We start from the raw sequence: 140,202 nt of genomic DNA, 5'->3' as shown, positions 1-140,202 counted from the left end.
ATTGAAAAAGCACAAAACACCTGCTGTGCTCACAGCACCCCGGGAGATGCTCTGTAGGAGAAAGTGAGATTGGGGTCGCTGAAACCATACATAACAAAGGTGTAGGTTCATGACTAAACTAACATTGCATTCCTAAGAAAATCTCAGATCCTGTTTAGTGTTTGGTCTTCAAGCACAAGACAGTAAAAAAAAAAAAAGAGACACGTTATGATTGGATACTCTACAACATGTTTGGAGGAACCTCTAATTTTATTCTAGCCTGAAGTGAACATATTTCATGATGCTCAAAACTGTTTGTGCTAGGTTAAAAATTAAGTAAAGTCATTGTAACCCTCCCCTTCAACATCCAGCTAGAACTGAGTGGCCGGTGCAGCCGGATGAGCTGGTGAAATGCCTAAGATTGTTGCATGATGGTGAAAACCTGTTTCTCCCCCTTCAGCACAGACTTGACTGGCCAGTAGTGCTGGACAATGACTGGGCTCCCTCTGGACCAGTGATGCGGACTTGGAAAGTGCTATTATTCTTTGTTCTCTCAACTTTTGACAAATTACTGAATATTATGAGGCACTGATAAAACATTATGTAAATCACCATAATATGACTTTAGAGATGATCATTTACAAAGCATACTTACCGATATATTTAGGACCTGGAATTGAAAAATTTTAGGCTTTCAAGACCGGAAGGACCAGAAACCAAATTCCCAATCCACTACCTTTGCTCTTGGATGAGTGGCTGACCTCTGTTAGGCTGAAACTTCTAGACTATTAATTGACATTAATAAGCCTGAACTCTTAGGCTTGTTTAGCGAATGACATGAGATAACCAGTGCAACAGTCCATCTACCTCGGTGAATGCTCAGTAATTATTCGTTCCCTTCCCCTACTCAACACAGTATAGGTCATCAAAAATTGGGACTGTCAGCAGAAGCTGGAGGTTACTGCCAACAAATTTTAGCCTAAGCATCCTAGATAATAAGAATGACATATGAAAGAGGCTATATTTAACTACTTTTGCCACTCATTTTTATAAATCACACACTTCCACGAAAACCTTTTGATACTTCCATGAAAGGTGAAAAGATGTAATTAAATGGGAGGAGTCGTGCTTTTAGAATTAAGCACGGGCAAAGCTTGTAAGAGCACGGATGGATGAGTGTTAAGAATCCTATTTGCTAAGTGGCTCACTATGCGAGCTTTGGGGTAAAGCCTCCTTCATCATTTTAAACAGTTTGTGATTTCCCCTTCAAAGCCGGATCTTCAAGGGGAACTGAGTATAACCTCTGTCTTATTCCATTTGGTGTTTCATTTCTCTTTTGTTTGCAAGGTATTAATTATTAAAGGTGGTTCATATTGATAATTATACTGCATCTTATTTATTAATGACTCACTATTAAGCTGGAACCTGATATCTCCAGAGGTTCTCAGGTCTCTCTTTTTTTTGCGAGTCATAGCCCTTTTTCGTTTTGCAGGACTGAGTGCTGGGAAGGTTTTTAAGCTTTGGGGCTTTAGGTAGATGGGTCTTGATGGTGTGATTACCCATGACACAGTTCATTACCACTGATGGAGTCGCCCATGCAGCTGAAGAGAGAAAAGTGGGCCTGTGAAATAGTGAACTAATAGGCAATAAATTATTACACCAGGGAAGGCAATCATACGTACGGGCAGTAAGAGACCAGAACCCAATAGAGTTATTATTTTCCGGAAGTGTGTGTTTCTCCTTTTGGTTCTTTTTCAGAAGGACAGATCTCGTATTCAAACCAAAATTTATTTTTCATTTCTTTGTGCCATCAGTGTAGATATGGCAAGAGATACAAAATAATCAAGGCAAAAATTGAATTTACTCCTCATAATGCTGCTTCATTTCCTTGTTTGTCTTCATTTCCTTGTTTGGGCTTCTCTCAAGTGGAGAATTATACCTGATCCCCTACATTCAAGATTTCAGTGACACAGATCTCAGATTCACATTATGAGAGGATAAGAGCTCACTGGCTTGCCCCATGTGGGAAAAAAATATATCCTAATTTGCCGACGTTTTAAATGTGAGTTTTAGAGACAGATTTAAATAACAACAAACTCCTGGAAACCCCAGGTCTACAGTGCTCACAGGGCACCTGTGGGGCTATATTCCCTTGGGCCTGGGTCTTCCTCAATTGGGAATCTTGCTCAGAGCACTCAGAGTCACATTCCATTGAGTAGACAAGCTTTCCTGCCCCTGCCCCTGCCCCCTCGAGGGCTCTCTAGCAGTTGTTTTCCTGTGCGTTACTGCCCCAGAGCTTCCTTCTGTTGGATTCTCCTCCCAATGGCCCCAAAGCAAACCCTTCTTGGTTTTTCACCTCAAGTGACTAAAATTCTTAATGAGCCTTTTCTCATGCATGAGAAAGAAAGCTTCCCTGTGGCTCCCGAGCTCTGGCTGAGATTTTGCAGTTCCTATCTGTCCCCGAAATTAGAAAAGCCAGTATCTTTCATCCAGGTAATTATTCTTTGCAGCCTCTCTCTTGTGCTCAACCAGCAGTGATCCCCAGTCATCCAGGGTAAGCAGCGGTCCACGCCAGTTAGGTTTGAATATCGTGGGCTGCGTTTTACACCACTTTTGTTGTAGTTGAGGGCTGGTAGGTGTGTTTGGTCAGGAATGGGAGAATGCCTTTTTGCATTTTTGTCTAAGAGGTTGAAGATATTTTAAAACGTTTAATTTTAGAATGGTTTTAGATTTACACAAGGGTTGCAAAGGTAGTACCCAGAGCTCCTGTCCATTTTTTTTCTCAGTTTCTCCTATTGTTAACATTTTACATTACTATAGAACATTTGTCACAGCTAAAGGGCCAACATTAGTTTATTGTTTTTGTTTTATCGTTGTTTTTCCCACATTGGTTTTTTAAGATTTTATAAGTTTTTTAATACTTATATATCTGTTGTAAGTTGATATCTGTGTACACTAGTGATTACTCCTCAAAATCTATTTACTATCCATCACCATACAATTGCCTCCCTTCCCCATTAGTATATTAACTGAACTCTACACTTTATTTCACTGATTTTCCCTACTGTCCTGTTTCTGTTTTAGGATGCACATTACATTTAGTTGTCATGCCTCCTTAACTTTCTGTGTGACAGTTTCTCTAAATTTCCTTGTTTTTGAGGACCTTGACAGTTTCGAAGAGTACTTGACAGATATTTTGTATAATATCCCTCAATTTGTGTTTGTCTGAGGGTTTTTCTCACAATAAGACTAAGGTTATATTTGGAGGAAGGCCACAGAGGTGAAGTGCCATTCTCATCACATCAAGTACACTTGCTACCAACATGACTTACCACTGGTGACATTAACCTTGATCGCTCGGCTCAGGAAGTATTGCTGGGTTTCTTCACGATAAAGTTACTCTTCTTCCTCTTTCCCTCTTCTATACTCTATTCTTTGGAAAAAAGTCAATAACTATAGCCCACACCGAAGAATAGGGACTTGAACTCCAACCTTGAGAGGGAAATTTCTACATAAATTATTCTGAATTCTTCTGTAAGGGAACTTCATCACTTCTCCAGGTCCATTTTTAACATGAGAAACAATTATATAAATGCTATTTTGCTACCAAGAAATCTGTTCTCCAATATAGATGAAAATTATAAAAATAGACTGTGATATTCATGACCTGTTTAGTTCCATACATGGACTAAATTCAGTGTTTTAAAGCATTTTTGTTTTAAAAAATCTTTAAAATTTTTTTCTCAGAGCATTCACATACAAAAAGTATAGGAATAAAGATAAAGTCAGTTTCTTTTTTATGCCCAATTGAGGGTTTCTAGAGGCCTGTGTTTTCATTGGAGCAGGCAGTCAGATTTTTAGCAGTGAGGGAATATTGTTTTGTACCTTGTATCTACAGGGAGACATGTTCAGGTGGGTTTTGCCTGCTGGAAGCTCTATTGTCTTCCCTGCAGATTTCAAACACCCAGTGGGGAGTCTTCTTTGTGGATGGTAATCGCAGTATTTGGTATTTGGGTTGGAACAGTGTGGCCCACGTCTGTGCGCGCGCGCGCGCGTGTGTGTGTGTGTGTGATATTTCACTTAAGGTCAATACTTTTCCTTTGATTTAGGGTAAGAAGACTTCATGTGTCTTTGGAAATAGTGATAAGTAAATATTTTTAAATAACATTGGGTTGATGTGGCTTTATAGGAGTTAGGTCAAACTTGTTTTTTGGTCTAACATATTGCTTTTAAAGATCATTCTGTTCCATCAATAGAGTTTCATGTGTTTTATAGATGATTTTTAAATTGGAAACATAAAAAGTTAACAACTTTTGAAAAAGAGTAAGTCCTTTTTTAGTTTTTTTTTTTTAAATTAAAATTATTGGGTTGACACTGGTTAATAAAATCAAATAAGTTTCAAGTGTATAATTCAGCAGTATGTCATGTATATATTGCATTGTGTGTTCATCTCCTAAAGTTAGATTTCCTTCCGTCTCCAAATACCTGACCCCTTTTATCCCTATCTACCTCTCCTCCCCCATCCCCCTTCCCTCTGGTAACCAGTAATCCACTGTCTGTGTCCATGAGTCTCTGTTTGTTTGTCATGTTTGTTGCTTTCAGTTTTATATCCCACATATGAGTGCAATCATATGGTTTTCAACTTTTTCTGCCTGACTTATTTCACTTGGCATGATTATCTCAAGATCTGTGTTGTCACAAATGGCAGTATTTCATCTCTTCTTATGGCTGAGTAATAGTCCATTGTATATATGTACCACATCTTCTTTATCCAGTCATCTATTGTAGGACACTTCTGTTGCTTCCATGTCTCGGCCACTGTGAAACAAAGCTGCTATGAACATCAGGGTGCATATATTTTTGTGGATAAATGTTTTCAGGTTTTTGTGAGTAAATACCCAGAAGAGGGATTGCTAGGTCATGTGGTAATTCTCTTCTTAGTTTTTTGAGGACCCTCCATATCGTTTTCCATAGCGGCTCTACCAATTTGCATTCCTACTAGCAATGTATGAGGGTCACTATTTGTCCATAACCTCTCCAACACTTGTTATTACTTGTCCTGTTGATACAGCTGTTCTAACAGGTGTGAGGTGGTATCTCATTGTAGTTTTGATTTGCATTTTGCTAATAGCTAGTGAGGATGAGCATCTTTTCATATGTCTGTTGGCCATTTCTATGTATGTATTCTTGGGAGAAGTGTCTGTTCAGGTCCTCTGCCCATTTTTTGATTGGATTTTTTTTTATTGTTGACTTGTATGAATTCTTTATATATTTTGGATATCAGTCCCTTATCAGAGGCACTATTTGCAAAAATATTCTCCCATTCGGATGGTTCCCTCTTTGCCTTGTTGATGGTTTGTTTTGCTGCATAGAAGCTTTTAAGTTTGATATGGTCTCATTCATTTATTTTTGCTTTTACTTCTCTTGCCTTTGAGGTCTACTTCATAAAATCCTCTCTAAATCCAACGTCAACGAGTTTATTACCTATGTTTTCTTCTCTGCAGTTTATTGTTTCAGGTCTTATATTCAGGCTTTTAATCCATTTTGAGTTAATTTTAATATGTGGTGATAGATGACAGTTTAGTTTCATTCTCTTGCAGGCGGCTTTCCAGTTTTCCCAGCATCATTTATTAAAGAGGCTTTCCTTTCTCCATTGCATGGGTTTGGCTCCTTGGCCAAAAATTATTTGCCCATATATACAGAGTTTACTTCTGGACTCTCAGTTCTGTTCCACTGGTTCGTGTGTCTTTTTCTGCCAGTACCACGCTGTTTTGATTATTGTAGCTTTGTGGTAGAAACAGTTGTCTTAAAAGCAAGAGTTTCTCAATAAAAGATACTTTTTTACATTTTTTGAAAATGTGAATATTCTACTATCCCATGTTTTTGCATGTGCTCTGCAGGTAAATTGGCTCTCTACGGGGAACAGAAGTCCCTGATTTGTAGCCTTTGCTGATTTGTGTGTTGTAGATACTCCCACTAGAGCCAATTTTGCATTATCAACAATTTAACAGCTGGCTTATAAAATTCCTGAATATTTAGCAGTTAGCTTTAGGCGGTCGATAAGAGTAGTAGGTTCTGGCACACCTAGGAAATACTTATGGGACCTACTTTGGTTTATTTAAGAACTGTTGGGATTTTCTCTCTGCTTACTTTTATTACTTTTCTGGTTTTACTTAGTTTTTGTTGATTTAGCAAGGACAGGGCAGGACCCTTTGGACTGTGTGGGAACTGAGTGATATGATGGAACAGCTGTGACCTTTGGCTTGTTCAGGAACTTGGTAGGTTAATTGCGCCTGGTCTAAAGACACAGTCAATAATCGTCCCGACTTCCCCCTCCCCCATTACTTCTCTTGAATTTCCAGGGATTTCCTCTTTCTAGTACTGGGCTCATTGCATCATTGTGGCACAGTCTCAATTAAGTAGAAAAACCGAACAACTAAATTTGGGACTCAAGTGCTGTAGTTTCTCAATGCTAACATGCCATCAGTTGTAAAATATACCTCTGACTTAATAGTTCTCATGAAAAATAGACTACTCAAATGCATCCTCTTTCAAAAAGGGGTGTGTGTGTGTGTGTGTGTGTGTGTGTATGTGTATGAAAATTAAGAGTATATATCTTAGAGTTAAGGAAACAAGGCAGGTAATGTTACATGGATAATTTCGAAAACTTTGCTGTAGTGTGGATAGACCCATCTAAGGATTGTGCTTTTTTTCAGTTGGGAGACATAGACATTTTTCTCTTTCAGTAGTTTCAAATCATTGGAATTCTTACATCACATCATTTATGGGTACTGTGGACTCCAAGCTTTCCCGCTGTCTCCTATCAGACAACGAGCTTTGCAATAGTTTTTCTATCCTTAGCTTTAAAAATGTCTTGTATCCTCTCAGTTTAAATTGCCAAAGAGCTGATGCCCCAACATAGAATCTCAGGAACAGATGATGAATGAAAGTGCTAAAGCAACCTTCGTTATATCGCCATCTGAACCAGAACCACATAATTATATGCCCGACATTGACATTATTACCTGTAAGGTAAAACAACAAATTAAGAATTTATGGTGGAAAATTTGTATTCCCCTTCCTTTATGGTAATTGAAAGTTTTGTGTGTGTGTGTGACATGTTTTAAATTCCAAAATTCCTTACTATCTCTATCTCGATTTTTTATAGCTATCTATCGATTCAGTAATTGATCAATTTATCTATGATAGCATTTAAGGTGAATGTAAGAACACAATTACAGGTCAAAAATCTGAAGCACAAAAATTATATTTTTTTCTGTCGTTTGTGTTGCCGTTACTAATATCTTGTCCATTAATGACATAATAAAAAGTTACTTATCCAGTACTCTTTTTTCCCCTTTTAATGCTACTGATTTTTTTTCTTAGCTGAGAGCCTTATTTTAGTAATTCTCTAAGTTTTCTGCTTATTGAATGGGATGAGGAGTGTATGAAGTATATATAATACTGGCATCGTGGGTATTCATTTAAAGGAAAACAAGGTAAAAGTTATATCAGATTAAACTATTTTTATTAATAAATTTTGAGTTTATGAAGGCAAGGGACAGGTATTACATGGTGAACACGTTATTAGTTACTTCAGCCCTGGGGTTAAAAAGACCAATAGCAGAAACTTTCCTCTAGGATCTTCGTGTGTTATGGGCAATGTAATAAAAACATAGAGCTCAAAATTCTACTCAGACCAAAAATACCAGTATCTCCAGGGGTTGAACCTGAGCGTATATTTTCTATAAACCTACAAATCTCTTTTTAGTGATTTTATTATACAGACAAGTTTAAGAATCTCTCATCCATATCATATATAATCCATCGAATAAGTCAAATTAATGTTAGGAATATCTATTTTCTCTTTATTTAAAAAGCAAATTTATCCCCTCCTTTAATTTTTTTTTTCCTCCCAGCTTAAAGTTTTGCTACAGAAACAGTCCTTGCCATTTTTAATTCCATTCGCAATTATTCTGAGCATCTACTCATGACACACTTCCCACCCTTCCCTAATCTTAACTTTAGAGAAACTGTTTTTGTTCGGTGAAGCTCAACTAGACAGAAGTAATTTATTTAGCCCTCGGCTAATTCTATATTGCTTTTCACGTTGAAACAAAGATCATCTTTTTTATGCATTCTCCTTGCTGATCTTGAAATCCTTTTCCCCCTTAATTTAATGAGCCCCTGCTCTACCATATACTGAGCCTGGTACAGGAGAAACATACAGATAAATCCGACGTGTGCTTTCATTCCATTGGGGGAGGTCTATGTGATTTAAATGAGTATAACGTGAGGCAAAAATCAGATTCATCATAATGAGCAGAGAGTTTACAAGCCCCTAAGGCTTCCTGGGTGCTTTCTCTCTTATTTCCAGATAAAAGAACTCAAGACCCCATCCCACACACTGTGAGGAGTTCAGTGTCATTTCTAGTGTTTCTCAGGGTTCCTGCCTGCTGGCACTTCCATCCTCCTAGCGGATGGCGACTTGCATCTTCAGCTCGGTTCTGAATCACCTCTCATCACCTCTCACCTCTTTCTACCTGGTTCTCAGGGCATTACCCTAAGTGTAGACATCCCTGCTTCATGTCCCAAAAGAATCACAAACATAAGGCTGCTGTGTTGGGTAACTGAAAATCTAGAAACAATGGAAGTTCATCATGGTACAGAACAAGGGACCAACTAAACTTGAATATCAGATGTTATTCTGAAATGCCTCTCTTTGATCAGACTTTCCTGCTTTATGGAAATCACTCACTCATTAAGTATTTCTTTGGGTCCCAGACTTCCCGCATATCGTCGGATTCACCCTCACACCAGCCCAAATCCACCTTTCATCTCTGTTTCCCAAATGTTAGAGGAAAGTTTCCAAGTTGCCAGGCAGAATTAAAAGTTGATGGTATTTAGTTATGTAGAATAAATTTGCCGCTTTTAATTTCAACCACTCCACAGAGCCCGAGCACAACTAGTGGCCCAGACAAATGTTTTACCAACCAGGCAGTCTTCCTTCAACATCAGTTGTAATAGTATCAGGTTCTCTTTCTTTGTCCATTCTATTATAGAGATAAAAAACTAAATGCCATAGGGATGGGTAGCTTTTGTAATGAGACCTAAATAATGAGAAAGACAGAGGTCGAGAGACTGAGAGAGAGAAGCTTTTGAAGTCAGGGGCTGTCTATATTCCTAAATAAATTCTTTACAATATTCTTAGATGGTAACATAGCTACTGGCACACTATTGGCATTTGTTATATGCTTGCAGAATGAATAGATAATTGAACACTAAAAAATGTGTCTGGCTATTCTGGCCATTAAATATGAATGCCAAATCATTTGCAAAGTCTAGGAGACTTGGAGCACCTGTGTGGGTTGAGAAAGGCTATGTAACAGGGTGTGGTACTTAAGTGGGCAATTAATTTTTCGACATAATTAGTTATTTAATTGACCATTCACGTAATGTTAATGCACTGGAATTTCTAATTAACCTCCATTTTATTTAAAGCATTTTATATTTATACCTCCAATTTCTAATTTAACAGTAAGTGGCCTAGACTTTTGAAGTACATTTACCGCTAAGAGCACACCTGTGCATTCACACAAAGAACTAGGAAAAACGAGAGAAGTAAAGTCAGCCACATTGGCTTTTAAGAAGACTTTAAAAAAAAATTACATGGATCTTATTTCACAGAATTTTATTTGAAAACATGGATTATTCAAATTTTTAGCTTGTTTTTCTAGATCAAGAGTTGCCAGATGTTTTCTGTAAAGGGCCAGATAGAAAATAGTTTAAGCTCTGTGGATCATACAGTATCTGTCCCAACTGCTCGATACATAAATGAATGGACATTGCTGTGTTGCACCAAAGCCATATTTACAAACATAGGCAGTGGGGTGAATTTGCCCCAGGGGCCCGAGTTTGCCAGTCCCAGCTCTACACCTCCTTACGTGATTTAGATTCATCTGTTGCTAAATCAGGACCCTCGCTTCTAAGTCTGTCTTCCTTTATGTGCAACTTCTTCTCTTCTGTCTTTCACTACATATGGTCTTTTGATCTTGAAAAAAGTTTTTCTGGTAACGAAAATGCCATTCTAACTAAGTTATCTTTTTGCCTATTTCATACCTGCAAACTTCCCCTTCTTTCACCATCGGTCACTCCCCAATTGTTTAATGTATTAATCGCCTAGAATCCTATGGAAGCAGCAACCTTGGTTTTCTATTCCTTTTGTACCTAGCACAGTAAAAATTCTCATTGCTTTTTTTCAAGTAGGTTTTTAAAGTAGATTTTTAAAATCGAAGCATAACATTTTTATATAAAAATATGTGCAAGTATATAACTTTAAGAATTTTCAGAGAATTTTTTGTTCATTTTTAAATTTCCATTACCCAAATATTTTGGAAATGGTCACAGAGGTTAATGGCGCAGACGTGGGAGCCAGATTACTGGGTTCAAAACCCAGATCCGGTACTTACTTAGCCAGTGCTGGGGCACATTATTTCATCTCGCTGTGCCTTGGTTCTCACTTGTAATACTCAAATGGCAATATTACCTATTTCATAGATTTTGTTTTTCCTCAGCAGTATTGAGATATAATTGACATATAACACCATGTCGGTCAAAGGTGTACAGCGTGTTGATTTGATACACTTATATACTGCCAAAGGATTACCAGCGTAACTTTAGATAACACATCTATCATCTCATGAAATTACTGTTTCTTTTCCGTAGTGAAAACATTTAAGATCTGCTCTCTGTAAAACTTTCAAATACGCAATACAGTATTGCTAGTTATAGTTGCCATGCTGTATGTCAGATCCCCAGAACTTACATATCTTATAGCTGTAAGTTCGTGCCCTACGACCAACATCTTCCCAAGTCCCCCAACCCTCACCCCCTCGCAACCACCATTCTGCTACTATGAGACAGCTTTTTTAGATTCCACATTATAAGTGAGACCAACAGTATTTGTCTTTCTCTAGCTGGCTTATTTCACTTAGCGCAATGCCCTCCAGCTTCACCCATGTTGTCACAAATGGCAAAATTTCCTTTTTTTAAGTCTGTAGAATATTCCCGTGTATGCGTGTGTGTATCCTACATCTTTTTTATCCATTAATCCATAGATAGATAGGTTATTTCTATAACTTTGCTACTGTGAATGATGCTCCATGAACATGGGGGTGCGGATAACTCTTCGAGATCCTGATTTCATTTTCTTTGGATATGTGCTTAGTCGTAGGATTGTTAGATTACATGGTAGTTTTATTTTCAGTTTTCCGAGGAAAGTCCATACTGTTTTCTACAGTGGCTGCACCAGTTTACGTCCCCACCAATAGGGCACAAGGGTTCCCTTTTCTTTACATCCTCTCCAATTCTCGTTATCTCTTCTCTGTTTGAAGACAGCCATTCTAATAGGTGCTTGGTGATATATCATTGTGGTTTTGGTTTTAATTTACATGATTAGTAAAGTCAAGCAACTTTTTATGTACCTGTTGACCATTTATGTACCTGTTGACCATTCGTCGTCTTTAGAAAGATGTCTATTCAGTTTCTCTGCCCACGTCTTAATCAGATTATCTTCTTTTTGCTATTGAAATGTATGATTTTTTTTTTTATATATTTTGGCATATAATACTGCTCCTCTCATGTTCTTTTAGAAGCCGAAATTGTTGATTTCCTTTTGGAAAGTGTGGCATGAAATTGTTGAGAAGTTGATTTCCAAATTCAATTATTTTCCTTGACTCTAACTTATTTAATATTGTTTGCAAACCTGGGTGATTTCTTGTTCCCTTGTCACGTATATTAGTTTTCAATGCCTGCTGTAACAAATTACCTTGGTAGCTTAAGACAATATAAATTTATCAACTCACAGCCCAACTGCTGGACTTCTAGAGGTTGGAAGACCAACATGGATCTTGCCGAGCCAAGATCAAGGTGAAGGCTGCTCTGCATTCCTTTCTGGAGGCTCTAGGAGAGAATGTTTTTTTCTTGCCTTTTCCAGGTTCTGAACGTTGCCCACGTTATTTGGCCCTGGCCCCATCTCATCTTCAAAGCCTACAATGGCCATTCAAGTCTTTCTGACATTGTATATTTCTGACACTGACTCTCCTGTCTCCTGTTCCACCTTTAAGGATCCTTGTGATGAACTGGCCCTTCTGGATAACCCAGAGTAAACTTTCTAAAGTCAGCTGATTAACAACCTTAATTTCATCTGCACACTGAAGTCCCTTTTATCATGTAACCTAACATACTTACAGGTCCTAAGAATTAGCATGTAGATATCTCTTAGAAGGCATTCTGCCTTCCACATCATGTTGTTGCATAAGGGACTGTAGATGAAAATGGATCTGGAAGAATCAGAGAGAGAGCCATTTTTTAAAAGAAGATCACACTTTCTAAATCAGCAGTTTGTGTATTAATTTTTAAAATTTCACCTTCAAGGGAGAAAATATTTTCCTGATCATGAAATAAAAACAATTGAAACATAAGAACTGATTATTTACAAAGATATTAAATATACTGTGAGATATAGGATTTTAAAAATTCGCTTGGAAATTTTGACATGTGCAAAATTTGCATAGTCCCAAACTCTAGAAATATTCATTTTAGTAATTATTACTAAATCATTCCTGAATTATTGCTCCCTTTAAACAATTTCTATTATAAAAATGTCTTTTATTTTACCATTTATACTCAAAAAATGGGTATGTTTGTCCTCGAAATAAAAAGGTCATTCAAAATTAATAATTACTTTCTCTGAGGTACATTTTGCTGGCAAAGAACTGTTACAGACCTATGTCTCTGAGTCCACAGTCTTATCTTCTCCGATCACTGATTAATTCTGCAGCAGGTGCACTGGGACAGCTACAGCATGGTTCCTCGGACAGAATCACAAGAGTGATTTAGAAGTCAGTACCACTACAAATTACTACGTGCCCTCAAAGACGGAGATCTTAAGTGCCTCCCCCTCCCCCAATTTTTTCTCTCGCAAGAAATAAATAGATGAAAACCTCAATTTTATTCATGTAATTCATGAATGGACATCATTTATATGCCTGGGAGTTTTTATACTAAAGTTGGGGGTAAAAGGAAGAACAAGGGGGGGCGGACATTAAGCTGATAGTCACAGAACCTGTTATAGCTGTCCTCAGATCATTCACTTTGTATTTCTTTCATTTTCCTAATTTGCAAAGCAGAGAGATTGATGACTTGTGCTTCAAGTTATCTCCTAGTTGCAAAATTTTATGACTTAAAGATCTCTTTTCTTTAAAACTAACTTCTACTTAGTCTCAAGAAATTGCTACTTAGGGTCATACTTATTTAAAGAATTCTTCTCACTATTGGCTGTATCATCCTTACTAATCAAGTGGGAACGACTACCATCTTCTTTGCCAGGTCAAAAAATCCTCAGCACACAGACTATTCCTTAAGACCCGTTTTGAGTGATAGTCTTGCAGTTTCATGGAGGGAAACAAGGGAGCTGTTCTTGGAACTGATGCTTTCCAAGCGTCGTGGTCGTGGGGAGACTCTCTGCTTCCTCAGCCTTCTTGGAACATGGGGAGCAGTAGGTCTCTCTCACCATGGAGTCCTGTACCTGCTTCTCAAACTCATGCCGTCTTTGTCCAAGACTTCAAATTCCTATCTTCTCTGGGTTTTAGAAATTCATTTTGTTCTTCTTTCTTGCATAAAACAGCCACTTACTTTGTACTTAGAGGACCTTTTCTTCACAAATTCAGCTGACAAGTAGAGTGTAGACATCCTTCGTAGTAATCACACATTTGTTCACTCATTCATTCGATTTTTGTCCAGCTTACGTTACCTGCCTAACTCCTGTGAGCCATTCGATCTCTCATTAGGCTCCAGCTAAACGGACTTCTGTTCAGTACCTGAAACACGCAGGCTCCTTTCCACCTTGAAGCTGTACCAGGCATGGCTGCATCCAGCCTGGCTGCTCTTCCCTTTCGCTGTTTGTGAGGCCAACTCCACATCGTGAATGTTACCTTCTCAGAAAGGGTGTGTCTGGCAGCCGTACGCAGGTCAGTTGATCTCTAGTCCTACAAGTTAGGCACTTTATATTATTTTTCACCTGTGGGTAGAATCCTGTCAGTTCACGAGATGCTCTACCAGCGTGCCATCTGACACCTGAGCCACCTGCTCAAGGATGCAGGGTCAGCCTGTCTGATCTACTGAGTCTCAAGCCCTGGAAGTCACCAGTGGGCAGTGTTCCAAGGAGTACTTACCTGTTCCACTTAAAGCCTGACAAGGGATCTTAACAACTATGAACAATTTCGAATTTTTCCCCTACTTCTGTCTTCAGTGACTTTGACCTCCAGCTCCTCCTTTTCCCAAAGTAGCTTCATCAACTTCAGGAGGACAGTAGTCTTGAAACTCAACAGCTTAGTCTAATAAGGACTCCAAAGTTTCTCCCCGGGCAGTCCCAGAATGCCCTGTGTTTCGTGCCTTCCTGGTGTCCCCAGTAGGTCTGTCCCCTCAGTTCATCCTGTTACACATGTTTCTCTGATGTCATCCCCAGACACTTTAGGGAGGGATGTCAGGACGTAAGACTTGGGCCGTTATAGAGTTTTTTCCTTCTTTCTTTAAGAAGAGTTTGAGTCTTTTGAAAAGAAATTGAGTATCTGAGGTGATGTTTAAGTGTCACTTTCTCGACATCCCTCTTTCGCAAGAGCCCTCTGGAGGCTGCCGAGGAGCCGGCATCCTTAGCAAGCTCTGTGAAGATTGCATTCCTGCTCTTCCACTTGAACCTCCTGCCAAGCACTTTATGTCTGCCGGGGCCCTCAGGGAAGAGGCTGGAGAGTCCTCATTTCCATCACCATCTCAGATCTCTGGTATTTTCCAAGCCTACACTGATCTCTGAGAATCCACATCAGAACTCGTGCATCTGGGGAACTCCAGAGAATGTCATGTCCATTGTTCCAGAAACTCATTGCATCTACTTCTAGGAACGGTAGTTTTTAGTCTGTATGTAGACAGATGTGCTGCACATTAGAATTCATTACAATCCAGGGTTGAATATGGAAATTTTTTTGAGCTCTGGACATTTAATTGTCTTATCGAACCAACCTGAAGTTGGTGGGGCACAAAACCACAAAACTTTTTTCTTGTTGTCACCCTTTGAAGAGACTTATTATAGACTCTAGAATTCTCCTGTCCCTTTTTCATAGAAAAAGTCCAGTCTGGTATAGACTAGTTTAGATTCAATCTCATTTCTGTTCTAAACCTCTCTCTTCTTCCCCTCAACCAGTAATCAGCCTTAGACTATGTGTCTGGGTGGAGGTGGAGAAGACTCATTTTCATACACTATCTCTTTTCTCTTGGATGAAGTTGTCAGATTTACAAAAGAAAGCAGAATGCAAGACACCTAGTTAAATTTGAATTTCAGATAAACTAATTATTTTTAGTATAAGTATATTCCAAAGATTGCATACGACATACTTATACTAATTTTAGTTGTGGTTGCTGTTGATCTAATATTTAAATTTCACTGGGCATCCTATATTTTGCTGGTCACCGTACTCTTATAGCTTTTGGATCCTTTAGGGTATTGGAGCTTGGAAAAGGGGAAAATAAGGAGAAAAAAATGTCCTTTTTTGTAACTGAGCGCACGATAATGAGCAACAACCTCTTGATTGAGCCTCTGGGCTGTGCTTTGCTGGCCTGGGAGTGACAGGAGTTCAACTGGGGGCCCTTTCACAGGAGGTTCTGCAGGTGACAGCCCCGTGCTCAGTGCCCTGAGCCCGGGAATGCTTCTGTGTGAACGTCCGGAGTCCCTTCAGCTTCTACATCTGGCAGCAGACCCTACAGCATAGAGGGAAGACCTGCAAGTCCACCGAATAAGCAGAAGTCCAGAGTTATTTGAAAGCCCGTTTCCCCTTTCAGTTGATATCTAATTTCTTTGAGGGGTTTTCTTGAAGCTCTCTCACATGGTTTTGGTGGACATATTAGTTTGACAGTAAGAAATATCACATTCAAAATGAGCAACCCACCAGGAATTGTGTCCTTCACCTGAAAGGTATAGCTAGCTCTTGGGAAAACTGTAACTCCCTTTCTCTCTTCCATCGTCTGCTCACTCTCCCCAAGAGTGGTACCCAAGGACAGCCAGAGTGTATGAGAACCCATTGCTGCAACCCGTACAGGTGAGCCTGTCAGGGCAGAGGGGGTACAGAGGGTTATGTCTGTTGCCACTCTCTAGAGTATGTGTGATATTTAACACCAGTAGTCCGTGGACATTAATAGCAATCTCAAACTATTAGAAAGTCCCATTCGGCATCCCGATTCAGGTAGAAATGAGGGAAAATTATTACTAATACAATACTTAGGGGAAGATGATAGGTTTTGTGCAGCCTAAAGCTTATCCTAGTTTGTAGAAACTCTGTAAGAAAAGAATATAAAAGTATGAATACACACTTAGGTACGAAAGAGACGATGAATGTAGAATTAGAAAACCGCAACGTAAGTTGACTAATGCCAAGGATATCACAGCATCCCTTTACCACTAAAATACTTTTTTGCCTATACTTTTGGGCTGAATACTCTGAGCACCTTTTTACATAAGAAAAATTTTTACAAAGTATAGAAAGAGAATTCAGTCCTTCCTCTGGAACGATTGATTACACTTTGTTTTTATTATTATCTTCACCACTTACTATTGATACCATTATATAAATTTTTAAGATTGTAATATTTAAGAAAATCACTATAGTATATTTATAATTGTATACACTCATTTATCCAGGACATTCTTGACAGGAGTCAATGATTTTGACTAGATGCCAATGTGAATCAAATTCTCTGCTTACAATTTTAACTTATGTAATGATTGGACACATTTTCCACAGTCTAGCTTCTGATTCTGTTCATTTCACATTTCACTTCTCTACCCACATGCTCTGGTTCCCGGTGCTATAGAAGTTACTCCGCCTCATGATCCGAGGTCTGGATCTGTCTGCATCATGAAGCTAGGTGTGTCTACACAATATAGTACATTCCTGGAAGCCTCTCCCAGCTGCTAATAACCTTACCACAGACAAAAATGACTGAGAACCGTAGAAATATGTCCTATTAAACTCAATGTAAATCTGTCCCTGACTCAGCTTCTACTTACGGGATCTCAAACATGCCTGCAGCCACTTCAACTCCAGGGCAGAGATAAGATGGAATGACTTGATAATCTTTAGTTGTTGGGGTTAAAATATCTCACATTCACTGCATTTCCAAAAATGCATGACCATGCGAGCACTTCTTTAAACCCTTTTAGCACTTTGAGGGGCCGTGAAGCTTAAACAGTACTTCCTGTGTCGTTGGAGGTGGATGAGTTCTCCTTTGATGCTCGGGTCCTTGTATGAGATTCAGCATCCCGTGGTGGCTCCTTCAGCTTTTAAAAAACACGCTTTCGTAGGATATTAGCATCTGTGAGTATTAGATCCTTTTGCTCCCCTTCTCTCAGTCCCTGAGGCTTTAGCAGATACCTAAAAAAGACAAAGTTAAGAGTTTCATTTTTCCTCCAGGAGGCATCTCGTCTCTCAGGTAAACCAACAGGTCTAACTCGATACTTGGGGTGAGGTCATCTATATACTACACATATTTGAGTCCCAGCCTTCTGTTGGCCAGGAAACCCAGGCACGTGACTAACTGTAGGAAACCTCACGGTGACTGGAACAGGGTGTCGGGGACAGTCTTTCGTCACTTGACAACCTTCAGTAATGCCCTGAGAATAGTATTCACCAATATTGTTTATATATTGGTCATCTTTAAATTCGTTTCATTTTTAGTCATGACAATGAAGAATGAAATATTGAAATCACTTTTGGACTACTGACAACTTTATTTTCAAGGTACTCGAATGAGCTGATAATGCCTGTAGTTTTAAATGAGCATCTGAGGGACCTCGGATTGAAGTTTTTGTTTCTTCTCTCTGCGAAATTGTGGGTGGAATATGAAAGTCAAAAGGACATCTCTCCACGTCTGGGAATAAACGTTCCCCATCACATTGAATGCTGCTGCTGCTTTTATTGCCCTTATGAAATTGTAATTTAAAAAGCAGTCACATTTATAACATGCACATAGAGTACTCTCATTTTTTCAGGCATTTTCAAAAACAATACAATATCGTGTCCCTACCAGTAGTGAATGGTCTTCCCCTACAACTGGACATACAGGTCTTTAAATATTTAAATACGAATCAAGGTTAGATTGCTCATACTTTAGCTATGATTTAGGACAAAGATGTATATCCATTGAATTCTTTATGACTTCCCTACCAGGTTAAACCCAGGCTCTTTTACTGTCATGGAAAAGAACAAAAGACAATGTTGGTTGAAAGCAGGGAGAGAAATTGGCATACAGGGGATGCTTAGAGTGGACAATAACAACTAATTTACCCATGATATAGGGTCGTTGTGACAACCAATAAGTTGAAGTACGTTAAAAAGTTTGGAAAATGTAAAATGCTGTAGCCAATTATAATTATGTTTGTATTTTATAATTATATTTCTCTTTATTTAAATATGGATATTGACCCAATAATCTGTGCATAGCAGTTCGTTCATTCTTTTCTTTTTCCTTTCCTTTCCATTCCGTTCCGTCTCTCTTTCCTGTTTCTCTCTCTCTTTCTCTTTCCTTCTTTCTTTCTGTGACATTGGTTAATGAAATCCAGTAAGTTTCAAGCATACAATTCAACAGTAAGGCATATATACATACATTGCATTGTGTAACAGTTCTTATTTTAAAAATTCACAAAGATTTAAACGGACTTTCTAAAAATTTCTTGGAAGTTTCATGGTTCTAATTATTCCCATTAAATTAAGTGTAGTTTTCTAAAAATCATTTGCTCTGGAGCAATGCAGATTTTAGCAAATAGTATGTCTGAAGACAGTAATATTACTGAGAAAAAATTAAGAAGGCCAATAAATACACATTTATGGATAGCCTTGAATAAATGCAGTAGAATAAAATGCAAGATTCAGATTTATTTGAACAGCATTAGCTTGTTTTGCCTTTCTTCTCCTTATTCTTACCTTCCTATCCGTTATAGGATATTTTTCCATAAGTTTCTATTAAAACTTTTTTTTTTCATACAGTGGAGGTAATGATCATAGATGTTGATAGTTCATGATTCCCTTTTCTCTCCAAAATTCACTTTGATATCCTGGGTTGGATTCCACAGAATTAATATTAGAAAAAATGAGAAAAGACTTCTCATTTCTGATTATTATATTGGTCTGTGATTTGCAAGCCTACAAGTGGTCAAACTCTGTGTTTAGTTTATAGATATTGAATGAAAATTTTCAATTACGCACAATATATTAATTTTCAGTTTTGTGACTTATAATCAATATACATTCAAATGTGCATGAATATTTAAATAAATAATAAATATATGCATGTATATTTTTAAACATTGCACCATAAAAGACTAACTGCTGTTTTGCTAGTCTATGATGTGAAATCCCAGTGGTAACAATAAGATGTACTTGATAAACAAAGTATTCATGAGATTATTTGAATTATGAAGAAATCCTTTTGCTTAAAGGAATTGGGGTCTCACACCTGTAAATACTTTTAAACCATAAAAAACATAATTCCCAAAGTTGCCCTGACAGCTGACGATCAAGGGTACCTATCAAAGTAAAAAACAGACATCACATCTGAGTTTTCATTCTAGCCAGACACAGCCCATATTTCAGTTTATGTCTTTTCTAATTGATTCAGCAGGTCTGACTCTGAACAATACCCAAAACCATCAGTTTGATGAAGTGTGACCTTTTCTAAGGTCACTCGCTGGGTAAGTACAAAAATGCGCACATATGTTCCTAAGTCTAAGGCTTCAGAGTTGGACGGTGTTACTCACAAATATATTCAAAAATAAAATTTCCAATTGTTATGTGCTTTTAAGGTTTACTTTTCTCAAAAGAATGTTCTTTGGAATAAAGAGCAATAGTAGAGATGGAATCAAGGAATATTCATAATAGGAAATATTGAATTGCTGTAGGACAGCAATGATTTTTCCATTTCATTAATGAAACATTTTTTTTTTTTTTTACTTTAAAATAGGGAGGCGAATTAGATAACTATGCCATTTTCTTTTTAGCTCTGAGAGTCTCTAAGTAAATAGTAAAGATCAATACCCAAAATGAAAAGTAGTGGAGCCCAGTGTAGGTTTCCTCCTGGTACTCCGCAAGTTGGGCCTTCGTTCTGGCTTTCCCTTTCAAATCATGTTTTCCTTTCGAATAATAAGTATTCTAAATAGGAATCATCAAACTTATATCACGCTTAAACGTAGTGATGAGAAAAAACAGGACAATCCCAGAAAAATGGCTGATATGTTCATAATCATACCGTCCTTGTTCATTTTACTTTGAAAATGAAATGATTTGTGCGTTGCCAGCAAATTCCTTAGCAAAACAACCTCTGAATCTGTTTAAAAGTGGTTAGAATGGAAGAGCAAAAAAAAAAAAAAATTGATTTACATCCTCCCTGATATTTTCCCTTCCATTAAAACAAATCCATTAAAAAAAAAAAAGTGTTTAAAAGCCCTTGTTTCTGATGGCCAGAGACAATGCCATGTCTATACTCCCACACAGCTGTCGGGCCTCAGAACCCAGGAGCATCTAGTTGAATAAATCTCCAGTATCATCTGAAATGAGTTATTAGTAGTAAGTCATTATCTTCCCCTGAGATCCTGGTCTTCAGTGCTGAATGTCCCTCCTGTATGAACATGTGTTCTAAAACCACTGAAAAGCAGAGCTGATGTGGGCAGAGATCATCATAGACGTTCCCTTTATAAAAACTGTGCCAGTGTCCGTGTTAGGGAAATAGGTGGGATTTCCCGTGATATTTTTGTGTTTGCTTTCTGATATGTCTCCTGGTTTACGGCGCATTTCTAAGTTGACAGTAGAATATAGAGGCCCAAAAGCAAAGGAGCGAGAGAGAATTTGGCAGGAAATTTTGCCTCTTAATAATGAAACAAAACAGTCCTGCCTCCCTGAAATATATTTAATTTTTATATTTACTTTAAAGGATTTGTGAATTTTTAAAAAGCACCTGGCTGAAAGTTATCTGCAGCATTTATATATTATTGATTTCTCTCTAAAGTTTTCTTAATATAGAGATTGTTTTTCTATAAAGATCAAGGAAATATTATAGAAACTTTCTAAGTAAGATAAATTATAAACTTGCTTAGAGTAGCATAGGGTATAATATAATTTTATCAGGAGTGTAGCACTACAGCATTGATTTTCAATTATGAAATATGAACACCGTAGCTATTAAATATTCAATACAATAACTAATTTAAATCATTCTTATGAATAATACTTTACTAATCTTCTGAAAATTATATGGGATATATAGAGATTTTTGGTAGAGTTTAGAAACAAGTCAAGATTGTGTCAATCCACCCATTATGTAGAAGAAAAAACTGAGGTAGAGACATCATTTGCCTAATGGCTCGTTAGTATTAGGTGTAGAAAGGGCGGGGAGGGCTGTTCTTACTCTATCATACTCACTCTCCAGTGTAGAAATCCTTCCAGGATGAATGACCATCATAGGAATATGTACTGAATATAAATCTAATATCAGGAAATTTTTATATAACTTCATATTGAAAATGTGTATAATATTTCATAGTCATTCTGATGTAACAAGTAGAATATTTTATGAATATCTTATGCACAATACTTTCTAAATACCAGGGTGATTTATTATTGAACGTTGTGTGCTCCTTGTGTAATTATACGCTCTGTCTCAGTCATTAGACGCACAGCATACAATTTATTAACGTATAGAAGGTATGCTTTTGCTTTTGAACTTCAGACCGGTTAAATGGAGAGAAAAAAGTAGTTTAAATCCTAGGACTATGATTCACAATTGTGCAATATTTAGTATATTTAGGAATTTGAATATCATAATCAAATTTTTAAAATAATTTTATTTGGTTAAGAGTATCATTCTTTGGAGCGTGTTGGCCAAAGATGCAGCTTCTTGATGCAGCTTCTCGATACGGGCACCCTTAGAAGCTTTCAATTTATAATAAATTGAGGCTTTGTAGAGAACATCCGTGATTTCAGATAAAGCGGCTACTACCTAAGAATCCAACAGAGAGAATAACAGATGTGTTTCTAAGCATACTTCTCAATACAAAGAGAAAAATGAAGAATATTAAGAGGTCAGGGATTATATAGGTAGGTTAGATCTTGAAAAGAGATGAAATAAACCATAGAAAGCGTCAGAAAATAGACCTTGAAACAAACAATTAGACATAAGGTACAGTATGGTTTCCTAGAAGTTGTTTCAGGAGTAAGAGAGAGCTCGGGCAGGGATCAAAGGTCACTCTGAAGCCGAGAAACATACTATCAGAGAGAGTGTAAAAAGGAGGTTGGTGAAAAATGAGATCAAAGGGGTGGGATTGTGTGGGAAGAGAATCGGACATTGATGAGATGAGTTGTTCTCTTATGCACGTGATTTATAATTTCATACAGTTCATACTAAACACAGAATTATAGACAAGAACATGGACTCTGGAAGCTATATAAGGGTTCTCTCTAACTGTAAAATGTGAATAATAATTCTCCTTACCAAATGGTTAGCACATTTTGAATTTTTCTTATAAGCCAGGGACTAAACATTTTACGTCTGTCAACTCATTAGACCTCAGAATAACCTCTTGAGGTAACCTCTGATGCTCTTGCCATAAGGATTAAATGGACAAATAAATGCCAAGTACTTAAGTGGACATAGCAAATTCTCCAAAAAGTTAGCAATTAGGATCATCTTAATGAGATGGCCTTCAGATTAAAATGAACATAAGTTTAATCAACATCTAGTTAAGTTGTTGGTGGTGGTGATATTACCAATGTCAAAAGTAAATGAAGTTACAGCTGGAATTATGTGAGCCGAAGCCTCGTTATGGTGTCTAGAAGTTGGAATAAATCCTTCTGTCAGAGCTGTGATGCTTCACTTTTTAGATCAATTATTATTTTTATTTGTTTATTGTCTTTTGGGAGGTTCCTGCTTTTAATTGCACACAGACATGCCTTGAGAATGGATTTCTAATGAACTCGTTTTTGTTTTTGGCCCTTTGATTCTATTCAAAATAAATATAACAAAATCCATTGGGTACAGTAAAATTTCAGATTCTGGATGAATTTAGTTGATCCTTTAAGAATGTTCACCCCTTATTTATAGTAGTTTCGAATGTCTTTTATCATTGTGCCAAGAGCTTCCAAAAATCTCATCCTTCATGACTGAGCTCTGTAGAAATAGTTGGGGACAAGGTTCTCCAATATGTTGGAACAGGCACTGATTCTAAGGACCTGGAAGTAAATGACTTTAGCGAAAGCTGAAACTGTCTTCCACATCTCCCTGGTCTGTGACAGGGCGGTTAGAGTTAAGTAGGATGGGCACACTGATTCTGCTATAACGTACATAAACTGGTGCCTGTATCAACTGCAAATGAAGAAAAGGGTAAAAGGTCAGTGCCTTCTGAATATTCAACCCAGATAATGAGGAAATAGAACTGTCTTCATGTTAGATTTTGTGGTTTTTGACCAAAGTGTAATTGTTACCTTAAAATCTTCAGCTTTTTCTATTTTTAAAATATTATATTTATATGTTGTAATTTAGTCAATTAAAGCAGTTATTAATCAACAAGTGCAATATGAAGTGTTTGCCAATTAGGCACATGATTACTGTCCTCAAGAAACATATAACTGGGTAAACAGTAAGACTATATTTTAGGTATGCATTTTTTTTTAAATAGGAGAATGCCATGACTCCTCATACCAAATATCCTTACAGATTACTGGGAGTTATTTATACAATATGTTTAACTCGACGTGATGGTATTTTTCTGTTGTGGTTACGCTGCAACTTTTTAGACATAATTGGTAAAGACAATATGCAGTACTGAAGAGCATATTATAAAAGTGGAGAAGTTTAGTTCTGATACTTTTCAGAAAGCCAGAAAGGGAAGAGGTAGAAATAGATTTTGAAAAAATATTTGTGAGGCTAAAATAATGATCTCGATGAAATTGCAGGAATACAATTTAGGCTGTGCTCCTATCAACTAGTAAGCTCCTTGGCTGGGCTCCAAGTAATCGTCTCTCAGACTGAGCACTTTTTCTTTAGGAAGATATAATAAGCACATTGATTTTTCATGAAAATGAGCCCCTCAAGAACCCGTCGATGGCAGTTCAACTCTAACTCTGAGAGCATTACTGTACGTGATTTGATATTACTCATCCAGAAGACTTTTTTTTTTTTGACACATAGGATGTTGTCTCCATTTTTATTTTAATTTCTTTCCTAGTACAGACTAACAGACTATCTGTGTTGATCCAAGCTTTTTTATTTTTCTCTCTTCTTTTGTTTCAGTTTTATCAGTATTCTTTTGAAAGGGGCTCACTGCCAGCTCTTGACTGCATCACTTGGTCAAATTTTTAAATCAATTTCTACTTGGATCCAACTTAATCTTAAATAGATATCCTAATTATTGTTCTGTCATTCTTTATCAGCAGAAGTGATGACTACCTTCTACAATGATACAGAGGATACTTTGCTGCAAAGCTGTATTTGGAGTTTGCACATACATTATGAGGAACAAAAACAAAGCATTTGTCTTATTGGAAATTGTACATAGTAGAAATACTTTTACTTATACTTCATATACTAATTTGTCTCTAAGGATTCAAGAAAAGAAATGGTTTTGGACTCCAAGACTTTTTGAAAATGGCGTCAGATCTTACACAGTTGAAGATGCAATATAGCAGAGTGCTGAGAACATAGACTCTGAAGAGAGACGTCTCTAAGTTCAGGTCACTCCTCGTGGACTTACTAACCATGTGTCAGGTTCCTGACACTCTGAGACTCTGTTCCCCCATCCATAAAATAGGGATTGTAGCAAATACCCCATAGAGGTATCGCGAGCCTTAAATAGGATAATGTGTGATTAACCAAGTAAAACATCCATAGCAGATGACCGTTTTCGTCATATTTGGTCTTGCTCTGTGAGAACTGAGAAGAACTGAATATAATGTAGGTATGTGTAAAATTTGGGGGAAGGGAAGCCTCCTAAATTACCTGTTTTTGGCAATGGAGTATAGCAGATGGGAGTGTTCTAATGATAGTAGAAGTTTTCAGTGACTGGCTGGGCCCTGGTCTGGCCCTCCCTCACTTTAAATAAGGACACCTGAATATTTTATATCTCTGTGACATTGTTCTAGGCAAAGAGAATGGGGCAAAGAAAAAAAAATTCTGATTTTTTTTTTGAGTTTACATATGGGTAGAGAAGACCGATAATAGATAATGTAAATAGGTCATTTATGGCGTATAATAGAAAGTAGGTGCTTTGGAGAAAAGCCACGTAGAAGGAGATGGGGAATGCTGTCTGGGCAGAGCTGTTTTTCCCAGCATGGTCAGAGAAGGCCTCCCGCCTCAAAATTTGAAAGAGGGAGGGAGTCAGCAGATTCCTGGGGCTAAAATGTTCCGGGCCCAGAAAAGAGCAAGGTACATGCCCAGAGGCAGGAGGGGGCTGGCCTCCCCAGAGAACAGCAGGAAAGGCTCTATGGGAACTGGGCTGGGAGGGGAGCAAATGTCAGACCCAGGGACCTTCCAGGCCACTGTAAAAACTTCTGCTTTCACTTAGAATGAGTTAGAAACCAGAGGAGTGATCTGAAGAGACTTCACGTTTCAGAACAATAATCTCTCTGGCTTCTGTGTTTCAGGTTCTCAGTGATCTGTGAGGGTGATAAGGAAGATAATTTATTTAAAATCTTAAAATAGGAAACTGAAGAGTAAGTGCTTAGAGTAGTAGCATTTAGTTACTGAAGGCTTTGCCCTGTGGCTCAACCCTGTATAGATTTAACAACACATAATCTCATTTAATCCTCATAGCTAATATAGGCGGCAGCACAGGTATCATCCCCACTGTGTACCTCCAACACTGAGTTTGCAGAGTTTACGATCACAGGGCTGGTGAGATCTGTTTCTAGATTCTGGAGTCCATGCTCTCATAGGGCTTCCTTCCTAGATGAGACATTAGATGAGATTTTAAAATTTCCTATATGTATTGACGTGTGTGCATATTTAAAATTTTTTCTTTAAATTCTGTCTTCTTTCTATATGAAGCTTAAGTATCCATTTTTAATAAAACATTGCCTTTCATATTAATGACCATGAGTGAACAAGAATATCTTCATATTTCTTCCTACTGTATTTTATAGTAGGGACTGGAGGTCAGCAAACAGTTTTCTGTACATCACATCAGATATTTAAATAACCTATGAATGCTCAGCAATGGGAGAATATTTAAAATTTCGATTCATAAATGTACGCTCTTTATGTCCTGACAGTCTTTAGTACAGGTGAAAAGTAAACATGCTGTTTTTCCATGTACAGTGTATTTCTTTTCCTTTTTTTTTTCCTTCATTTTGGTGCCTGATTTGGCATCCTAAGTGTCTTTTCAGGAAAATAGCAGATTTTGAAATAGATCGATATGAATAGAATTTTGCCTTAAATCTAAACTGTCCTCTCATCTTTGAAACATATGCTCAGGTTCCAATGACATAGTTAAAGTTCAAAGTGCATTGACTGTTTTCAAAACTCTCAACACTTTTTGAGAGCCCCGAGGAACTAGTTTAGTTTAAACCCTAGTGGAAATATGATCATGATGACCAATCACAGCTTTAAGCAAGTACAAGGCATATCTTCCTTTGCATTTCATACAGGGCTAGTCTTCACTTGCTCCCTGTGGTAGACTGAATAATATTCCCCCAATGGTGTCTGCGTCCTAATCTCTGAAACTTGCGAATATGTTACTTTATATTGAACATTGAAAAGAACGTTAAAAAGAATGTTGAAGATGTGGCTAAGGATTTTAAGACGGGAAGATTATCCCGGATTATCTAGGTGGACTCAGCGTAACCACAAGGGACCTTATAAGGGAGACAAGAGATCTGAGAAGAGTAGGGGATATGCCAGCTGAAGCAAGAAATTGGAGTAATATGAAGAGCCATGAGACAAGGAACTCAGCCTCCAAGAGCTAAATAAGACAAGGAAATAGATTTCCCTTAGAGTCTCCAGAAAGAACCAGCCCAGCTCACACCTTGATTTCAGCCTGGTGAGGCTGGTCTTGAATTTCTGACCTCTAAAAATGTAAGATAATACATTTCTGTTACTTTAAGCCCCTTACAGTAACTTTCACGCACTCCCTCATCTCCCCGGGTTTCTGCCCCAGTGTGGTGTTACAGGCGAGGCTTTCTGGGCGCTCCCTGTAGAACAGCCGTGCTCTGCCGGCCAACCTGCCACCTCTGTCGGCCTTTCCTCTTCAGGTGACGTTCTACTCTCGAGTCTCTCCTTAGGGCAGGGCTTCACCTTGGAAGACAACTTCATTTGGTCAATTTCAAGAGTCTGCAAGGTCCATCACTCCGGCACTGTCACACCTTACTGGGTTCCTCGGTACGCACGTGGATTGGAGGCTGCAAAGCTCACTTGCAGGTTTGCTGGCTGCCTACAGCCGGCCCTACTGAGCTTTTCCCTGGGAACCTCTTGGCAACGCTCGGCTTCTCCAGCTCTCAGGGTCCTCAGCAGCCCCTTTTCTTTCCTCTTCTTTCTCCTTAACCGTTGCTGATGCTCCCTGGGTTTTCTTCTGCCTTTTTTTTTCTTGTGTTTGGTGGTCTGTAGACACTGCCTCATATTTTGGGACTTTTTAAGGAGACCATGCCACTTCTTTTTGTTGTAGATACTGCCTGTGGGTTTTGGACCTTTGCTTGTTGCTCATCTGGGGAATTCAGAGAGATCCCCAAACCATGCCTCCACTGCCGTTTCTTCCCAGAATCTTTTAATATCATTTTAAATGTTCACAAATCTCGGATTTTTTTTTTTTAATGGGGCTTGGAGAAACACAGAAGAGACAAAAATACATTACTTAGGGATTTTGAAACCAAACTCATTAATCAACACTTACTGAATAAACTGTCAGCTCAGTATAGATTTATACTTAACATTTTCCTATGACAGGGAAGTCATGGACCTTTTACATTCTGTTAGGCACTGTGCTGAGTAATTCGTATACACGAGGTCACAAATTCCTCATAACCTTATGAGGATGTGTTAGCTCCATGTGACAGACTTGGGCTAAGTGTGTTTGATTTGGTCAAGATGGTAGGTGGGATGTTTCCAGGACCCTGGATTCTGAGAGTGATAAGTTCAAGGAATTCATAAGAGAGATGCAGTCAGGGTAGGCAGCAGAGAAACTGAGGCAGGAAAGTATTCACGTGGGCTGGGCTAACATGTCGTGTAGTTGGGACTCAAGTAAAAAGATGGGCACGTGGGTGACCAGGCTGTATCTCATACCTGGCCATGAGGGAAAGAAATGATGACAGGACTCGCTCATCCTAACTCCTGAGTGAGTGAGGGCTGAAAATCCACTGCCTGTCCTCGATGACAGGGGGGTAGAAGAAGAGGGGGAGGGGCGCCGTGGCGTCAGGAAGACGCTACTGCACCAGAAACGGAGGAGCAAGTTGTCCCCTTTTGCGAGAGTCAGCAACTGTTAGAAAATCTATCGAATTAGTGTATGATTATTCTCAGAATACGTGAAATAAAGGGCTGTTCTATTTGAGTAAGCAAGGGGTGGATTGAATGCTTTTATGCCAAACTAACAAATCTTCCTACACATACCACAGGTTGATTTTAATTAGATAATAACTTTTGGGGGTTTGAGCTTGTATCAGCCATTCATACTTAGTATGAATTTCTCCAATAAAATTGCTTTCTTAAACTGTTATGTATAAAAGAAAGGACCTTTTCATTAAAGAAAGTATTTTTTGTATTATAAGGCAATTTAGTGAAAAGTGGATTCAGTTGGAGGATTTTAATAGACCAAAAACATAATAAAGATATTCAGCTAGAAGGAGGGAAAAGGGTGATTGAAGGGGGAGTCAGCAATACCTTTTTCTAATTTGCCATTTCCTTAAATGTGTCATTAGAAAAATGTTCTCTGTGGAAAACTGAATGCCATAGATTGCCTGTACTTCATCTTTTAAAACAGCTAAAATATTTTGATTCTGTCAGATTCATAAAATGGGTCGACTCCAATTTATTTCTCTTATATTTAAAATGTGTCAGAGGAACACGAGTTATTGTACAGGTTTCCCCCGCTATCCCAAAGCAGAGTGTTCTGTGAAACCTATTGCAAGCCGAAATGGCTTAAAGCAGAGATGCACTTACCTTAGGACGCATGTTTCTAACAGATGCACGAAAACAAATGGACGTAAAGCACAGATGCTCACAGACACAGTTCAGAGCTGTGGCGGCTTGATGCTGGGATGCTGTGTGTGTTTGTGGGTTTCCCAGGAGAAGAGCTTGGTTGGGCCCCTCTGGCTGCTCAGGGTGTGGACTGCTTCTGTCACGGCCAAACGCTGAATGTTATTTTCGCTTTTCACGTTTTTTTTTGTAAAAGTAGAAATCCTTTCCAGATTTTTTTCAGTTAGAGAAAACAGGCACTAATGTAGGTTTTTCATGAAAGCAAAGTAGCATACACTGTACAATGTTATACACCTGAAACTTATACATAATGTTATATTCCAGTTTTATTTCATGAAAACAAAAAGTTTTTTCTTGAAAAATGCAGTGGCATAAAGCAAATTTTCGAGAAGCGGATAATACCTTTAATGGGATGCTTTTTCTCATATGGCATCCTCAATTAAAGTGACTTTAAAACACCTAGCTACGTACATATTTTTAAAAAAATTCCTCCCTCCCTCCTTCTCTTCCTTCCTTCCTTTCTTCCCTCCTCCTTTCCCTGTCTTAAAATGCAAACCATAATTGACTCACTTTACTGGGAAATGATATGTGACACTAATAGGTAGAGTTTGAACCCTTATTTCATTGGCATGTTGGATACCAAAACTTCAAAGCTATTGTTGGTCCAATTTCCGGCCATTCTTATTAAGAAATCTAAGCCACAAAAATGTGGTCAAATAACTAGTTATGACAAATGCCCTGAATGTTGCAGCTGGGTATTTATCTAACATGGCTGTGTTCTGACTTGACATTAATGGAAGGAAAAAGGCTTCTTTGCTAAATTAAAAACTCACTTCCAATTTAGAGCTTTCCAAATTTAAGTCATCGTCAATCATGTCGTATCCGAGTCTGTAGTCTCCAGGCATAGCGTAACTACCTGCATTGTTTCAGAATGTTAAACTCACTCTGAGTCAGCTGAACTTACCATCTTTCTCTCCTCTGTATCGGTCTTCTCATGAACACCTGTCAAGTCTTGATATTTTTTTCTTTATTTTTTTATTTTTTAACAAAGAAGTGTTCTAGATTCATCGACACTTTCCCATAGCATGGTATGGGGTTTTGGTTAGGTCCAGCCTGGCTTTCCTCTTTGGTTCTTTCACAAGATGCTGTGTGTGTGATCACTGGACAATTGGACGGGACCTACAGCTAGGTTGCACTTTGCTTGTTAGCTTGGCAGATTGATCAACTCAGAGTTTCAGTGAAAGGCAGAACCGATGTATCACATTGTTGTGTCTTGTATGGTTGCCATTCGAGTGGCCACTGGAGCAGTTCTCATGTGTACCATTCCCACCTTTACAACCAACACACACACATACATGCATGCACGCACATGCACACGCACACACACACGAGGGAGGGAGAGGGAGAGGGAGAGAGAGACTTGTACAATCTTTTTGACTTTCAAGAGTCATGACTATGCTTCTGTTTTCTGAGGTTGCCTATTAGCCAAAGTCTTAACATCATTTTTTTTGTTGTTGTCCTCACATTGTGTTATGCCATATATTAGATATTTTATTACTATTTTAGAAACTGATATACACACATATAAATCTGTTTACACAAACAGAGAAGCTTAATAAAACTTGTATTTGTTGGAGAGAATTTCATTATAAGTGTTTCAATAGAGTATACCATACTATAAGGCACTAGCTGGGACTTTTAAACATATTTATTACTGAATATTTTACCTTTTAATATTACTCCTTCAAGATTGATGTGTTCGGTCAGCTTTTGCTTTATTTTTTTTATTTGTGTTTATAATATGCTTTCAAATTATAGTAAAGAGGAAAAAAAAGTCTGCTAGTTTAAGAGCTAGGAAAGCATTCCCCTCTAGTTAAATAAATGCATTTCTTGAGACACATGGGATGGGCCATTTGGTTTGTGAAATGGTGTCTCTCATGGTGAGAACAGACTGGCTAGGAGTGAGGCAAAAGACATGAACTAGAAGTTTGAGTTTCTCTGGGCAGCCTGAGAATGATAGAGAAGATGAAAGTGGAGGGGGGACACGAGCCCCAACTTTCCAATGGTGGCATTCTGTGCGGAAGGAGGCTGGCCCACACTTTCCAATGAGTGGCATTCTTGTATGCGAAGAGGCTGGCCCACTTTCCAATGGTGGCATTCTGCGGAAGGAGCGCTTTCCAATGGTGGCGAGTGCTGGGGCTGGCCCCAATGGTGGCATTCTGTCTTCTGGGAGGGTAGCCCCACTCTTCAATGGTGGCATTCTTGCAATGCGGAAGGAGGCTGGCCCACCAACTCTCCCCATGTGGAACCTTCTAAAGACTTTAAAAATATGATATATCTAGTTTTAATTACAAAGTTGTCCCTGTGTTGCTTTTGACAAGTGCCCCCCTCAACCCCTTTTGCACCCAAACACACTGGTCTGCCACCACACCGTGTAAGCAAATAACTTTGGTTGCTATTTGCTGCGTGTGTAACAAGGTTGGGACAGTGTCAGTGGGATGAAAGGAGAGGAAAATCAAAAAAAAAAAAAAAAAAAAGCAAAGGCAGAAGTGTGATATAAAATTCAGTGGAAGTAAAATCTCAGTGCCAATGGTGGCCGGCAGAAATGTGGGCACCACCCTCTTCTCCCTCTGAATATGTAGCATCTATGAAATGAGAATTTTGGTCGGCTTTACTTAAAATGAAGGGACACAGTGACCTCAGTGCTGTGGAGTGCTTCCTGCATCCAGGGGCTGGCTTTTGCCTTATGATGTAATCTGCATGTAGTAAGGAGTATGTTAATACCATGATGTAAGTTTTAAATCGAACCTTAATGTTTATTGAAAACCAAAGGCGATAAAAAAGAATACAAGGTGGAAGGTGAAACAAGGGTAGGAAATAACAGGTGTTGGCGAAGAGGTGGAGAAGAGGAAACGGAGCTCTTGTGCACTGTTGGGGGCAATGTCAGCTGGCGCATCCACTATGGAAAACAGTTCGGAGGCTCCTCAGAAAAGTAGAACCGCCATAAAAACCAGCAGTTCCACTTCTGGGTAGTTATTCAAAATAAAAAAAAAATGAAAACACTAACTCGAGAAGGTATATGCACCCCCATGTTAATTGCAGCCTTATTTGCAGTAGTCAAGATGTGAAAACAACCTAAGTGTCCATTGACGGATGAATGGATAAAGAAGATATAATACATATATCCAGTGGAATATTAATCAGACATAAAAAAGAATGAAATCTTGCCGTTCGCAACAACATTGGTGGACCTCAAGGGCGTTATGCTCAGTGAAATCAGTCAGGCAGAGAGAGACAGATACTGTATGAGCGCTCTTATTTGTGGAATCTAAAAATAGTAAATAAAACCGAGCTCCTACATATCGAGAACAGATGGATGGTTGCTAGAGACAGAGCTGGAGAACGGGAGACGTGGGTGAACTGTTTTTGTTTCTTTTTAGTTTAAATACACCGAATAAAAAATATAAGAGGGAAAAAAAGGGAGGGAGAGAAAGGCGTGTCGGAGTTTTCCGAAGGGGATCGTGAAGTGTCTGCCAGTGCCCTTATCTTCTCTCTCTCCTTTTTTCTCTTCTTCCCACCCCTTCTTCCTTCCTGCTCCCACGCGCTCATTTTCTTCCTCGCAATGAAAGAGAACGGACTGGGAGATAGGAGGGGTGTGTAGGAATTTGGGGGGAAGGTAGCTTTCCGTCGGCGATTCCTGCCTTCTCTTCGCTTTTATTTGTGTGAAGCAGAGGAATGACTGTGCGCGAGTACTCATGTGAGTCTTTGCATACACAATGGATAAGGTATATTTGCCTAAATGTGAAGGTGGAGGCCAAATGGGGCTCATAACTGAACATCGGGCCAGGGCACAGGAGAGAAAGGGGTAGGAGGGAGGAAAATGCTGGGTAAGGTCCTTGGTATAGCACTGGTTTTCGGAGAAAAGCGATTGGACAACTGAGGCAAGAGAGAGAGGGGTGGTTGGCGGAAACCGGGAGTGTGTCTGCGCTTCCTTAGAGACACTACCCCTGACTTTCAGACCGTCTCTCTATCATTTAGACTCCTGCAGGTTTCCTTCTTGGCATTTATTATAATTGCAGTCATTCTATTAGTTGCTTCTTCCCTACTACATTGTAAACTAGACTGTAAACTTTACAAAGGCAGGGATTATGAAGCGCTTATACAGTGCCAGGCACATGACATATCATCCTCCTCCTCCTCCTCCTCATCAACCACTATATATCCTCATCTAATATAATGTTTGGCACATAGTAAATATTCATTAAACGTTTAGTGAAGAAGGAATAAATGGACAGCTGTACGGGGAGAGGCGTAGGTTGACGAGGTCACTGAATTGGGTTGATTCTTCTAAAGTAGTGTTCCCACCGAAGGGCTGTCTGCAGTCAAATGTATGCCATTTCTATGCCTTCAAAGGATGTTCAAGTGAAAAGAGAATTTGGTTAGCAAAATTAATTCAAGTATTTACTCACATAGAAAGATTCTAAAAATAATCTAATTTTAGTAAAATAATTTTATTTTCTTTTGACTTGTTTGACAATTTATTTATAGTTCTTTGTGACAGAATCAGCCGTTTTATAGAAATTGTTTTGGCGAATTCTGGCCCTGAATTTTACCTTGAGATTTTCCTATAACTCGTGACTGAATTTAGCTATGTTTAAATTCACAGTTTATTACTTTTTGTTTGTTTAACAGAGAAAATTAGTGAATTTGTTTATGTTAGAGACAAAGATTCCACCCTTCCCTCCTTTCGGAAATGCTTTTTATTTTATTTGTAACTATCCTCTGGGAAGATCCTTTAATAAGTACTTTCCCAGTGCAACGTACAAAGTGTACAGTGTCTAACAAATTAGTGAATGCTGACATAAATCATATTGTAGATATGCTCTCAGTGGTGATGAAGGGTGTATCCTTTTCAGAGATTATAAGATTTTCTGCTTCTTGAAAAAAACAAGGAGTGGAAATCTAAGTTGAGACTTGCCTATAGTTATAGTGTAATGACTCAATACCATGATTGAAATCAAGGCACATGATTCTTTTATAGCTTGAACTTTTCAAACGGAAATACCATAATAATTATGATACTTCAGTCGTACATATGACCCATATTTATATCTGTAGCATAATTTTCTTTCATTGTTTCAGAATATTGTCTCCGGAGTTTACACATTTTGGAAAAAAAGTCACAGTACGAGAAATTAAAGATTTTAATTGCTGTACCTAAGTGTCTTGAAATTTCTCATTTATGAATGATATTAGTTTGTTTAGGTTTAATATAACTTCAGCCATCTGTTGCAGAAAAGTACTTTCAGGCATTCCCTGATGATTAATAAAATTTTATATTACAGGAGTCTAAGTACTCTTCCCAAATCTCTTCCATGTCGCAATCTAGGCTTAGCTGAGTAGAATAACCGCAGACGAGACTGGACACATCTTTTGATTCCAGTTTTCCCCGATTCTCTTACTGGTGTGTGCTACGAATCCTTCCTGGAAGTGGAGGCGCTCACTGGGATTTCGGGTAGAGTTTGAGATGTCAGGTTATTTTGTCCTGTAATTCAGTTAAACTTCATTGATAAAATAATTTTAAACCTGCAGAAAAATTATAAAACGATGTAACAAACATAGGGTGCACAGTTTGGACTTGACAGATATTATTTCGCCATGTCACCTTGACTTCACACCTTATTTTGATTTGAAAGAAGTAAAACATTAAAGAACCCGGCAAAGCCTCATTCCCATAATCCTTTCTCCTCTTGCCTCCTCAAAGGTAACCAGCCTTCTGGAGCTGGTTATATCCCCCATGTGTGTTTTTGTTTTTTTCCTACATGTGGAATGGATTCATAAGTGATATGCAAAACTGTGTACTTTTAATGTACGCGATATACTGTGTACATCCTACTGCAACTTGATTTTTTTTCCATTTAAGCTTATATTTTTGTGATGCTAATACATGCAAATTTAGGTCTACATTTACCAGTCGTATCACATTTTATAGGAATAAACCTACGATGAATAGTTAGGATGTGTCCACATTTTTGCTGTTATGAACATTAGTAAAATGAAGGATTCTTGTGTGTACTTGTTCCCTTTGAGCACTTGTATGAGAATTTCTTTAAGGTAGATTTCTGGAAGTGAAATTTGTAATTCATAGGGCCAATGCAACTTTAAGTTTTCGAGATATTTCTAAATTGCTCTTTAAAGTTGTATAAATGCACACTCTCAGATCAATATTCAGTTTTCTTTTTCTCCGTATCCTCTCCACCCTGTGCATGTTATCCATCTTAAATATTTGTCACCTTGAGAGGGATGAAATGTTCACTGCTTTCATTTCTCTGTGTAAAACAGCTGGTTGAGATTTGTTACTGTGAGACGAGAAGAGACAATTACTTCTTTTTATTTCCTTTAGGATCTCAGGCATAAGGAATTACATTCATTGTGGTCCTAGGTTCATGATACAAAATCATTATTAGTCCATGGTGGCCATTTAAAAAAATTTACCTGTTTGTTTATAAATAAATAAGACACCCGTGAAGTCTTAAACCTACTCCCTTTACATTTTATAAACCTGAATTTTAAAGTGTTTATTATTCCCTTGCCTTTTAGAAATTTAGTGTGTGTGTTTTCTTTTGCTTGTTTTTGAACTTCATGAGGAGAGTATCATGTTAAAAGGCTTTCGAGACCGTTTTACTTAACATTATGTAGGATTCATGCCTGCTGTTGCGTGTAGCGATAGTTTCTTCATTTTAACAGGTGTGAATAAAACGATATATTTAACCTTCTCCAGATGAAGAGAATTTTTTTTTTTTTTTTTTGGTAATTTTTGCTTTCTGATCGATCTTGTGGACATTTCATGGCGCACATGTGTAAGCCTTTCTTTTAGTTAAATTTTTGTGAGTAGAATAGGTGGGTTGTAGGGTATGCAAATTTCCGACTGTATTAATCTTTGAGAGTTTTTGTAAGATTTACCTGTAAAAGCATCTGGGTCTGTGTTTCTCTGTTAAAATTTTACAACTCTCAAACTTCTTTCAGAGTTATAGTACCAACCAGGTGTTGTATGTCTTTACAGGTTAGTTTTATTATCTTTCTATAAGAATTCATCTATTTCACCTAGGTTTTCAATTAAATTTGAATAAAATTATTGATAATATTCACTTATTGTCTTTCAATTTCAATTGCATCATTAGTATTATGTCTCCTTTATCACTTATAATACTATTAATGCATTCTCGGTCTCTTTTTATCCATCAATATTACCAGAGGTTTGCTTTTCTTTTGTTATCCTTCAAAGATCTGGCTTAATGCTATTTATTTCACCTTCATCTTCTATTTCCTTCTTTTAATTATCTCTTTATTTTCTTTCTTTAGGTTTACTGTTTGTTAACTAATTTCTCACGTTGGACATTTACTCTTTAGGTTTTAGTTTTTCTTCTTTTCTTACATAAGTTAAGGATATATGTTCCCCTCTCAGTGAGACCTCAACAGCTCTTCATAAATTTAGATACAGTGTTTTCATTTTTATTCATCTATACGAATTTTTAAATTTCTTATTATTTATTTTTTGACCAATGCTTTTTTAATTTTCCTATTTTCAAATTCTGGCTTAATTCCATTGTGGTCAGAGAACATGATTTGTACTATACCTTTTCTCTGAAAAGTTGTGAGGTTTGCTTTATGGCCTAACGTGTGGTCCACTGTGGTAATTGTTCTGTAGTATTTATGAAGAATGTGCTTTTTCTTCGGATTCTGTCTTGGATGAGACTGTGTTAGCCTGGTGAGTCTGGATGAGAAGGTTCGTTCATGTCTAGGCATAATATAGGGCAAGTTGTAATCAAATTATAGATTGTACACTTCTGAGATTGATGGATAAAGCTGGCCCAGATGAGGTGATCTTATCAGCTCTCCAGATTAGTTTATATGCAGGATTGCTCCAGGATTATTTATGTCAGGCTAGATCTGGAAAGCAGATGTCATGCTAATAGAAAGCTAAGAAGACCTCACTCATGTCATTTATGTGTTATGGTCTGCAACTGGTGAACTTGAACCTCTGTCTGTGCTGAAGACTGTAACTGAGATCTCTGAGTATATCTTGAATGCTTCCTTCTCTGTGCTTTAGGTAGGTAAACCTCATTTGATTTTCCCAAGTAGTGCTGGTCTTTCCGTCAAATTTATTTGACAAATTTATTAGTACAGGATGGTTTGACAAAGTTGCCATTTGTCAAGAAAGTGTTTGTATACCGTAACGAGTTATACATTTTTATGTTTTCTGTCAGTGAAGTTTTCTTTTCTGTGAATAGTATAATTAAATCCTTTCTGTCTGAAATTATTTTTCTCCTTACAGATTTGCATAAATATCTTTATATATTTTGGGCTTTAAGTCTTTCTCTTATGGGAGACATAATTACTTTCTTCCAGATATTGCCTACTTCTATGTTTATGGTGATTTTTAGTGTACAGAAGAATTTCAACTTAATGCGGTAAATTTGTAAATATTTATTCATTTTTGATATTTTTATAATTCTACAAATGTTATTGAGGGAATACTATGTGGTAGGTACTAGGGGATAGAGGAGGGAACACAGTAGACACAGCCCCTACTCCATCTCAGCAGTGGTAATAATTGCTATGATGAAAAATAAAATAGGATAATGATATAGAGAATGTCAAGCATTAGGTATGGGACTGGTATTTTATATTTGGTTGTCAAAGCAGGCCTTTATGATCAGGTGACATTAGAGAAGACAACTTATTAGGTGGGGAAGCAAGCCATGTAGATATCTGTTTTGTTTAAGAAATCTTTCATTATCTGAGGATATAAAATTTACTCCTATACATGCTTGAAAAATATATATTTTTAAATCTACTTTTCATTATTTAGGCCTTTAATGTGTCTAAAATATTTTTATGTGTGTGTATGGTGTGAGATAGGGGTCTGATTTCAACTTTTCCTGTATGGATAGCTATTCTTACACCATATATTAAAAAGGCCACCCCGTCTACACTGTTTTGTAATGCTACTGTCATATATCAATAGCTCCATATATAATTAAGTCTTTTTTATAAACTCTGTATTCTGTTCCATTGGCCTATTTGTTTGTACCAATATCACATTAATTTAATTACTATGTATTTGTAATAAATCATAATCTCTAGTTGATTGAATCCTCTCCTTACTCATTTTTATTTTTCTATTTGTCCTGGATGTTCTGAGCTTTTCATGATAACATATAATTTTGAGGACGAGCTTGTCTAGTTTTATGAAATGTTAAATTTTGATTTAAATTTGATTTATCAACTCATTTAGCGGGAACTGCCATCTTTAAGACTGAGTTTTGTCATTCAAGAAAAGGATATATATCTGTATGATAAATCTTACTTTAAGTCCTTCAGTATAGACTACAATTTTCTCTAAACTTCTAATATTTTTTTAGATACTCTGCATTTTTTTTTCGATTACTAATGATACATTTTTAGAAGGGGTAACATGACATTTCACTTTTATTGTTTACTAGGTATCAGTGTTCTATATATTTTCATATATCAGCTTATTCAATCCTCTGCCATAGACCCATTATGTAGCAAATTTCAATATTTTTAGTTATACTCTTTCAAAGATTATATTTTATAATCATTTATTTTGTGTTTAGAAATGTAATTTTTATATAATGATCATATATCCAGTAACTTTGCAGAACACTTTTTTTATTTTAATATATTTATTTATATATGTCAATAAATATCTTTATTTAACTTATCTCTTGGACTTTCTATTTAAATAATGTCATCTGTAAAGAACAAAGATTTTAAATATCTCAACTTTTTTTTCTTTTTTTTGTCTTTTCATATTGGTTAGGAATTCTAAAATAAGTTAAATAGAATATGCATATGTTACTAAATATGTAGTAACATGCATATATAAAAATAAATATAAAGATATAAAATTTATCATTTAACATTCATTAATTACACAATTGAAAGATTACACTAATATTTCTTTGTTAAGCTCACTTTATATTACTGAGATAGCCCAGTAATATAGTTGAATACTATATTTTGTTGAATATACTTTGTCGAATGTAGTTTACTAATATTTTCAGGATTTATGTTAATAGTTAGCGTGCATTTATCTGTGTTTTAAGTAAAATCAGACCGTCATTTTTTAAAAATTTTTACTGTCTTTTTAAATATTTTGACATCAAGATTACAGTAGCTTGATTAAGAGTTTTTTCTCTTTTACTACTTTTGGTAACAGTTTGCTTAAGACAGGAATTATATATTCTTTGAGTGTTTGTGAATCTTTCCTGTATAACTATTTGTATGTTTTTTGTTTATTCCTTATATATGGTTTTCTAAACTGCTGATTAATTTCTAATTATTAGTTCAAAATTTCTATTTATCCTGAGTCATTTGGAAATACACACTTTTCTAGAAAATTGTCCATTTAATCTGATTTTTCAAATAAATTGGCTTGAACTTGTACCATTTCATTGTAGTTTTTAAACTTGTATGCTGTTAGTAGTTATGACCCTGATTTTCTTTCACAAAGATTTACTTCTGCTTGTCTCTTTTTACTTTCATCCATCCTACCAAAAGTATGCTTAATTTGTTATGTTTTCATAGAATCATATGCTGCTTTTTTATCACATTTATTTTTTTGTTTATATCAATTTTTATTATTACCTTATTGTCCTGTTTTTCTCTACATTCTTTGGAGCTTTCTACATTGTTCTTTGTTACAGTTTTTTGTTGTTGTTGTTACAGTAGGTATTCATTCACAGTGGTTAAATATCTAATTGCATTAAAAATAAGTATGTAGTTAAAAGTTCTCTCCTACTCTGACCCCATCTGCTCAGTTTCCATGTGGAGATTTTATGCGGTCATATTTAAACACACCCACACAATGATGTCCTTCCTTTGTTTTTTAATATCATATATATTATATTTTAGAAATTTATATTAACAAAAACATTTGAAGTTTTTAAAAAATAGCTGCTTTGTATTCCATTGTATATTTAAATAATTAACCATTCCACTTTTGATGGGCATTGATGTTGTTTTGAGACTTTTGTAACTACAGACTATGGTGCAGTGATACTATTTTACTGTATTTGACTTATCTCTCTTTACACAAATTTTTGCTGAGCCATTTGGAAATAAATTGCCTACATCATAACACATATATTTCACTTGCATCTCTGAAGAATAATGGTATTTTCCTATGCAATCACAATTTTATCATAGCTAAGAAAATTCACAAAAATTTCATATGTACTACTCTTATTCAGATTTTCTCAATTGACCCAGATATATTCTTTTTATATCCTTTAAAAAAAAATCTGAGGTCCAATCAAATTTTAAAAACTGCATTAGATTGTAATGCCTCTAGTTTCTTCTAAAAAAGAACAGTCTCCCTCTTCCCTTATTTTTATTTTGTTACATCGATTTTTTTTTCAAATTCTAGGTATTTGTTGAACAGATTTTCTCCTATCATGGATTTTTTTTTTTTTTTTGGTTGTTTCCTCCTTGCTGGATTTAGGTTAAACATCTTCAGCAAGAATTCTACATAGATGATATTGGGTTATCAATACCGGTCACATCAATAGACACTATTGATGATATTTTACTTTGATCACTTAATTAAGATAGTGACAGGATTGAGGAGTGTCCTTGTTTTCCTAATAATATCCCTTTCCACCCTTATCCCGCCCTTTTCATGCTCCCTAGGGGGACACATTCCCCAACCTGATTTTTTCTCCAGTTCTTTGCCCTTAAGGGATGTTAGCCAGTGATCTACTAAACTGATAATATGAAAGTCCAACAGCCTTGCCTTGAGAGGAGACAAACTCTAAGATATAATTTACACTCAAGAATTCTTCCTGCAGATCAGGCTGGGACTTCACCTGAAATTGTATCTTTGCTTGTCTTCTTTCCTCTCTCGGTCCTGTTTTCTGTATTCCCTTGTGAGAATTCATGGAATCTTATCACTTGCATAAGATTCCTCATCTCATGGTCTTTATCTAGAGAATCCGAACTAAGATGATTGATATTGAAAGTATTCCAGAATGCACACTCTAGGAAAGGGATCTGTACTTCACTCACTGACCTGTCAAATGGCAGTAAAGACTCTCACTAGTGGCAAGTAGTGTATTGACAGCCTTTGTCACGCTGTCGTATTGCAATTACTAAGGTTTTTCACTGGAGGTGAACTGGAATGAAATACAGTTGGAAGAGGATGCACTGCTGTATACAAGTTCTTTGGCCTCCATATCTTTGAATAATACGCTTATCCTATTATCTTATAGTGATAGTTCTATATGTTATATATCAAATTTCTACTGTGAAAGATGGCGATTTGGCTCTTATGCTACTCTTCTCTTCCCCTAAGCTACCCCTTTCACTCTCCCAATAGAGATATATACTAATATTGTCTATGTTTCTGGGCATTAATAATTATTAACATATATCTAGTACTTAACTACTCTGTAACATAATGAGCGAGGTATTTTGGGAGTAAAAATTCATTTTCAATCAGGGAGCTCACAATCTAATGAGGGAAGAGAAAAGTAATACAGACTAACTGTAATGTGATGCTTATTGTGATAAAAGTTAGTACAAGAAGTGAGAGAGTAAAACATCTAGATTATGGGAATAGAATTTTAAGCAGAGGGAATAGCAATTTCAAATCCCCTAAAGCTGGAACATGTCTACCTTGTAGGAATAGCAAGCTCTGAATGTGTAAGAAGTGTTAAGAGAGAAAATCAAAGAAGACATGGGTTGTCAGTTCCTTCATGTTCTCTTAAGCCAGGGTCAGCAGACTTTTTCTCTAAAGAGCAAGATGGTAAACATTTTCCACTTTGTGGGCCATTCAGTCTCTGTTGCAGCTGCTCATCTCTGCTGTTGAAGTGTGAAAACAGCCAAAGACAATATATAAATGGTTGAGCATGGTTGCATTTTAATAAAATTTAATTAACCAAACCTCTGACATAAGTCATTGCAATGACTCTGTACTGCCTTATTCCATTTGCAGTCAAGATATTACTAGACCAAGGGTTGGCAAATTACTGAAGAGCTAAGAATAATTTTTACATTTTTAAAGAGTTCACACACACACCCACCCACCCACCCATTGGACAGAGATCATGTGTGGCCATAAAGCTTAAAATATTTACTAGCCAGCCTTTTATAGAAAAAGTTTGCCATCTCTTATACTAGACTCACAAAAACGAGCTGGATAGTTTTTCTTATTTTTTTCATTTCCTTATACAACTCTCTTAATAAAGGAATTATTCATTTCATAAAATTTGTTAGGCTTTATCTCTAATACGAATGATGCCTAGTTTTATTTTGCTTTGTTTTTTTTGAGTCAAGGATATCCTTGATTACCACCTTAAATGGTTATTCATTTTTTCTTTTTTTTTCTAGTGCCTTTTCAGAATTTGTTTTGCAGAAATATGTCCATTTATTCTAGGTTTTCATATTACTAGTTTATTACATTTGTTTATTATTTAAAATCTCAGGCTAAAATATTTCCTTTTTTAAAAAAAATTTACATTTAATTAATTGCCTGATTTTTAAAATGCACTTTGTCAGACTTTATATTATTAGTCTTTAAAATTTGCTGTTAGGAATATTTTCTATTGTCTTTTTTTGTTCTGACTTTCCTTACTCTCGGAATTATCTTTTTTCTTTCTTCTTTGAATATAATCTTTTTCCCTAAATTTTTTATTGAATATTTAGCTTATTTGCTCTAAATCTTATTTTCTGATTAAACTTATAGCTTTAAATTTTTTCTTTAAGTATATTTTTTACTGAGTCACAGATTAGAACACAATTTCATTATTATTCAGTTTTAAATATTTTGTGAATATTTTTCTCATGTTTCTTTTTTAATCAAAAGATAAGTTGATAGTATGTTTTTTTAATTTTCAAACATATAAGTTTTTTTAGTTTTAAAATTATTATTAATTTCTAATTTTATTGCATTATGATAAGAATATATAGTTTGCATGTTAATTCTTTGGAACTTCTTGGGGTTTCTCTTGTGTGTTAGACATGGTGTTTTTGTCAATTCTTTATATGTGCTTTAAAATTACTGATATTTTCTATTTGGTGGATAGGAATTTCTCTATAGCACTACTGTCCTAAGTTCATCGCACTCTAAATTTTCTAAAGCTTTGCTTATTTGTCTGTTTGGTCTCTCTCTTTTTGAGAGGATAGAAATTTTCAATTGAAATGCTTGCTTTTAACAAATTAAGGTTTACATAAATACAGAAAAGTAGAAAAATATAAGTGTACAGCACAGGGAATTATCATAAAGCTAAAACACTGAGGTAGTTACGACCCAGGTTGTAAAATAGCACGTGACCATGACCCTAGAACTGCCTGTTTCCCCGTCAATCACTAGAATCCATTTATTCCCAAAGATTACTATCAGAGTTCTCCTTCCACAGAGTTCTTTTGCTTGTTTTTAAACTTTATGTAAATTGAATCATACCATATGTATGTTTTTGCATCTGTTTTCTAACGTCAGGTGAGAGTCATCCATATTATACACCTATTACATACAGCGAAACATGTATCCATTCTACTGTTTATGGACATTTGCACTATTTTTACTATTGACTATTATAAATTAAGCGACTATGAATGGTCTCATCTGCGTCTTTTGGTACATGGATGTCCTTCGTTTTTATTGGGCATATTGCTAGGAGTGAGATGTATTAGTCAAAGGGTAGGTGTACGTTCAACTTAGTAGATACTACAAAACACTTTTGAATAACGATGCAACGATTTACACTCAGCAGCGGAATACAGGAGTTCTAGTCGCTCCACGTTGTTACCGTCACTGGTATCATCAGTCTTTCTTAAGTGAGACACCGTGATGCTGAGAATTAATATTACACTGTGGTTTTAGTTTTACACTGTGGTTTTAGTTTTAATTTTCACAAACGTATTCTCTATTTTCTCAAGTGTCTGTTCAAATTTCTTGCCCATTTTCTCTTGGGCTATCTGTCTTTTTCCTCTTGATTTGTAGGAACTTATTATTCATTCTGGATATGAGATCTTTACCAGTTACAAATGTCTTCTCCTATTTTATGGTTTGCTTTTACAATCTCTTGATCATGTCTTTTGATGAACTGAAATTCTTAGTTTAGATGTATTTTAATGTATCTTTTTTTTTTTTTTTTTTAGGTTAGTACTTTGTGTGTCTCTTTTAAGAAATCCCTGCTTACACCAAGTTGAGAAATATATTCTGTGTTTTCTTCTGGACCAGCACAGTCCATTAGAGCCACAGTGTTGAACCACATATATAATTTTAATTTTTAAGTAGCCACATTACAAACTAGAAGAACACAGATGGAATTAATATAAAAAATAAAGTTAAGAAGCAGATAATTTTTTTTTAAATAAGGTTTTAAATTCCAGTGGATATTTTATAATTACAGAACATCCCAACTGGGACTAGCCACATTTCAAGTGCTGGTAACCACATGTGTCTGTTGGCTATCATACATTGTATCAATCCAGTTTAGAGATTTTAAATAACACGCCACTGACATTTAACTGTACCATCCATGTGCAGTTGCTTTGTGTGGCATGAGGTAGCATTCCTAGCAAGGAAATGAGGTAGTTTGGAGAACTCAAGAAAGATATTCTGGGTCTACAGCCAGTCTGGGCCCCTTAGGAAATAAAACAGGGCTTGATGATGCTGTGAAGTTCTAAGTCTCTCACCTCTACATATGCTTAATTTATTTCAATAGCATTCTCTCAATGCTTCATTTATTTCCATAGCATTGAGAGAATGCTATGGAAATAAATTAAGCATATGTAGAGATGAGAGACTTAGAACATGGCAGAGGACATGGCCACCAGTCGTTCTGGGGTCATATCTCTGCAATTTCCAAAAGATTTGAGAAGATAAATCTAATTCTGTTAAGAAATATCCCAGCTCAGATCATAGGCCTTTACCCTGCAGCCAGGGAGATGATTATTTTTGGTCCAGTTGTTATGTGCCCATATTTATAATTATGAGACAGAAATCATTTGCCATAAAGAGGATGCTTCCATAGTATATTATGTCTGTTTCTTCCATGAGATGCTTTTAGGAACCCAGGGCTATTCCTTGTGTACAGGAAGCACTAAATAAATATTTGTAAATAGCGGTAGAATAGCCTCCTAATTTGACAGGAGTGTTTAAAATAAAGCATAAATTAGGAGCAATATAAATGCATTTGCTTAGAACTCGTTTTTATGATACACACGTATTTGAAGATCATCCAAATTATTATTATTATTATTTAGGACTGTTGATTATAAGAGTTTGTTAACACTGGAAATAACTCAACATGTTCTTTGTAACCTGTTTTCTGCAAATTTCTAGGTGATTGGAAGAAGTATAGAGGTGTCTATGGTGACTGTGAAGCTTTGCAGAATTTTCGAACGTGACTCACACGATAGTACAATCCTTTTGGTCAATGGTCTAAACTTCAGCAATTTTTCTTCATAATTTTTCTTTAAACAGTACAAAGGAAGAAGATATTATTTGATGCTAAAAGAAAGTTTTTTCTTCCTTTAGGATTTGTCTAACTTCCTGTCTGAATGAGGATTTAGTTGCAATTTATTAGTTCGGTCATTTAGCTCAAAATGTAAAATTGAAGTGTGCCTCTGTGCTGGTTAGAGGTGGAAGGTCATTCCCTGGGTCGCTGACTGTTCTACTTTTAACTCGTATTTCTTCAGAGCTGCTATGTTCCCCGTTTTGGGAAACAAAGGCCTCTCTTCTCTCTTACGTTCTTTCATCAGGAGAACTGTGTAAGTAAGTGGGAGGATATGGAGGACTGGGAGGAGAAAGAGAAGAAGAACCTTCCTTTAGTTTTCTTTTTCAGAAACGTCAACAAAATGGAATGAGAAAAACTCCCCCCACCCCACACACCCGCTTTAAAAAAAAAAAGATGTAGCGGCTAGGTAGAAGTATTTACTTTGGCTGTGGAAAAACCTGGCCTGAGTACACCCAAAGCAGATTATGCTGGGTTTAGGTAGACAATACAAAAAGGAAACAATGTAGCCTCGATTATTTGGATGCTAGAGCACTGATGTGTCATTTTCTCAGGTGCTAACATAACAGAAAATGGTTCTGACCTGCTCCACACCGCTATCCTAACCTAGCGGCTCTTTCTGTCTTGTGTCATTGAGAACTCCTCCCCACTCCTACCTCTTGCACACACGTTTTTTGTTTGTTGTGTTAGCTCAGACGTTTAGAAGCCCTTTTAATGGCCTATGCAAATGTAGCTTTAGGGTAATGGTAATGGCCAATTTTCACTGAATCCAAAACCACGGAAACTACAGCCAAACATGACATCTCAGATTTCTTTTTTTTTTTTTTTTTTTTTTTTTTATGGACACCTGATTAAGAAACTTAGTAGGGTTCAAAAATGTTTTTGCTTTTCTTACTCTTTCAAAGTAGAAAATTCGATCTTAGCGAATGTTTCTAATTCAATTTAAATTTATATTTATAACAATAGTTCATATGCTTTAGAAAGAAATCATATATGATACCATTACCTTCCAAACTATTATCCTGTGTATTCTTCATCAAGCTTTTGCTATATGCATGTTTTTATGTCATTGTAATGATAGTTTAATTTTGAAATTAGTCTTTCTAGTAATTCAGTAGAACAACATGCAAATAAAGAATGTGTATCTTTTACTTAGTTTAGGAGATCACCTAGTGATAAATGAAGCTCAGAAAATGACTATTTTCTAGAATCATTGTGATTGTAAAATTCGTCACACCGAGATGGTGATTTTAAATACTGGTTTACTATTGGCAGTAAGAAATAATTTTATCTTTTAATGTTGAGTAAGGCTCACAATTGCTATGTGCGTGACAGCAGCTATGCAGAGCCATTCTAGTTTTGTAAATATTAGATTTGACTCTGTTGCTAGGAAACTCCAGACTAAAACATAACTAAATAAGCAGGAATCAGATTATAAAATCGAAATTTTGTTGTAAGAAACAGAGAGGTTTTTGGTTGAATCCTGTTATCAGAACCCTTTCGTGTGAAATGTATTCTACCTAAGTTGAAGAGAAAAAGAAACTTCTTACAATGCGGTGATCATTTCCTGTTTCATTTTTCGTTTTCTTTTTGCTTTCTGTAAAGAGCTCCTGTCCCTCCTAGAAGCTGCTTTAAATCTCTGGGAAGGTCTGTTTGGAATTTACTACTTCTGGATTGGTTAAGATCCTTTTAAGTGTGTGCTTTGTTCTCTGAAAAGCTTAGGTCAGTTGAGCAACATGCTGCTACTGTTAAAAAAAAAAAGCTGAGTAATGCTGGAGCCTCCTCATGTGGCTGATGCAAACCTGGAGAATTTGCATCATCATTTAGCTGGAGTAAGTTGGTGTGACAGGCAGGAGCTTAAATACCAGCCCACGGGGAAGCTGAGCTGGTCTGTAATGATAGGGCAGCAGCGGCGGCCGCAGCACCGAGGTGGTGGTTGGAGGAAGCGGAGGAACGGGAGCCCCTGAACACATAGGTGTTTCTGAGGTGTAATTAGATAACTGTGAAGGAGAAAATATACCTCTGAGTTTTTACCTGTGAACACAATAGCACTGAGAGAGACAATCTGAAAGCAAAGAGGAAGAGATTGGTCAGTCACACCAAGAGGCACCAAAGTTGAAAGTTTTAGATTTTTTTTTTTTTTTTTGCCTCTGTTTTATTTTCGCCCCTGGGTGTCACTGCAATGGTCAGAAAGCCTGTCGTGTCCACCATCTCCAGTGGAGGTTACCTGCAGGGCAGTGTTCATGGGAGGCTGCCCTCCCTGGGTGGCAAGGAGCCCCCTGGGCAGGAGAAAGTGGTGCTGAAGAAGAAAATCACTTTGCTGAGGGGCATCTCCATCATCATTGGCACCATCATTGGAGCAGGCATCTTCATCTCTCCTAAGGGCGTGCTCCAGAACACGGGCAGCGTGGGCATGTCCCTGGTTATCTGGACAGTCTGTGGGGTCCTGTCACTGTTTGGTGAGTGCAGCTTCTTCTTGGGGCGGGCAGGGGCGGGGGCAGTGTCTGTGGAGCCGGGCAGTTCTCTTTCTGGGAAAGCAAAGGGTAATTTTTAAAGAGTGAGTGAAATGGCAAAGGCTCTGTGAAGTTGTCCGACTTTTGTTTAGGCGTGCCAACTACCCAAACACGGTGTCCTCTCTTGCAGCATCCTGAATTCTCTCAAATTGCTTCCTGCAGGCTGTACTCGCTTTTCCTGACTAAGACAGACTATTTTCTGACTTTTCCCTGTGGCGACAAGAGCAAAGGCTAACTTTGATGACCCAGTGAAATAAACGCAAGCTCTCTGTGCCGGGCGGTTGTGCTTAGCTACGTCTGTTTGGGGCATCTTGGCAGCTGGCACGCTGAATGAAACACCTGTGAAGCGACACCCGGCGTGGCCTATTTAGACACAGAACTGACTGTTCAGCAGAAGTTTTGCTGACTTTTTTTTATTGGCACAACAAACGGTGGCAGTCTTTTCCTTTTTAATTTTTTAACTTCGTGCGCTTGTCTGTTCCTAGTATTCTTTCTAAAAGTCCTTGATGTGGAAAGAAGCACGATGGCACATAACTAACTCAGTCCCTCGCTCAAGTGGGTATAATGTAAGGGTCTGAGCATATTTTGCAGTTTTTCCACCTTTCCTCTCTCCCTGATACCTATAAACCTTTGCAGTATAAATTGTAAAACTAGAGTTGTGTATTAGTCTGTTGTGCTTGCTCAGGTCTGTTTTCCTTATTTGTGGTTCACTTGATCTCTAGAGGCAGATAATTTGCCCACCTGTTCACTAAGTTAATCTGAACAGAACTGGTAGAAGAAATATGATTATTAATTCTTCTTCAACATCTAGATCTCTTGATTTGACAATTATTAGTAAGAGGTGATAAGTGGCCCCTTATGAGGTGAGCAGATTACTAGAAAGCTACATGAGTTAGTTGTAAAGGTGACAAAAACTGGTGAATGGTCAAAAAAAATTTTTATTAATGCTATGGGTTAAATGTCTAAGATCCATTTGCTCTTTTCTGGCCAAGAGTATGTTTTATTCTAAAAGACACTGCTCTTTAAAGGTACTAACTCCTTGTCATAACTAGGACCAAGTTCTAACTCTTGGCCCTACACGTAGCAATCCATTCATTCTTCAGGCCTTGTGATGTTTTAATACGTTGATTTGAGCTTTGATTTAGAGAACTTACATTTCCATCATTAGGAAGAAGGCATTTTAAATGGCAATTGTTAAAACAAAGCCTTAGTATAGAAAGACCTATGGAGGAATTACTTTTAGATTTTAAAAAAGTTCATTCATATGCTCTGGCACGCGCATTTGTAGACAAAAGGAATCTAATTGTTGGTCGTCATAAATGACTTTGTGCCCCGTCAGCCCGTAATCTTCTACAAAGCTGGGAGTAGTCAGAGTAAATCAGTGTGTAATAAGAAAAACCATAACCAGTTTCCTGGACTTTGCATACTGTGTGCATGCAGCTCCCACTGTACAGTTCCATTTTTGTACACAATAAGAGGTTATTCAGAGGTAATAAAATGGTTTGCTTCGAGCATGGAATCGGTTAAAGTGATGCTGACTTGTACTATGAAAATTTGCGTCTGCAAAAGTATATCATCTCAAGCTCAGGGGTAATGAAAAGCTGAAAAGTTACACTTGATTTGGTATTTGAGTGCTGCTTGCAGGGAGCGTGCCCTTGTGTTAATCTATTTATCTATGTTTGCGTTGCATTTGTCACTTAAGTGACTAGAGCTGTTTGACAGGAGTGGCTTCCTAACAGGAAATAAAGCAAAATGTAAGGGGAAAAACAATTCTTTCTCTTAAAACTCTAGAACTAAACAAACTCTGAGACTGAAAGTAAAGAATCTATATATTTGGTTTACAATTAAAAACAAAACAAAATTAAACAAAAAACCAGGGTCAGTACATGGATTTTTACATCCTATTTTGAACTTTTTTCTCATCTAAGGAAAATGGTTATGGAGCTTGAGAATTTTAAATGAAAATCTCATTCCTCCAGATCTCAATTTAAACCTAGGATAGCCATCTGGAGTTTCTGCAGAGCATACACTAGCATAGGTATTGATTCCTTGGTAATGTATTCTGAGATACTTCAGACTCTTTTCAATAACACTTTATATTAGATACTTTTCTGTACAGCAGCCAACATGGTTGACTGGTTTCCAACAGAGAGTGAATTACAACTGGTTACCATTAGTTATAAATATGCAAACTGTACCAGTGACCCCAAATATCCATCTCCAGACCAGTTACTTTAGAATTATCTGTGCGAGTTATAAAAGAACAGATTATCTTGGATCTCTCTATTGGAGAGTATGGACTCTCTTGGTTATAGAGCGAGTCTGGGGTATGGCCTCAGAGTCTGTGTTTTTTCTTTCATTTTTAAATAAAAAATCTTCCTGGCTGACTGATACAGTGCTAGATTCAGGAACAAGATAAGTGATACTAAGATTTCAATGAATATGCAAATTATATTCATGTTGGACAGTTCTGTCTGAAGCTTTACTGACGATAATTTCTTACACTTTTAGTCTCTGAAGAGCTCAAGCAAAAATCGTGTGTTACATTTGAGTACTTAACAGTGATAGAACTTTCACATAACATCAAGATACATTTTTTATTTTCTTGATAAATAATTGCTCAAATTAATGGTGTAACTATATTTCATGAGGTGCTTTCCATGTGTTAGGCCCAGTCCTACCTTGGCACCTATTATCATATTTATAGACAGAAGATGAAACTGAGGTTACATGACTTGCTCAAGTCCATTATATTGTTAAATGTTAAAATTTGGTTTATGATTAATTTTACCTGATGTAATAAGTATAACTTATAAAAAACATCTCTTTTTAAAAGTATGTTATTTCAACTACCCAGAAGTATACACTTTAAAAACATCCAAGAAAACCTTTTATAGACATAGAATATTCGAATTAAAATTTATTTTGTTGACAAAAACATATCCTACAAAATAAATGAAGCCTTGAAAGACCTGGAGCCCATCCATACTTTTCTGAGGTACAGATAATTTTTTTTTTTATTTTGATGTGCCACAGAAACATTTATTGAAAGGATTCTCAATATAATGAGAATTCAGATCCGTTTGGGATAATTCTTTGTCTTGGTGTGAAGTTATGTTCTAAAAATAGGTCAGTAGTCTACGGCCATGCCAACCTGAACAAGCCCGATCCTGTCTGATCTCGGAAGCTAAGCAGGGTCGGGCCTGGTTAGTACTTGGATGGGAGACCACCTAGGAAGACCAGGTGCTGTAAGGGTAAAAGATGAAAAAATAAGAGATTGTAAGCTGACAAGGTCCTTGCAATCTGTGAAGTCAACCAAGGGTTGCCTCGCCTAAAAATTTAAAAAAAATAAAAATACATTAGTATTATTGGCATTGGTCTTCTCTTTTTCTCTTGTTCCCAGGTTTGAGATTAGTGTTCTTAATGTGACATTGTTTTAGAAGTTTGTCTTTACCATTTCAAGTAAACTTACATTGTTTGAATAGAACAAACTAGATCTCAAATTTAAGGAAGTTACAAGAGGAATTTGATTGCTCTTAGCAGTTAGATGACCTTTATTTGTTTTGAAATAAGGATCTCATTTAGACCAAAGGGCGTAATCACTTCCCATGCAATATAAACATTGCTGTGTCAATTCTGCTGCTGGATGACTCGGTACTATTTTAACTGTATACCTTTTTTTTTTTTTTTTAAATAAATATTTTACAGGAGCCTTGTCCTATGCTGAATTGGGAACAAGTATAAAAAAATCTGGTGGTCATTACATCTATATTCTGGAAGTCTTTGGCCCATTACCAGCTTTTGTACGAGTCTGGGTGGAACTGCTCATAATACGGTAAGAATGTAAATAGAAAAAAATTAAGTAAAAATAAATGTATATATTAAACCCTTCTTCAAATCACTGTGATTATTATAAATTAGTAAAAATATGCGTGTCATATGACTATATTGTGAACATGTCTACTTCAGGACATAAAGTCTGTGATGAAATACCTTTCTCAATTAATGTTTTTAATGTAGTTTTGCCACAGGCAGTAGTTTGCCAGCCATGCTAAACTTTTTAGTACCTGCTTTTCTGTAGTGTTCAGTTATTCTCTAAGCCATTTCTAGCAAAGATGTTAACCTGAAAGGATTTGAAGCATGGAGATCCACCTCGATCAATCATATCTTTGGACCGATCAGACAAAATTAAGTGTTCTGCTGGGAATGGGAGTTTTCTTCTTGTTGATGACACTGTGAAGATGTTTAACTTCCCTCAGATTTTGTGACTAGAAGCCTTCTGTGCCTCACGACTTAGTGTGTCACCACGTTTTATACTTTACAAAAAAATGAGGCCCTTTCTTAACATGAATGACTCACTTCCTCATGTTAAACAAATTAGTGAACTACAATTGCGCAAAGCTTTTTTGATTTCATTGTAACAAGGCATTCCTCTTCCTGATTGTCTTGGTTTAGAATCAAACCGGATCGTGCTAAGTCACTCTGAATAGCAAGTTTCCTTCGACTTCGTGGGAAACTTACGGAGTCATTTGAGAAGTTTGGAGTATCACAGTTCCTTAAGGTTAATTGCTTTCATAAAACGTGACTCGCACAGACTGATTACAGCGTTTAACAAATAACCAGGAAAACTTGCTCTCCCTGTAAACTTATCAGAAATAACAGCTATGAGCTCATGTGAGCTTCCATCCTGTCATTCGTGGCTAAGTGGCAAAGGCAGACCTAATAAACATGGACTTGACACTAATCGTGATTTTTATAGTCTTAGGAGTTTCTTTTTTATTTTTTTAACAAAGAACTTCAGAGTCATATTTACTTCTTTGTTAAGTATTTTCTCAGTGTAAACAATTCTGCATTCTTTCAAACTTGTTATAATGAAATAATGGTAAAGAAGTACTTTGTTCCTTTGGTAAAATCTGGGAGTTTCCTGGGATGTGCCTTCCATCTTTTCTGATGATCTGAATCTTGCTCTTCAAAGGTCAACTTAAACCCTCTGTTCCACAGTTGACTTTCTGTTCACTCTGGTTTATGGCATGTCTTTCCTCTTTAATTCTGAAAAAATGCAGTCTCTGCTGCTCATTTGACATTGACCATGATGTCTCGTATTCTTAATATTTTGGGTGTCTGTGTTCTGTTTCACTGATAAAACAGCAAGCATTTTAGGCACATGAGACCAGGTCTCATACTTTCTGTCACTCTCATACTACTTACTTCAATGCCCCGAGTACCGCAGATACTAAATTATTTTGCGTCAGTGACTGAACATTTAAGGTTGTAATATTTTGACTGCACCATTCAAGTGAGCATGCTACTTAGTTAGAAGCATTCAAGTGAGCATGCTACTTAGTTAGAAGACTGGGCCGTCAGCATGGTGGGCTTTGGGGCCTGAGTCCCTTTTCAGCCTTGTATTGGATGGATGGTTTTGGCTAATTACTTTGCATTCTGATAAGCATGGTGATTCCATTTGCAGTAGCATAGATACAGGGCTCATCCATTAAGTTATCCGTTCCTCAAACTGCTACAGAACAGTGGATGGTCAGTTAAAGAGATCTAAAGTGGAATGAACCACGATTCTGTTCTTGAGTAGCTCATAATCAAATGTTAATTTAATTGCATGAGAGCTACTTCACGGTGTGTGCACACGTGCATGTGTGTGTGTGGACAGAGGAAATTACCCACATGTATTCTAGAAGCTTTTTTACTGGGTTTATGTATTCCTTTATAGAATGGACTCACATTGCTCAGCTGGTCTTTCAAACAGACAGAGTAACAAATGTTGTGAGGGGTGACAAGTACCTAGGTGCTGTAACATTTCTCTTCTGTTGCCAACACACCTGGTACCTAAATGCTTACTATTAAAACTATACTTCACATTAAGTCACTCTTGCCAGAAATAATCTGTAAAACATAGATTTCAAGGAAAGAAATATCACACAGCAGTACGTGGCAGGGTCATTTGATCGAATTCACCCATTCACCACGTATTCAATATTTATTGGGTTTCTACTGTCTGATACACATTATACTGAACACTGGGGATAAAATAGTCATTAAGATGGGCAGAGCGTTGTACCACGGAGCTCGGGATCAAGTGAGGGAAATAGTTACCAATCAAGAAATCACAATAGTGAGTATAAAGTTGGGGCTGTGATAGGCTCTGTGAAGGGGACACGGGGAGGTTCAGGGAGAGAGGAGACTCTGGGAGATCTCCCCTAGTCAGAGTGTCAGAGATGCTTCCTTGGGCAAAGGAAGGGAGAGCGAAGATCTGAGGTGTAAAACACGGTCTGAGTCTCAGGGGCTCCAGGCAAAGGGCATTCAGAACCTTCTAGTGGGAAGAAGCAAACTGAAGAGTCAGAGAAAGCTTAGACCAGGTGGAGCCTGGAATGGAAGGGTTTTTGCATATCCTGAGCCTATTTTGAAAGCACTCAAACGACATGATGAGATTTTAATTTATACATCAAAAGATTTATAAATGATAGGGAACAGGAAAAATAACGCTGTTTTGGGGAGGAAGGGAAGAGGGAGGAGGTGGTCTCTGGGAAAAGAAGACTATCAGGAAATTCATAGCGCTGTCTGGTACCAGCAGACCAAGGTTGGAACACATAATGGTGGGTGTTTTCTGACGGTCTAGGGATGGGGTACGGATGTTCGGTCATCGTCGGAAGGAAAAGAAGCTGGAAGGGAAGTTTGGGTGAGAGTAGATAATCCCAGGGACCTGTCTGTATCCAAAGAATATGCAATCACATATGTGTGTGTTCGTGTGCGCACACACACACATACATACACTTAAACTGAAATGGCGTGTACTTTTCTCATAGAACTATCTGAAGAAATTAAAGTGGAATGATTTGTTACCTATTTTGCTATCTATATACCTGCACTTATTTCATTTTCTTATCTCACCCATATTTTCTCGCTTGCGTAAAATTACAAGAGTTATTTTATTTCTCACCTTATACTTTGCATCTAAATATTTCTGTGGAATTAAGAATAATCACTTGGCTCTTCAAGGTTTTGTCTGTATGGGAAAAATAAGAATAGAGGGTCAAGGACATATGCATATATTTGCAAAGAACAGTTATTTTTTTGTTGCATTTTCTGTTCATTTTCCTGACCATACACCAGCCCATTGGATTTGCACCATTAACATGTTCTTACTATGGCTGGATCTTAATTGATGACTTATTGAGAAAGCAGACTGCTTCCTGCGACTAGCACTCAGCCTTGTTCCCAAGGAAATGTGAAGTTTTAAAACCAGCCACCTAAGTTACAGGCAACATTTCATTTGGAATGTCGATGACCACCCAATCCAATATGGAGCTCTGAAAATCATAGACTTTCAAATTTAACGTGTCACATGTGCTGAATTAAAATACCTCAAGGTAGAACAAGTTTAGAGAAGATGCAATTTTTTGTGTGTGTATATTTGGTAACCTAAATATATATGTTTTCTAGCCCTGCAGCCACTGCTGTGATATCTCTGGCATTTGGACGCTACATACTGGAACCGTTTTTCATTCAGTGTGAAATTCCTGAACTTGCCATCAAGCTCATTACAGCTGTGGGCATAAGTGAGTATGTTAGGTATAAATATCGGGTCGGTGGGGGAGAACCCACGAAAGTGATTGGATACAAAGCTTCTTCAGACTTTTTCGCGTGGTGGGACTGCTTCCCCACTTCATGTTCTTTTTGCTTACAGTTCCTTGTCGCGTTTGTGTTGGAAAATATTAAGGATTTGGAGCGATCCTTGATCTTCCGTTACATGCCAGTTTTTCATTGGTTTTCCAGTTTTCCATCAACAGCCATGATGGCTAATCTTTTAAAATAAGCAAACAAAAACCACCTTGTTAGTAAAAGAAAAAACTGGATCGTACGTGAAAGAGGTATTTGCAGATGAAACCCCAATTATTTTATGGATTTCTAACATTAGAAATTATCCTTCCTCAGTGATAACATGTTAAATTACAACTCATTTATCCTCAGGAGTAAAGTTTATGTGTTGGGTGTGTCTGCTGTGTTCATACATTTCACAGTGTTGGCGGCCGTCATGCTCAGGGCTGTGGATTCAGCTGCCCATTTATGGTCACGAATAGAGTCGTCTTTCTGTGTTCGTTTATTAGTAGCAGTTCTCAAATAGAGATTTCTTTATGGTCTCCAAAACAGGAAGTTGTTCATTTTTATCAATGGGTACAGATATTAGAAAAAATTTTAAAAGGGAATAAAAAAGAGGAACACGTACAACATTACATGAGTGATATGAAGCCAAGTACGACTAACTTGCTCTAAGAGTCTAGATTCCAAACCCTTGAATATTGCAGGAAATGATAATTCTAGATGCTAATCGAATCACTGTTTCAAGAATCAACATTTAATTAAGTTTGAATTACTCAGAAATCGAAAGCTACACGGAAATAACTGTGTTGCATACTCGTGAAATAATGTTTAGTTAGGTACAGCTAAAGTATTTTAATAAAACAATGAAGAGAACGATGCACATTTGACAGCAGAGAGATGAGTAGTTAGTTTGCAGAAAAGAGTTCGGAATCCCACATAAAAATTGGATAGTGGTTACAGCTCAGGCTCTGGAGGCAGTTAACTTGGAATTGAAACACGGTTATGATTTCTTAGTTATGTGATTTGGGCCTAAATATTAAACCACTTTAAGGATCAGTTTTATTCATAAAATCCCTGTAATAAAAGATAATTTATCTTGAATGGCTGTAGAACGATGAAATTACGTCAGATTTTTAAGGCCTTTAGCAGAACTTGCCCATAGAACGTTCTTGATAAATCCCGATGTGCCACTGAGGGGTTGGGTTGTTACATACTATATTCTTGTCCCTCGATTGACTGAGGCAGAATCTTACCACAATCATTGTATTCGAAAAGAGAAAGGCAGGGGTGGTGTATTTGAGAGCTCTGTTAATTAACAATAGAAGGTACTAACTAAAAGCTATAACCAGCGAACTTCAAACAGATTCTATGTAAACACTGACAAGTCCACAAATATTGCCCATTTTGGCCTTGAAATGAAATGAAGAATGCTAACATATTACTATTTTGGTAAGTCTAGATGACTCTCGTCTTATTTATCTCAATTCTCATAAACTTTTTAAAGGGAAATTTTGTATTTTAGAGGAGCAAACGGAAACCGTTGAAACCAAAAATTTAAAGCAATTCAGTGTACGGATAACTAAGCATGCTGTGGTTTACTAACTTCTGTGGTGGAGGTTGGTGATAGGTAGTTGAGAAAGGGGATGGGCAAATCTCGGAGGAGCCTGAACATTTTCTTCTATTTTTGCCATTAGTTATAACAATTAATTGACAAATTTCGATGTTCCGTTTGCAAGCTTGAATTCTAAGGAAATGGGTTTCTCTAGTCAGAGGCACTAAAAGAGAACACTGGATGTGCCTTTGACTCCGGGGCAGGTACTGTAAGTTAACGGCCTGATTGGAAAAGGCAAATGGTCTTCGAGAAGAATTTAGCATTAATGGAGCAGCAGCAGGTGGAGATGGGGATGGAGAAGAAATCTACACGGGGGCAAATCCCTCACGTTCTCCATTGTTCAAAGCGAGAGTAGGTGATTTTCTACCTGCTAGGGGTGGAAGGTTAGTGAAATGTAGAAAATAGAATTTAATTGCATGAATTGCTTTTTTGTATTCCCCGAAAGGGAATAGAGTGGTAGTTTGTGGTAGTTTGAAAGCCTTCCTTCAAACATAGAAGAGCAAACCCGAAGGGTCATGATATAATCAAATTGTAGAAAAAAGAAATTTCAGGTTTTTTGTTTTTTGTTTTTTTTTTTTCCGAAATGTTAACCAACCATTTGAGAAATGAGAGAGAGGTGGGGATGGAGTTACTAAATGGTAATTTACTCCTTACTCCCCACTTTAAAAAAGTACAGAGGTCCCCAACTTACAGAAGTTTGCCTTGTGACTTTTTGGCTTCATGATGATGCAAGAGCAATACACGCAGTAGAAACCATACTTCAGATTTTGAATTCTGCTATTTCCCGGCTAAGCGATACGTCGTAGGAGGCTTGATGCTGGACGGCAGCGGCTCCCTGGCAGAGCGTGATCGCGAGGGCAAACAGCTATCCTGACGCTCTGCAGTGTTCTCTGTTGCCAGCCTTTTCCAGATGTTGTGTTCTGTCTGAGCACATGGAAGTCGGGCTAGGCTAAGCGATGAGGTTTGGTAGGTTAGGCGTATTAAATGCTTTTTCGACTTACGTCATTGTCATTTTAGGATGGGCTTATCTGGAACGTAACCTTATCAAAGTACAGGAGCATATACACGCTACTTCATTTCTGTCATATTCATAAAGATGGTGAGTTTTGCTTATCCAGAGACCTCTCTGTTCTGGTAAACACGTCAGGCTCATGGAAGCTTAACTGGGAAATTCTGTGTATTCACATTTGGCGCTCTCCTCTAGCCTGATACTGACGTTACTCCCTCGATCTTCTGTGGAACTTCACGACTTTTCACTGGTTTTGTAGTTTCAAAAGCATCGAAGTGCACATGTCGAATATTTAAAATGCTAGTTAGTCTGTCGTTCTGGTCTCCTGAAACTAAACCCTAAATAAGAGTACACTTGAACGGCAGAATATTATAATTAAAGTGTGTTCTTCAAAATGTGAGCTCTAATTCCAGATCCATCCCCAACAGCCTGAGTCTTGGTTTCCTTACGAGTTTAGTGTATGTAGGTGAGGAGAGAGCCCTCCCTGCCAGCTTCTCGTACCTGTGGAAATAATTACGGGAAACAAACAAAATAACACGACTGCATTGTGAGAAAAATTAGCCAGTTCTACAAATGCACTGTGATATTTTCTTTTCCAAAAATGTGTTTTCCTGACAAGAATAAATTATGTGAAATAAAGTCTAGGACTAGTTCCGTGCTGGCATTTAAAATATAGCACATTCAGCCTTACTTATTCCTTTTCTACCATAACTCAATTGTCAAGACAATCAATTCTTCGGTAGAAATACATGGTGTTGAAATATACAAGTACCGCAGACAACAACCCTTTTCTTCAGGAGGATGACAAAGTGTGAAATCAAAGTGTCCCGAAGTCCCACTCAAGACAAACATGAACTTTAGCGGAGAGGAAGGGCCACCAGGAGTTTGGAAGAACTAGGCGTACCTACCAGTAATGTCATATACTATGTCTTTTGAGTCACTTCTTGTTACTCGTGGCAAAAGCATGGAGTCAGCCTACCTGGACTCCACTTACCTGTGTGAACATAGGCAAGTTAATTAACGTCCCGAGTCTCAGCCGCGCACCTGCAAAATAAGGCCGGTGATGGTAACCACATCACAGAGATGTGAGGGTCAGATGACATTATCCATGTAAACTCTTCGCATGATATCTGCCATGTAATAATAGTTTACATTTATTTAATGCTTACCATATGTATTCTCAGTTGTTAGATCCTAAATATTGAATTTGTCTGCTTTTAAAGGGTTTTATTGCTAACCATCCCCTCTGAGATTAGTGCATCAAGGAAGAGATGAAAAGCAGCCCAGGCAGCTGTTATGAAAACCAGTGAAATAATTCACTTTAGCTCGACAACGTAGCATCCGTATATTTATCATTTTAGTATGAAGCAGTCAAAAGTTAAAAGCCAGGGAGAACTTGAACCTGGGAGAAAATCCAATATGTCCAGGCTCAGTAATCTCACTTTGCAAAAAGCAGAGACGAACTTGAATTACTGAAGTGCAGTAAGACATTCCTGCCGGTCCTTAAATCACAGCATTGGCCTTTAACATTCCCTTGAATGTCCTCTTCAAATACAGTTCCTTCCAGGATTAATGCAGATGGCTTTCACGGCTGGATTTCAGTTCTTAGGAAACCGAATCATATATAAGTAACAAAATAGCCTATGACCCTTGGCATTCATTTTGGTAACATTTAAAGTAAGCAAAATAATTCATCATCATCCCACATTGATATAAGTATTTCCTACTGTGTGAAATTAGCAATTATTATTCAAAGGAAGTAAAAGTAGAACCAGAGAGCTTGCTCTGATTTCAATTTCTTTGATGATTATGTTGTGGATAGATGGTATAGAAAAAAAACGAAGTAGGTAATATTGGTTTCAGAGACTCAGAAAGCTCTTTCATTTAGTGAATCCCAAGTTCCCTTTCAATATTGTTGGATAAGCAGCGCCTATAGACTTATGTTTCTCTGTAAGGACACATGGCGAAACAGCATTTCAGCCACGCCAAGGCCTTCGCGCTGCCTTGTTACTGGTTAAGCTGTACCTTCAGCTACGTCTCAGCTGGAGCTTGGTGTATCAGATAATGAGTGCAATGTCCGGATGCTCAGGTAAAGCAGGATTTCGAGACACCGTTGAGGGAAATCAGTCTTAACCAGGATTTTGATTTCAGCTGTCTGAGAGCAAAGCAGGGCGGGATTATCAATTTATCATACGTTTAATTTTGTCTTCCATTTTTCTGAGAAGACTTTACAAAACAGCCAAGAAAATCTCAAATGCTTATTTTTTTTTTCTATTTTAATAGGCGTTAAGTACTCGCACTATGAAAGTAACGATCCCTCCTTCCTCTTTTCAAATGTATAGGTGAAGGTTCCAAAAATAAGACTTCCTCTTTCACTTCCTCTCCCTTTCCCTTCTTCCTTCCTTTTTCCTCCACTCCCTCCCTCCCTCCCTCCTTCCGGCCTTCTTCCCTCCCTTCTCCCTCCCTCCCTCTTCTTTCCATTTCTCTTCCTTCTCTTATTTTCCCTTCCCCTCTAAGCAACAGGTCTTTTCCTCTGTGGGGCACTTTGACAAGTAGAGAGTATTCGTGGGGTTTAGGGCTCTGTTTACAAGAAAACAACAGTCTTTTATTGGTGATAACATAATCCTTTTCATAGATCCCTGATGTATTGCAGAGTCATTTGCATAGAGAAAGGAAAAGAATCACTGGCTGATGAAGATGACAGCAGAATTGCACTGAACTGCTTTCCACATATGAGTGCTTTGTACTGGGGAGAGAAAAATAATTATATTTTTTATCTTTTTTTTTCTTTTAAAATAACAGGCCATTAACAATGGGCCTGTTTCTTCACGTTTTCAGTTTCAAACATAGATAAAATGTTCCCTTAACCTTGCAGGTAGCTTATTCAGGACACCAGGCTTTCTGATCATTCTCATCGTTAATTCTTTGACACATTTCTTCATTAGTAAACCCCTATTTCACTATGTGTGGGATCTATAGAGCTCTTACTTTTCCCATCTTCAAAAATTTTTTTCAAAAGTGAAAATTGCTTTGTTGATTTTTTAGTTAAAAATGCTGCATGTTCATTATAAAAATTATTAAATAGATAAGAGACATTGAAAATTACTTGGTGTTCTAACATCTATGGATACCTTCTGTTAATGTTTTGGCAAATGCTTTTCAAATGTTTTTCTTTTCCTTTCTGTCTTTGTGTCTGCGTATCCATCTATCCGTCCACCCATCCACCCATCCATTTATCCATCTCTGCATTTTGCTGTATTAGTAAGTAATATATCATGAACAAACCTTTCATGTAATAAATATTTAACCGTATCATGACTTTAAATGGCCACATAGTAAACCATTAAAAAGATGTCCCTTAACTTTCCTTCAGGGGTCTAAGTTATTTTCAAGATTTTGCCGCTGTATATTATATGTTGTTAACATTTGCATTGATTCTCAAATTTTGCAATCAGCTAGTGATTATATTAGACAGTGGAAAACGATGTAACTCATTGCTGTACACAAGGATACTTCCTTTTGCAATTTTAATGATAAGAATTCTGCAAGTGTTTTATCTCCTGAGAAATATCTTCCTATATGAGTGTTTTTTTTGTTTAGGGGGAAATATACCTTTTTAAAAATAAAGCTTATAGATAGATAATAACTGCAAATGTCAGGTTTTGTGGAGTGTCAAGTTGAAACCCAATGTCTAGAAAAATCCCAGTCATTTCAGCAGAGTTTAAGAGGCAGCATCTCAGAGTATCACCATTCATTTCATGCCTCCTTGCCCGAGGGTAGTTTTTTGTGTTGTTTTATTTTGTTTTGTTTTAACTGATGATCCAGCTCATTCATTCATTCATTCATTCATTCAACAAAACCATATTGATTATCCTCCTGGGCCAGGTATGAAGCTAGATAACTAGTAACACAGCAGCGAATCCCACTTGTTCTGTTCTCAAGGTTCTCGTGGTCCACCATGTGGGGAGAGGCTAGCCCAGTGCTGCTTAGGAAACTGTAGACAGCATCATTAAGAAAGAGAGATTCTGCTGGCTTCAGACCCGGTGTTCATCTTCAGCCTGGGAACTCTTTTGAACTTGTCGCATATTACGTGCTTTTTTCCAAGTCCCGCAACATGTCTTGGAAGCCTCTATGTTCAGGGTAGGTTGAAAGTCACTCTTTGATGTGCTCATTGGAAAGTGGAAAGGAAAACCAAAAGTGCTGGTGAAGGCTGGTCCTTAGAGTGAAGAATAAGGTCTCGGCCGACTTCTTAACATCTTACTGCTTCTTCTTCAGTGTGATCCCACACTGGCAGGTGAATACGCATGCAATCACTGTGGTGGGAAATAGGCTGTCTTATCATGCTGCAGAGTCATATTCGGTGTGATCGGCACGTGACTGTGTGCTGTGATGACTTCCAGATTTGCTTAGAAGACATTGTTATATAATCGCTAAGGCAATACAATATATGTTCACTCATAAGTCAAAAAGGATAAGAGATGACTTCCTGCTATCCGGAGGTTTTATCCAAGCTTCTCAAACTTTAATGTGCATAAAAATCACCAAGAAGTCTTGTCGAAATGCAGATCTGTATGGATAAGGTCTGGGGCAATGCTGACATTCTGCATTTCCGAAACGCTTCTAGGTAATGCCAACACCCCTGGTTCATGGATGGCATTTGGAGTAACTAGAACTTATGATGCCTTCATGCCAATGAGGATTTGCCTTTTGTAACTTCATCTGTATTTTTGTTTTTCATTTTTTTTTTTTTTTTGCAGCTGTAGTGATGGTCCTAAATAGCATGAGTGTCAGCTGGAGCACCCGGATCCAGATTTTCCTAACCTTTTGCAAGCTCACAGCAATTCTGATAATTATAGTCCCTGGAGTTATGCAGCTAATTAAAGGTATGGACTGAAAAGTAAATGCTTTTTAAAGGACGTGTCTGCTTTTGGTCTCTTCTAACAGTAACTTTCGCTTGTAGTAGCAGAATCCCTTAATTAGTCTCTTCTTGTGGAACTTAGACTCTATACTGTCATCTAATTGATTTGGAAGGCTGCTACATTGGGGGCGAGTTGGTATTTACAGCTAAATGGCAACATACACATTCAGACTAGGCCAGGCAACAAAATAAAGCATCAGTGAATTCTTTCTTGGTATAAACTGTTTGAAATGAAAACTCAAAGTGGCGGGGGGCGGAAATCCTGGTGTTAAAATACAGGTACGTATGTCTTCTTATCTTTACTTTAAAGTAGTTCAGTGATAGTAAAGAAGATTAAAGATATTTGGAAAATAATGGAAGATGATCAATAATTCTTTCACTTCCTGGTTATGATTCCTTTTACCGTGAGAATGGAATCTTGATAGAAGGAGAGTCAAATTTGGGAACAGTATTTTTAGAAACCAAATATTATCTGACAAAAATAGTTGTGAAAACTTAATTTTTATTGTTACATAATTTTTAATGTAAAAATCTGCATTTCTACAGAAATATAACACCATTTTGGGGGGTGCACTTGCCTTATAGAGTTGACTAGTAAAAACAGATGAGATGGGCGATGTCATCTGGAGTCTCAGATGTTTTGGGGGAGAAGCATATGCAGTTGCTTGGGTTCAGTGGGAATTGTTGGAAGAGAAGGAAGTCCGGGTGAGTTATTTAATTAGCAAAGGGTAAGATAGTAGGAAATAGGAAAGTGAGACGAAATTGTAAAGGAGTGACATGTAACTCGGGAACGTTAAGTATTTAATGTTTACGTTGATTCCATCTGCTCCAAGAAGGAGAATTTATGGAGAAATTTAATGACATTTCAGGAAGAGAATTACACAAGGCAAAAAGAAATGCCAAAATCCAGCAAAGTCATCGCTGATGGGTGAGGCATTAGCCAATAACAAATAACGAAAGATCCATCACTCCAGCTAGGGAAGGGAGCTGCTTTTGTCCATTTAATAAGCCTCGTGGGAGATCTTAGAGCTCTCCTGGCTAAATGTTTGCCTCATCCAGTGACCTCGGCCGACTCAGAATAAACAGAATAAAGAAAGGATATGAGCTCGCTCTTCCTAATTCACGTTGGCCTTCACAGAGTCACAGAGCTGACCTGCTCATATTTTATCTGATCCATGAGAAATGCAGAAAAAATAATGTTAGTATTTTCTTTTTCTGGGCTAACTCTCTAGTCTTCTGTAAGGAATTTCTTCCATTTTTGGAAAGTGTAGAAACTCTGGGTCGTTGATCCTACTTTAGCTCTAATTTAAGTTGCAAAAGATGATATACTATCCCTTAAACCTAAGATTTTTTCCCTTTCTTTTTCTTCTTGGTGTAGTGTAAGACTAGTTCATTTTTACCACTTATTTTTACGTGTATGCGAGGTGAGATGAGGCTACCCAAATGTTACTGTGTTGGAAATTCCTTGAGAGCAAAGGTCGTGAGATAGCTTTTGGATCTTTTTTGGCACTTCCGATGGGAGGATCCTTTCATTCAATCTTATGATAACAACGCTGATGATAACAATGGACCAAGCTTCCTCATGTATCTCACCTAATAGGGAAATAGCCCGAGAGTATTACTCCGTTTAAAGTGAATTTTTAACATTTTGGAGAGCATTCTCAGCAGGTCTGTGTACTCTATTACTATAACATCGTGATTTTCTTGATCTCTAACTCGATCACATATTTTTCACATTAAGTTGAAACTCCAGGAAGAAAAATACTTTACTAATACAGATTGTGTGTTTGTTCCTACTCTCTCATCAGATCCTGAAAATAGTTCTCTTCTGTGTTTACTCTTGAGGGTTTGTTAAACTTTCCTTTGAATAGCATGACTTTTGTCTTCCTGAGACCTCTGTTATGCAGCCAACATACTCTTGAAGTTTAGAAATGCCTCTCTGTCATACTCTCAAAATGGTTCTTTTCAGGATCTGTGCTCGGGACCCGCTCTTTGCAGTCTGGTTTCTCTTATTGATTATTCAGTGCTGTGCTGCTAGGAACATTGTCCCTTCAGGCCAACGCGCCCACAGATCATGATTAAAAAAAATACAACAGATGTTTTTATCTGACTTCCAGTATTCACAGTTCCCTTTTACGAGGACACAGAGATGTTTTAGTAAAACAGGCATTTCCGAATTCACTCCATCATTTTTAAAAATGAGCTACATTTGAAAATCAGCTGCCTCAAGGGAAAAATCATTTAGTGTATAATTCACCATTCTCCATTTTTGGTCTCAAAGCTCACGCGTATTATATTGATTTATATGTTGCAGTCTGGGCAACCCAGGCAGCGACTGAGATTTGAGTGAAGAGAGAGGGTCTCATACACGTTAGCCACCTCCCATTCCCATTTTATTTACTTACATGAAGACCAGTTTTGAAACAAAGTCACACTTTCCATTCAGATAATCTCATTTCCTTTTTTCTTTCTTTTTTTGGAAAGAGACTTTTTTATGTTTAACCTTAAATATTGGCTGACAAAATCTGAATTTGTATTTTTCTGTAGTTATCCAAAAGATATACAATGATTCACAAAGTAGAGACAAATGTGATGAATAAGTGTTTGATCCCTATGTTGATGCAAAAATGTATTAAAACCTGTCTATTTTAGAGTTTAATGTAATTTTGGTGTTTCTGGACACACACACACACACACACACACACACACACACACACACACACACACACACACACACACAAACCATGCCATTCTCTAGAACAGTGTCAGTGGATTTTCTCTGTAAGGGGCCAGATAGTAAATAATTTTAACTGTGCATGTCATGGTTTCCACCACAGCTACCGTACTCGAGGGTGAAATCGGCCATTGGCTGATAGTCATAATACCTAAACTAGTGGAGCTTGGATGTGCTCCAATAAAACTTTATTTACAAAGGAAGCTGAGGGGCAGAGCAGATTGGGTGGCAGGGTTTTCCCACCCCTGTTGGTATCTAGCAAACTACAGGAGAAAAGGAGAAAGAAAGTTAAATGATGTGAGATGGTGGTTCTGGGCTTTCTTGACACCTCCTCACTGTAAGAGACCCATGGATATTTCTTCCCAAGCATTATATTACCTTCGTTTTAAAGAATTCAGTCATGCTCCTGGAAACTCTAGTTTGCGGAAGATCTTTTCGTCGTCTTTCATGGTCAAACTCTATCAAGAGAAGAGGCACACTCAAACAAGGGATTGCTTTTCAAACGCCATTTTTCTCTTCGCTATGCTTTTATTAAAAGAGAAATTCGAAGTAGTGTCCGTGGTGAATCAGCATACTTTGGGACTCCACCTCTAGAATGGGTATAGTATTAATAGATGAAGTTGGCAGTGAACAGAGAGTGAGAAATCTAGACCTGCAACAGCGTAGTTTATCACCAGCCCCAGTTCTCTGAAGAGTCTTGAAATCTTTCTGTTCTCACTGCAGGGCAAACACAACACTTCAAAGATGCCTTTTCAGGAAGAGATGCAAGTGTTATGGGACTGCCGCTTGCTTTTTATTATGGAATGTACGCATACGCTGGCTGGTAAGTTGGTGTCTCTAGATATGGTGCTTTGTCTGCTTCATTAATGGCTCCGAGCACGTTGATTTAGTACCCAGCAAAGTGCTAGGCAGATCTGAAGAGTCATAATCCAGTGTGATTTCCTTTACTCGAAGTGAGAAAGGTGGCCGGCTCCTTTCACCAGGCCAATATTGTACAGGTGACTTAAGGAACACAAATGTTACTCTGGTTTCCAGTCAAGGTGACTACTAGTTTAGTCCAATGTTTTCAAAAAACAAACAAATGCTGGGTCTTAAGAACTCATACAAATCACTTATCCTCTAAGTATGGATCCGTAAGGATATAATAGTACCAGGAGATATTGACTTTGCTTGTGCAAAAGACCTTTAGCTAAGGTTCCAAGGGTATTTCAAATAGCGATTAATTGATTTTTCTCCACCTTCTGATGAGAAAGAAATAATTCAGGTATAGAAATAAGTCAGGTGTGCTCCCAGGGGGTAAAAAGATGCTATAAAGGCCGGGAAGGAGAAACCGAGATGACGAAACCAATTGTACTAGGTAACCTGTTAAATTTTAAAGGACCTCACAGATTTCTTAAAATGTCCTCAAATTTGAAAACAAAATATGCAGCAAAGATGACTGATTAAAAGCACTATGCCCCGGGTACATTGCCTCTGACGCGTGTCCAGCTGTGATACTGTTCTGGTCGAAGCGTTAGAACTTTGTGCTCGTGCCTTGCTTTGTTCAGGAATTTGGACAACAGTAATCATGGATGACAGTGGGATTTTTTTTTTTCCTAATTAAATTGGATTGATCTAGTAAGATTTAGTTGAAGCGACTGTAACATGAAAGCCCGCAAGGTAGAAGAGGAGTATTTAAACATCAAAATCATTGTAGTAGTAAAATTAAATTTTCCTGTTTTGGGATAATTAGTCACAATAGTTCTTTTTGATGATTTGTGGAGCTAATAGTTGTACAGGGTTAGCTGTGAGGATGTTCTGAGTCTAAAAATAATATCAGGAAACTACACTAGCTCCAAAATTATGTAAGTGCATTTCAAACACAAATATAATTTCTTTTTGTTTCTTTAGTTTTTAAGACCTTACCTCCCAGCTAATACATGGAATGTAAAGATATATTTCAAAATAAATAGAACATATAGAACACCCTATTAATCTCATTGAGTTATGAAAATATAACATGAGCGGAAAAATAGGAGATTACAGGAATTTGTAAAAATAGGAGCTTACAAAATGTTCACATGGCTTTTGAAGAAAAATATGTTTGGAGGTCATTAGAAGATTGTAGCTCTCAGGAGCCTAGCATCAAATATTTGTATGTTCCCGGAATATTTTTAAAGCCATTGTGTGTAAGCATTAGTCTCGAATCACTCAGTATTTTTGAAGTCTTTTCATTTTTGTCCAAAGCACGATGTGGTGCTGGACAGAGAAGAGAACGGAGTTGTGATCACAGGGTTAGTAGCAGAATCAACTATTCTGTGTCTATTCAGCCTGGATCAGAGCTCTGGAGCCCTGGGGCATCGGCCAGGCTGCTGGGAAGGTCACCAGGAGACACCAGGGCAAAGTGGGGAGGTGGCAGAAGCTTTCAGCCAGAGCCAAATGTGGGGAGCCCGGCAGTATTCAGTCAGGAATGTGGAATGTGAAGATAGTCACAAGGGAGATTTGATTAATTCTATTGAATGAGATTTCTTTCGCTTGTGAGTGCCTCGCATCTGTTCCCACAGAATATTGAAATATTCTTCTGTCTAACTCACTGCCCCCCTGCCGGCACGGCATATTCAGGTCACCTGCTTTCTGTGGAGCAAGGCTCCACTTCCGTAGGCTTTTGAGGGCTGATAGATTTCTTCACGTATGAAGACTCTTTTCATTTTGAATTTTCTCATTACCTTCATATTTAGTTTTTTTTTGGTAACGGGCCCCAAATGTTACTCTTTTTAAAGTGACTTTAAAAGACAATGTAGGCGATATGAAAAACGTTATTCACCACTTCATGAAGCAGGCAGTCTCCATACTCAAGTGTCCAGAGCACTGCAAAATGGGGTTGCAGATAGGAAGCTTTTATCAGATAAAAATGGGGAACAAAGAGAAAATGAGTAAGAAACAGGAACTAAGCCCAGAGCCCAGAGTTGGGCCTCAAATTTTATTTCAACATTCTATACAGGGTAAATGCGGTTTCTATGAACCTTTATTTATACTTTTACCCATAAAATCGTCATGTCTAGTCCCTATTTTAAAGAATGAGAAATTGTTGATTCTCATATTATTGAGGGTTCAGTCATAGTATTGGAAATTAAGGCTAGGATTTTAAATGAAATGTTATGATACAAGTGGCTTGTGCAGGGGACTCATAAGTCCCTGTGTGTCCCTAGAGGTGGTTCTGCTACCTGAGAGCCACTTTGTGGATAACTAGACAGAATCCGGTTGTTAATCTGTGGCCATTAGTTTTAGAAAAAGAAAGTTGTGTTTAGGAAAAATAGTCTGTTGGTTTGACATTCCAGAGGAAAAATTATCTGCATGTAAATGGAACACAATGGAGACTAAAGGAGTTCCCAGGGGGAGGGGTATTTATTCACTTTCCAAATGCGATCTTGCCTCTCTGACCTTCTCTGTTTTTCATGATATAATTACAAGACCGGGTTGTGGAATTATAAATGGAGCACTCTAAATGAGCCTCCACTCCCTCTGCTGCCGCTGTGACAATGTTTGATGAAAAAAAAAAGTATGGGGCCATTGCACAGAAGTAGGACAGAAGCAGCTGTTGTGGTGAGAACTTAACCACCTGGGGTGTGGGTCAAAGCAGCAGGCCCCTGGCTGCCCTGGAGGTCTCGCTCTGTTAGCAACCCACCTCCTACATGTTGAATAGGAAAAAGACAGGCCAAACCTTGGATCTGAATAGAGTAGGCTTTTGGCTGCAAGGAGTGCACAACCTTTTTACAATGATGAAAACTCCTTCACAGAAACATGATTAGGGGGAAAAAAATCATTAACCCAGCCAGGTCACAGAGTTGGGTCAGAACAGCTTTAATATTATTGCCAGTGCCTGCATTCAGAGAAATATGTCTGCCAGGCTCCCTTGTGGCCCAGGGGACCTCAGCCAATTCCAGTCCCGTATCCTGATCCAGAGCTAAATATCGCTTGGTGGAATTTTTTTTTTTTTTTTAGCTATGTGACAGAAAATAGGTTTTTGGTATCTTTTTTCTCCCTTTTAAATCCTGTCCTCAGTGGATTTGGTCTTTCTAAGGCACCTGCTGGGATTATTTTGTACCATTGTGTTAAATCTAATCTAAAGAATAAGCTTTTTAAAATAATTCACATAGTTAGGTACTGGAATGCATTGTCAGCTTTATGGTGCCTTTTATACACAATCGTGGAAAAAGTGGAACAATAGATCTTGGGAAGGTTCTCTGGAGGCCTCGAGGAGATGGAAAGCAAAGAGAATGCTCTGGACTCACTGCCGAAGACTAGGAGAACATAAAGGTGTATTTCCCAAAGGATGCGAATGTTTGGACCAAAATAAGAAGCTTTCTCTTTTCTACCCCCACCCTGCCCCAAGCCCTTTCCTTTGCTCTATTCTCTGGAGCTGTGGCAAATATTTGAAATTGTATTCTTTACTTACTTTTTTTTTTTTTTAAACAAATATTTCCTTTTAAACTTTAACATTGTTGGGGGGAAAAAAACAGTTTTGAAAACAAGCATTAAGGAAGAACTGGCTATTTTTGACATGAGAGGCCTGGAAATATTTCTTAGTTTGTACAGTTTTTTTGTTTCACTTTTTTTTTCTTTTGATTTTTGCATTTTCTTCCTGTACTTCCCGTTGCCTTAGGCTAATAACAAACACATCACATCCTTCAGGGTGCATATTCCAGATATAAGTATTGATTGTTGCTAGCCTTCCTTGTAACATTACAGCCTCTGTTTTTAGAAACTTATACTCTAGTCATTAAAAAAAAAAATCTCTGATAATTTTTTAGATCAACTTTATTGCTACTGTCTTCTCAGCTATTCAGATATTTCTATGTAAAACAAATCCTTAAAATATTAGATACCTTAACTTGTTAAAAGACAAATTAAGGCATATTAAAATTTTTAAGAGTTTATTTAAGCAAAAATCAATTACAATGAGGCAGGATCCAATCTAGCAGATAGAAAGGAGCTGTACAGAATGAAAGACTTTTATCGGCAGAAGGTAGCCAGAATGAGGAAGTTATCCCAGGCAACAAAGCAGGTTGATTATTGCAAGGTCACTTTACTTTCCCTTAGGTAAAAAGGCAGGTTGGTTATTGCAAGGTCACTTTCCTGTCTGTTGGTCCCATTACCTAACTAGTGCTGGTCAGATGATTCTTGATTGACTGGCTTTAGATTCCATTTCTGAGAGAGCAGAAACTATGTTTTGGTTTGGTGATATGGGGCTTAGCATAAGCGGCTCCATTTTGTGCCTGTTATCTTGTTGTTAACAGCCATGAACATCAGCTGCCTAATGTGAATTTAGATGAGTTTTTTATGAAGATGGACTATGACAGGTTTTCTCATCTTTGTTTTAAGTCACAAGAAACTTTAGGCATAATGAAGGCTAATGGGCTAATATTCCAGACATCTGGCTTTAGGTTATAGAGAATTTGTACCTATGGACCTGTGCTTTTGTGGACCTGTATAATTGGTGTTTTAACTTCTAAGGAATGATAAGAGAACAGAAGAATATATTGAAACTATGACTTTTTTATTTTGCGGAAATTTTCTAAGCCTAGGTAACGAAGAGGTAGAAAGATATTTGTCTTTATATATTTAGCTTCCTCATTATGACCCCTTCGTTTTCCCATCTTCACAAGCCAGTTATGTACGTCTGCATATGTGAGGATGGAGTCTGCACCAGTCTTACATTTTGGATCCTTGAGAGAGAACCACAGTGTTTTAAAGGGTCTCCAGCAGTCCCCTTACATTAGAAGAAGTCGCCAAGATGCAAGATATTCCTGCATGGGATAAGTAGAGTCACAAAGTGAAGAAAAGGAATCTGAATTTTTCTCGGTCCATAACGTTAAGGCAATATTTGCAATCCTATAGAACTTGAAGGTAGAACATGGTGTGCCCAGAATGCTGCTCATATTCTTGTGTGTAGCACTTTGCCAGGACCCTGTGCTCCTGTGCTGTGCACAGTCTGGAACGTCCTTGTGACACTGTGCCAGGGTAAATGTCAAGCGTTTTTGAAGACTCAGCCTGGGCGATGACTCTTCTAGAAAGTCTTCCCTGACCTGCCAGTCAGGTTAGACCTTCCCTCACACCTCCACCCAGCTCCCACGCCCTGCCCCCATGGTGCCCAACTATCAGCTCTTTGAGGAGAGACTAGGGATTTTCCACTTTTATTTCCCCAGTGACAGACATATAATCTCACCTGTTGCTGGGGAAGGGGGGGGTGCGGTGCAAAAAAATGGTAGAAGATAATGGTCAGTAAACATATAGATGACCCAGTGATCATATTCTGGGTACATAACCAAGAGAAATGAATGCATGGCCCCCAGAAGGATATGTATAAGATTATTTATGGTATCTATGTTCATAGTAGCTATAAATTAGAAATTCAAATTCCCATCAGCAGTAGAATGTATATGTTACCTCCACACAGTGAAACGCAACAATAAAAAATAATGGATCACTGCTACATACAGCGACACGGATGAGCCTCACACACATAAGGGCCAGCAAAAGGGCCAGACACAAAAGAAGAAAAGTTGTACAATAGTTTTACAAGCAAATATCAGTCCGTTATGATGAGACAAGCAAACTAATGCACGGTGATCCAAGTCAGAACAGTGGTGGCCTTTGCAGGAAGTGGAGGAGACTGAGCAAGACTCCGAGGAAAACTTCCAGGGAGCCGGAAATGCTTTCCCTCTTCGTCCCATTGCTGGTTACACAGATGTAGAAATATGTAAAAACTCATCAAGTTATGCAGTAAGGTTTGTGTGCTTTACTGTTCATATGTTATACCTCTATAAAGATGTGAAGGAATAAAAAATAACTCCACCGACCTACTGTCATAGGAAAATGATTTGTGGAAACATTTTCATCTTACTAAAAATATTTGTTCATAAAGTTTGCATAGTTCTAAGTTTGATTTTAAACATTTAAAATGTGAAACTTTGGTGGTATGATTATAAAATAGATTAATAGCTTGTAATTTATATTTGTTTAGGTTTTACCTCAACTTCGTTACTGAAGAAGTACACAATCCTGAAAAGTAAGTAGCCATATTTACTCTGAAGTATTTATGAGGGATAAATGTAAAGTTATACAGTTGAAAAATTAGGCCTTAAGAAGAAATTTAGTGTGGGCTAATCAGCTTTATAGTTATCGTCATGATCATCTTTCTTTTAGACAGATAAAATATGTTTGATTGTATTATAAATTAGATGTAAATAACTATCATATATCCTACATTCAGTACTAAATTATCTAATAACCTATTTTGTAAAAACCTATGTATAGCTTAACATGAACTCTCAGCTGCCCACAACTGTTCCATAAGTCATCAACTCCAACAGTTATTTCTAATAATTCATGTGAGTTTTTTCATAACTATCCAATTAAAAAGAATAATGTAATTAATGAACGATTAGTTAAGAAAGCCTAGAAATAACTGCATAAGATTATAGGAACTTGTAAATTGTGGAAGTTGGACGATTGTCTTTACGGTTTGTTCCTAGATAATACTTTTGATGATTAGAGGATTCGATGATGATTTACATAATTTTTCTAAAATAAATTATTTTTAACTTAAAACGTAGAAGAAAAGTGAATTATTTTTATGATTTGTGCATAAACATTTGACTTTACAAAGGAAAGCAGCATAATCTGTGGTCCGAAGAGGGAAATTTAAAGGACAGTGTAAGATAGAGACAGAATAACATTATTTACCTTTTATTTAACATTTCCTTTGTTCCAGCCATTGTGCTAGGAACTTTTTACATGACGAATGAGACTTGTATACACGTTTTTATTGTCCAGTCAATGAGTAAGACGTGTAAACAAATACATATAACAGGGTGTGATTAACATCATAACCTGACAGAGAGGAAAAGAGGAAATGCTTAACTGTCCCCAGGGAGAAGTTGCTGACATACATTCTCAACCGATGAGTCAGTGTTTTTAAGGTAAATAGGAGATAGAAGGAGAGAGTACATTACTTAGTTCATTCTTCACTCCAAGAAAAGAAATAAGTATAGAGGTGAGTCAGAAATAGCCATGACACTGGAGACTATGCCGAAGGGTTGACAATCCAAATTAATGTAGACTAAGAAATTATGGCACCATGTGTATTGGGAGATGGTAAGATTTAGTCAGAATTTTGAGCATACAACCCAGCGATTGAGTTCAAAATGATGTTTCATATTATTGATTCAGTTGTTATAAAAATCAAAATGTAATTTGAACATGTGAAAGGGTTGTTTTATTGAGAACTATGATAAATCTATGACAGTGCTTTTATATTTATAACTGAAATGGTGGTAGAGAACATACATTTACCAGGAACTAGATCTTCCTAGCATTACCTTGAAATGATAAGCTACCTTATGACTCTAAATCCATTGATTACAGAGATAAATAGGTTGCCCTGTCCTTTCCATTTTTGAGAATAATTAGTTTGTAAATGGAAACATAGATAAAAGCTCTTGCTCTTACTAGATTTTACATAAATTATTTGTTGAATTTCCATTCTGTGAAATTACTATGGTTTATGACTGTCTCTTTTAAGACTACAGCATTTTTAGAAAGCCAGTTACTAAAATCCAGTATCAGAGACTATTTCTTAGGAAAAATAATGACAGTATAGGTCTGTGGATGTGCCCAATAACACAGTGACACTTATTATACTGTACATCAGTGGCATACATATAGTTCACATTCTCTTTTAATGTTCTAACAGTTCAAGCATAGTTTTGTTTGCTATATGTACAAACATGCTCTTGCGTAGATTAGGCATATTTTAAAATTATTTATGCCATTATTACTGCGACCTGAAATTCCGATATATTATATTAGTCAAAGATTTTCTTCCTCCCTTTCTCTCTTTCTTAATTTTAGGGCCTTAGTCTTCACGCATCAAGAATAGCTATGTTTCAAGAAAGATAAATTCTAAAGAGCATTGATTCAGTGTGTTTTTAATTGCAAAGAAATTGTCTCATCTCAAAAAAGTGAGAATAATAATAGCACCTACTTCACTGGGTTGTGGAAATGAGTTAATATGTACAAAGTACTTAGATTAATTCTCTAATGTTTGGTTGTTACTCTTATTATATCCTTATTTTAGGAACAAGATAAATGTTACTCATAACTATACTCATAACTATGAGTCTTTTCTAGGTTTCGATATCACAAATTATTCTCTTTCTTCAGTGTTTTTGAAAGAAACATGAATTTTTTTTCCACACCGTATTGAAGCCTGTTCTCTAAACTTTCAGTACTAAAATCAAATATGAATTTCATGGTCTCTCCTATTTTCATGTGCAGATTTCCTTTAATTTTTGTATTTAGAGAAAGTAAACTTGTATTTTAAAGGAGAAACTTATAAGAGCTTTATAATATTTTAAAAGTAAATGTTGAAAATAATTTAGACTAAGATTATTATTACTGATTACACTGGATGCAATATTTTCATTTTCTGCAAATCATGATTCTCCAAACATCATTAAATATTCTTAGCATACCTTTAATTTGATGTCATACTTTAAGGTCTTAAACTAAGGAACTTTTCAGAATTGATTAAAAATCTCTGGAATTTAGGTCAAGATAATGAGTAACTGTTGAGTTTTAAGTTGATGAACAAAACCTCTGATTCCTTTTGTTCTTTCGTAGTAAGTACTCAAAGATATTCCATTTTCGTATAGATGATTCTGTATAAAACTTAGCCAACGTTTTTATTTTCTCAAAACCAGAATGTGAGATATCCACAAAATCTCCTTACTGGAAAGAAAAGGTTAAATATATACTATGTACTTATCAGCCAAAGAAATTCAGGGTTTTGAGCAATTTATTCAGTCTTTTTTTAAAAAAAAAAAAAATAATAATAACAACATTTCCTTGCAATGCTGACAATCACCCCAGGTCTTTTAAAGATAAATCTTATTTTTTAAACACAAAGAATGCTTTGGGAAATATTTATGGTTGAATATAGAGAACAGATGGCAAAATTATGTGGACCTAGTCCAGATGTGTAATTTGTATCATTTTGGAGGTAGACACAGCTCCAAAGAACCTTTCGTTACAAGGGAGAATAATCATAATTTCATCTTCTTTGTGACGTGCCAAGACAAATGTGTTTCCCAGTCATGATGGGTGCATGCGTCCAGGTGTGCTGTAACGTGCAACTTTCTGGCAGCTGGTGAAACAATTCATCAGCTGAAGACACAATGCCTTTTAGTATCCTCCTCCCCCTAGGCAATAATTTTTTCCTAAAATTGTGACCTAATAGAAAAAGCAATCATTAATTTAGTTCAATAAGAATAGCAATATATAGAGTGTAGAAAAAGGTTACATGATCACAATTGATTACCCTTTACCTGTAATTTAATTTCAGTGGAAAATTTTCAAATTCCCAACATTACTCTGTGGGATAATTTCTGAACTGCTCTTACGAGCATGACTTATAGAACAGTTATGTAGGTGTTGCAACAAGTGAGAGATAAACTGGGAGATTAATGAGATAAAAGTAACTCGTTCATGACTTCTTCTATCAAGTCTCACCTACTCTTTAAAGCTTGTAAAGCACTAGTCCTAAAATTTTGGGCAAAATTCCTACTACGTGATTATATTTCTAATGTTAAAAAATGTTTCCATGGTCTTTCTTGTAATATTTTCTTCTCTAGAAATAGCTTTAGATAGATCTACAGAAGTAGCACTACTATGAGGCAGTAAACAGTTTTATGTCAAAATACAGTAATTAATATTGAAATTTTGTAATAATATGGAAATATTGCAGTTAATAATTATTTATAGCATGGTAACTGGCTCCAGAGATGACTATATTAGAGTAGAACAGTATTTTGAGAAGCATGAATGTAAGGCATGGAATCCCAAGGAATATCTGAATTTTAAAATGGTATCTCCCCGCGACACACCAAATGAAATGTGTAGTGGTAATGATTCTAATGTATACATTTGTTTTAAAAAAATCAAAGTTTTTATTTGCAAATCTAATGAGTTTTGCCTATGACATTGCTTTCGTGGTGACTGTGTGATCTGTCATTGTTCAGAAAGTTACACGGCGCAAAGAACATATCATTGAGATGTATAATGTTTGTAATCCTGCTCTCAGATTGATAAATCATGTCATGTGTTGATGAAAGCCAAGAAATGAATTGCTTTACTTTGACCTTGGGGGTCTGAGATTAGTCGGTTTGCCTATTAGACTTGTTTCAGTGTTCTTCTCACTTCATTTATTCCTTCTGTTCTGAAGAGTTGGAAGTAGTAGACTTGGAGGAAGTCAGTAAAGCTTGATATCATCAGTCATTTTTGAAGAGCAGGCTATCAACATGCTCTGAATAATCAACTTTAACAGAAGGTTTAAATAATCAGAGTGTCATGTTTAATTAATACTCTGCCTGCTGCCAATTTATATTAATTGATGCCTGAAAGTCATTGCACCTTGTACCGATGATAACTTAGAAGAGAACCTTGGTTTGGGAGAAATGCCCGAAGACCGTTAAGGCAACGTGATCGATCAGACTGGTTCATAAATGGTCCGCAGTTATGTCAATTTGCATTCAGCTCAGATGTTGCAGTCTTAAATTCTCAGTATACGTGTTTTTATCCTTTTTGACTTGTGTTAAGCCAGAGTAAGGACATTTCTAATGATGTTATATGGTTTCATAAGGCCTGTGGCTTATAGGACATATAAAACTGTTGACCTGATTAAAAACACAGCAAAATAAAACATCTTAAAAACCTTGCTTAAATGTGCTGCAGCAGAGTTGCGTGACAAAATATTAGAGGTTGATTTGACATCTTTGATTCTGCATTTTGGCATTTTAAGGATGCACTTTTTGATGAGAGACGAATCTTTTTTATAACTTTCTAACTTAAGAGTTGCTAGAAAATAGCATATAACATCTTGATTAGGTTATGTGCAGACTATAGCAACATTATATTTTGTGCTATTTTTTATTCCAAAGTAATGTTATCTATATTGTTAGAATACTTCCAAAGTTTCTTTTACAAATACTCAAATGATGTATGTTCTTAAGGTATACAAACCAGTTGTCACAGGAAGTTACCTCACTGTAAATAAATGTACATAGAAAAATCTGGATTATTAAGCAGAATTAATTTGTAAAAGTATTTGCCGAATGACTCTCTTAAAAATGGTGTCTCCCAATCAAGTTGATTTGTAAAATTTAATTTATATGCAAGTTTCCTAAGATTTCACTGGCAAAATGAAGCATCTCTATATTAACAACAACAAAGCATATTTAGAATTACCTGAATATATGGCAGTGCTTCTTGTTGAAATAATGCCTAAATTAAAATTACTTTATTTGGTGCATTTCTTCTGGAAATATATATGAAAAGTTTTTCAAATCCATTGTTAAATACGTTTCACAGTAGGAATATAATTATATTGGTTGAGCCACTGAGGCAGGCAGAAGGTGAATATTTGGCCAGATGTCACAGAGAAGAGATGATTCTATATTTAGAGAACAAGGTCATCAAGTTACTTGTCCTTGCCTTTGCTTAGTCTAAAAGTTTCTCACTAATGGAACATGTGGTTGATGTACCCCGAGATCCAAACTCTTGCATTTCTCAGCTTCACATATGCATAAAAAATACATTTGGCTCAAACACAGTTTGTTCATGTAAGGCTAACGTGTCAAATAGGTGGTGTGGAAATTATAGGATTATATTATAATATTTTATCAGGCAGTAATCAGAGAAGACAGATATTAATCCTTCAAGTGCTTTGTGGAAGCCATTTGGTTTTGTTTTTTTTTTTTCCTTTCTTTTTTTAATTTTAAGGATTCTAACCCCATTCTGAGACAAGAATTTGAAGGTTGATGCTTTTGACTGTTGTGTGTCCTTTATATAATTGTTTCTAAATTTGAATTCTCATATTATTGAAGTTTGTATTTTGAGTATAGAATCATAAACTCATGTTTTAGGAGCCATAATTGTGGCTTATTTAATTTTACCCTATGTCTCTATTCCCTTTAATCATCCATAAAATGAGACCACAAGGGATATGATGTGTAAAATCAAAAAATTTCAGAGTTAGAGGAGACTTTGGAGGGTACTATCTAATCTAGCTTTGAACCAGCTGCATGGATCTCCTCTATAATATCTTTAACCGGATATAATTTATATAAAACAAAATGAGACCATGACTGTAGCCTTCTTGAACTGGGCCACCAATAGTTTTCACTTGTGTGTGATTAGCAACCTGCCGATTTCTATGGCCATTTCAAGCTTTGATAAATCCTGGGTTGGGCGGCATAAATGGGGTGGGTCAACTGTCCTGAGTGTAATAGGTATGGGCTGTATGAGAAATGAAATGAGTAACACCAGAGATTACAGAGTTAGAATCCTCTCGTCTGAAGGGAAATAGCTTTGACAATCAGAAGTAATAGGTCAGTCATTAGATTGTCTCCTGCTTTTGAGTTTACATGTCAGTAACCCCCCTCATCCATATTCTCATGTATGCCGATCAGCTATCTTTCTCTATGCCTAGATTTGAAAGTTAATGATTGTACTCAAAAGGTGGCTCGTAAATAAATTTTACGTTCTGAATCATACTTAGTAAAAAACTTCTTAGACCGCTAATCTCTTGTCTGTGGCCCGCTGCTTGGCACTCATTAAGATTCAGTGTTGTTTTAAGATTCTCACAAAAATAGAATAATAGTCCATGTTGTTTAGTATGGGCAGAGACAAGATGCATCCAGGCCATTATATTTACACTTGCTGTGCACTGGAATAATTTCGATAGTTTTGTTCTAGTCATATTCAGGCATTGACTCCGCTTATAGATCTACTCAGGAAAATGAGCAACTTTTAGTTTGTATAGGTGCAAGCTAAAACTATTAGATGTAAATACCTAAAAATGAACCCAATAAAGTTGAGACTTTCCAGGGAAGAATGGTTTCCTTCACTTTTATGAACTATAAAACTCTTTATTTTCTGAGTCTTCGAAAATAGCGCTGGTTCAGGAAATCGAAATTCTAATCCTGCCTCCTCTTAACTAGCTGTTTGACCTTGAACAGACCTCTAAATTGCTTCTGAATCTTTGTTTGCATTTTTTAAATAGGGGGTAATAATCCTTATATTATAGTCCTCATGGGATTATAAGGATAAAATATATGAGATTCAAAATGTTAATGAGCTCGACAAATAATATACAAACACCATCTGCAACCAAAACCTATATTCTTCAAAGATTAGACCATTTCATAATCTTTGAAAAAAGTTAGAGGATTAGCATAATTGTTTTTATGAACGGGGGTGCCTTTACCACACACGTGACCTATTAATCAGCTTGAGAAGTTGTTCTGCAACATCAGCAAAGGACTGATTATTAGTAGTTAAAAGGTTCAGAAGATGATGAGAACTGCTTTTTATTTAATAGTCTCTAACCTCCCTCAGGTGGCAGTATGCTCACGCATCATAATCAGAATGAATTTCCTGGCAGATTTTTTTCCCCTTATGAACCAAATAGTTGTATGCCCACCCTCATACTGTCATCGTCACATTGTTGGCTGTTGTTGCAGATATATCGGATGAATTATTTGTACCTCTACTGTAATCACCTATTTTTAGGTTCATTATTTTACCAAGAAACTCCTTTTTGAAATCTGACAAACAAGAGATTGATCTGAGTGGCTGGTATCATGTAGTTAAATTGTTATTTTTATTTCCAGAAAAGAAGCTGTGGAGTTGATACAAAACAGGAGAACACAAGTGTTAGTTTCCCCCCACATGGTTTTTATGAAGTTTTGATTAATTTAAAAATGCATAGCCTTTATTACAACTGTAAATAGTGTTGTTTTTTTTTTTATCTGAGAACTAGATGGATTACAGAGTAGCACTTCAGATTATTTTGAACAATATGATGTACTATTTCCATTGTTCAAAATGAAGTAACTTCTCATGATCACGTCATTAGTCCACGAGAAGAGTATGGTTATAACCCATGTCTGGCGTAATACATGGTCTATTTGTCTGGCTCCAAAGTTTACACCCTTTCCAACACACCTCTTGGTCTTTTTGAGAAGCACAGCAGAAGTGATCCATGGGCGTACAAGGTGATGTAATGGCTAATTAAAAAAGTAACTTCCATGGAAGAGGAAGTTGGAAGAAGAGGAGGACTTACAAAGGTAGAATAGAGAAGTGAAAGCATCTCAGAAAGGGTAAGGGCATACGCAAAGTCATGGAACTATTTAGTGGTTTCAGAGAATAATGTGTAGACAGTGCTAGCTAAAGCAAAGGATTGTGAGGAGGAATATAAGACAAAGTGGCAGCAAGGCGTAGGTGCTGGAATGCGGTGAACCTTAGCCTCCAACACAAGAATTTTGGATCCAGTAGCCAGTGCGATGGGATGTGTTGCAATTTGGGGTGGGGGGGCAGTTATATAAAGCAGTGTTTGGGGAATGTGAACCTAATGACAGGTTCAGTGGATCATCTTTTTGTTACATTTTTACAGTTTGAAGAGAGTTGTAGTCCAAGAAGTCACCTCTCAATCTTCTGTTATATGTTTATTTTTAATGAAAGCAAATATCATTGAAAAGTTAATCACCTCCTAGACTTGAACCATTGCTAGAGTCAAACAAATCATGTAGCAGAGAATTCTGGCAAATAGCACCATAATCTCCACACTGTCCCAGCTGGAAAATATGGAGTAAACTGCTTAGATAAAAAGGATGAGTCAATATAGCGTTTACATACTCTCTTCAAAAATATAGTCGTCTTTTTTTTTTTTAATAAAGAAGACATCACTTAACTCTCCATGGAAATGGAAGAGCAAATGAGATTAAATTAAATCAGAGTCCATTTTAAGATAAAATTTATATTGAGAAGTTTTGAAACAAGAGAATTTGGTAAGGCGTTGGAATTCTCAAAATAGAAAAGGGATTATAGTTTAGCGATCATTCTTTAGATACGCAGGGCGAAGAAATGAGGCAGACCATTGCCTGAGTTTGCTTCTAGTTCTATAATATTATGGCGCTATTTTTAGTTAGTGAATGCATGGGAACCACTGTGGAGAAGCATGTACTACACCACAGGTCTATGCTGTTAGAGAAGACGTCACATGTTAGTAGGATAAAGGAAGCCTTTAGTTAGCTTTTAAGGTCAGAAATCCTGGGTCAGAGTTTGGAAATATTGCAAACAAGACGTATTAAAGATCTGACTTTCAAACATTCTAGGAGAAGGATGGGTGCAGGAGGAGAGAATTAGCAGAGGGAATTCATTTCTTTCCCCAGCTGTTAGGTGGATATTCTCATGCTTATTTTGCAGTTTTGGTAAGAATTAGAAATGATATACTAATGATACTTGATGTATCTGATAGTACCTAGATTATCATAGACGCTTATTTTTTAATGGTAGACCATTTACCTTTTATTGTTATTATCAAATATCATATCATTAATTTATTTGTAATCCAATAAGGATTATCAGATTAGGTTTGTGAACATGGGGAAGCTGTGTGGTTTTTTCTCCCCCCCCTTCTGTACCGCTCACGTGTTGGATTCGAAATCCATTATGACAAGGTAAATTTGAAACACCTTGCCATGGGAAGCAGAAGTTATCTCAATCTCAGTCAGGCATTTCTAATCTATGACATTTGGCGTTGTCTTTCAAAAACATGTAGTATCTCTTCGTTTTTTTAAGGAGACAAGCTTATATATAGCTTTTAAAAGCCAGATGATTTTCCCAGCTAACTATTTAGTACTGTGCCATATTCTCATTTCCCCCCTTCTCATATTCTCTCTCTCTCTCAAAATTCAGATGTGGAACACATAGAGCTATCTGTGACAAAAGCTTAACAATCATCGTAACTGGTGCATATTGGTTGAGCATACAGCGATCAGATACCCAGGCCGCTGTTTTATATAGTAGGATGTAGAATGTTAAGCGGAAAATAGTTTATGGAATTAAGTCTACGGCATAGCATTCAAATATTTCATAATATGTAAAAAAAACTAAAGCTGATAGTGTATAACACAAAATGAGAAGGAGGCTAAAGATGATAACGCATGACTTTATAAGTACCGTTGTTTCTAGAGCCTGGTAGACTGTCCAGCACACAGTGCTTTTAATAAGCATCTCATGTCTGACTTCCTCCAAAGTGTTTTTCCTTTTGGCCTTTCATGGTACCATTTCTCCATCCTCCCTGATATTGTCAGGAGCATTCTCTCAAGGATAGATACCAGAGGATGCGACAATATCTGTAAATTCCTAAATGTTTCCATTTGCATGTTACCTCTGTGTACAGATAGTTCTCCACCCATTTCCCTTCTTCCATTCACACGCTGGCATGGCTGGCCTAGTTTATTAGTCTAATTCACGGTCGCAAGTAAAAATCCAATGAACCTGACCTTGAGAAAATAAATCACAAAGGTCTGGGCTGTTAGAATTGGAAGGGAAGTAGCCATCAAATTATCCAACCCTTTCATTGTAAAGATAAAGAAATTGAAGCCATAAAGATGGATTGATTCGTCTATATTTACAAGTTAAAATCTTGATTCCTGCCTAGTCTTTCCAAATACTTAGTGTTATTGAATACAAATCTAAGAGAGATGGATATGGCAAGATTTTAGCCTTGAAATGAGTTGGGAGAATAATGTAATCATTAGGCGTGACCTGTATGTCATTTGAGAGTAGAACAAAACTGCTTTTAAAAATGTGTAAAAGCATTAACATTTGCCTGCATTCAACTTTCTAAAGCTGTTATTCAAACACATAATGAAAGAGGTCCTAGGCTAGCTGAATTAAGTATTTATTACTGGTTGTTTATTGAAGGTCATTGGTTACAAGATTAAAACAGAAACTTTATGATTAGGAAATGCCGAAATGTTAGAATATTACACGGAAACCGCTGCTTTTTATTTTCTCTAACATCTTTACAGATACACTGGTTCTTAAAGTAGTTCTGATATCTCATTGGGGGGCAATATTTATTTTTCTGCATTGGTTTTGTCAATCAATCAAAATCTCACTTCCTACGTTCTAGCCCAAGGCAAGCAAAAGAGAAATTGATATAGAAGACATGATTAACTTTATTTAGAGCCAGAAAATGACAAAAGAAATGAGTGAGATAGATAGCCAGAGGAAGTCACGATTCTAAACTTGTTTTGTAGCTGCCCAGGGTCTGGCGGAAGAGAGGTTAAATGTGTTTTAAATGTATGTAAGTGTTTAGCTCTTTGATCCTCATAACGCTTTGCACTCTTGTCAAGGAGAGGTTGGTTGATCACGTGTCACATGCGGAGGGAAAACAATGACAAACTGAACTCGGTGATGACTCTCTCTGAGCCGTGAAGCTGTTTGCCTTCGTGCCCTAAACTGCACTGAGGGAGAAGGCTCCAGCCTGGGCGTGGAGGTGCTCTCCAGACCGTCCTGTGTAGGACGCGAGCCTGTGACTAGGCAGAGCGGGAGCTTCCCGTTCCCCAAAGAGAGCGTTAAATCCTGCTCATTTCTATAGCAACTTCCAGGCAAAGTTCTTCACCTCTCAACCCTGCCTCCCAGTAACACGTCTCTCTTCCAGGGGAGCCTAGAAGCACAAGATATGCTGATTATCTTCGTTCTCATATTTCTTCCTCCTGACAGAAACAGCTTGCTTATTCCGTTTTCACATGGCTAGAACACAAATCTCCACCCGCTAGTTGTGGTCCAGTGATTCACTCGGTCAAGTAGTAGAAAGGAAAATTTCTGTGTCTTCTTAGAAAAAGTCAGATTTCTACTTAGAAAAAGTCAAAGTAAAACGTGATGTTTTTCATATAACTTTATAACAATATGCAGCCTTTTCCCTTTATTTTAATAATAATAGAGGGTCAGATTTTCAAGTACCAAAAATATGTAGAAGAATATTAAAATCTACCATCTCATAATCACATCAAAGTGATCACTATTATTATTTTGATGTTTTGTTTTCCCCCCTCTGTGGGTGTTTGCGCCATGCACGTATGTATTGTATTATAGTACTTGACATAAATATACCTGTGCATTTTTCTTCATGACCTGGCATTGTATTATGTATTTACTTGTTTGTTTGTCGTCCGTTTCCCCTCTGAGAGCCAGCGCCTCATCCCTGTCCTTCACCGCTCTATCCCCAGCAGCTTGAAGGCACCATGAAATCTGTTCTGCCATCTAGATTTGCAGCATCTCTGCTCAGCTCTAGCTCTTCCTATTCATTTAGATCTCTCCTGCTCTGTTCATTTAATGTCATTTCATTTAATTTCCCTAGATCTTTAAAGTCTTAGTACACACCATTTTTAACGGTGATGTATAGTATTTCATTGGGTAGGTGTACCAATATTTATCCATTTTCTTGTTAGGCATTGAAAATGTTTTCAGTTTTTCTTAGTCTAATAATGCTGTGTTATACACTTAATCGATAAATCTTCGTACGTGTTCAACTATTTTCTTAGGGAGGTTGATAGAAGAGAGTTCTTATGTCAGAGACGATGAACTTCTAAAAAGTCTCTTTTCGTATGACCAAGTTGCTTTCCAAAGTGGGCGGGTCAGTTTCCTCTCCCAGCAGCTATAGTTCAGAATACTTAATTGGCTTTGAGTGTCACTATTTACAAAAATCTTCGTTACATGAAAAGCAAAAACTACACCTTGTTTTAAATTGCGTGTTTTGGATCACATATGAGGTTTGATGCTTCTCCTATGATTAATAGCTGTATGTGGTTATCATTATGGGACATGAATATTTGTGATTCAGCAGAATTCTTTATATATATTATGGATACTAATTCTTTACTATTTTTTTTTTTTGCAAAAATACGAGCTTTTAAAACGTAACTAAATTTTCTTTATGATTCAGCTTATAGAACTTTGAAATAAAATATAGTAATTTAATGACTTAAATACAACTACATTTAAATATAATCCTGTGTTTTTAATTTCCGTATATTACTTTTAAATCACAAATCTTTCTGTATCCCTAGATCATTTAAATCTCACTCATAGTTTCTGTTTGTTTTTTCCTGATTTCTTTCTATGTCAAACTTTTTAACTCATCTGGAATGGATTTCTTTTGGTGTGATATAATGTAGGCTCTTGGTTTCCCCCTTAATTTCCCAGTATCCCAGCATTTACTGGGCAGTCATACTACCCCTTAGCTGATGATATTTACTTCCTTAGTTTATAATAGTTACTCACATTATGAATCATGGCACTTGTCATTATATGTTAAGTTTTATGTTTTATACTAAATTATATTTCAAGGTAATCTATTCTGCTCAGTTTATCTTTCTATTGATATGTCAGCCCATTACTAGACAATTTTTATTATTAGAAGTTTTAATACTCTTTTTCTTATCTGAGGGAAAGATGGCTTTAATTATTACTCTTTTTCTCTGAATAAATCAACAATGAGTATAACATATTTGTACAGAGACAGTTTCTACTCTTAGCTTTTTATGCACAGGAAGAGAATCTATAGAGTAGTTTCAAATTCATAGTTTTTTAAGTTATCTTGGTCATAGTATCTCATTATATAATCTACGCTATAGAAATATATATTCTACACGTGTGGCTACATTTTTTATTAATTATTAATTTGGTTTCTTCTTTTTCTGTCAGATTTAAAAAATATGAATCAGAGTAACCTACAAGGGAGCTTCCAATTATATTAGTTCTTCTCCTTTTGACCTTTTTAACACCTGATCTCTATTAATAGGACACCTTTTGTAATCATTCTCTATTTTCCAGAATATTTTTAGTGAAATTCCAAATGCCAAAATATTAATGGAAATACCCATGGAAATATGCAAAAATTATTTTTTATGATCCTTCTAATTGTTGAAGTTGTCCTATAAGGGATTAAACATGAATGACTTTAATTATGACATATGTATCGACTAGTTGAATTTATATTCCTGAGAAATATTCCTTTATCAACGTAGGTTGTAAACATGGTAATACGCACGGCTCCTAAGCAACATACATTCGAAAGAGTAAGAAGTTCTGTTCTTTGACAGTCTTCTTATCTTTGAATCAAATATCTGTTGGAAAATATTGGAATTCTATTTTTATGCATGTCATAGACATTTGCTACTTTTTTTTCAAAATGAGAATGCCAGGCAGTGTTAGATTATTTCACTACCAGCCTTTATTCTCTCATGGTGGTTCCAATTCACTGGTATAGTGTAAAGTTATTTAGAAAAATCAACCTTAAACACAATTGTGTTGCTCTCTGAAATCCAAGAGTCATTCAGGAAGTTCTGTATTTTGGCCGAGAGGGGCAGCCGGCTGCCGTAGCACGTTTAGAAGTGAGTCTCTCTTGAATGCCTTGCCTTTCTCGGTGACGTCAGTTCAGTCTGTGGTCCATTCCCACTGTCCACGTCCTGTAGATTGTGAGGCCTGATGCCTTCCATGGTCCTGACTCCCTGTTCGTTTGTACTGCCGACCCCCCACTGGTGGCCGAGCACCGACTGTGCCACGCCATGCTCCTGTTTTATGAAGGACTGTTCATGTGTGGCTGCTGTGTTTGATATTAAATCTGAGATGAACTTCGGGAGGTTTCCTGATTTTTATTAAAAATGATTTTGGCTAGGGGCTGTGTTATCCTGTTCATAAATCAGGCGTTCTCAGAGATTTAATAATTTAGAATTCACATGAGCATTTGGTGGAATAAACATTTCTTTTCTCTGTTAAAGCTACCTCTTTCCCTTTCCTTCTCTCTCTCTCTCTCTCTTTCTCTCTCTCTCCTCTTTTTCCTCTTCTATTAATTAATTTTTTAAAAGTCTTCTTTAGGGAGGTTTGTCAAGATTTATCTCATGGCTGTGAAAAAATGTAAGAGGGAGAGTTTGGTTGAAATAATTCGAATATGGTTATTAAGTTTTGTGACTCTTTCCATCACTATTGGAACAAGCTTTAATTTTCATTTTTTTTTTTTAAATCTCAAGTTATATCTTCCAAAGTAGTTATCTTCCCTCTCTCTTTTAATGAACCTTTTTTCCTTCCTTCCTTCCTTCCCTTCCTTCCTTCCTTCCTTCCTTCCTTCCTTCCTTCCTTCCTTCCTTCCTTCCTTCCATATGTCCTAGAAATAAAAGGTTGATAAAAAAAACAAAACAAAAATAACAATGGCCAAAATGGCCAGAAACTCTTTCCATATGGGATTTCAAGCTACATAAAAAGCAGAGTTACTCTTGATTGTGACCAACAATTCTGGCAATGCCTCTCAAAAAATGTTTACACTAGAGATTTAGAGCACATACTTTGAGGGCACTTTATAATGCTCAGTGAATGGACTTAACATTGTAGAATTTGGTGAGTATGAATACATAAATAAAGATATTTGAAAAGACTACAGGAGTTAGAAGATATTTTGTTTCTCATTGAAAATGGCAGGGAATGGGAAGTACTGGAGGGGTGGGGTGTACTTAGAAAGAGGTGGGAAGATTTTGCTGAGGGGAGGCTTTGATCTGAGACTTAACTGTTAAGAACGAGGCACCCACGTGAAGATTTAGGTGTTGGGGGAGAGAGATGTTTCAGGAAGAGGGGCCTCCCTGCATCTTATCCTGCTTTAATTTTCGATTCCATGAAAGAATAATTTTTTGTTGTTGTGGTTGATGTCTTCATCCCTTTACTTAGCACAATGTCCAGCATGCAGAAGGTAATTGATAGACATTATTTAAATGAATCAACTCTGTATGAAGGACTTGGATAGATACAAATGACAGTATCCTTAATAATATTACTACAAATGCCCTCCTGAAATTCAGAGGATTTTTAAAAATTTGTTTGCAGTAAAAGTTTGATAAAAGCAAATGGCAGAAAACACAGCAACTTATGAAGACAGTTCATGACTTCTGTGATAATACGGTCCATGCAATGTGGTATTCTGGAAGTCTGACCTGGTCTGTAGACCTCATTTTAGAATCTGGAAAAGTGGACAGACCACTTATCCTCTTAACGATCTACCGTAATGATCGATTCCTTCAGCCAGGCTGGCACTTTGAAGTTGTAGGTGATTTAATGTGCTGGTATTCCTGGTCGAGGATAGAACCGTAATCTCGAAACACAAGAGAAGAGGCTATAAAGTTGGCATCTTATCCTCCCCTTTCAATGACAGGACAAGGCAAAGGCAGATGTTTCCATAGGATGCTCCGGTATATGAAAAAGTGCTCAACCGAGTTTTCCAAGAATTCTGTTAAACCATCTTTATGGATTAGGTTTATTTGCTGAAGTGATTGAGTGAAATGGACTTTAGACATCATTAATTCAACCTTCTTCAACTGACGAGGGAGTTTATGCCCATGGGGACCCAGTGAGATCCTGTTTCCCACCTCGTGACTGGGATGTGACTCAGCCTGCGGGTTGGAGACCAGAGAGATTTTTCATAATTCTCTGAAATCAAGTGAAAGCAGATATGAAAGGCAAAACTCTTGAGAAAGGGTGTTGTGAGAGACAGTTGACACTTGGGATGGCATATGTAACTTTTTTTCTTGATTATAGGGTTACAATTGGGAGAATATGGCAGAGAAGGGAAATTAAGTGGTTGGTGGGCGAATATAAGGGCCACGTCTGCTTCCCTAGGACAGATAGTCCCTCAGCCGCTGTACACTGCGTGTGACTTGGGGAGATGACCCCTGCAGAGAGTTTTGCCCGTGACGCTTTGCAGTCTAAGAAAAGGCATATAGTAAATATAAAACGAATGCACAAAAGCTTATTTTTCAAAAGATTTAACATTTGAGCTGAAAGATAAAAGATCACAACATTTCCATTTCTGCTGGGAACATGATTCTTTGTAAATGGACAGCCCGAGGAGAGGGGAGGGAGGGCCTGTCGGGGGATCTGCCGTTCTGTGAGCCTTTGTGACCTTTATCAGGGAGCCGTCAACTGTTCCGATCAGAAGTCTTCATCATCACTTTCTTGCCGATGACATATCTCTCTAAGCTGGCAGGGTGCTTAGCCCATAAACTCTATTTCTTCTCATCTTCGCTTTTCTCTCCTGCTCCATTAAGCTGCTGTGTCATGTTCTCTGAGGCCCTGCCACGTGGACTAACGCTTTGACTGAAGCCAAGCTGTGGCTGTTCTCGCATCGACTTCATACTTTCCTACTAGGAATTTTGTTGCATTGAAAAATGATTTTCAAATATATACACATATACCTATATAATGATTCGTATATAGGCACTTTGTAAGCCAACCCACATACCATAGGAAGCCAGCATTGGGTCCAAGAAAAATGACCTAAAGACATAATTTGACCTGTAGAATCTAGAGGAGTCATTTTAAAACTATTTGAAAGTACTGGATCACTTCAGTTGTCTGGCAGAATATTAATACAAAAAAATAAAAGAGGAGTTATCTGGTTAAAGTGAGTGAGAACAGGGTAGTCTGGCTCAATGGCGCAACTTCTGTTTCAATTCCCAGATATCAAACTAAAATGATTACTGATAATTAGAGAGATCATTTTTGGTCAGAAGTGTTGAATCAGTTTCTGGTGGTAGAAGCAGTAGTTTTGTCTGTCTGTCTGTGTTGGTTGAATGTCTGCATGTTTACCTGCTGTATTTCTTAACTGCGTGGCTGGTCAGAAATGTGACCGCACCTGATTTTTGCGTGGATTGTAGAAGAGAAGCATTTCCGGTTCCTTCTAGGACATGTGTTTGTGGCCTGAGGGAATTTTGACTCTAATTCCCATTTACTGTGCCAGAGTGGGTGTATTTATCTTATGTTGCCTCGTTCTTAGTATATTTATTTAACATTGCATTGTCTTATTATGTGTCCTTGAGCAAAACAAGGGCAGTTGTGCTTTGATCTTTGCTGGGTTGGTGGTAATTGTCAGAAGTGAAGGAGATTTTATATTTCAAAATAATGAACAATGAACTCTATCTTTGCTTTGTTTTTGGGAAGTTTGAATAATACATTTTTCACTAACCTAGCTTTTTCAGATGTAAATGTTTGTGTTTGATTTTGTCATTTGGGACGTTATTTTAAGAATTTTATGTCATGTACTAGTCTCTGATAAAACAAATAATATAGAATAAAATCTAATGAGGGCCCATTTAAAATCTTAAATAAACTTAATTAATTGAGGTTTAGATATTGTCTTGCTATAATGAAGCCCTTCATTGTTTCATTAGTTAGGGTAATGCCACCTGCTGTTATACAGAACCCCCAAATTTTCAATGGCTTCGAATAATCAAAAAATTAATTTTTAAATCATGTAATAGTCCACTGTTGGTGTTCCTGGCCGACTAATGGACTTTCTTCTGCATGTCGATTCTGTGACCTGGATTTCCTCCGTGGTGTGGCTTTGCCACTCTGTAGATCCTCTGCGAGTAGCTGTCAGCCAAAGGGAGCGGTAGGACAACCCACTTCTTCTCCACCTTGGCCTTTGGTTGCCATGTTGATGCACAAGAGTGAGTCACATTCCCATCTCGATCTGAGGGATTCTGGGAAATGTAGTCTGTCTCCTGTTTCTGAGGAATAACTTCTACTTTTGAAAGAAAAACACAGAATTCTGGTGGCCAGTTCATTGTCTCAGCCATTCCTCTCAATCCCAGGAACTCCGAGGCATTGCATCACCTTGGTGCATTTAGACCAAATTCTGAGAAAAATAATGAAAATTTAAGACGTATACTGTAACCACAATATAACGAAAATAAGCATTGAACGTTAGTGTGAAATTTAATTTATTGGTATTAAAATAGTTATTTAATTGCTATCATTTGATTGGAAACCAGTTTTGTTTTTGCACACCGAAACTTGCCTACTAATATCTTTGTGTTTACCCATGATAAATATGGATAACTGTAATATATCTGGAAGACACACTCTAAATCTTCAGAAAATGAGAAAAAATGAGATGCAGACAATGCAAATTTTTTACTTGTTTGAAATGCAAGCCAATGAAAATTTACTCTCAAGCTACATTTTGCTGAATAATTTTATTTAGGCATGAATTTATTCTAATAGTGGGATTAAAAAATATATTTTAAGGGATAAAAATGCACCTCAAATGCTTCTGGCTATTGTCTGCCTGTTTCTGAACCGTCAGCTTCAATTCATTTTCCCATGTGGTTTGTTCCATTTTCTCCCTCGTGTACGTGTCTGTGTTCATTTTTCCACGAGCCTCTTTCGGCCCTGCACCTTTTAATCTGTGTCTGCTCATTTCTTACATCTTCCTACAGGTCTCTCTGTCTAGTCTTTTTGTTTATGGGGTTCTTCATCCATGGACAATGGAGAGTGGTGAGGTTTAGATGAGACCTCGGTGGTACTGAAATTTAAAATGTCTCAGTGAAAATACCCATAGCCCGGCCACGACACCGTAAGAAGCAGAGGGCAGATGTTTAAGGCTCAAAATCAGTGGGATCACTGTGCACCCTTATGTGACAATCTGCTCGTTACATCACTGTATTCAGCCTTGGCCCAGAGATCGCCATTAAGTTAGAACACGAACCGTGGACCTTGAAGAACGCTCGTCAACAGGTTTATGGAATGTGTTCTTCCTCTCATGCTACGCCGTCTCCTCTGCACAATCCACAGCCATCCTCCCAAGTACTTGCTGTGTCTCCTCAAGTGCATTTCCTTTACAGCGTTATTAACAGCCCAATGTCCACTCTTGGTGGGTGACTGTAGATGCAGTGACGGCGCTGAATGACAGTGAGGCAAAATCATGGAAAACACACAAAGGAAGTTGTGTAATTCCAGTCATCTCTGATCTAATGGTTTTGACTCTGGAAAACTATCACGAATACTATTTATAATTCATCCCTTTAAAAAAACGTCAGAAATCACATAGCCGGATGGACAGCTCCATGTCTAGGGGTTTCTGGAGAGAGTGGAAGGGGCAGGAATCAGGGAAGGTATGTAAAAACACGTGAAGGAAAAACCATGTGAATGAAAACTATGGATTTTCTTTGAGGTGTGCTCTTGTTTATCTTTTTGTCTGTAATGTGTGGCTGAAGTTTGAGGAGTGAGATAAAACTAACAGCAGTGGTAATAGACAGTTGTTCTGCAAAAGAAAAAAAAAGATAACAAAGATGTGATAGAACTCAAGTAATTTCTGAGTCAGAGATCTACAAGAAAGCTTTCGATGTCTCTGTGCGGTCATTATAATGGAAACGTGAAATGCGTGATTCTAAAATAAACAACTCGGAATCAAAAGATACTTAATAAGTTTTAAATAATTTATATTGAGACGAATCAGTTCTGTTTCAATGCTATATAAACAAATAGTCCCTGGTTTACTAACAGAATTTAAAAAACACTTTGAAAACCCTATTTTCCTTTGTTTTGGTCTCTCACATGTTAAGAAGTTTGCCATTTTCTCGCTCTTCTGAATCCCTGCTTTTATTCTTCTCTCCTTTTTGCTGGATGCCAAATACATGTGTTAAAATATTTATGATTTTTAAATAGAAAATGCGAAGCATCAACCACTTCTCTCAAAAGATTCCAGAACATACGAGAGCAGGTTTTAACAGCACTGACTGTCATGCCCAGACCCATGGCTCAAAGAATTTTCGGTGCCCTGGGATCCGTGAGTTCTATGGTCCTCATTGTGTGTAACCAACGCAAGGGATCATATGAAACCTATTTTGATTTACATAAAACCCAGAAGATTTCGTTCATGTTACGAAACAACTTTAATAATATCCAAATTTCAAATGATTACAGAATTACTTCTATAATCTGCATGCGAGAAATCCTGTCACTTTCAGATATAATCAAGCTAGGTTGACTCATTCCGGTTTCATGGCCAGAGTCTCTTTAGCCAATATGAAGCCCTGGAAGCAGTGGTTACAAAGAGTATAAAAGAATGCAACCCATTCGCAAGTGTATTTGTGATGAGCTACATAAAAAAATATACTTGGTTTAAAATGTGTCACATTTTCACATTCAGCCTTCTGATATTTGCATCACTTAAGCAAATTGTGATACATATTTGTCAGTATATAAGGATCCTAGGGATCTTGTGCATGGAGTTTAAGTAGGCACAAAGCAGCCATGAGAAGCTGAGACGTGTCGCGGATATTGGAACTTAGAGCTGGAAGAGCTAGGTTCAAGTTCCAGCCCTTCCATTTCCTGCTTTTGTGACCTGGGCCATGTCATTTAACCCCTCTGAGCCTTGGTTCCCTTGTTGGAAAATGGGAGGTATTACCTCCAGTTTCTGTGGGTAGATGTGAATTTTGTTTGTTAATTGTTCATACTCTAGCTCATTCCACAGAGGACTTGAAATGACATGTGCATGTTTGAAGATAAAATGTATTCGCTAGCACTTTGTAGATTATACAGAACGAAGTACGAGCCATTTCTGTTGGGACCTACTGGGTTCCTGGGGAGGTCTTTCCCTTAGAATGAAAGAGCTTCTGAGCAGATGTTCTAGAGACTTCCATTTAATAATTTCAAGTGAAGCAAGTATTTATCCATCTGTGACATGGACTGGCTCTAGGTGCCAATTTCAAATAAACCTGCAAGAAAATAAGACTATCTAAGACCTTTTGATTGAAGGCCATTCACAACTAATAAAAATATCAGATTCTCCCATACTCAATGCCAGTTATTTGGAAAGTCTGTATACACTGACAGAAAGCTCTTAAGGATTAAGTAAGTAACTCTTTTCAATATGTTGCATTTTGTTAATCGTAACAAATATGCACAAATATCTGAGAAAGAGTAGAACTCACAAGTGGAATCATTTTTATTCGGCTTAAAGAGAGTGCTTTTGCTGCACTTTGGTTTCAGTGGATACCTCACCATCACTTGGAGGCTTTGAAATATCAGTGGCCTACCGGTTCCTTTAATTTCTTTTATTACCATGTGCCATTTGCTTTAATCTTGGGTTACTAACCATGCTTATCTGCCCTCTGCATCTAAAGCCTTCGGGAAGATTGCTCTGGCATGGCCTAATAGCTTTTATCAGCTCACCCAGTGGCGCTTAAGCTTTGACGCTTGAAACCCAGGAGCTAACCGCAAGGTGGCAAGCCTTTCTGAACAAGTCAACTGCTTTTCCTCTGCAAATGATTGCAGTTTATCTCGAGGCAGCCACGAACCCCTCTCCTCCTTCCCTTTGTCAAAGTGAAAGAGAATCTAAGGACAGCAGAGTGTGGCTATTTTGCCATCACCCTCCCCTCCCCTCACCCGCCAATTCCTAGGGCTTCATTTTACCTAGAGAGGATTTCCTGGGCATGCTATGGAGTGGCGCAAGGGGTTGACCCTCTTTCTCTTGTCATTATATTTTCAGATCTTTGATTCCCCCTCTGATATCTATATAGCATATTTGGCTGATAGTAAAGTTCTTAATAATCTAGTTCAGTTTATCTGACAAGAATGCTTAGTATACTTTTTTTCCTCCTTTTCTACCAAAGTTTTCTAGGGAAATTGAGTTAGCCGTTGTCGTATTTTAAATGAAGAAAGAAAACCTAATTCCTAAACGGTGAAACTATACATTACAGTTCATGTTACATAGAAAAAGTATACAAATCATGAAATAAGGTGTTTTCTCTCCTTTATGGTCGATGAAACTGCATATTCAGTGACTACATGAGAAATAATTCTTGATAAGAGCTTTCGCATAAACATTATATTCAGCAATTACGATTTCTCTGAAAACCAATAGCGTTTGAGGACCCACGTGCGAGAGAGAGCGCATACCCTTTAGCGGTGGCTAAAATGCTTCGACTTCAAGGTTGGATCGACCTGCAACTGAATTCTGCGTTTCCACTGTGTATCCTCGAACTGTTATTTAACCTAAGACTTCATTTCCCCGTATATAAAACGGTGACGATGTTTCCAACTGACAGGATTTTTCAAGGATAAAAAGAGGCAAAGGCGTAGAGTGTCTAATAAAACGTTGGGCGTATAGCAGACACCACACAAATGGCAGCAGATGCTGTTGCTGCTGTTTACAGCTGAGGGGAAAAAGGAAAACTAACCTGGGAACATATGTATATGTATACGTATACATACATGTATATATATATTGTAGGATCCCGTCTGCTCAGATCAATTTATAAAACCTTTCTTAAACCTCCCTCAGAAAGCCCATGATCTCCAGCTTGGAGACTGGCGGGAAGCGGGCTGGGAGCCCAGCCCAGCCCCGCTCTGAGAATTACGTGTCCTTGCTGTTTGGCAGCACGTGACATGACAAGACTCCCTGTTCCGGACAGGTTAGGTGACTTCACCGCACTTGACAGGAAGTCACCTCACTTTTTATTACTATGCCTTTTCATTTCTTAATCACGTCTTCATTTCATTTCTTAATATTATTCCTGCAAGGAACAGAGAGTCTCTGTCTCTCCCCCCAACCCCCAGAAAGAACTGAACACCCCATTTAGGGCTATTATAAAGCTGAAAAGATTCAAATTTAAAATAATACAGCGAGGGATTGAAAAGCTGCATATAGACCTTCACGTTTCTCTTCTTACCCTTTTGCATTTCCATATAACCTTTCTTTCAAAGAAACAGAATTCATCTTTAATCTGCCTTGTGCCATTCTCCCCTTTATAGTTAATTGGCCCAGTGATTTGCTTTGCTTAGATTTAGCATTTATCAGTCACAACTAGCAGTGCATGTTACGGTGTTCGCAGAAGATTCTGCGGGACGCCCCCTCCCCCGCCCCCTCCACACACACGCACGCACGCACGCACGCACGCACGAGAACATCTGCTCCTTCCACATCAGGACGCCAGGATTTAGAGGTCGACGCGTTTCCCCAGCCAGGCTTAAGGCTTTGGGGATCAGGGGAGTGTCAGGCTCCAAGCAGCATAATGAATGGCAGTTGCTGACTGGCTGGGTTTGCCTGTTCTCAGCAGGGGACAACGCTGTTCTGGGTAATGAGCTGGGACTCAGTGTGCCAAACACGCCCAGGCTGAGGAGCGAGTCAGGCTCTGCCTCCCTGCCCCCGCCTCACCCTTTATTTAAAAAAAAATTGCGTTCTGAACTGTATTTTCGTCTTGGAAGAAATCATATTGACGTCTTCATTCGTGCCACCCAGCAGGGTGCGAGGCTCCATGAAGGCTGATAAGCTCTATGGCTTAAAAAAAAAAAAAGAAACATCAGCCTTTCTGCGGGGAGCTGAGGGTTCGCTTTGCTTGAACCGGAAAGGGTCCGCCGAGGTGGTGACGTTAAGCGAGTGATGTGCGTGGGCAGCGGGGCACCGGACCAGTCGGGTCGGGACGTGTGGCGTCGGCGCCCCCCGGTCGCACGCACCTCGCAGCGCGTCGCCTCGCGTTTCATTGGATCCGCTGCGCCGTTGCTTCGATGGACGCTCAGGTCCCTGAGCTTCCTGGGAACTCTCAGCGGGGCCGTGGAAAGCGCAGCTGTGAGCACTGCTGCGCTTTCTGTGTTAAGTACAAAATTATTATTACCATCATTGAGAAAGGGAGATTCACCTGCTCTCACGCTTCCGAATGTGTGCATTTGTTTGCTGGTAAGGGAAGCTGCTGACGGGGAGGACATCCCGAATGTCAACGGCCTTCGTGGGGTGTAGCAGTAGGAAGGCGTAGAGGACGGTGGTTGTCCAAGAGGTCAGTGGCTTGGGTATAATTGCCCAAGAATGTTCTAGAAACGCAGAGCCTACCCAGTTAGAAACTCTGAGATGAGCCCGGCTGTCTGGGTTTTAACAAGCCTGCCAGGGATGCAGGATCCAGTTTGAGAAACACTGATGGAGGCCAAGAATGAGGTAGACCCTTCCGTTCTGGGGGTGGAGCAGCAGACAGGACAACTGAAGTGTCTGCCCCCATGGACCTTGTCACGTTACGAGGGAGCGTGGGGTGCTTCATCCCCACGCAGGTTCATACCTTCCCACCAGAGCCTGTAACTATCGTACATACCACTCGATTTTTGTGTTTGAATCAGCCTGTTATCTTCTTTGGTTTCAGAGAATGCCTAACAAAAGATGACTAACAAGCGATTCGTTTGTGCCTTTCAGAACTATCCCCCTCGCCATATGTATATCCATGGCCATCGTCACCATTGGCTATGTGCTCACAAACGTGGCCTACTTCACGACCATCAGTGCTGAGGAGCTCGGGCTCTTGGATGCAGTGGCGGTGGTAAGTCCGAGTTGGGGACAGGCCGGTTTGAATTTAGGTTAATGACTTTATAGTAGTCGCTCCCAGCAGAAAGCGTTTTGACATTCCGTAATCTTTTCCTGACCTGAATGATAATGAAGATTTAAAAACCTTAGAACACACTTTATTCATATTCCATTTAAGTGATATGGTTAAAATCCTATATGATTTCCCGATAGCGTTAATCGCATGTTACACATGTCCACACATACATGTTGAATACAAGGCGTTTTTCTTTTAACGTGTTTTTAAGGACAGGTGGAAAGTTACTGAATTTAAATGAATTCATTTTTGGTATGCAAATTGCAATTCTGTACTCTTTTTGTGAACTTTTAAAATGCCAACTTAAAATATTTTTCCCAAAGTACCATTTAAAAATTTCCAAGTGGGCCATATATATTTGCTTTTCCTCTTATATCCTTTTGAATATATTAGGATATGTGAGAATATTATTAATATTAAAGAATATTATTAATTTTAGGACATGCTGAGTTATTCAAAGTTAAACAAATGTCATTGCTATGGTAGTTCTCAGGATATTAAAGATGCAATATGCATTTTAACTCCCTAAGAAGTGGATACTCATAATTTTACAACACTTTCCAAGATTTATTTGACTTCAGGGCCATCTTCACTCCCAGCGGCCACGTTATGGGACTGTTATTCTGTGACAGATACTTGCATTTTGTATAAAAACTTCGCTAGTGAGAGAGCATCCATTCACGACCTCGTAACAATGAAGGGTGAACAAAATAATTCCCCATCACTAGATGTCAGTTCCTTTTAAAATAGTCACTATTACCTCATATCAGCAACATCCACAGGGAACAAATTATCTCGATTCACGCGAACCTATACGAGAGTTCTCTGTGTAAAAAAAAAAAAAAAGGCTTTGCGCATAGCCGCAAGTTCTCCCAGACACCCAAAGGTGCAGAGCTTACTGATGTCAGCCAGACAACTCATCTTACTAGACAAAGGGCGTAGTGTGGTCCATTAATTAATTGACAGCACCAGCTGCATCAAGGACTAAAGAATTGCACAGTTTTTTGTTTTGTCTCGTCTTTTGTTTTCATTTTTGTTTTTGTTTTTGAAACTGCATCCTTAATGCGAGGGCATGAAAAGAAATTTCGGAAGTCTTGTTTATCTTTTTTTTGTACTTTCTGTGGTTTGATTTCCTCGGATTCATATTTGGATCCTAGCCTTTTTATAGAAATCCATAGAAGAAATTGTCAGAGTCCCGAGATGCAGGGAGTGATCCAATAAACAGAGTTCACTGATGTGATTATTCTGGGCAAAAGATTTTCTGAACAGCTCATCGATATGATTTAAATGATTGAGTCATCAATTTTTTTTTTTTGCCACACTTTTATGTCATAACATTGAGATTGGAATATGAAACAAGTATCTGTCATTTTTCCTGGTGTACAGTTTGTGCCGCACTATCAAAATGCAGCTCTCCAGGCTCAAGAGAAGGTATCGTGCACAAAGGTTTCTGTGTCCAAAAGGAGAACTTCTGAAGTGAGCTTTTTCCATTTACCGGAATGATAGATTTTTGCCATAGTTGATGAAGATTCGGCCAATGGATTGCTGCTTTTTTGAAAGTAGGGAGAAGGTGCTTGTTTAAACCTTGGCCCATGATTTTGCAGCAAGCAATGCCACGGTACCTAATTTTGATTATTGTCTCCTGAGTCATTGTGACCCAAACCGAAGAGAAAGGCTAGAAAACAGACACGTATCACCAGGCTCATAGGAAATTAACAGGCTGAGTTTGGCCCAAGTCGTTTCATTTTATTCCACCTTCTGGCAGAGCATTAATTCGCTTCGTTCTGTCTTTCACCAGACCTTTTCCGAGCGGCTACTGGGCAATTTCTCATTAGCGGTTCCAATCTTTGTCGCCCTGTCCTGCTTTGGCTCCATGAACGGTGGCGTGTTTGCCGTCTCCAGGTGAGTGAGGTCAAACGTTGCCAGAAATACTTTTCTGTTTGTGAGATTGGATATGATAAGGGTAACTTTAAAAAGAAAGAGTGCGTCTCTATCTGTTGTTTTTAAAGGGGCACACGAGATTGAAGGCTTCGTCCAAGGATCAACAGCGTGTCTCATACTGCCCACTAGAGGGCGCTGCTCCTCTACGCATAGCCCAGTCTGAAGCTGGACAGGTGGCATTTTTTAATAGGATGTCTACAGAGTCTAACAACAGCATTTTATTTCTGGCGATAAAATCTTTTGTTTCTCTAAAGGTGACAAGAAAAAAAAAAGTAAAGTAAGAGACACCAGAAATCACCACCCACCATCTGTATCCCTTTTGTTTTGTTTGGTGAAAATTCCCTTTTATTTTAATATCAGGTTAAAACCCAATCAGATACATATGAACGTTCTATGGGTCATCACCCTCAAAGTGAAATAGCCAGTTATTTACCAGAGAGATGAGTTTATTCAGGAATAGCAGAGGGATTACAGTTCGGGACACGCAAACTGTGGCGAAACCGTAGGCGAGTCCAGGGGACGAAGGACAGGGGTTCACTTTCATAGAGGAGAGCGGGGCAGGGTGCTTCGGTGTGAAAGGCCTTTGGAGGAGAGCGAGAGTTCTGGGTTGTTGCTGGGAAAGGAGAAAATGTCTTTTCTCCAGCGGGGGCGGTCTACGAGGGAGTGCATAAGAGGTCCCCCTTCAGGCCTTCCAACGCCATTTTAAATGAGGCTTTCTCTATTCATTTTCAGTAATGGTAATAATTGATAGATAACTTGTACGTGTGTGTGATATTGTGTGTGTGTGTGTGTGTGTGTGATTGGATAGCATAGGATACACATACAATACGAGGAACCTGGAACTAAATTCACCATCAGCTATTTAGAAGTAGGGTAGAGCTCTGCCGAGTCCAGCGTCGCTGTTATTTCTCTTCAAAGAAGAATATAATATGTTGGCAGATTTTACCGAATTCAAAGTCAGGTTTCTCATGATGTTCTCTCCCTCATCTGAAAAGTGAAAGCTAGGTAATCATCTAAGAAATGTCAAACCATTTGGAATGAAAAAGATGCGTGCTTTTCTCTGAGATTTCTGGGGCTTTCCTTTCGATCAATGATACAGTCAACTCCACCCACATTTTTCTCCCATCAGGTTATTCTATGTTGCGTCTCGAGAGGGTCACCTTCCGGAAATCCTCTCCATGATCCATGTCCGCAAGCACACCCCTCTGCCAGCTGTCATTGTTTTGGTAATGCACCTTAACCAGCGTATCTAGATAGAACCTCGAATGGCGGGTTAGCGACGAGGATTTCAGACCAGACTTTAGATAGTGCTAGTGCTTCGCTTTCTCGAATTCTTTGCACCATTGGCTCTATGTGTATCTTAGTGGAGATAGGGGTGGGGAGGGGGGAGAGGGGCGTGGAGTGCAGGATGTTTTCCCCTGCTTCTCTTTATTCAATATTTCTGATGCATATTTGATGCTAGGGGGCAATAACTGGATCACTTTCTTTTTCACCCTTGTAGAAATTCTGAGGCCTAAGCGAAATGATTAGCTTGGCTGCTGTCATTGACATAGGGGGCCTCACAGAAAAGGATGCACAGTACTAAGTCTCGATTCTAATTCCTGAAAGTGGAGCCAAAAACTACAGTCCAAAATGTCTGAGAGATCTCATCTTGGCCCCTCGTAATGAAATGCACTCAGAATTATAGGAAAGATGAAATCCTAGACAATATGGTGATTCTGTGATTACAAGTGAGACATTTGAGAGCAACCCTAGAGAGAAGAAATAAAAGCACTAAGACTTAAATTTGAGCTGTAGAATTCTTTATGCAGAGAAGAATATCTATGAAATGTAGGATACAAAAGACTGTAAGGTGTAACAGTCCTCAAATACCCATTGGCAATGTTATATCGCTTTTACTTACCATTTTGTAACATTTTTCTCAAATGGAATCTGCTGTCAGGAGCACCATAGAATTCATTGAATTTTTTTTTCCGTGCATTTAATTTGTTTCAAAATGTTTCCTTGAGATTTTTTTTTTTTTTTTGTAAAGTATGCGAGCTCTCTGCGTGGAATCTGGAAGTTAAGCGTCACTTGTGGGAACAGAATGTATTATTCCGTGAAGAGGGCTTTCGTTTTACGCCTCGCTCTCAGTCATGCTGCCCTTGGCGTGTGCAGCTGCAGGGGCTTGCTACGCTCATCTCTGCCCTGCATTCTTTTCTGTGGTCTCAGGGTCACCCAGGGCCAGTGCACGGGGACCGCGAGAGTGGAGGAAGGAAAGGTCAATGTTTTGCATTCCAGGGATGACAGAGTCACCTAGAAGTGGCTATGTTTCATGTGTGTGCACAGCCAAGAGCTCATCAAACACCATTGGCAGAGCTTTCTGCAAACTTGCAAGTAGGGTGCATTTTTTATTGTTATGACGAGTTATTTACTAATCCTCTCCGTCTCTGGGGCTTCCCATTTTCCATCATCGAGGACGACTTTGAAAGCTCAGTCTCTTCTCTCAAATGCAAAAGCAACCAAAGACCAAACATCCGTATAAAATTCCTTCCGAATGAGTGGTAGTGACGATGGCCCTCTCTCGTTCTATTATGGGGATGTAAAGGGATTTTTAAGAGCAGAATATAGAAAGGAGGTTAGTCAGATATCGGTGTTAATCCCAGTGGTAGTCGATCAGTATAAATAACCCTTTGAAAAAGATAAGGGCGATGTGTAGTGAGTGATGTTCTCGTTCGTGATCACCTGTCTTCTCTTTCACTCACCGAGCGTGGTTTTTCCCCTCCCTCCCCGCAGCACCCTCTGACGATAATCATGCTCTTCTGTGGGGACCTCTACAGTCTTTTGAGTTTCCTCAGTTTTGCCAGGTGGCTTTTTATTGGGCTAGCAGTCGCCGGGCTGATTTATCTTCGCTACAAACGCCCAGATATGCATCGTCCTTTCAAGGTAACCTCAGCAGTCTTGATGGGTTTGCATGAATCTTTCTGCTAATATCTGGCCCTCCTTTTGTCATAAGCTGATGATGAGAAGCTGGGGCGGGGAGCAGCATCTCTGCCATAAATGTTTAGCACTTGCAGATACTGCCTTCGTATTGGATTGCTTTTAGCTTGGAAAAATAGTTCATTGCATTTTTTTTTTTGCATGAACTCAATATGTCTCATTTTTTGGAAGGCGGTGGTATCGAAGCAGGATGTTCGCTATGTTGATTTCTCGTGGATGTGCCCAATGACCTGTTAAGTCTGAAGTATGCAATACTTTGATCTGTCTATATGCTGGATAGTTGTGGGCAGCCATGCTGAGAAAGAGTAAGGCCGATACATGCGGAATCATCACTAATAAAAACTCTAGAAGAGATGTTGCTATACGAAATACACATTTTAAGTATTTTTAAAGGTTATGACTTATTATATTGCTCTTTTTCTACATTATACACTCCAGGGAAAGAGAAGATGTTTGAATTAACCACTTCATAGACGGCACATTTTCCTTTCGGGAGGGCTGGAGAACATGCTTCTCTCCGTCAGCCCACAATGTTTGCAGATTGATTTGACCTCACTCTTTATTTGCTTTTAAGAAATAACACAGATAATGTTGTCAGCCATGCTGTCAGAATTTGTTTCTAATTATAGTCATCACCTAGTGCTAGCAACATCCTTATTACTGGTTAGATAGGAATGAGCCTGTTGTGTTTCTGTGGGTTCTTATTGTGAACCTCCAACAGGAAATCAATACGCACTGAAAGAATTTAACACGTAACCAGCAGCCCATGGTCTTGGCTCTACATTAAAGTATATTCTAATCATGATTATCAAAGAGCTCGTCTATTAAAAATCAAAAACAGAAATCGTAGTGGTGCTTAACGAGTAAGATAATTCAAACCGGACGTCTCTAAGGAAGCACACTTATTTATCCTTAGGCTTTATTCTATCCAAAGACTTTTTTAAAAATTAAGGGAGTATGTTTAATACAGTCCCTGTGCCCCCATGAAAGAGGTTTTGCTAGTAAGGTAAGGTAGCGTGGTGCCCGTCACCTGGTCATGTGACCAAAGCGTATCACCCGATTTCCTGAGAACCGACGTTCTCACCTTCGACCGCAGCCCGTCTCTAACTATGTGATTTTTTCCCCCTGTGCTGTGTTTCAGGTGCCGCTGTTCATCCCAGCTTTGTTTTCCTTCACGTGTCTCTTCATGGTCGCCCTGTCCCTTTATTCAGATCCATTCAGTACAGGGATCGGCTTCATCATCACGCTGACCGGGGTCCCCGCCTACTATCTCTTTATCATATGGGACAAGAAACCCAAGTGGTTTAGAAGAGTGTCAGGTAAGCCTTTTAAGCAGCTTCAGGACCTTTCGAGAAGCCATGTGTAGAAAACTCATGGCTCATCTAGGGGTACATGCATGCCATGCACTTCTTAGAGTTCAAAAATGTAAGTGGGACAGTTACTAGTTTGAATAATTATTGCATTTTCATGAGAACTGGGAGGAGGAAAAGCAGAACGATGTTTAGGGTAAGGGGCTGGACCCTTTCAGAGCAGTTTTAGTCGGGCTGCCTAATCACGTCTTAGGAGAACAGCTTTCTTAGAGTTTTATTGGCAATTGTATAAACAGCCTAATCGCTCTCTGAATCCTTTACTAACCGAATTACTTTTATTCTGGGTTGAATGCAGTTTAGTGATTCTGTATCATAACCTACTACTTCATGACTGATATGAGTTTCGATGGGGAGTTAGGCAGAGACCTGAAAAGGTCTTAAATAGCATGATTGTAACGATACCCTATTTAATAGGCGTGGTGAATCTCAGGAGGGTTATAAGACCAGCAAGAACAAGGAAGAGAAGAATAGCAGCTCACATTTATCGTGTGTGAATTCTATGTGTGAGAAGTCACATGGTCTTATTTAATTTTTATAATGGCCTTCCGAGGTGGGGGCATTATCATCCCCATTTTGTGGATTTTGAGTTATGGCATGGGGGAATTCACGTCACTTGTTCCAAGTCATACAGACGTTTAGTAAAAGAGCTAGAATTCAAACTCGGGCAGTTTTGTGTTTGAGGAAAATCATCCTAGAGACAGGGAGGATGCACTAGAGGGGGTCGAGGCCGAGGACAGAGGCCCGAGGTGGGCGATTACCACAGTAATCGCGACAAGAAGCGAAGAGGGTCTGAACGCAGACGTTGTCAGCAGGGTCCAAGGGAAAGTGAAGGATGCGAAAGGAGAAAAACCCGCAGGGCTTGGCAACCAGGTGAACTGCAGGAGGAGAAAGCCTCGTAGCTGAGATCTGTGTGAGGTGGTGTCGTTCCCAGACTCACGTGGGGAACCCAGGACTTGGGGAGGGCGAGATTTTATTTTTGAGGGAACAGATTTTTAAACCATGGAGCTAGGATTCGAATCCACATCTACTGGACGTCAACATCCCTAATCTTTCGAGGTTGAGTACCTGGGGGAAGAGAGGGAGAGGTAAAAAAAAAAAAATACATCCAGAGAAGCAGATATGTCCTTGCTGCTGAGTTTGGTGAATTTAGAAAACAACTTTTGTGCTCATTCATTTAAACTTACTTACTTTACTCTAGTTAATTTTTAAAAGTTCAGTAAAAAATTGAGGGAGATTTCTGGTAAAATTGTGAATAATGTCACTGTTTCTAAACAAACAAACAAACAAACAAACACAAAAAAAACTTGATGTACTTGTTGAATGTTTAGTATGTGACACAAACTCATTTAGAAGCCAGTCATTTAAAACAGAATTTTTCTACTACTGTTCTTTATTAGCTTTCAATCGGTATTTGTTATCTTTGGCTTTGCATGTGCTATTTATACTCAAATATATATATATATTTTTTTCTTCCTGGTACCACTGTTCTCTGAAGAAGCGTTTCTATAAGTTCCTATAAAAGTTCAGTATTTAAACCAAGCACAGGCAGACTGATTGCCTAGCAGGGTATTTAATCTCTGTTTTCTGTTAGATCACGTTAGTTTTCTGTAGAAGATTTTTAGTCAGGTTTTCTCAGTTGTAGGAAATAAAATTCTGAAAAAAAGAAAGTGTCGTTACATGCTATTTACCATTAGGATCGCTTTCCTCATGACCAATGTCAGGACAGGTGAACGCTCAGCGCTAGGGGATCTGTGTTTTCTCTCAGGTGCCGGCTAGAGGCAGGTGAAACCCCCGAGCATCGCGGAAAACCGAGGGGACGTAGCTCGAAGGAGTTGGCCTCCCTCGCGTGGGGCCCAGAGAGAAGGGAGGGTGACGAAGGTGCAGGTCCCTTGTTTGCTCCCCCTTCGCAGCCGCCCTGTCCCTCCTGTCCGGAGTCAGCCGACTGTAAGCTGCTCCCCTTTTGCCACCGGGTGCTGTTTCTTCATCACGGCATCGTTACGCCCACTGTCTACGCTTGGTCTTTCTTTGACGCGTTTCCCTCCTCGTGCCGTTTTGAAGTGTTTGCTTAGTTTTCCGTCTCTCATGATGTTTTGAGCATCTCCAAGGATTCTAGATTGAGGGTTGGCCATTTGTGAAAGTGGCAGCGATGTGGTAGTCTCGTCATGGTTCCTGGGTTCTTAAAAAGTGCCATTCAGGCTTACCAAGGAGCGTGGCAGTTCTGCCTTTAAGCCGCGATCATTGTCACCCTTTATATTTATAGCTGCCCTTGAAAGCGAGTAGCGAAAAGCAACACTCCTCGGTAATTTGGTTTGGTTTTTCTCTTAGGAAGCATTTTTGTAGGAAAATTTAAAAAAAAAAAGAAATCATGGTATTTATTGCTGTAATAGCAAGTATTTTCCTAGTCTTTGGCCGAAACAAAACACTCACCACAGACGCACAAAACAGCAGAGTCCTTGGCACCCCTCGTCTTTCCCCGCAACCAGCTCTGTGTGTCGGGAGAGAGAAACTCTGTGTGAACCAGGAGGCCAGGGAGCCTCCGCGTGGAGCAGCTGGTTCAGGGAGGTGATGTCAGATCGTCCTGTTGGGTAGCATTCTTTAGCCTTTATGCTCTCGTTTATTTTCACCCTAATATACATGAGCAGATGAGCCCTGCGAAACGATGGTTCATCAAAACACAGCTAGGGAGCTTCCAAAAAAAAGAAAAAAGAAAGAAAAAATCCAGGCAGCCGAACAGCATTCAGAAAACAGGGACAGGCCGCTCGGCGCAGAGCCAGGGAACGTTCCTGACCAGAGAGGTGTGAGGATGTGCGATTTCCAGAGATTCGATGAATCCCTCTGGCCACAGGAGGCCAGTATTGAACCACATTTTGTTCGCTAGCATTGGCTCCTGTGCAGAGAACGGGCTCTTGGGGGAAGAGTCAGATGCACAGAAAGCTTTTTCCTGTCGTCTGTGACAGAGTAGTTAATTCTCCTGGCTGTTTATTTACTTAATTATTGATGGAAACGTGAGCTTCTCTCCCAAGGAAAAGGGGGCAGATGCCCCACCGACATATCAGATACGTGGAGATTCCTGGACCGGGCGAACCCCGGCCAGGCTGGCAGCAGCCGCTTTTCTTGACTGCCGCTACTTACCAGCCCGACCCCGTCGCAGCAGAGAGTGAGTGAGGTTACTGGAAGGCGGCCCCTCCTGCTCAGGGTGAGAGATGAAGGACAACTGTATTTAAACAAAATCTGAGACTCTGAAGGCTCTCTCACCGGCCAGCATCAGCAGAATGACTGGTTCGTCTTTGCGGACGGGGCCTTTGCAGTTCCAGAGTCCTAGAAGCATAAGCTGCTCCCATGTGTGACCATGACTTCATTTATGACATCTCACCGAGAGCTGCTTAACGCACTTGACAGATGCTTCGTGAAGACCACAGTGCAGCACGTTAATTTGTTAAGTTTGCCCATGTTTCTTAGGGGCCCAAAGCACCTTCCTCGTAAGGATCGAATGAGACCCATGCACGTGAAAAGGTTTTGAGGCCTTTTAAAAACACACACACACTGTTATTCTTGTTGCGACTTCTGAGGAAGGTTGATTTTGGGCTAGGACTTGGTGACTTTGGGCTTAGTTCCTGAGCTTGTAGGTGCATTGGGCCAGTCAGGTTCTGCGAGGTCTGTCGTTGCTTCAGCTGGTTAGAAGAACAACTGCTGGACGTGAAAGATAAAACCCAAAATCCGGCAGTTGCCGTTTGGCGTCGTAGCTGGCAGTTCCTGGAAGTACCCGGTGCAGACTCACCAGCCCACCTGTATCGAAAGAAATAGTTTTGTGGGGCCGATTATCCACAAAGAGCCTGATGCGAGCATCGGTGTAGCCGGTGCTGCCGCTCTGGGTTTTCCTGGGTCAGTGGGGAACCTCCTCAGAGACTTGCCTGGGTCTGCTGAGCACCCCCGTCTCACCCCACAGCTTGAGGACAACCTAGAAGAAAAAGTTGGGGTGGCTCCAGCAACTACCCAGAGCCCAAATGAGTCACTCCTCCCAAACCTCCATAATGATGAAAATTATTCCTGAAATTCCAAGAGAGACCGTAAGAAATCCAGAGGAGAATGGGGGAGTATAAAGGGCTGGGGGTGCAGAACCAGACGAGAGGGATTCTTTGGCCTCACGAGCGTCGAAGATCCAAACTGAGCATTCGGGAAGGGGGCTGTCAAACAAGGAAAGCAACAGGGTCTCCCTCTGCGGAGGCTGTACGGTGTTGTGACCTGGGTAGGCCGAGGGCTGGTGCTCCCCGAATAGAGAAACACTTAAGAGAAGGCTTTTGTTTGGGACCTGGAGGAGCAGACACTGCATTAGAAAGGCAGTCATTAAAAAAAAACAAAAAACCCCCAAAAACCAACTCTCAGTAGATAAACACATGACTAGTCACACACACACAGACACACAGCGCACTTGTGCAGCCTACTGCAGGTGGCTACAGCGGGACTTCTTCAGGGAGGAAGGGCTGTGGGGGGCGGTGAGCTTAACCCCACTGCTTTGCGTCTGACCGCGGCACATAGCAAAGGCCTCCTGTTCCACCCTGTCAGATGGCCCTAACTCCTCCGCTGCCTGCAGACGCCACCTCTCCCTACTACTGACTGATACTTCCTTTTCCACAATCTATTTTTCTACCATAGATGTACCATGTCTTTTCTGTAGGCGTGGACTGTCATTGTTCTCGAGTGTTCCTTTGTGCTCCATGCTCATCTCAATACGGAATGGGCTGTGACAAAATAGAATTTATTTAAGCTTTTTTTTTCCTTAGAGTTTTCTATTTGCCAGAACTGTGCTGGACTCTTCATAATTCACGAATATTATCGAAATTAGTGTGCTGAGGAAAACAACTTTGGGGAATACCGTTATAATAGAAAAGATGAAAAAATATTGCTCTTCGAATGGGAATAATATGGCTTGGAAGGGACTGTCACAGGTGACAAGTCATAAAGACGGCAGGCTCTCGAGGCTCCAGGACTAGTAGTAGTCGTCTGAAGAGGTTCTGGAGGATCGATTATAAAGATGAGAAGTGAACCAGAACCGACACTCCGGGAAAGTAGTCACAGAGTTCAAACACGGCTGAGATAAAATGACCTTAGCTATCGTCCAGCCCTGCGGTTCCTGCATGTTAGTCCCTCTCAGAATCACGGATTTCTGATTCGGAAGGTCTAGGATGGGGCTTGAAAAGACGCATTTCTAATATCCCAGGCGATGCTAGCGTCGCCGGTCTGGGGAATACATGTTGAGAGCCACTGACCTTGTCCGAGTCTCTCATTCTTCTTTTTTATAAAAATAATTTAAAAAAAAAACAAAAAAACCTTTTTATTGAGATACAATTGACATATAACATTGTGTAAGTTTAAAGTGTATACTATGTTGGCTTGAGACATTTGTGTAGTGCACTATGATGTCTACAATAGCGTTAGCTAATATCTTTATCATGTATTTATCATTTCCTTTTCGTGTCGAGACAGTTAAGATTTAGTCTCGGAGTGACTTTTGTAAAATGGTATTGTTGACTATAATCAGCATCTCGTGCTTTAGATCTCCAGAGCTTATTTATTTACTAGTTGTAAGTTTGTGCCCTTAAATAACATCTCTCCAGTTCCTCCCACCCCCAGCCCTGGCCACTGCCATTCTACACTCTGTTTTAACAAGTTTGATTGTTTAGATTCCACACATTATTGCATACAGAATTTGTCTTTCTCTGCCGGAGTTATCTCAGCATAATGACTTCAAGATCCACCCATGTTGTTGCAGATGGCAGAGTTTTCTTCTTTCTCATGGCTGAACAATATTCCAATATCTGTGTGTGTGCGCGTGTGTGTGTGTGTGTGTGTGTGTGTGTGTAATATCATATCCATTCATTCGTTGATGGACTTCCAGGCTGTTTCCAATTTTTGGCTCTTGTGAATAATGCTTCAATGAACCTGAGTGTGCAGGTATCCCTTTGATATACTGAATTTAATTCCTTTGGATACATACCCAGGAGTAGAATTACTGGGTCATAAGGTAGTTCTGTTTTTAAGTTTTTCGGGAACTGCCATACTGCTTCCCCAATGGCTGTACCAATTTATGTTTCCACCAACGGTGGATAAGGGTTCCCTTTCCTCCACATCCTTGCTGACTTTTGTTATCTTTTGTCTTTTCTTCTTTTTTGAAGAATATGGGTGTTTTTAATTGCTTCTCTTGTGCAAGTGCTTGGTTTCCTTGTTTCACTCTACTCCACGCAGCTGTCAGGAACCCTGGTACCTTCCATCTTGTTTCTGCGTCCCCTGGGGCAGTGTCACTTTAAGTGAGAGCTGCTTGCTAACAGTTCCATGAAATGTGTCGTGACATCCTAACTTGTGTAAGGTGACATGTCATTGTGGTTTTATTTTGATTTCCTTGACGATTAGTGATGTTGAACACCTTTTCATTTCTATGTCTTCTTTGGGAAAAAAAAAAAAAAGTCTATTCAAGTCCTTTGCCCAGTGTTAAAATTGGATTATTTTCTGGTTTGCTGTTGAGTTGTCTGAGTTCTTTATATATTTTCAACATTAGTCCTTTATCAGATATACGCTTCGCAAATATTTTTTCCCATTCTGTAAGTCGTCTTTTCAATTTATCGACTGTTTCCTTGGCTTTCAGAAGCTCTTCAATGTAGTCTCACTTGTTTATTGTAGTTTTTGCTGCCTGTGCTTTGGTGGCTTAGCCAAGAAATCATTGCCTAGGATTTTTCTTCCTATGTTTTTTTCCTAGAAGTTTTATGGTTTCAGGTCTTACATTTAAATCTTCAATCCATTTCAAGTAAATTTTTGTCAGTGGCATAAGGTTGAGGTCCAGTTTCATTCTTTTGCATGTGGCTATCTGGTTTTCCCAAGATCATTTATTGAAAAGTCTGTCCTTTCCCCATTGTGCGTTCTTGACGGCCTTGACAAAAATTAGTTAATTACATATATGGAAGCTTATGTCAGGACTCTCTATTCCACTGATTTACATGCCTATTTTTATGCCAGTACCATACTACTTTGATGACTATAATGTTATAATACAGCTTGAAATCAGGTATGATGATGCCTCCAGCTCTGTTCTTCTTTCTCAGTATTATCATTTGGCTATTTAAGGTCTTTTGTGGTTCCAAACAAATATTAGGACAGGTTTTGTTTGTTTGTTTGTTTTTGTTTTTGTTTTTGTGAGAAATGCTATTGGAATTTGGATCAGGATTGCATTGAATCTGTAGATCACTTTGGGTCATGTGGACATTTTCATAGTATTCTTCCAATCCAGGAACATGAAATATCTTTCCATTTCTTTATGTCTTCTTCAGTCTCTTTTTATTAATGTCTTATAGTTTTCAGTGTACAGATTTTTCACCTCCTTAGTTAAATTCACTTCTCAGCATCTTAGTTTTCAATATTATTGCAAATGGGATTGCTTTCTTAATTTCTGTTTCAGATACTCTGCTGTTAGTATACAGACACGCAACTGATTCCTGTGTGTTGATTTTATATCCTGCAATTTTACCGAATTCATTTATTAGTTCTAACAGTTTTTAGTGGAGTCTTTATGGTTTTCTATATATAAGGTGTCATTTGTGAACAGAGATAATTTCACTTCTTCCTTTCTGATCATGGATGCCTTTTATTTCTTTTTCTGCATAATTGCTTTGGCTAGGACTTCCAGTATATGATGAACCATCATTGCATCCCAAATATATATCGCACTTGATCATGGTGAATGATCCTTTAATGTGGTGTTGAATTCAGTTTGCTAATATTTTGCTGAGAATTTTTGCATTCCTATTCATCAAGGATATTGGTCTGTGATTTTCTTCTGGCGTCTCTGTCTGACTTTGGTATCAGGGTAATGCTGGCTTTGTGAAATGAGTTTGCGAGGGTTCCCGCCTCTTCCAGTTCTTCGAACCGTGTGCGAGAAGTGTTGGTGTTTATTCTCTGTGTTTGGTAAAATTCACCAGTGGAACCATCTACTCCTGGACGCGTCTGAGCCTTGACCTGCCACGGGAGTCAGATTCAGGGTCGTGTCAGTGCCCCTGACGATGAGGGGTCAGAGCCAGGACCTGGGCCCCAGGGGATGGGGCTCAGGGCGGCAAGAACCCATCTCAACAATGACATGGGATGCAGGGCAGCGAGGCTCGGCAGCAGCACAGCCCCAATCATGGCAGCCGAAGTGTGACTTGGGACCCTGGGGGCAGGGCCCAGAGCAGGGGAGGCTGTCTCGGTAATGCTGGGGAGAAGCCAAGCTGGGCAAAGAGCAGTGACAGCTCAGGTCTCGATTACGGCAAAGTGCTGTGGCACCAGACCCCTGAGAGAGAGAGGTGGCGGGGCGGGGGAGGTCGCAGCAGCATCTGGGGACTCCGAGGGCGGGTCTCACCTTGGCAACAGCTCCAGGGTCTGGGAACAGATGCAGAGGAGGGGCGCTCAGGTTGTTGAAGACTATGGGAGACCTCTCTAGCAAAAGCTGCGAATGTTCGCAGGGTGAGGCTTGCAGGGTGGTGGTGGTGGTGGGGTCTCCTTCTCCCCTACCCTGCGGTGAACTTCTCCAGAGCAACTACTGGGGTTGGGACGATGCGGGCAAGGTGCTTCCTTCACACTTCGGTGTGGCCATCCTCGACTTTTGAGCTCTGCCGGGTTTCTGCTGCTGCTGCTTTGTTGTCTAGACCTTTTCCTGAGCTGTTTTCTTCAATATGTAGCTGTTTATTTTTTGTTGTTCTTGGTTTGTTTGTTTTTTTACGGTGGGGGGTGGGGCGTGGATGCACGTCGGGAGCTCCTAGCCTTGCACCTTGCTGACGTCACTCCCAAGTCCCTTATTCCTATAGATGAGGCGAACGAGGTCCTGGGAGATGAGATGCTTTGCTCAGTAGGATACTACAAGGTTGCGGCTGGAAATTTTATTTTGATTTTTTTTCTCCTGATTTTGCCAAGGAATTGGTTGTAATCTCATAGGTGTGAAAACAACAAAAGCAATTTAAAACTGAATATGAAATGTGTTTTTGAACATTTATTTATATCTTGATCCTGTTGCCTCAAAATATTTTCAGCCTCCTGGTTCATAAATAAAAGTCCTTATTTGAATATAAAATATTAATGTATTCTTGCTGGGAAGTTACAGAAGTGACAAATAAATTAATTGAGGATGATAGGATTCTAATGAAGTAAATCATTCTTGAAAGGGCTCTATGAAATAGGCAGTTGTGTGTTTTCAGTATTCAACCCCAAATAATTCACCTTTTGCTGTTTTTTATGCATTTCTGATTTCTGTGCATTTTTAATTTCTCTTCGTTATTTCTTTGTAGGCAGAATAACCAGAACCTTACAAATAATACTGGAAGTTGTACCAGAAGAAGATTGTCATTAATTATGAATTTATGCATTTGAAATCTTGGCAATCTATCCTTGGCCTTGTTTCTGCCGAAAAGGCTGAAACAAAACATGGACGTTCACTTCATTTTATGAAAATCCAGAGGATTGCAACTTTGGTGATGGACTGAAAGGAATCAGTTATTTCTATTCGTATCGTTTAGTGTATTCAAACTGGTTTCTAAGAAATTTAATTATAACTCCACGTAGTTCTAGAAAACTGATATGCAACTATACTATGAGTTCACGTGATTCTTGAGTGCCTGATACCCACCTTTTGAAGTTAGGGGGAAAAGACTGTGGAATGGACAATTACTTCAGTGGTCTTTTGCTGTAATATATCTTACCATGGCTAAGAACCTTCGATTGGAGACTGAAATGTTTTCTATACGTATGGGTTTTGTACAAGCGGTTTTTACATACTATAGGTGACCATACTGTGAAAAGTGTTTTCTGCTCTTCTGGAGGAAGAAAGAAAGACAAAGCAGGCATCATCACTGTGGACAGAGGAGAGAAATTTATTTTACATTGGCATTGCATTGCTTCCCCTTAGGTATCAACTTAGATGTCACTCATCTTTTAATGAGTGATACTCAGAGCATTTTGAACAAAGGACAGAGTTGGGATATGCCCAGTTTTAATGGATACGTTGAAGAAGAGCTGCTAGGGGCTACTGTTCATGAGACAAATCCACAAATTATGTTTAAGTAAAAATCCTTGAGAATTTATTAGGGTTTTTTTTGTTTGTTTTTTGTTTTTGTTTTTCACTCATCGTTAGGAAGGCACGTGGTTATATGCCATTTGGTTTTTACGGCAGCTCCTTTGATCAAGAAAGGATGTAACTTTCTTACAGCAAAGCCATACTCAGTTTGGTATTAAATCTTCTTAAGCACAATCACCTGTTTTGTGAATAATTTACCCTTGATAAATACACCTAAATATGTGCATTTTCGAATCTTCAAATTGCAATATCAACACAAGACAGAAATCACCAAGAAAGAAAATGCCCAAAATATTATGCAGTGTTAGTAATTCCGAATTTTTTTTTGTTTCATAGCTATTTTTACATGGTGATGAATTTTGACAGGTTGTACATTTCCTTTATACATTTTATGTTCTGTTAAAATAGGTCTTCGGCTACAACTGTCCAGGTCAATTAGGAAAAGGCATATATTCACATAAAAACTGAGGAAGAAATGTCATTGATAAAGAAAACTTACAGCTGATGTTTCTAAAATTTTTCCACTTTTGTGTCTAGGCTCTGTCAGTAATTTCCTCACCTGAATTATCATTCAATTCATAAGAGATAACTGGTAACAAATTCACTGAAAGAAGGAGAAACTGTGCATGCATGTGTGTATCCATACAGGTGTTACATACTGGGTTTAGAAAATATTGTGGAATTTTCAAATGAGAGTCATAGTATGATGAAACCTGTTAACTGTTTAGTCAGCATATTTCATTCTTTAATTTTTTTGTCCATTTGAAAATAAGAATTTTTTGAAAGAATTACACTGATTAAAATCATTAAGAGAAGATGTAGAATTTATAGACAATCGACAAAAATCGTAATGATAATTTATAAATTGGGCAATACCAATTCACTAATTTCAATTTTTACTCTTGATAACATTTAATACATATCCAAGATTGACATTTTGTCAGCCAAACCTAGTGTTTGGATCTCTAAGTGAACTCATAAAAAATCCTGCCTTTTTCTCTTATCATAGGGGTTCATATTTGTCCCATAGTCTATTTTCTATATCGACTCATTCATATCTCTCCCCACTGTATCGTTGCTGGTGGTCAAAATAGATTCCCTTATATCCAATTTTTATTTTTATTTTTATACCTTAAGCCCGTATAATCTAAACCGAAGAGTTTTCTGTCTAATGGAAAAAAAGGTCAAATCACTTGGAGAGGTTCAGGTGGTTCTTGATTTTTCCTGAGGTTAATGTGCTTATATCAACAGTGGCAGATAGGTATCTTCATTTTATTTGTTCGTTTATTTTTTGTTTAATGTCTCTTTAAATAGATCCTTGTACAAGCTAACCAAAATACTCGTTATTCATTCCATCATTATCAAAAATAATTTTTCACTGTTAACATTTCTAGTACCTTTGAAATACTGTTTTAACTAGACAGAAAGCCAGTCAGTAATTTTTAAAGAAAATGATGGAGATGAAGTTGTACTTCCACATATTTTTAGGACACATCAGACAAGACACAGGGTTTCTGTCATCAGGGAATCAGCCTTTTTAATTGCTATTCAGAATGCTATCCTGTTCTAGAAGAGATGGCCGACTCTGGTCCCAGACATCAGCGTTAGGTGTGTGTACACGCACGCATGCACACGTGCTTGTACCTTATTCTCCCCACCCCCACTGGTGCAGAAGTAAGTCAGATTCTTAGGTTATGTTAGAAATGCATGACAGTTTAACTAACATGAAAATATGTACATTGGAACAAATTTCCGGGTTGTTTTTAGGTGTCTGATAAAATTGTTTGCACAATCGCTATTTGCTGTCTCAGCAGATCGTTAGCCTGACTATAGTTACATCATTCAACAGAATTCTTCATGAACTGTAATCGCTCTTCAGGAAACTCGTTATTTCATCTCCATTTGCAGATGGCGGTAATGCCGGCTAAGAAAAGGAACATCTTTGACCTAACGTTGATTTCTTATAATTGAGGAATAGGTTATGAAAAGATAGAAAACTAAAGGTCAGAGTACCGGGAAATGAAAGTGATTGGAGGTAATGATATTTTGGTGTAATTTATTATGCGACATAGTCAGAGAAATATTAAAAAATAATTGTCCGCTGTGCACAGGTGGGTATCCTGAGAAGCTGATGAAATGTGGGCTTCGGTACCCCTCACTTAGGCATGCCCCCTCCGAGGTCCTGTGCCTAATTTTGCATTGGGAGCTTTGTATTAATTTTCTTCAAAAAGATCAGTAGACTACTTCTGGCCCTGTAAAATCTGCATTTGTCCCTGTGAGTGAGGTAAAATACTCCCATCACTTTTTCTATTGGAAGTAAGCATGGGCGTTTGTAGGATATATTTTTAAATAAAGTTGTCAGTTAGTTGAAGTACTCTGTATAAGGGGCTTTCTCATAATGTATATTATGTGCTATAAAAGGAGAGTTTCACCTGTGACGTATTTTATGTGTCAGTTCCGAATGATAGAAAAAACAATGAGCGGGATTTTTCTCGTAGCTCTTTTTCTTAGTCTGGAAGGAAATAGAGATTTGGGATTTGAATGCTGATGAGTCAAGAAATTTAATTTTTTTCTTAAATATAATCTCGCTTCGTTTTGCCCTACATGATACGCTGTATGTCGGTGCTGATAATGGTTACCAAGTTGTATTTGACTTTCCTCACCAAAGTCAGGAATTAAAGCATGTCATTGTGTAACTGGCAAGAGGCTCGTGGTGGATACAAATTAGAGGAGATAATGAATCATCTTGACAGCTTCTGTTTACATTAGTTATAGGTCAAAGAATTATTACCTATAAATGTTTTTAGAATAATTTTCCCATTAGCAGTATTTTTAGTAGTTCTCAATATACATAATACCTAAAAATGTAACCTCTTGGTGGTATTCATAAAATATTTAAAAAGTTATTTTAACAGCAAAGTTTTGGAGATCATTTTTTCTTTTTGTCGCATTTTCAAACGAGTCGACACCGAAAAGTGAGTGTTTGGTTTAGTTCGGATTGGATACAAATTCACAAAGGCGAAATCATGGTCTCACGGGAAATTCACCAATTTTCCATATGTCGTGAGACACTGTCCTTCTTCACAGTCTCATAAGGATGTTAACTTGATCTTTTTGAACCATTGCTCTGTTGTCTTGAATGCGTCAATAATTCCCTTTGTATTATTTTTTGACATGATATCCTCAGGATAGGAGTAAGTCCTAATGTGAGTTTATACAGTATTGTTATGCTTAGTATGAAATGACCCCTTGGGATTACTTCGTTGGTATCCCCGCCCACTTTCTCTGTTGCCATTGGCTTTAAAGTATCACCGGTGGATGGTTACGCGCTCCAAAGAGTTATCTGTTACGTGTGTGTATTTTAGCTAGTGGAGCAAGGGTCCACTTCTAGTATTAGTAACTGCCTTAACGGTCCTATGGATAACGATTCTCTCAAGAAACCGTGGGGCGTTAGGCATCTGAACGCCATATGGATGGATGCACTGGTTCGAAAGTGAACATTACTTTTTTCCCCTCAGCATATACACTACTGATTTTTTAAAAAGTCTGACTTTCAAGTGAACTTACTTGTTCGAAGACTTGCTTGCTGAGTCCTTATTACCTCTTGTCGAAGCCTCTAAAGGCCGAGCCGAAAGCTAGAGGGGAAAAAAAACAAAAACCAAAAACACTAATGCACAGTTATCTCATATGCACCAGTGATCGTATCTTGAGCACTTTGTGCAACAGGGGATGTTGTGCAGCATCTCGTGGGAAAACACGTCAGGCCTTGGTGTGTTACAGCTGTGGCAGGTGGGTTGTGAGTGGTCTGACTTAAATGAGGATTGTGAAGCAAGACCCCACTCATTCCTGCTAATTCTTCGGCACATGTTCAGCAGCATATTCGTCTCACACTGGGAGGCAGTGCCGTGTGGCTCCTTGGTTCTAGCTTTGAACTGCCATATTTCAAAGGATTTCTGAATTCTTTCTTTCCTGGCATTTCTCCTTCATTCCAAATTCCCATTTACCGACTAATGTAATATAAAGAATATAATACTAAAAGTAGAAGAATAGTTTGGACAAATGAAACACAGATTGTTTCAAATGAATGAATGTGTGCCTATAACAGGATAGAAATGATCTACGTGAAACTACTGTGTATATTCATAAAGTCAAATAGTACTTAATTGTTCTTGAAGCAGAAAACAATGCATGTAGCTACGGTTATTACACAAACAACAAGAATTCTCCCAAAAGTTTAAGTAGTCTGGGATTATTTTGATCCTTTCCTCAGAGAAACATTTCACCTAATAGTTTTTCCTTGTGAATCTTATTACTGCTGCCATAAATCTGGAACTAGACCGTTAATACTTAAGTCTTGTAAAATGATTCTTTTATTATCCATGTTCAGAGGGTGGCATATCACTTTTAGCCTGTTTGCGGCCGATGCCTGTGTTCAAAAATCACTGGTTTTTTTTTGAACACGGGTATCGACCTCGCGCTTCTATCTCCTTGCGACTTGCTGACAGCATAATAGTAATGGGTTTTCAGTGGTACCTCCAAATAGCTTGAGAGTGTGCGAGCGTAAGCCTCCGAAGTGCTAAGGATGTTTTGCTTAGTACTACAAAGCAGAGGGTCTTCTCCCTTTGCCAGACTGGTGAACAAACATGTCGCTGTGTTTCACTGATGTTAAATGTTGGCTCCCCGTGGCTTTTGAATAAGCACAAGTCAGAGAAAAGGAAGCCACGTGGCCGCCTGGACCGAATGCTTGGAGAACTCAGTTCTTCCTGCTTTTCCGACAGAGGTTTGGCTCAAGATTTTATTTGTAGAGTTTCATTTTTGCTTTTCCTAGAGTGGGTTGGATGGTAGCGATGCACTGGTAGAGATGGTTTTTAGTTGTTGACTCAGAGTTCATCTCATGATGAATCTTTCATGTCTTTTTATGGTGAATATGTCTGTATTGACTTTATAAAAATGGGTTTAGTGAGCTTTGTGTTAACATTTGACTTAGTAACAGTAACTTCTTTTTCAGTTATCAAGGGGCATAAAAATCTGTATGTGTGTTGGTATGTTCATATTAACATATTATTAGGTACTATATTTGAATGTATTTAAAGGCCTTGTATGTCCTACGGCAGGCATCAGTAATTTGCACCAATGGAATCAATTTAGCCCAGTGAGAAGGTGGTAGGCTCCTCTGGAGGTTTGTGCTGGCAGCGATCTCTCCAATCTGTGCTCACACCATAGTTTATAGACCAGCTATACCCCTCACTTTGGATCCGGAATGCATTTGTCATGACCTTGTACTATTGTCCTAATCATGGGAGGGGGGATCGGTGGATTTGTCCTGGTGACCTAAAATGCAGGCACAGAGAAATCCGGCTGAGGAAGAGTGAGCCTCAGTCGATATCCTACACGGTCCTCATCTGTGGCAGGATTTCTTCACTCTGGCATTGTGATAATGAAACTTGGTAAAGGGGATCGTGTATATTTTATACCAATTTTACACAGTGTCTTAGATGGATAAATTTTTAAAGAGCAAAATTCCTTTTCGGCACCTACACGCCAACCATATTCAGAGTACGAAGATATTCAGCTGTGAGAATGTAAATAGTGGAGAGAGACTTTCGTTTGCGGATCATGTTGTGTTTCTTGGGGTTCTCTGGCACATGTGATATGTGAAATAAAATGGATTTTTTACAGCTTAATGACCTCCCTCCGGGAAGAGTTCTGGTGTAGCAATCGCACGGCCAGATGGTGTTTATGGGCTATTTGTGTAAGTGGTGAGACACTACGAAATAAGTGTGACTTCATCCGGCGGAAACTCCTGACACATGTGGTTTTATGTGGAACAAATTTTGGTGCACTATGATGTCACTTAATTTCGCATCGAATTTAACTTCTATTGTGTTTATGTATGTGCACATTTGTCATGCTTCCAGCTGCTTCAACTTTTGTATGTATATATTTTTGTACATATTTTTACTTTAAAGTATTTTAAATAGAAATTAAATAAACATTTGATAGTTTACATAATAACAGTCATGTTTTGCTTTTTTTTTTTTTTAGCACTGTACATTTTATTAAATTGAAGGTTTGGGGTTTAACGATTAGATTTATCTATCACTGATTCTGTGAATTTGTTGAATCTCCCACTTATCATCAATTTCCTGTAGGAAACACTGAAAACGGCAGCAGACTCAGTAAACACCGCAGACCCTCTTCTTCCTCATGGCCTACACCCAATCTGCGTGCTGGTCCAAAATATCTCGCAACTTCTTTCTTCTGTTTTCACCTGTCTTAGTTTAGTCTTCTTATTTCTTTATATATATACATATCTATGTAGATATATATGTATATATGTGTATATGTATGTATATGTATATTATTATTATTTATTATTTATGCCTACAGCACCTGGTCTTCCTAGGTGGTCTCCCATCCAAGTACTAACCAGGCCCAACCCTGCTTATCTTCCGAGATCAGACATCGGGCTTGTTCAGGGTGGCGTGGCCGTAGACCATTTGTCTTCTTACTTCTTGCCACTTAACAAAAGTCTCACTTCTTGTCTGTCTCTCGTTCAGCCTGCACGTGTTTCCCCAGAATGGTATTTCTGAAACACAAATATTATACAATTCGTCAATGGTTTCGCATTTTTTTAATGGATGGATAAAGTCCCTCGTGTAACACAGAGAGCTTTTCATAATCTGCCGCCTTTTTCTCTCCAGCTCCAAATGGCAACTTCTACCTTCTCTGCAGCCATATTAAATGTCTTTTCCGTGGTTCAACAAAGAAAAGATGCCATTCTCTCATATGACACCCCGCAGAATCTTCCAGGAATTATGTTTTCCTCCCTCATTCCCATCTGCTACCCCACACATAGCAAACTTCTTTCTGCCTCACATTCAAGACTGAATTCAAAAGTCTCCTCTTTCAGAAATTTGCCCCAAGCTGGTTCAGGACCCGACCCCTGAACACCTTCATTTTCTGGGACATCCCTTTTTACGTTCCTATTGGCTATTGGTATATCTTTTTGGAAAATGTCTATTCAGGTCCTCTGCCCGTTTTAAAAATAAATTTTAAAATGGTTTTTTTATACTACATTTTAGATATTAACCCCTTACCGATGACATGGTTTGCAAATGTTTTCTCCTACCCCGTGGGTTGCCTTTTCATTTGTCGAGTGTCTCTTTTGCTGTGCAGAAGCCTTTTGGTTTACTGTAGTCCCACTCATTGATTTTTGCCTCGTTGCTTATGCTTTTGGTGTCATCTAAAAAGACACCATTGCAAAGACCAATGTCAAAGAGATATCTCTCTGTTTTTATCTAGCAGTGGTATCACTTCAGATTTTACATTTAAGTCTTTATGTTAAATTATTTGGGGTGAGTTGTGTAAGCCAAGGGTCCGGTTTCATTCTTTGCATATGGATATCCACTTTTCCCATCACCATTTATTGAGGACGATTCTTTTCCTCCAGTGAGTGAGTATTGTAGATTCCTCTGTCAAAAACTAGTTGACAATACATGCGTGGGTTTATTTCTCTTGATTCCGTTCCATTGGTCTCTATCTGTTTTTATGACAGTATCATATGAGTTGATTACTGTAGCTTTGTAATATAGTGTGAAATCAGGAAGTGTGATGCCTCCAGCTCTGTTCTCCTTTCTCAAGATTGCTTTGGCTATTTGGGATCTTTTGCGGTTCCAAACAAATGTTGGGATTGTTTTCTTCCATTTCTGTAAAAAATGTCATTAAAATTTTGATATGGATTGCATGGAATCTGTAGATCACCGGGACATTTGTGTGGACATTTTAGCAATGTTAATTCTTTTGATCTATGAACATGGGATGTTTTCCATTTATTTGTGTCTTCTTCAGTTTCTCTCATCAATGTCTTATAGTTTTCACTGAACAGATTGTTTCTCTCTTTGGTTAAATTTATTCCGAAGTATTTCATTGTTTTCGATGCTTTGGTGAATGGGTGTCAGTGTACAGAAACACATAGATTTTTGTATGTTGATTTTGTATCCTGCAACTTTACTGAATTTACTTATTAGATCTAATAGTTTTTTTGTGTGTGTGGAGTATTTAAAGTTTACTAAATACGGATCACGTCATCTGCAAACAAAGACAGTTTTACTTCTTCCTTTCTGATTTGGGTTCCTCTTATCTTTTTTGCCTATGTGCTCTGGCCAGGACTTCCAGTACCATGTCGATGAGGAGTGGTGAGAGTGGGCACTCTTGTCTTCTTCCTGATCGTAGAGGAAAAGCTTTCAACCTTTCACCGTTAAGTATGATGTTAGCTCTGGGTTTGTTGTATACTGCCTTTATTGTGTTGAGATATGTTCCTTCTATACCCAGTTCATTGAGAGTGTTTATCATAAAAGGATATCCTATTTTGTCACATGCTTTTCTGATCTATAGAGAAGATAATATAATTTTGATCTTCCATTCTGTTAATGTGGTATATCATATGCATTGATTTGCATACATCGTACCATCTTTGCATCCCAAGAATAAATCCCACTTGGTCATTGTGTATGATGCTGTTGCATTTGGTTTGCTAGTATTTCGTTGAGAATTTACGAGTCTGTATTCATCAGGTCGAGCTCCCCAGGCACATGGTGTTGCTGGCTAGACTCTATTCTCTCTGGGCCTCAGGTTGGGCTCCGTGTTTGGACAGTCTGCTGGCTGTGCTCCACTCTTTGGTGAGGTCTCTGGCTGGAATCCCTGATGAAGCAGAACTGCCAACTATAGTTTGCGTCCGGGCGGGGCTGGAGGCTGTGCTCCATGGTCAGGCAGGGTTGCTCTCTAGGGCCCTTGAGTGGGTGGGAGTGAAGGCTGTGCTCCATAATTGGGCAGTGCAGCTAGCTGGGCTCTGTGCTCAGCAGTTGAGAAGTGCTCTAGACTCGGGCTCCAAGGCTGCCTCGGGTCACTGGGCTCCCTTGCAGATGGGGGTGGAGGTTATGCTCTGCAGCTGGGCAGGGCTGCTGGTTTGGCTCTGCCTGCGCAGGGCTGTTGGATGGGCTCCACAGCTGCCCAGGCTCGCTTGTCGGGCAGGGCCAGAAGCCATGTCCAGCAGTTGTCTGGGCGGGGTTGTAGAATGGGCTCTGCCACTGGGACAGCCCGCTGGCTGTGCACCCAAACTAGGCAGAACTGCCAACCGAGCTCCCTAGCCAGACGGGGCCACTGGCTTGGGTTTACAGATGGGCAGCGCCATTGTCTGGGATCAAAGTTCAGGCATCACTCTGGCCGGATCTCCGCCGAGATCTGCAGACTCACCACTGTGAGCCCTTCTCCCCTTCTGCATCTCTGACTGACCTCCAGTGATCCCCGTGAGGCGACACCTAGATTGGTTTCCTGGGAAGCTTCGGGAAGGATGGAGAAGCTGGGCATCCATTTCCAGCTCTCCTTTACCCTCTGGAGAAATCATAGGCCGGGGGAAGGGACCTCCCAGTGTGGCATTGCATGGCCTGAAGGAGGGGAGACATGTCAAAGTGAAGCCATTCCTCTTACTCTGCAAATACAATTTTTTTTCTGTTTGTCTGTCTGTTCATGGTCCAGGCGTGCTTTAGCTTCACTTCCAGGTTTTGAGATCTTCACAAAAACATCTTGTCTCTGGGTAGTTGCTCATTGCTCTTTCTGTGAAAAGCACTAAAGTCAGGAACCATCTATTTTGCCATCTTGCTTTGATACAGATTGTCATACCCAGGTTTCCCTTTCCTGAAGTTCCAGTACCAGATGTTCCTCTATGCATTTATCATCACATATTGATTTCTTTAAAAGAATAATTCGATATCCAGGTATGCCTAATTCTAAGAAAAGGTTAATATAGAAAGTTTAAGATTTTTAGTTAAACACTTTCTCAAATTAAAGCTCTCAGATTTCCGTGAGAGAATATTGAATCAAAGTACTGAAAGAGCAGAAGAAATTGAACAGTGGTTCAATTTTGTAATAGATGTTATTTATCATTTTCATTAAATGTCGTATTAGCCATGTGCATTGCACTGACTAGGCTACTCCTCACCACTCTCTGTGAATAAGACGATGACAAGTTTCGCTTTCCTTTCTGGATTAAGAAAATGATCCAAAATAACTAAAATGGGTTGCCAGAGCAACAGAGAAAGTCAGAGAGGACAGATTAGAAATTCTGATTATCAAGTCATTCTTAAATTTCAGATTATTGAATCGAGCCATCTCTTAGGCGAAGACAATTACTGTGTTTTATTTGTAAGTCAGTCATTACATATTTACTTTGTACCTTCTGTGTGATCAACAATGCATTTTATGATATGGGAAATGTAGCATGGTCCTTCAGCTCTAGGAACTCACAGTAATTCGGCTCGGATAGAGAAGTACTACGCGAAGCCACAGGAACACACCATTTAATACAGTGTGCGATTAGCCGTGAACCTATGTGTTAGAACTGTAAATGCATGAGAGGATAAAAGTGTTGGGCTTTGTGTTAGTGCTTAAACATTTGAAGGAGATGGTCAAGAGGGTGGAAGTTGATTTTGGATGACGTATGTGTGTGGCTTGCAATTTGAGAGGAAGCATGTATGCAAAGCATGCTATGCTTTCGAAGTCTGGGTAGAACCAAGGATAGAAAATGAGAAATGTTGATGGTATCATGTCCACTTACGGCAGAGCCTTTGAATCAGGAAAATGATCTGAAGATGGAAGGCCGTGAAAGCATTTCCGAAGAGAATATTATGGTCGAAGTGGCAACTGAGGCAGGTTGTATCGTCGGCTCTGCTAGAGAGTTAATGAGAAAAATCTGGGATCGGCGAAATCTCGCTGACGAGCTTTTGCAGTAAGGAGGCGTGAAGTCTAGACTGGGATTGGAGATCCAAGGGCAGATGAATGAGAAATTCCAAAGACGAAACCAACAGGTCTTTGTGCCTGACTTACGACGGAAGAAGAACAACGACCCCCGGGGGTTCAAGCTCGAATGAGCTGATGCATGAAGGAAGGAGCAGTGACTGAAACAGGCTCATCGGGTGGTAAACTTCTGATGTCTTCTTATGAGGGGTTCGCAGGTTGGAGCACGATTTCATTTACGAAGTGCCAACTCCGAGGTGGTGAAAATCCCATCTGGAAAATCCCCTGGTCATTAGCTTACGGGCAAGAGCTCAGGTGAGGGGAGAGGATTTGAGATACATGTTAATATTCTTAGGAAGACTTATAAATATCACTGCTCTTCCCCACTTGATTTATAAACCAATTAAGATGTAAGGCAAAATTGTAAGGAAGATAGGCGCACAAAAGAGCACCTTTATTGCTGATGCATCTAATATGGGAGCATGTGTTTGATTCATGGCTATGGGTGGGTGCGCTTTTTAACGTCAAACTCCACAGTTAGAAGGATTCGCTCATCCCAACGCAGGCAGCATCGTGCCATTTCAGGCTATTTCAGGCCACTTCCCATGGATCTCTAATGTGGCTCCTTCTACGTGGAAGGAGATGATACGGTTGGGAAAGAACCGTCTCCTCGTCCCCTTCACCCATCTCACTGAGGAGTACTCTGTGTAGAAATGCCCCTTTGGCTCAGAAAACATGTCTTTTGCACTTTGTATCCCCAATCGAACTCAAGCATGGTGCCTGGAGAACGTCAGTTTCTCAACAAGTATTTTTTATATTAAATGAATAAATAAACTTGCAGTGGAAGATGATGTGAATTGATGGTTTTACACTGGAGAGAATATAAAATGAGAAGCGTGTAGCCTCATGGAGTCCGCTTGAACGAGCTGGGCGGGAAGTGGAAGGAAGCAGGGAACTAAGCGGAAATGAGCACTGGGCACCTACTACGATGCTTTGGATCTAAAGTGTCTGTTTCGGATGATGACACAATATATCGTAACGTCAGATTACTTCAATTTATGTCATTCTCTATTTCTCAGACTTCGTTCAAGTTGGCAGCTATCCTGGGCTTTGTGATTTCAGGTCTGCGGTGACTGAAAAGATGTCCATACTGGTCCCCAAAGCAGTCTGAATCACAGTTTTCAGCCTTCACAAGCTCGTTGTGATGTATTATATTATTTAGGATTTTTTTTAATGCAAGTAACAGAAACCAATTCAAGGCATTGAAGCAAAGGAGTGACTGTGATAAGGAAAAAGCCGTGTCTCGAAGAAACATATGTCAGGAATGCAGTTTGGCCCCAGAAAAGGCTCCGAATCTTGAACAGAAAAGCTACAGGAAACCAGGCAACGTGCTCTCTTCATTTCTTATCTCTGTGTCTCCGTAGGACTCTGCTGTAGTTCTGTTCTCTGTGTGCCGGCCTTCGCTATGCAATGCCTGAGCTTGCGCGTCTCCTCCGATCTGGAGAAAAACTCAAAGACTCAAATCTTTTAGTCACAATGATAGGTAATACATTTTAGCCCGAAGCAGAATGTAATTACGGCCCTCGGCCCTCAGGTCCCGTGTGACTGGTTTTGAGGAGGTGGAATTCTCAGAGACTGGACTAACTACAAAAGGTTTCCTCTCCCCTCCTCTCCCCCGCCTTCCTCCCTCTCTGCCCCTCTTTCTGCCCCGCACAGGCACACATACACATAAAGCAAGAATAAATCAAGAAATTAAAAAAAGTAGGAAGAGTGAGGTATATCCAGCGACAAGATAAAACAGCTAATGTTTATCCAAATACGTATTGCGTATCTTTGGCGCTGTTCTGAGCACTAACTCTATCCTAACTTATTTTAATCCCCTTTGTTTCTTGGTTTTAGAAATTTTTGTTTTGCTAAGGGGAGAGAGAGAGTTAGCAGTAGACAGAATCACAGGGAGATTCGGGTGAATTTCCAATTTTAGTTGCAGATTTTAACACTTCCTCAGAAATTATTTAGATCAAACTGACAAGACATGAAGTTAGAGAATGTTTGAAAATCAGACAATCACATAATTAATTATATATCTCTATAAATTATGTCGATAATAATGTGTATATTTTTTGTTATGTATTTTATATAATTATTTATAGGCTATATGTGTGTATGTAAAATTATATATATATGTACATTTAACACCTGCTAAGCGAATATTATTTTTGAGCACCCATGGACCATTCACAAAAAATTGAGTTTCTACTGAGACTCAGTGAAAACCAACCAAATATCAAGGAATCGATATCTTGGAGACTATGACACTAATATAGCAAAATCAGAAACCGATAATGAAAGGAGGGATCTAAAAAGTGTGTATGTCCGTAATCTTCCAAATAGACTCGGGTAGAAAAGAAATTACACAGCACTTAGAACTAGCTGGAAATGAAGCAAAGAGCAAGCCAGCATTTTGAGGCTACAGCGAAAACATTTCAAGAGAGAAATGGACGAGACAAGGGGACAGAGATGTGATGGACGGGGGAAATGACAGTAGCAATGACCGCGCTACAGCAACAACAAGACCAGGAGAGGGATGACACAGGCCCAGCGAGATGAAGGATCGTGAGCTGACGAGCTGCGTGATAGTCTTTTTTAAAGACGGTCGTCTTGAACGAACTAACGACAACAGTGCAATGACGGTGTGTTCCGTTACAACCGGTTTTTAGACAGGGAAGGGAGTTAACCGGAAATTAAATGGTCCTGAGGAGCCGTGACAGAAATGCACGCACCAATGAAATAATTGTCAGTGCACGTCGTAAAACAGTACGACTTCTTCAGTTATGTATGCATCTGAGGTCCACGAAAGAGAGAAGAAAAAAGAAAGAAAAAGAAGAAGGATGGGTAGTTTGCTGCCATCTCTTGCCTCACTACCGAAGGAACTCACCACTGTCTTCTGGATTTCTGAGGGAACCAAGCATAGAACAACTCGCACTTCTCAGCTGGCCTGGCAGAATCTCTGACCTCATCATCTGAAGTTTCCAGACAGGGTAATTTTCAAACGCTAATATCCGTGGATCCTGAGATATTCTCCACAATTTGCCTTTAAGGCTATAGTAAATGAAGCAACAAAAAGAGACCTTGCGACGGGCTTATTACCTTGTAGCTAGATGATAAGGTACGTGTGGCACTGGAAGATCATTCCAGAGACTTTCATTTGAGTTCCACTATGAATATGGATTTTAAATCACCGCATTTTCCTACAAAATCTTTTCTCTTCATTTACCAACCGTGAGTCTTCTCTGCATCAGACAAGTGCAAAGGTAATTTATACTTTTAAAGTGGGAATTTACCACTGCAACCCCGATTTGCTTTGTACCTCGTCTCCTCTCTCTTGCATGGATTTTCCAGGTTCTAAATAAATGAAGGAGTCGTGATGTTTTACAACATGCATTAAAATTTCTTTCACTGGTGACACATGTTTCTATCAGTTCCTCAATACTACTTTGATTTGCTGTTAAATAGGTCTTCCCTTTGCTAGAAACTGATCTTTTTATACATGCACAATATTAGTATTGAATTATATAGCTTAATTCAATCATTTAATTCATTCGACAAATAATAAGCCAAGTTCGAGTGTCGTGTACTCAAAGATAAAGTATAGTTTTTCTCAACTAATTAACAGTCTGATGAAAAAGACACCCATAAACCGATAGAAGACAGTGTTTGAAGGGACCGATGGAGACAGGCATGGGAGCATTTAATGGTAACGCCTAATCCCACTTATGGATCGTAGAGATGAGATCCTGGAGGGATGATTCATAAACCGGTATTAGAGGCTCACCGGGCACAGGGGGCGTGGAAGGGTAGAGATTGTGGAAAGCATTTGGCTAGGGGGTGCAACACGTGTACTGTCAAGGAGGAAGGGATGATGGCGTGCACAAGGACCTCAAGCAGTGTTTGAGGTGGAAAGAGAGGCCCGAGGCTGGAGAAGCAGGCAAAGGCCGGGCCATGTGGGACCACGTAGGCCTTGGTGGGCAATCTTTTTATGATTCTTTGGGTAGTAAGCAAGGGAAAGATGTCAGAAAACCCTGTATTAGTAGCAACTAGCTTCTAGAGAATCCACAGGTAAGAAAAGTTTCAATAAAGAGGTCATGAGGGTTTTCTAGGCAAGACATGATGAGAACCAAACCAGGGCTGTGGACAGAGAGCCTGACATAAGTTCCTTATTGCTGCTATAATAAATGACTACATTCTTAGCAGCTTAAGACACACAAATGTATCATCTTACAGTTCTGGAGGTCAGAAGCCTGATACGGGGCTCAGAGGGCTAAAATCACGGTGTCAGCAGAGATGCGTTTCTTCCGGGTGCTTTAGGGGAGAATCTGTTTCTTTGCTTTTCCCAGCTTTCCTGCATTCCTTGGCTCATTGCCTCTTACATCTCTAATTGTGACCTTCACCAGCAGAGAGATTACGACTCGCTTTGTCGCAATTCTTGCTTTATCACCGTGGTCTGGAACCGAACCCGCAGGATCTCCGAGGTACCCCTGTGTTCTAGAGGAAGAACCGTTCAGGCGGGAGGGATGCAGTGCTTAGAGGTTGAGATGCCTGTGGAACTCCAGGCCCCCAGGAGATGTCTAGCAGGTGCGTTGCCATCTGAACCTGCAGCCTGGGGGATAATGGCGAGGGAGGTTTAGCTAGGGATTTTCTCAGCCTTTAGGGAGCAGAGTTGAAGCCGCGTTGGTCGAAAACACGCAGGGAAAGGTTGAGAGTGAGAAGCACAAGGGTCAGAATTAGTGTGTTTGGAATATGAGCAGCTCTCTCTCTTGGCGGAAGAGGATTTGTCAGAAATGGAACATGAGGAGAAGATTGTATCTCGGGAGCCCAGGGGGCAGAGCGACGGTTTTTACCCGAAGTCCCGCTGGGGAATATTGCCGACTCACCAGAGAAGAGAGGAGAGACTGGATGAGACTTCATACCTCTCACCAAAATCAGAGTAACTATGCTTTTATTTGAATTATCAGTTTACATTTTTTATAGGGTTTTTATTTAAGTAAAGCACTTTGGGATGAAAATTGTATTTAAAATTTGAAAACTCTCTGCAGTAGAGAATTTGAGAAGATAGAGAGAGTAAGGCATGGTCACTTGGCTAGAGCATGGTGTGAGTGTTGCCAAATGATGTAGCTACTTACTGATGACTTCGATCGATCTGTGTAACAGACGGTGGACGTTGCTGCGTCCCTAGGTTCTCATATCTTGTGCACAGCTCTATCCTGGCAAGTCCCATACTCTATTTTCATTTCTGCTTTAACTTCTCTGGATCCCCCTCTCGATTGTGAACATATGAAAAATCTCTCCCGTGACTTTCATCTTTGTATTAGAAGGGAAAAAAATAAATAAATAAAGACTTATTTACTAGACCTCATCTTAAGGAGAAAATTACCTGTCTTGAGGTAGAGCGAGATGGTCCTCAAAGCATGCTCAAACAGAACGTGATGCTTACTAAACTGCTATGCGGGAAAAAGAGAGAGAAATCGTTTTGTGTTTAAGGAAAAAGATGAGGAAAAGGAAAAATGAATTAAAAGAAAGAAGATGAAGGGAAAAAGGAAGATACCAAGGAGAAGGTGTTACACCGTGGCTCTGCCCCACAAATTGCCAATGCTTTTGCACTTATAAACCCTTTAAATTAATAACTGATAAAGGTTATGGATTTTTGACGGAGTTAATATAGGGCGAAACAGAGACGATGTGTATCGAGGAGGTATTCGACAAAAGTGCCGTGAAGATGTAATTCCCGGGAATTTGAAGAGATCACAAAGAGGGTAGTTGAAACAGGGTGTTTTAGCCCAGTGCTGCCCAATAGAAATATAATGTGAGTCACAAAGGGAGAGGCACGTGTGTAATTTTAAATGTTCTTCTAGGCACATTTTAAAAGAGTAAAAATGAATAGGTGGAATTGATTTTAATAATATACCTTATTTAACAAAACACGGCCAAAATATTTTAATTTAATCATGCAATCAATATTAAAATTATTAAATAATTACGTTCTTTTTTTTTTGGTACCGTCTTTGAAATCCAGTGTGCATTTTATACTAACGGGACATCTCCATTTGAACTGGCTACATTTCAAAGGCTCAGTAGTCACATGCAGCTAGTGGCTTCCACGTTGGACATAAAAAAAAAATCGAGATCTCCGTATTATAGGTGACCTACAGCCAATACTAAGATTTCATTGTCAGTGCTCCTCTAGATGAAATATGGGAGCTGCATCTTCAATGATGCTTAACCAGTACTACATTCTCACCGTAGCTGCCTGTCCGTTAGTCCTAACTAACACGTAAGTTAGGACTCAACTCAGCATCAGTGAACACACAGTTTCCTGAGTAGACAGGGGATGAGTAAGCATCAGGTCTTCAGTCCAGTCTCCCCCTTTCACTGAAAATGCCTCCAAGAAAGAATAAGTTAATCCAGTCAAGTCTTCTTATAAACATTCGAGTTACAGAACTCTTGGGAAACACACTAATGGCGTTTAGTAGTGGGACAGTCTTTTGTCTGTGGAATGCTTTGAGCAGATGCACCTGCTCCAGCAGTGACTGGTTATCGAAGTCTAGAGTTTGGGGCAGTGGAATCTGTGGATGTGTACGAGTAGCTCTTGAGGAAGTGTCATGAAGGCTATGTGGGTATAAACTGGAGACATTTCATGATTAAAATAGATCCCTTCTGTGTAAGTAGTGAAGCTGCACACATCCGTAGCGACCTCATCCATCACTCGGGGCCAGAAGGTATTCTCGTGTGGTGAGAAAGCGCTAGAGAACCCGGGCTATGGACCCGAAACTTCTCCTTGCTTTGCCTGTGCCGGGGATCGTTTTCCAGTTCAAAATTATTAGTAGAGTTTGAAATCCTGATTCCTGTAAGTCTGCTTTGATAATGTAGTCTTTTCTGGTTTTTCATCAAGATATTAGAATATTTAATATGAAGAAAATGAGGTCTGTGAAGACGGACCTAATCACTTGGTTGCTCATACAGCTCTGATTATTTAATTTTGATTATTTAGTACTAGAATGCCTGGCAAAGGTCACTTTACGGAGAGTGGTGCTGTCCTGTATGGTACTGACTAGCCACATGTTGCGATTTAAGTTTAAATGAACTAAAATTACCTAAAATTAAACATTTAGTTCCTCATTTGTATTTGCCACTCTTCAGATGCTCGATAGCCATTTATGCCTAGTGATGTTTCGATGCACTCGATGAATAGAGAACATTTTCATCACTGCAGCAAGTTCCACCGGACAACCTCGCTCCATAAATTAGAGATACCGTCGGGAAGTAGCGTGTCACAAATTAGAGAGAGGCTTTGTTTTGACTTCGAACATTCCAATAAAATGAGGCAGAGACTTCAGACCTGCGACTAGGAAGATAATTTGTTTTGGTCTAAAGAGATGGAGACTGGAGAAAAGGGGGAAAGCATAAGGGGGAGAGAGGCCGGGAACTAGAGAGATGGGAGAAGGCTGTACATCCTGCCATATAATTCTATACTTGGGAGTACTGTATTTTTAATAGCATCACTGAACTTGAGAATATGTGGTAGTGTGTGTGTGTGTGTGTGTGGTTACAGGAACTAAGTTTCAGGTACGGGTAGGTTTGGAAGCAGATGGCACCAAGATCAAGTAGGGCCCTGGAATCACACCAATTGCAAACGAGGCTTTGGCTCTTCCAGTATTTTAGAATTGTGATCCAAGCCACACAGCCAGGTCCTTAAGAGAGACAGAGCTGATGCACGGATGATGCACTTAATGTTTTGACTATATTAACTAGTACATGACATGATGTCTGACGTAAAATCGCTTCTCAGTAAGATGGTCCAATGAATGGATTACTCCAGGACCAGCTGACTTTCTTTTCTTTTCTTTCTTTTTCTAATCGATTTTCTCGAAGCAGCTTTTGTTCATAGGCAACTAGTACGTATGGAGAGTTAATGCAGCACAGTCTTTGGCTTGCTCGGATGCTGAAATGACAATGTAAATTTAGATCAATGGCAGTTCAGATAAAAGCGCTCTTGGAAGCCAGAAGGTGGGCTAGCTTGTCCTGAAGGCCTCTTAACCTTCGGAGGTCTATAGTAATTTTTAGGTTAGGTTTACCGCTACACTCAAAACTCTGAGGTAACTACGGATTCACTAATCTGCGACACATCTTTGCCAAGTACAAAATAAACCTTGTAAGTCGGAAAGGACTTTGCAGACACCGTTAAGTTGAAAAAAAAAATGCAAAAAGTAGGTGACGTGAAGGCATCGGCTTTTTCGACTCGTTCTGATAAAGGCAGTTCTAGCAGTGTTCACCCCAGCGGACGAGTCCTGCGGATGGTCTTCAGTGCTGAAATTGTCTTGTCTGGAAACTGATTTAGCTTCAGTGTTTCTGAATTCTATAAAAAAGACTTCATTAAGTTGGCTTTCATTCTATTTATGCCTTTGTCGTTTCCTTCAACGTTTAAGTGAAAATAACACATAAGAAATCATGGCTGACGGGCCTAGAATTTATCTTCTATTATTTATTGTGGGACTTCTCGCTCCACCCAGCATTATACTCAAACAAGTCAAATATCAGTTAAAGAGCCGTAGAAGACCCTACGATTCACAGCATAGTATCTGTCTTGACTGTATTTAATGGCCGGTACTTACTCCAAATGAGTTAAAGCATATTATTGTGTGAGCGTTTATTTTCACTACTCGACTGCTTTGGGAGAACATTTTCCTACTCCTCCACTGCTTTTCTGTTCCCTTGTAAGCCTTAATCATGGGATATAATTAGCTGATAAACAGAATCAGATACCAACGGGGTTGGTATGGGTGGGAAATTACCACCACACTGACAAATGGATAAGCACGTACGTGCACATCCAACACCTCGGTCTCACATCCTCCCGCGCGTCTGTTACTACACGAGACTTTTTCTGTGCAACTCAGCCCCTCGTCTTGGGCTTCCCCATTTATTTTTTTTGCTCAAGTCGGAAAACTGGCTACCGTTCTCACCTGTGGTCCCTACTCTGTCTCACACACACATCACATTTGGTGAATTTAGAATCTGATTGTATACTGTACGAGGTAATTTGACGGAAGCTGAGTTCTTTGCCTTAACTCTAAAAGGGGGTGATCTAGATTGTATGAAGGTATATGATTTACAGATGATTAATTATATAGACAGACTTCAGCTTTCGTTTTATCTGAAGCACTTTTCTACTTCCCAGTCGAATCATGATCTCGACTTTACAAAATCTCACTGTTTTTCATAGCTTTCGATTCTTGAATAAGGAGCGAAATAGGGATTTGGATACATCAAAGTATTGCTTTTGCCATTTCGCTTAAACTGCCTTTTATAGAACTCCGATGAGAGCCTGGCCGCCTCTATCAAATGTAGAATGAAACTCAGTTTACATGCTAGAATTAGCCTTCCTATATATACAGGTAAATGTTTATGCAGTTAGGTCACCCGTACGGCAGCTGTTATTAAGAAAACATTTCACCATCCTGTCACTTGTCTCTCTGAGAGTCAGAAAAAAGCACTATTGTTTAGTTGGCTAGTTATAATGATCTGTCTTAGCTGCGTGAAATTTACTGGAATAAGTATTAAGGGAGATTAAGAGAAACTAAGCATAATATCTGCATATAAAGAGCTATAATCTCATGCAAAGGACTATACAGAGAGAAATTTTAAGTAAGTAAACTTCATAGCCAACTAAGTTTTGTTAAATTGCATACTCAAACTTGGAGTATCGAGGTGAAGATATTTTTATAGTATCACGTACAATGGTAAATGATATGACACAACCTCGATGTAACAGCACAATAAGTAAATCACAGAGAACATAACCATTAAAATGTCGCTTTCCAAAAAACAGATGGAACGTGAAATGTTCACAGTATTAGCTTGAGTAAAAAAAAAGTGTAAATCAAAATCAAACGCATAGAAAATCGAGACTATGCAACGTCTCAAAATTTACTATTCACTTATATAAAAAACAAAATCTCTTCTTCAGCTCAGCTCTTACAGCTGAGTTTTTCTCTACCCTTTTCTTGTCGGTGTCATCCGCTGCATTCCCCATCAGTTTGTGAAAGTTTTGGCGCCTGGCTTATATTTGTCAAAACAGGTTAGTCTGCACTGCAGTAATAAACAACACAAATATCTTATTGACTTATACCAATAAACGCTTCTCTCGTATTAACCTCCTTCGCTGGTTAGCTCTGCCTCCATTCCTTGTACTTCCTCCAGAAGGATGATGGAGCCATCTCTCTCTGGAACTTTGTCCCTGCAGAGAGAAAAGAGAGATGGCAAAGCACACATAGAAAGAAGGGCTTAAAGCTTCCGCATCTCGACGACTCACGCCACCACATACCCATTCGGTCGGCCAAAGCGAGTCCAAGTTCCGCAGTGTGGTAATGTGGAAGCACAGCTCCAAGGGGGACACTCAATGAAGGGAAGTACTAATAGTCGATCTCATAGTAAACAGTGACCCTGCCCTCTCATTTCCTCCACTGTCTCGCAGTAAATAACTTTTGCCACCATTCCACGTTAAGTATCCATATTCATAACACATCCCATAGTATGAATTTGGCCTCTCAAAGGAATTCAGATCCTGTGTCTCCACACAACCTCCTGACTCCTTATTCAAGAAGAGAGAGAGATATTTCACGTACTGGTCCCTTAGTAGATATGTCACTCAAAGCCAAAGATGCATTAGCCTCCAGGTAAAAACGGGTTGGGGCTCTCTCTGTACTGAGCTAGAGTGGTCTGGTACCCAGGTGGCCTGAAGCATCCTCTTTCTCATAGACGGTTGGACCATTTTTATTTACCGCCCCCCTCTCTTTCGAATCCCGTCCCACATAACTAGGTAGGATGGGTGAGTGGCATAGAGATGGGACCAGTGAGCTCTTAATGAGAACTAGCTCTTAATAAAAACCCTTCTGTCTCTGGAAGCTCTTAAAATTCTTCTTTCTGAAATGGTGGCCTTTCCTTGCATTGAATAGGTAAAACATGTTGGCCATTATCTGGGCTTTGGTCTGGACTTTGAAAGAAGTTTCCTATTTAACACTTTCGGTCCAGAATTTTTAGACTCAAACGCATAGTAGGTTTTCTCTAAAACGTAGTGATCGTCTCTGGCTTGTGGGATTATATAAGGGTTTTTATCTCTTATTTTTGTGATTGTCCAGATTTAAAAAATTGTTAGTTTATAATAAGCACATCACTTTTATATTCAGAAAATATACAATAAAATTATTTTCAAAAACAGCGTCAGAAAAAATAAAGACTACGACTAGGGGAGACAGGTATCGGGGAAATCGAAATAATTTCAGGTCATTCGAGAGTATGTATCATATCTTGCTCATTTTTATATTTTTCATAGTTCCCAGTGTCGAAAGATGTTAATGTGACCTTATGGTGGGATTAGTCCTAGGGACACACAAACATCCAAAGCTACACGAGGCAAATCAGCCCCTTTTTTGTGCTTCTGGGTAAAGATGAAGAGAGAGAGAAAGCCACGGGGAAAAGACATTGCAGGTGTTTCTAGGGCTTTGGAACCACACTCCAATTATAAGACTCCTGTGAGTTCTCTCGAACCAAAAAGATGGAGAACATGTCAGGTGGAGTTTCCCCATCTGAACCATCTAGGTTCTAAGAGCCTAGATGTAAAGCAGACCACGTGTCTGATCTTGTTATCTCCTGACCGAAGCACAAATCTGCTTACGCGCTTCTCATTTAGAGCACGCCCACCAGTCAGCGGAAGAGAGTGCAGGGACAGATACCGGGCCTTGGCTGCTTGTTTAAACGTTTCCTTAGGCATAGAAAAGCCTCTTGTTTTTGGATAGATTTACCTATCAGACGTAAGTTGGGGAGAAATGGAGTCAATAGCATCACAGACCAAAACAAAGACACTTTGGAGGTGGGGAGAGACTGAGAGAGAGACAGAGAGACAGAGACAGGGACAGACAAGGACAGTCAGGGACAGATAGTGAGAGGGGAAAGGGGAGGAGGGAAGGAGACGAAAAGGGAGGAAAAGAGAAGAGAGGAGATGAGAGAGAAGGATTTTACCAAGGGGTTTAGGTCATGGACCTTTATTACATGATCTTAGGAGGAAAAGGTCTAGAAAAGGTGTATACCCGTGAGTATTCGCTAGCAAAGTAATCGATAAAATAGCCTAGAGTCGAAGCATTTAATGGCAACGCTATTTCACGTCGACGAAAAGTGAAGCTTGTTTGGAGCGTTCTGTAGCCTACACTTGACACAGTTGCAGAAGCTGGTCACCGTGTGTGGAAACGAAGAGCTGGATTATAGGATGGCTGAATCTTCTAATATTTCAAATGAATCGGAGGTAGATTAGGGTATTTGTTCTTAGAGGTAAAGTCTGTGGCCTTAATTTAATCACTATATTAAGTCTGTATCACAGCCGAGTGAAAGGTTTATCGTCAAATTATCGTGCATAAATTTTTATGAATAATATTAACAAATTCTAACATGCGACACATCTTCAAAGAAACACGTTACCTAGATTATCAAAGTAGTCGTCACAAAATAGATAGTGCTTATACTTGTAACATCCGGTCCTCACCGACAGCTTTACTCACCGTTGTTTGCGTTATTTTGCAAATAGCTGTTAGGGAAGTTATGGTTTACGGGAGCAATGCTTTTGTATCCTCCCGGCTTCTCCCGCCGTTACAGAACTTCCTTTAAAAACCTTTCAGAAGGTATTTCTGACTTAAAACGTAGAGATCAAATTAGGAAAATTAAAACAGCTCTGAAGTCAAACCCGATCGTGTAAGAAGCAAGTGCCATTCAGCATCATAAGAAAAGTTAAAGCAATCTCCAAGAGTTCAGGAGAAAAAAAAAAAAAGCATTTTTGTATAAAAAGAGAATTCTTTGCCACCTTAATCCATTATTAAAGGTGACCATTCATCCTTAGTAATCAGATCAATTTGTGCTGAAATTTAGTTCTATACGTGTGAATTGGAAGTGATCTTATTAGTGTTCTACTACATCAAGTTTGATAAAATCCCCAATCCATTTCAGTTAAGTTTCCATTGATCCACTTAAGAGATCAATTTGGACTTGTTCGATTCTTTCGTCAAGGGATTTCATCTGGCTTGAGTTAACGTTATGAAATAAATGTGATTTAGAAATGTAAGATGGAATTAAAAAAAAGAGCAGACGAGTGTCGACAATTACTTGAACTCAGGTTTTTTGCATTTGAGCACCTGATAGGACATTGCCATTTAGGAATGGCCTAGAAAACAACAGGACAAAGGAGTCAGGGTGCCTTTCAAAGTACTTAACAGCCAGACCTTCCCTCACTTCCACCAGCGATTATGTTCCCTGTGTCATTTAACAATTTGAAATCTGCTCGCCAATCTCAGTGTAGTTTTAGTGTTATTCCTGAATGTGTTTTACATCTGTTTATATGGACTTTCATTAAACATTTTCTTCGTACCTATTTTTTGGTTTTCTAGTAGTTTCTGCGTTTCGCCCTAATTTTTCTTAGAAAGAATAAATTTTCAGATGTGCGGAGATCGGGGGGACACTTACTGGAGCTCTGCCTGAGAAGTATTCTTCTGTCCCCTCCTCCCATCAGGAACAGAAACGGTCCTAGAAAGAGAACAGCCTAGAAACACTCCTCTTTCCTACCTAATTCTATTCCCGTGGAAGAGACGAACTCCTTTGGCAGGAAACAGTCTTCCAGGCCTTGTTTTCTACCTGGTAAAGAACAGGTATGCAGAGATTCTGCATGTATTGCTGTGTCAGGGAAGTTCAGAGTAAATTTTCCCAAAGACATTTGAAGGTGGAGACCAGACATCATGCAGAAAGTCAGAGACGATCGTTGGAGGTCAGCAAGGTATGTGATGCCATCGTGGCCACCAGTTTTTCAGTTAGGGCAGCAGAGCCACTGTAAGTTCCGTGGAAATCAAAGGATTATTAGAACGTGTGGAAGAAATTAGATTCTAGACGAATGTGAGGGCTTGCTGAGGAAGCGAGGTGTGGAAGGGGGTGGATACGTTGGAGGATTAGAAAAAGAGTTCTAAAAAGTCACCGAAGTCCTGGTGCCAGCAGAGAAACTGGATCTGGTAGGAAATCCAGGAAAGTGAGCTCTACTGGTAGCCGACGCGAGTGCACCTACCCCCACGGGTTCTAGCCGCCTAAAAACGAAGGAAAACATGAGGAACGCAGACGAGGCCCTGGGCAAGGAGTGAAATAAGATACCCGTTTTCACCAAATGTTGATTTCAGGTATTATTATTTAAAATTTTAGTTTTACTAATTTTTTAAGAGCTCCGTTATGATATTTTTCACGATTGTTGGTTTACTAGGTGAAAGACCAGAGAGAGGCTAGTTAAAAACTTTCACACATCCGTACAAGATGTTTGGATTCAGCTTGTCAGATGAGTACGTTGAGATCTGGTAAGTGGAAAAGATCCATTCGGTGTAACGATTAGTCAAGAGAGAGTTCCGTCAGCCGAGTCCCACCTCAGTGCTCTTTCTGCTACAGTTTATTCCTCCTCGAAGAGACATTTCGACTTAAACTGATGGCCAGGTCTTGCACTTTAAAATGCTTTGATCCTGCAACTGTCTTTATTGACATTTACCTTAGCAAATGTCAATAAAGCTGAGTCCTCAGGCTTACTCCCTGGAGACCATAATGGAATAGGTGGGTGACAAAATGCAATTCACTGTATGCGTACAGCATGAGAATATTCATCTTTAACCAATTTCACCCAGAAATTC

At 38.7% G+C, this 140,202-nt stretch overlaps 1 protein-coding gene and 2 pseudogenes across 1 annotated transcript; 2 read left to right on the top strand and 1 right to left on the bottom strand.

Annotated features, from left to right (window-relative positions):
• The first annotated feature begins 47,720 nt into the window (after positions 1-47,720).
• Positions 47,721-114,829, top strand: SLC7A11 (solute carrier family 7 member 11). The gene is made up of 12 exons (XM_039875803.1): positions 47,721-48,256; positions 52,019-52,145; positions 55,763-55,878; positions 63,300-63,425; positions 66,918-67,017; positions 73,198-73,242; positions 98,092-98,215; positions 100,074-100,177; positions 101,346-101,442; positions 102,992-103,141; positions 104,337-104,514; positions 113,871-114,829. Exons 1-12 carry the CDS (start codon positions 47,980-47,982, stop codon positions 113,930-113,932), a joined length of 1,506 nt encoding a protein of 501 aa, XP_039731737.1. The 5' UTR covers positions 47,721-47,979; the 3' UTR covers positions 113,933-114,829.
• Positions 51,447-51,565, top strand: LOC120613509 (uncharacterized; annotated as a pseudogene).
• A 6,207-nt stretch (positions 114,830-121,036) lies between the features above and the next one.
• On the bottom strand, positions 121,037-121,152 carry LOC120613529 (uncharacterized; annotated as a pseudogene).
• Positions 121,153-140,202: the final 19,050 nt, after the last annotated feature.

This window comes from Pteropus medius, unplaced genomic scaffold (assembly GCF_902729225.1).
Source record: "Pteropus medius unplaced genomic scaffold, Ma_sr-lr_union100, whole genome shotgun sequence".
Lineage (NCBI taxonomy): Eukaryota > Metazoa > Chordata > Mammalia > Chiroptera > Pteropodidae > Pteropus > Pteropus medius.
This window is presented reverse-complemented; position numbering and strand designations above follow the sequence as displayed.

What these genes read in the sequence shown, in the direction of transcription:
- SLC7A11 (XM_039875803.1), top strand. Translation starts at nt 47,980, where the DNA reads ATGGTCAGAAAGCCTGTCGTGTCCACCATCTCCAGTGGAGGTTACCTG. An exon ending in TCTTGGATGCAGTGGCGGTG is followed by an intron (nt 98,216 to 100,073) that starts GTAAGTCCGAGT and finishes GTCTTTCACCAG; the next exon opens with ACCTTTTCCGAGCGGCTACT. An exon ending in GTGGTTTAGAAGAGTGTCAG is followed by an intron (nt 104,515 to 113,870) that starts GTAAGCCTTTTA and finishes ATTTCTTTGTAG; the next exon opens with GCAGAATAACCAGAACCTTA.